This window comes from Ranitomeya imitator, chromosome 5 (genome assembly GCF_032444005.1).
Source record: "Ranitomeya imitator isolate aRanImi1 chromosome 5, aRanImi1.pri, whole genome shotgun sequence".
NCBI lineage: Eukaryota > Metazoa > Chordata > Amphibia > Anura > Dendrobatidae > Ranitomeya > Ranitomeya imitator.
This window is the reverse complement of record NC_091286.1, coordinates 101,583,921-101,710,420: the sequence shown is the minus strand read 5'-3', so window position 1 is coordinate 101,710,420 and position 126,500 is coordinate 101,583,921. Positions and strand designations below refer to the sequence as shown.

Sequence of the window (126,500 nt, the reverse complement as noted above, 5' to 3'; positions counted from 1 at the left end):
ATAAAGTGAGAGCCTGAACTCAGGTAACCTCTTCAGTGATGCACTCAGTTCATCACTGGGAGGCCCTATTGAGCAGTGACATCACCTGATGTCACTGTTCTATAGGGGAGATCGTCGTGGGGCACTCGTTATTAATTGGACGGCGTCGGACAGGGAGTATACGGTTGGTTTATTTTTTCTGTTTTGCAGGCGATCGAGGGCGTTGCAGGAATTAGGCGTGTTTGTAAGTATGGTGAAATTAAGAATATTAAAATACTTTATTCTGGAGGTGTATTTTTTTTAACTCTTTCACTACAATAAGATTAATAATGGATAGGTGTCTTATTGACGCCTCTCCATTATTAACTGGGCCTAATGTCACCTTACAATACAAAGGTGACATTATTCCCTTATTACCCCATATCTCACCACTATAGGGGAGTGGGAAGAGAGAGGCTAAGTGCCGGAATTGAGGCCATTTCTGGGGTGGCTGGGTGCTGGTATTTGTAGCCCTGGGGGGAGCAATATCCATGGCCCCTCTCTAGGCTATGAATATCAGCCCGCAGCTGTCTGCGTAGCCTTTTTGGCTATAAAATATAGGGGGACCCCACGTCATTTTTTTGGGGGGTCCCCCTATTTTAATAGCCAGTAAAGGCTACGCAGACAGCTGCGGGCTGATATTCTTAGCCTGGGAAGGGGCCATGGGTATTACCCCATTCCTAGGCTCCAAATATAATGCCCCCGGCTGTCGGCTTTCCCCCTCTGGCACAGAAAATTGTGTGGGAGCCCACGCCATTTTTTTTCAAAAATTAAACATTGTTCATTTATAAACATCGGCATTGCTATTATATATCTATGGATATATCTATAGCTCTATCTATCTATAGAAATGTTTATAGATAGATATATCTATAGATACTTAGATATATCTATCCATATATCTATCTAACTATCCATATATCTATCTACACCTATCCATAGATAGATCTATCCATAGGTAATCTATGGATAGATCTATCTATAGATACATAGATATATCTATTCATATATCTCTCGATAGAAGGAATGAGATAGATCTATACATAGATCGATAGATATTATCTATAGATCTGTGTGTAATGGAGTGTGGGTTGGACAAATGTAAAAGAGGAGGTTGGATAAGAAATGACATCACAAATCTTTTTATTTTTTTTGTTCAATAATAGATCTTTGTTAGGCTTTCAAAAACGCATACAAATCCGCATAAAAAAAGCATAAAAAACGCACCTGCGTTTTCTGCCAAGAGGTGCGGATTCAGTGCGGAAAAATCCACAGGCAAATCCGCAACTTGTGCACATAGCCTTATAGCGCACACAGTGACATTCGCAGCCTCCGGCTTCCAGGAAACATCGTCCTCACCTTCCTGCATGCCCTCGCTGCATCTCTTTGGCTCCGGCGCCAGCAGCATTTCTGACCGAGTGATCATGTGGCCCCGCTCATTAAGGTAATGAATATGAATATGCACATCTCTTCACTCCAAGAGGCATGGAGTGAATATTCATTACCTTAATGAGCAGAGCCACGTGATCGCTCAGCGAGGAAGAGGGTGAGCTGCTGGCGCCGGAAGAAGATGCATCAGGGCGCTCAGGAAGAGGAGTAGGATGGGGTTTTTTAGTAGGAAACATGCATACAAGGATAGGGGATAAGGAGCCATGCATTCAAGGACAGGGTTGGGGGAGCAATGCATACCAGGATAGGGATGAGGGGACAACGCATACCCGGCTTATACTAGAGTCAATAAGCTTACCCAGTTTTTCGTGGCAAAATTATGTGCCTCGGCTTATACTTGCGTATATACAGTATACATGTCTCTCAGAAAAAAAGTGTAAGAGTTTGCATCTCGGCTTTGGGAAAATGGCCGCCGCGATCTCTAATGCGCACGCGCGGCATCCCGCGGCCATTTTCCTGAAGCCCCGTGCAGCAGAGCACTCGATCTGCGCACGCGCGGCCCCAGGAAGATGGCCGCCCCCACCGACGAAAGGGATGACAGCGCAGATCGCGCGCTGCTTGTTCACCACTACGCCACCAACGTAAAGCTGAGGAAGAACCAGCGATGTCACCACGCCCTCCCGACCTGACCAGCCTGATTGACAGGCGAAAACGGCGACTTTGGTAAGTTATTTCTCAGCATAGGTGGGGAATCGGGGTACACTACATACACTATAGGAACACACAGCGCAGGCCCTATTTAACAGTATTTATAGCTCAATCTCAAAAAACGGGGTGACAGGTTCCCTTTAAGGCCGGGATCACACATGTGAGAAACACGTCAGTGTCGCGCATGTGAAATCCAAGCTCTGGCGCCGGCACTGTGGAGCGGAGTGTGCGGCCGCATAGCAACACATGGAGCCGCACGCTGCGCTCTGGAGTGTCGGCGCCAGAGCTTGGATTTCACATGCGAGACACGGACGTGTTTCTCGCATGTGTGATCCCGGCCTAAGGCCGGGATCACACATACACGAGATACGGCCGAGTCTCGCAGGTGAAAACCCTGCTCTGGCGCCGGTACTCCAGAGCGGAGCGTGTAGCTCCATGTATTGCTGTGCAGCTGCACGCTCCGCTCTGGAGTGCCGGCGCCAGAGCTGGGTTTTCACCTGCGAGACTCGGCCGTATCTCACGTATGTGTGATCCCGGCCTTATCCTCATAATAGCATTTATTTCCATACTCACAAAGGCACTGAGAGCATTACACATTTAATTCCATATGCGACAATGAAAAAAAGATCAATTTTTAACTCCTTCACAACCTTTGCTGTACCCATATGTCATGGTCAGATAGGGATTCCTGACCTTGTGATGTATGGGTACATTATGGCGATTGTGTGCAGCACAGGAGCTGATCGCCGCCGGGAGCTCAGCTTACGTGACAGCTAAGGCTAGGTTCACATTGCGTTAGTGCAGTCCATTTAGCACATACGCTAACGGACTGCGTTAACGCAATTGCTAAAAAGGATCGCGTTATGCGATCGCGCTAGCGCAGATGCTCTATCTGCGCTAGCGGGAACGGACCCAAAAACGCTGCAGACAGCGTTAGTGATATGCCGTTATTTTGTAACGGACCCTCAAACGCATGCCAATAATGGCATGCGTTAGCGATGCGCTACATAATTGCGGTCAATGGGTGCGCTAACGGATCCGTTACAAAGCGTTAGTGCCGCTATGTAACGGATTCCGTCAGCGGACACCCACTAACGCAATGTGAACCTAGCCTAAGACTCATTTGTCTCTGCCAAGAGTGGTGTCTGCACCACCACCAGCTGTTTAACCTCCTAAGTGCTGCAATAGATATCTATTGCAGCATTTGGGAGGCGGTTCCCTCCCACGCCCAGACTGCACCCCCGCATGTCACCACAAGGGCCAGATTGTTACCATGGCCGAGGTCTTTATGACGACCTTTAGGGCTGCCAGCTATGGCAAGCCTATTAAGCCTCTTAGACCATGCTCAGAGGATGGCCTATGTCAGTGCAATACTGACAGGTAAAATGCATTGCATTGCAGTGCACTTGCACTGTATTATACCAGTGAAGAGACTAATAAAACCTAAAGTCCCATAGAGGGACCAAGTAAAGTAAAAAAAAAAAAAAAAAGTACAAATATTTTTTAATCAAATCACTAAATAAATGAATATAATATACCAGTAAATACGTGTGTATATATGTAAAAGAAACAACAAAAAAATTACACGTTTGGTATCGCTGAGACTCTAAAAGCCTTTCATATAAAACTGTCACAGTAGTTAACCCCTTCAGTGAACACCGTAAAAAATGTGGTTAAAAACTATACTTTTTAATCATACTGCTAAACCAAAAGTGGAATAAAACAGTCAAAAAGTGTAATGGAAATACAAATGTTATATCTAAAAATGTCATCTTATCCTGCAAAAAACAAGCCACCATACAGCTCCATCAGTGGAGAAATTATTATTTATTTATATAGCACCATTAATTCCATGGTGCTGTACATGAGACTGGGTTACATCAAAATACAAATATCACTTACAGTAAATAAAACTAACAATGACAGACTGTTACAGAGGGGAGATGACCCTGCCCTTGCGTGCTTACATTCTACAGGATTGTAGGGAAGGAGACAACAGGTCGGGGGTTGCAGTAGCTCCAGTGGTGTTGAGGGCGTTATGTGGTCATTACAGGTTGTAAGCTTCTTTGAAGAGATGAATTTTCAGGTTCTGTTTGAAGGATGCAAATGTGGTGGATAACCGGACATTGTTGAAGCACAGAATTCCAGATGATGGGGGCTATTCGGGAGAAGTCTTGGAGGCGATTGGGTGAGGAGCGAATAAGCGTGGGGGAGAGAAGGAGGTCTTTGGAGGACCGGAGATTACATGAGGGAAGATATTGAGAGATTAGTTCGGAGATATACGGAGGAGAAAGGTTATGGATGGCTTTATAGGTCAGTGTTAGTAGTTTAAACTGGATAAGCTGAGAAATTGGGAGCCAGTGAAGGGATTTGCAAAGAGGGGAAGCAGGAGTGTAGCGAGGAGAGAGATTAATTAGTCGGGCAGCAGAGTTAAGGACGGACTGGAGAGGTGCAAGTGTTAGAAGGTAGGCCACAAAGGAGGATGTTGCAGTAGTCGAGGCGGGGGATGATCACGGCATGCACAAGCATTTTGGTAGAGTGAGGGTTAAGGAAAGGACAGATTCTGGAAATATTTTTGAGCTGGAGGCGACAGGAGGTGGCGAGAGCTTGAAAGTGCGGTTTAAAGGACAGGGCAGAGTCAAGGGTTACTCCGAGGCAGCGGATTACCGAGACAGGGGAAAGTGTGAATTAATTTATTGTGATAGATCAGGTAGGGAAGGTGTGTGAGATGGAGGAAAGATAATTAGTTCGGTTTTGAACTTTCATATGAATTTTATAAATGTTAAGGTACCGTCACACTTAGCGACGCTGCAGCGATACCGACAACGATCCGGATCGCTGCAGCGTCGCTGTTTGGTCGCTGGAGAGCTGTCACACAGACCGCTCTCCAGCGACCAACGATCCCGAGGTCCCCGGTAACCAGGGTAAACATCGGGTAACTAAGCGCAGGGCCGCGCTTAGTAACCCGATGTTTACCCTGGTTACCATCGTAAAAAAACAAACAGTACATACTTACATTCAGCTGTCTGTCCCTTGCCGTCTGTTTGCTGCACTGACTGCTGGCCGCAAAGTGAAAGCAGAGCACAGCCACAGCGGTGAGTCACCGCTGTGTGACTCACCGCTGTGCTTTCACTTTCACTTTGCGGCCAGCAGTCAGTGCAGCAAACAGACGGCAAGGGACAGACAGCTGAATGTAAGTATGTACTGTTTGTTTTTTTACGATGGTAACCAGGGTAAACATCGGGTTACTAAGCGCGGCCCTGCGCTTAGTTACCCGATGTTTACCCTGGTTACCAGTGAAGACATCGCTGAATCGGTGTCACACACACCAATTCAGCGATGTCTGCGGGGAGTCCAGCGACGAAATAAAGTTCTGGACTTTCTTCCCCGACCAGCGACAGCACAGCAGGGGCCTGATCGCTGCTGCCTGTCACACTGGACGATATCGCTAGCGAGGACGCTGCAACGTCACGGATCGCTAGCGATATCGTCTAGTGTGACGGTACCTTTACTCAAATATATGTTCTATCAAACTATGAACAACAGTGATAAGCAGTTCTGCTGGAGATAGAGACATTTCTTACTTCTTGTGTGTCATTATTCTCCACTGCCCTTATCTAATCTTATACTTGGTTAACCTCATGCTGCCCCAACCCCCCTACTTCCAATGTATGAAACTGAAAGTGAAAATGTGTTGCAAATTCTTAGTAGTAAAGCTCCTCCTATAGATGTTTGGTGTGTGTCTTCCAAGCATCTCATAGCTGCTACTCAGAAGAGGAAGACTGTAAGAAGTATTATCCTTTCAACAAACTTTGCATCAGTTAACTGTGAGTAACATAGTAACATAGTAACATAGTTAGTAAGGCCGAAAAAAGACATTTGTCCATCCAGTTCAGCCTATATTCCATCATAATAAATCCCCAGATCTACGTCCTTCTACAGAACCTAATTGTATGATACAATATTGTTCTGCTCCAGGAAGTACATGAGGAATAACAGTATTACTGACCACTATATCAGTTGTACGACCTGGCAATAATTTTGTACAATTGTTTTTAGGAAAAACAATTGTTATTTGGATTGTGAATGCAGAATTAAAAACCCGAGTGTCAAAGAAGCGTCACATTAAATCAGCTGTATTTGAACATTTCACCATCACTCAATATTCAATATTCAAAAAGGGCTCTAAAAGTGAACCTGGAAATTATAGGCCAGTAAGTCTAACCTCTATTGTTGGTAAAATATTTGAAGGGTTTCTGAGGGATGTTATTCTGGATTATCTCAATGAGAATAACTGTTTAACTCCATATCAGCATGGGTTTATGAGAAATCGCTCCTGTCAAACCAATCTAATCAGTTTTTATGAAGAGGTAAGCTATAGGCTGGACCACGGTGAGTCATTGGACGTGGTATATCTTAATTTTTCCAAAGCGTTTGATACCGTGCCGCACAAGAGGTTGGTATACAAAGTGAGAATGCTTGGTCTGGGGGAAAATGTGTGTAAATGGGTTAGTAACTGGCTTAGTGATAGAAAGCAGAGGGTGGTTATAAATGGTATAGTCTCTAACTGGGTCGCTGTGACCAGTGGGGTACCGCAGGGGTCAGTATTGGGACCTGTTCTCTTCAGCATATTCATTAATGATCTGGTAGAAGGTTTACACAGTAAAATATCGATATTTGCAGATGATACAAAACTATGTAAAGCAGTTAATACAAGAGAATATGATATTCTGCTACAGATGGATCTGGATAAGTTGGAAACTTGGGCTGAAAGGTGGCAGATGAGGTTTAACAATGATAAATGTAAGGTTATACACATGGGAAGAAGGAATCAATATCACCATTACACACTGAACGGGAAACCACTGGGTAAATCTGACAGGGAGAAGGACTTGGGGATCATAGTATCCTAGTTAATGATAAACTTATCTGGAGCAGCCAGTGCCAGGCAGCAGCTGCCAAGGCAAACAGGATCATGGGGTGCATTAAAAGAGGTCTGGATACACATGATGAGAGCATTATACTGCCTCTGTACAAATCCCTAGTTAGACCGCACATGGAGTACTGTGTCCAGTTTTGGGCACCGGTGCTCAGGAAGGATATAATGGAACTAGAGAGAGTACAAAGGAGGGCAACAAAATTAATAAAGGGGATGGGAGAACTACAATACCCAGATAGATTAGCGAAATTAGGATTATTTAGTCTAGAAAAAAAGACGACTGAGGGGCGATCTAATAACCATGTATAAGTATATAAGGGGACAATACAAATATCTCGCTGAGGATCTGTTTATACCAAGGAAGGTGATGGGCACAAGGGGGCATTCTTTGCGTCTGGAGGAGAGAAGGTTTTTCCACCAACATAGAAGAGGATTCTTTACTGTTAGGGCAGTGAGAATCTGGAATTGCTTGCCTGAGGAGGTGGTGATGGCGAACTCAGTCGAGGGGTTCAAGAGAGGCCTGGATGTCTTCCTGAAGCAGAACAATATTGTATCATACAATTATTAGGTTCTGTAGAAGGACGTAGATCTGGGGATTTATTATGATGGAATATAGGCTGAACTGGATGGACAAATGTCTTTTTTCGGCCTTACTATGTTACTTGACCCTGTTGGCAGAGATATAGAAAAATTATAGCTGGTATGCGATAAATGGTCTCAACTCAATAGTATAAGAAACCAACAAACCATTATGCTCGCACATCCATATTTTACAGTGTACTGTGGTTTGATTTCAGTGTTTATGGGTTGTTTCAAAAGTGGTCTGCAGCCTTTAGATCCAGTTAGAACAATCTTGCACTCATCTGGCCATATAATGTTGCGCCACTTTTTTTTTAGGCCAATCAATGTGTTCTTTGGCAAACTGTAACCTTCAACACATCTTTTTTCAGCAATGGTAGTTTACGAGGGTTTCTTGCAAATACCGTAATTTGGCTTCAGGTAGGCATCTTCTGATGGGTGTAGGACTCACAGGTAACTGAAGATCATCTTTGATCTCCCTATCACTGATTATTGGATGCTTCTTTGCCATTCTTGTGAATCTATGATCCATGCAGATAGTAGTATTTATTTTCCTTCCATGTGTTACGGGTTTTGTTTGCCATCTTAAGGCATTTGAAATCATTTTAACTGAGCAGCCAATTATCTTCAGCAAATGAACGTTTTGCTTGTGCATTAGGCGATTGACATCTTGATTGACAGGCTGATCATTGACCACAGTGTTGATGCATTTTAAAGAGTAACTAAACTGAGATTTTTTTCTTTTTGTAGGTTTTAGGCCCATTAATTCTGAGCAGATGGGCAAGGAACCAGATGCTGAGTAAGGTTGATTGAATAGCTTTGGATAAGTGCTTATCCAAATATATATAGCACTTACTGAATAGCTGCCTTCGTAACCTGGATGCCTGGAGATCTCCTGCATGTGTCGCGGCTGTAGTTAGATCATGCACTGCGCATGATGACCACAGCAACGATCGTGACCCCACAATGATGTCATGGGGTCTTCCAATTTAAGAGCAGAACAGCTGTCTTCCCTCTGCCTTCTCTCTAAATGCTGCAATCTCACCATTTAGGGGGTTAAAGTGCCGTGAGTGGTGCGGGCAGAATCAGCCAACACCCTGAGGTGATCACCATGACGTATGTATACTGCATTGGTCGGAAAGTCCATCCCAATCATGACGTATATGTACTGTAAATGTCGGGAAGGGGGTTAAACTGCATATTCAGGAGGCTGACCTGACATTGTAACTGATTGCTGTACTAAGCTTGGTACGCAAGTCATACATTAACAGTGGAGCTGGAGATGTGGTCATGTACTTACAGTAACTCTGGTGTAAACATGTACTGACTGTGGTTCTGGTGATGTGGTTGTGTACCAACAGTAGTTCTGGTGTAGTCATGTAATGACAATGGTCCTGGTAAAGTAGTTGTGCACATTATAGGGTCAGTGCTGGACTAAAAATACAGCTGTCTGAATAAGGCCATTTGTCAACTGAACACGTAAGTAACTCGAGTCCCCATGCACTGCAGACAGCTGTCCAATCATTTGGCTGCTATCTTGCCAGACTCTCCAACATACAGGAGTGCTCGCTCTGCTGTATTCTCTATGAGAGAACCCCTGCTAGAAATCTCTGGCAGCGGCTTATCTGTAAGGCTACTTTCACACTGGCGTTTTTTTTAATACGTCGCAATGCGTCGTTTAGGGGAAAAAACGCATCCTGCAAAGTTGTTTGCAGGATGCGTTTTTGCCCCAGAGTTACATTACCGACGCATTGCGACGTATTGACACACGTCGCAACCGTCGCAAGACGGTTGCGCCGTGTTGTGGCGGACCGCCGGGAGCAAAAAACGTTAAATATAACGTTTTTTGCAGCCGACGGACCGCTTTTTCCGACCGCGCATGCGCGGCCGGAACTCCTCCCCACCTCACAATGGGGCAGCGGATGCGATGAAAATCTGCATCCGCTGCACCCGTTGTGCGGCGCAAACAACGCTAGCGTCGGTAACCTCGGCCCGATGCACTGCGACGGGCCGAGCCCGACGCTAGTGTGAAAGTAGCCTTAGCAATCAAAAGGATCTACAGTCTGAAATTCAACATGTTGGATCTCTATCTCTCCCGAACAATCGTCCATCAGTGGCACACATACACAGACTGTTGACTGAATTTGTAGGTTCATCTAAGTTTTGGCTAAGATATATTGGTGTCTTAACGACTATCTAATGGGTTTCGGAACTTTAAGAGTATGTGCACACAATGTCCTAGACGTCTGTGAAACCTTCGAGTTATTCAAGTGAAAGACGCTATAGAATACACCGATGTCTTTTGTTCTGAAGAGACTTTTTATTTCAAATTTAAACTGTATGCAACAAATTGATGAATGAACCCGCCACTTTTTGCAACCGCTTGGCAATTTTGGAATCCTTGAAACATTGCAAAGAAGCTCAAGAGAATGAACATAAGAACACTTTGTTGATTTTACATTGCACTGTGTGTTCTCATTCTTTTTAGTATTTATTTAGCACTTTTTCAAGTGGAATACACAACAAAATTCACCCTAGTGAATTAATGTCCACCATCAAATATAGAACCAATATCAAAGTGAACATAAAGCGAAGATAACAAAATAAAAAAGTATAATTTTATTGAAAAAATAAATAAAAATAAAAAATACACAAAGGAAAACAACCTACAGTACTACACAAAATTATAAAGAATATATTGAATGAGGAGACCAGATCCATATAGTATAAGAGATACTAGAAAAATATATAACCCTCCAAAGTGCAAAAATAGATGGCACCAGATAGGCCATCTACCTCAATAAAGTGCATATGCATACATAGTAAGTGGTCTAACCTAGGCCAAACAAGTACATAAAGCTCTGGAAAAATACTAGTACCAGTGTAAAGATGATCTGTGACCCTCAAGGACTCCGACTCCAACGTACGTTTCGCCTAAGTGGCTTTTTCAAGGAGTCTTGAAAAAGCCACTTAGGCGAAACGTACGTTGGAGTCGGAGTCCTTGAGGGTCACAGATCATCTTTACACTGGTACTAGTATTTTTCCAGAGCTTTATGTACTTGTTTGGCCTAGGTTAGACCACTTACTATGTATGCATATGCACTTTATTGAGGTAGATGGCCTATCTGGTGCCATCTATTTTTGCACTTTGGAGGGTTATATATTTTTCTAGTATCTCTTATACTATATGGATCTGGTCTCCTCATTCAATATATTCTTTATAATTTTGTGTAGTACTGTAGGTTGTTTTCCTTTGTGTATTTTTTATTTTTATTTTTTTCAATAAAATTATACTTTTTTATTAATTTTGTTATCTTCGCTTTATGTTCACTTTGATATTGGTTCTATACTTTTTCAAGTGGATTACAGAGCAGAACCACCTGAAAAAGATGTGTGCACATACCCTTGTTCTGACTTACCAGTAGGGGGGCATGACCACTTAAAAGTGCCTAGGGCAGCATGAATGCCAAACAGAGTTCACAAAGAAACAAAACCAATAACACATTTTCAGACTGATTTTATGTCCCACTGAAACCCTAAAAAGAAACAAAAGTGAAACAACTCTTAAGATTAGAAAACTACATCTTTATTAAATAGAACATTTACATATCTACAAAATGTATGTTCATAATAGCAGATTAATAAGTTAAAACAGACTGTTACAATCTCCTTCATGAGTGTGCTGGAAAATATTGTACCAACAAAAGAGAAAAAAAAACAAACAACAAAACAGAACCAGTGCCTTAAAGTTGTCCAGGATAAACCTGTTTATGAGAAAGCAAATGTGTCAGCAATGAATCCAGAGATGCAGTAAATCCAGTCCGATGTCTGAGGTGCTCAGACACTGGGACCAATTAGCTTTAGTTAAAATGAGCCAATGCCAAAGTGGACAGGAACGGCTTGAATTAATGTGATAAACTACATTACTACTGCAACATTGTGTCATGTATTTGTACTACGACTGTGCATTTACACTGGCTGATAATCGAGGATGAGCATTCCCGATACACAAAACACTAATCTGTCAACTGAGTTGATTTGTAGTCTTGCTTAAAAAAATTATTAGTTCTCGGCAGCCCATTGTCCTGTGTAAACAAGATGTGCTGCCAAGAGCAGTGGTATTCCATTAAGGCCCCTTCACACTAAGCGACGCTGCAGCGATACCGACAACGATCCGAATCGCTGCAGCGTCGCTGTTTGGTCGCTGGAGAGCTGTCACACAGACCGCTCTCCAGTGACCAACGATGCCGGTAACCAGGGTAAACATCGGGTAACTAAGCGCAGGGCCGCGCTTAGTAACCCGATGTTTACCCTGGTTACCATGCTAAAAGTAAAAAAAACAAACAGTACATACTTACCTACAGCTGTCTGTCCTCCAGCGCTGCGCTCTGCTTCTCTGCTCTCCTCCTGTACTGTCTGTGAGCCGGAAAGCAGAGCGGTGACGTCACCGCTCTGCTTTCCGGCTCACAGCCAGTACAGGAGGAGTGCAGAGCACAGCGCTGGAGGACAGACAGCTGTAGGTAAGTATGTACTGTTTGTTTTTTTTTACTTTTAGCATGGTAACCAGGGTAAACATCGGGTTACTAAGCGCGGCCCTGCGCTTAGTTACCCGATGTTTACCCTGGTTACCAGTGAAGACATCGCTGGATCGGTGTCACACACGCCGATCCAGCGATGTCTCCAGGGAGTCCAGCGACGAAATAAAGTTCTGGACTTTATTCAGCGACCAACGATCTCCCAGCAGGGGCCTGATCGTTGGTCGCTGTCACACATAACGATTTCATTAACGATATCGTTGCTACGTCACAAATAGCAACGATATCGTTAACAATATCGTTATGTGTGAAGGTACCTTTAGCCCAGAACAATGGTACGAACAATCATCCTGTGTCCATGGAATGTGTTTGACCTGTCTACACAGGCTATTAAATGACCACTAATCACCTTGCACGTAGGTCATCGGTGGTCATTTAGGCTACGTTCACATTAGCGTTCCGCTAATGTGCGTCGCTGTTGCGTCGGCGACGCGCCCCTATGTTTAACATGGGGGACGCGTGCGTTTTTTTGGTTGCGTTTTCCGACACGTGCGTCGGACGCAAGAAAATGCAACAAGTTGCATTTTTCGTGCGTCCGATTTTCGTCAAACGACGCACGCGTCGCAAAACGCAGCGTTTTTGCGTGCGTTTGCGCGCGTTTTTTGGTGCGTCGTGCATTGCGTCGCCGACGCACCGGCGCGCAACGCTAATGTGAACGTAGCCTTACCGGCCACAGTTGGCCTGCGTTAATGCAGCTTGTGATGCCAACAAGACACTGTTACTTTCCACAGGGGAAGGGAGGAAGGGGATTTGTTTTTAGCTGCATGTAGTATCTACAGCCATGAACAGGGATCGTAAAATGACTTGCCTTGTTTTGGTGAAGGTAGACCATATTTTTTGGAAGCCTACGTGTTGGAGAACAAGGGAGCTGTGTTTTGTAGTTAATAAATAGAGCACCAAAGTTTTATCAAGTGGATGAGAAAATACAATAAATCATTTATGTTGCAACTTGAGGACATTAAAATTGTTTTTACAATCAAGGCAAGTTATCAACTATCCATAGGCTTTGTATTAAAAATTGCCAGTTGCTGGGGGTTCCCACTGACCCATGAGAGGGGGGCTCTGTACTGCCAGTTGATTGGATCAATGGTCCTGTATGTGCACCACCACTCCAATATCACCGACTACATTGATGGAGATGGCCAACTAACTTGTGGATAGCTGAGAACTTGCATTCATGGGTGGGGGTATGACGGATGTTATATTTCTATTTAAGCAGATTTCCGATAAACTGGCATTCAGGATGATCACACTGAAAATCATCTATAGTCTGTCCACGTTAAAAATTTCCTAAAAAGCTCCACAAAGCCTTTACATCTTTGGTGAAGTGATGTTTAACAACTAAAATACTTCATCCATAAGATTCTTTAGTATCTGCTGCGTTAATCCAAATGTAGACAAGTGCATAAAATGACTACTGCAAAAGATCCTGAGTGTTTGTGCTTCCAGGCTCCTAAGAAACCATCAACTCTATATCCATAACCTTGAACACTAGCTGGACATGGATTCTTAGATATTTTATCAGTTCTCGCTGTAGATCACATTGGTTTTATGAAAACAGGAACTGAAAAGTGAGGACGGGATCAGCCCTGTTCACACTATTGTCGTTAGTCTTATTGGAGCCTTTACCAGTGTGATAGATCCCAATAATTCTGACTTATCTGTTCGAGGTTAAAAGTTGGGTTCCAGTATTTAATGAAAAAAATAGACTACGATCAATATTTATCATAAATAATAATAATAATGAAAAAAAAAATCACAGGATCCCTAAGGGTATGTGCACATGGAGGTTTTTGTTTTCTGAATGATTTTTTTTTTAGCAGTTACTTTAAAAAAAAATTAAAAAAACGCCCTCGAAATGCTTGGTAGTCTTATCAATTTTAATAAATTTTGCTTATTCATATGTTTAATCTCAGCATTTCTTTGAGCTACGGGCTTTGAAAAAGGGCTGGTGGGAAAAATAAAACGTGGCACTTCTTTGTAAAGTCTCCTCGTGGAATCTGCTCCAGACTAGGCACTGACCAATCAAAAGGCTTAAAAAATAAAATAAAACACTTTAGGAAAAAAAAATAATTCCGAAATGCTGTAAAAACGATTCAGGAAATAAATAATGTCTAGTGATGAGCGAATTTACTCGTTACTCAAGTTTTCTCGAGCACGCTCGGGTGTCCTCTGTATTTTTTAGTGCTCGGAGATTTAGTTTTCTTCGCCGCAGCTGAATGATTTACAGCTATTAGCCAGCTTGATTACATGTGGGGATTCCCTAGCAACCAGGCAACCCCCACATGTACTTATGCTGGCTAACAGATGTAAATCATTCAGCTGCGGCGAAGAAAACCAAATCTCCGAGCACTAAAAAAATACTGGGAGGACCCCCGAGCGTGGTTGTGATATCTCGAGTAACGAGTATATTCGCTCATCACTAATAATGTCTCAAAAAATTTCACAAAGTAGGAGCATTTACGAAGTGTTTTTTATTTTGAACACCTCAAAAAAGAAAAAACCTGTGTGCAAATACCTTAAATGAACAGAAAAGACTTGTGTGAACAGAGCTTTACACTATTAGAGTAAAAATATTCACAGTTTTATGCAACCAAAAAAAAAAAAAAAGAAAGATTTGATCTCAATTTCATGACAGTGCAACCTGGTGAGTACAAGTAGAGGAGTAAATAAAAAAGAATTAAGTTAGAGCAGGACTTCCGACATTATGGAAATCTCAGTACAATCTAGAGGTCTTAAGGTTTCAATCAACATTTGTTAAAATAAAGTAAATCAACCCTGCTATTGGGTTTTATGGCACATATTATGGCAAGGTCTCTGAAAACTTCAGAAACTGTTCAAGTATTTTGCCCCTTCTCCTAGCCAGATGTAGCAAGCGCCACACGCAGGTTTAGGCTGCACACTACACTATTTGTGTAGCTTGGCCTGCACCACACAATTAATGGGCAGCCAAGCTACACAAGTCGCAGAGTGATCCGTTTGCTACATCTTTAGGTTACCATATTAATCAAGTTGTTCTACACACTGCTCTTCAACAAATCCATGTAATAAAACGTGGCACCGAGGGCCCAGCTGGTTTCTACATCGTTGATTTTCTTAACAAGCTGTGGAGACAAAACAATACAAAGAACAGAACTTCATGTAAAACTAGGTACATTTATTTCCTGCGCAATCATCACACAGATAAAAGGATGAGACAGACCTGGGAGAGGTGGGTAGGTTATTCTGATAAGCCAAGATCATATACATGAAAGGTAGAATTTCTGTATTACTGACTTGCATTTTTAGAGATCTCTGCTTGTCGTTTGCTCTTAGTAGAGCAGCCTGTTCGCTACACTCCACAATATAAAGGGAAAGACACAAAATAACGATGGCAAAATTGCCGGTGAGGCCGCTTCAGGAAATTGTCCGCTGGTGACATGTGCACATAGCCTAAGGCTAGCCAGAGACAAACCTAACGTCTGAGTGCTCATTTGGCCAGCAGCTCTCTCATTGACTCTCCCATAGAAAAGAAAGCCGTAGCCAAGCAGCTCTGACAAGGGCTTCTCTTCCGATTAATAAAAAAAATTGGTGTTAAAATTCAAGCTTCCCGGCCATCATCTGCCCAACATGTCGGGAGGGCCTCACACCTGTAGGACTGTCAAACAATCTCACAGGTATCAATGAGTTCGGTGGTCTTTAAGGTTCAGCATATTCAACCACAGCTTATTTGTCCACCTATGTGTCACACATTTTTTTTTGTAATTTTTAAGGCCCTTTAGGTAACACCATCCTTTAGCCACAATGTCAGTATCACTATGGATAAGCCTTTAGAAATTACGCTCACTAAAATAAAGTGTTATCTGAGCATGCTCGGGTGCTGAGTGACTTTGGCGAGCTGTTTGTTAGGCCTTCTTGCATGTGTTGCGGCTGTCGAACAGCCACAAGACATGTTGGCGCATGCCGAAGTCACTTGGCTAGCACCCGAGCATGCTCGGATAACACCTTAGCTGAGCACATTCACTCATCACTAGTTAATAAGGCATAAAGAGGTGTGTTTCAACCCCTTAACAACCAATGACGGACTTATCTGTCATTGGACACCTCCCCATTTGGAGGCTCCGGCAGTGAAGCCCGCACCTTTTCCGTGACATGTCAGCTGTTTTAAACAGCTGACATGTACCGCTAACAGCCACGGGAGGAATAGTGTTCCTGCGGCTGCTAACCCATCGAATGCCGCTGTCAAACGCTGACAGCAGCATTTAACATGCATTTCCGGTAATCGTGTCAGAAATCCGCCATTGGTGACCCTCGTCACCTGATTGCCGGTCACAGATGGGTTGGCATGACAACCAGATGTCTCCTGGACCTGGATTGCTATGAGAGCCGATTGGGTTATAGCAGCTTCTAGTCTCTGGAGACTATGGAAGCATGCCAAAAGTAAAAAAAAAAAAAAAAAAAAAAAAGTTTTTTTAAAAATATAAAACAAAATAAAAGTTCAAATCACCCCCTTTTCTCCCCATTCAAACTAAAAAAAAAATAAATTAAAATCAAAACATACAAATATTTGGTATCGCTGTGTTTAGAATCACCCGATCTATCAAGAATTAAAAAAAAAGGATTAATCGCTAAACGGCGTAGCGAGAAATTACGTGTTGTTCAAATGTACAACTTGTCCCGGAAAAAACAAGCCCTCAAATGGCCATATTGACAGAAGGAGAAAAAAAAAAAAGTTATGGCTCTGGGAAGAAGGGGAGCAAAAAATGAAAACGCAAAACCAAAAATGAAGAGGTTAATATAAAAAATAAAATAACTGCACAAACCAGTAACGTTACCTTTAAGCGTTTGTCTTTTGAAAACCCAAGATCCTGAAGAATGTGTGTGATATACGTGAGATCCATACACAGGTACAGACTGCTGCCTGCCGTCTGTTCTATACTCGTACACTCTAAGAGGGAAAAAAATAAGCACATTTATTCTACAGATGTTTCCACATAATTCAGAGACAATTATAGCTGAAGGCTCCTGTATACATATATACACAGCAGTCATAACTTGTAAGCCTTAGATTGTCTAGTCTTTATAATGGCCAGGTAAAGAAGCTACATTTCCAACATGGTTCCGCACTCATTGCTCCATTATCCCCCTTTTGCTAGAAATTTTTTTAAGACCCTACTCCATTAAATAAGTTTACCCATGGCATATGAAGGACGTTCGTTAGTGAAGGCAGACTACACCATCACTATGGGCATGCCCCATTTTCCATTTCTGAAGCAGTACTTATTCTCTTGCTGAAAGCGAAGGATTATGCAAATGTCAGTACATAGTCTTCCCCCATGACCAATATCTGCACAGGTATACTGCCTCCAGCTGGACATGTAGAATTACAACCTACAGCTACTGATTTTTTCCTAGTACTACTTGTGTCCTTATGATTTAGAAGAGCAAATAGAAATCAGAATGGGGTTCTCTCTCCATTACCGAAACTTAAAAAAAAAAAAAAAAATAAAAAAAATAATATATATATATATATATATATATATATATATATATACATCAGTAAAAATGCCCCATCTAGATAAATCTGCATGGATTGAAAATCAAAACACACCAACACAAAACAAAAAAAAACAGCAGAGCTATTGTTGAGAAATGCAACATGTGAACATACACAGGGACGGTTTTAGGCAAAGTGGGGCCCTAGGCAAAGTATAAAATGGGGCCCCATATGGATGCATTTCGGTTGTATTTACATCCGCTGATATCAGGCCGCTAAACGAGTGTGATCGACAATACTGAAGTCGTTGTTCGCTTGTTTCCCGGCCTCTTTCCACCATCTGAGAAAGAATGATGGGGACAGAACGATCACGAATAGACCACTAACAGATCACCATACAGTATCATGTTATCAGCAGCACATCTACAGTTTACACCGGTGACGTGCTGCTGAGAATGATTTTTATTCTGGCATAAACAATCCAATCACTCAATGAAGATGCAGCATTTTGCTTGTTTAGTATAATACACCCCATACTCCTCCATATATTATAATGTGCACCACAGTCATCCATATTGTAAAATGCACACCCCATAGTCCTCCATATAATATAATGTGCCCCATAGTCCTCCATATAGTATAATACACACCTCATAGTCCTCCATATAGTATTATACACTTCCCATAGTCCTCCATATAGTATAATACACTCCTCATAGTCCTCCATATATTAAAATATACGCCTCACTCCTCCATATACCATAATACACTCCTCACAGTGCTCCATATAGTATAATGCACCGCCATAGTCATCCATGTAGTACAATTAACTTCCCATAGTATAATGCATCCCATAGTTCTTCATATAGTACAATGTATTCCCCATAGTCCTCGATACAGTATAATTCAGTCCACATATAGTATAATGCAGCCACCACCCACAGAGTATAATGCAGCCACCCCAGAGTATAATGTAACCATAAATATAATGCAGCCCTCTATATAGTATAATGTAGCCCCCTCAGAGTATGATGCAATCACCCCTCATAGAATATAAATATAATACAGCTTTCCCATAGAATATAATGTAGCCCAGAACAGGATATAATACAGCCCACCTCCCCATAGAATATAATGTAGCCTAATCAAAGAGTATGATGCAATCATCCCTCATAAAATATAATAAAGCCCCCAACAGAATATAATGCAGCCCCCCATAGTATATAACACAGCCTCCTCCATAGAATATAATGTACCCCCCAAATATATAATACAGCCACATAGTATATAACACAGCCTCCCCCAGAGAATATAATATACCCCATAGTATATAGCACAGCCCAAATAGTAGTATATAGCACAGCCACGTAGTATATAGCACAGCCCACACAGTAGTATACAGAACTACCCACAGTAGTATACAGCACTGCCCACACAGTAGTATACAGCACAGCCCACATCCCCCCCCCTTCAGAGAATGGCCCCACAATCCAGTAAAAAAAACAAACAAAAAAAAACAAACAAAAAAAACCACAAGATCCTCACCTCTCCTCGTGCCAGCGCTGCCTGCTCCTGTGTCGGCGGCTGCCGCCGCACTGCTTGGCTCACAGTGAGTGTGCAATGATGCGCACCCGCAGTGTCAGAAGCAGAGCGGGGAATGATGGGAGAGGGAGCGTCAGGTGACGCTCTCTCCTCCATCATTGCTTTGAACTGTACCGGCAGACACGGGTATAGTTCAATGCGGTGGGGGAGTAGGCGCTGGAGGCAGGCAGCCCCCGTGCCTCACAGGGGGCCCATAGCGGCTGCGTGACTTGCCGCTAGCTGGGGCCCCCAGGGGGAGCGGGGGCCCCAGGCAGCTGCCTGGTCTGCCTGCCTCTAACGCCGACCCTGAACATACATTTAAAGTGACATTTTTTTAAGTGTATCATCAGAAATATACCACAATGGTAACCCATGTTATATTCTCCTTCATGCGGTCATGCCCTGATCCACCTGCTTCCATCCACAGGTACATTTGAACTGTCTCCTAACCAAAAATACCCAGTGCACCCCTGAATCCCATGCACTTCCCTCCCTCTGTTCTACCTGGTACGCTGCAACTTTTTCCCTGACTTTAATTCCATGTATCATACTGAAAATTTTCTGAATGCATATTGACATGTCTGTGCTCCTCACACCTAGCCCCATCTTTCGATCTTATCCTGCCTCTGTCTTCATCTTTGGTAGTCAAATGTTGTATTAACTGCAATCTGCTATATGTCCCCTGCTGTGAACGGTCCTCCACCTCCCTCTCTCACCTGGCTTCATTTCATGGACACTTGAATGGTATAAGTTGCATGGAGCTGGTCAGATCTGACTTTAGTCAGATGTGACATCGTTTAAAGTGACATCTTTTTAAGCGTATCATCAGAAATATACCAGAAATAGTCCAGACGGTAAGATTAATCCCTGTCTTCTAATTCTACTTGCCTCTCTTTTCTTCCCCTGCTCTTTAACCATGCTCACATTTGCCGTCACTGTTTTTGCTCCACTAATCCTCACTCTCCTTCTCTAGCCCCAGCCCCTGCACCCTCAAACCAAATAACTATCTCCCCCTCTCTCCCACCCCGCTTCATCCGCAGACCTGCTCTTTAACTTCAAGACCTCACCTACTAAAATATAATATAAGCCGATTGCTCTCCTTCACCCACCTGCTTTCCCTTTCTCTTCTCCTCCTCACTGCTGGCAACATATCCCCCAATCCTGCCCCTACATCCCACCACCCTGCTTCCTCTCTCTGGGGCACTTTGGAATGCCATCTTTGTCTGCAACAATCTCCACGTGATCCACGATCTCTTTACTTTCCGCAACCTTTCCTTCCTGGCCCTCACTAAGACCTGGCTGACGCACCCTGACACGGTGTCCCCTGCTGCACCGAGTTACGGTGGCCTTCGCTTTACCCACACTCGTCGTTCTGGCAACAGACATGGTGGAGGAGTGGGTTTCCTTCTTTCTAAAAACTGCTCCTTCAACCCTATCCAACTCCCACCCTCCCTTCTTTTGAGGTTCACTCTGTCTGTATCTACTCTCCCTCTAATCTCCAAATGGCTGTCATATACCGACCACCGGGCTTAGCCACTGCCTTCATTGACCAATTCTCCACCTGGCTTATTCACTTTCTCTCTGCTGACATCCCCACTGACTTTAATATCCCTACTGACACCCGCCAGCCAGCAGCCTCCAAGCTCCTGGTCCTTACTTCATCGTTTGGACTTACACAGTGGTCCTCAACAGCCACCCACGCTGAAGGACATACACTAGACCTCATCTTCACCCGCCTCTGTTCCTTATCTAATCTCACAACCACTCCTTTCCCCCTATCTGACCATCTACTCACCTTCTCATCCTTGTCCTCCTCACCTGCCCCCTATGTCCAGCCACTACCACATCCTCGCAGAAACCTTGCACACCTGGACATTCACAGACTCTCTTCTACCCCTGTCCTCCATATCTTCACTCCATGACATGGACAGCGCCACCGCTTTCTATAACTCCACCCTCACATCAGCCATAGACTCAGTCGCCCCTCTCATGCATGGCAAAGTGCGACAAATCAATAGGCAACCCTGGCATAACAACCTCACCAAAAAACTACGACAAGCATCCAGGGTCACGGAGCAGCGTTGGAAAAAAAAAAAAAAACACGCCTGCCAGGTGACTTCACTGCTTTCAAACAAGCTACACAAACCTTCAAACTAGCACTCACTTCTGCTAAACAGACCTATTTCACTAACCTTGTATCTTCATTATCATACAACCCAAAACAACTGTTCAGCACATTTAACTCTCTCCTCCGCCCACCACTGCCACCTCCAACTCCCCTCATCTCTTCTGAGTTTGCCACCTACTTCAAAAACAAGATCGATCAAACAAGGCAAACCTTTACTGTTCCACGACCCCAACCACTCCATATACCAGACCTCTGCCCTTCCCAAATAACTTCCCTCTCCAACATCACTGAAAGAGAACTTACTCACCTCCTTTCCAAATCACACCTCACCACCTGTGCACTTGACCCCATCCCTTCCCACCTGCTCCCCAACCTCACTAACATGCTCATTCCAGCCCTAACCCATCTTTTCAACCTATCGCTATCTTCTGGTACCTTCCCCTCTGCCTTCAAACATGCCACCATCACACCCATCCTCAAAAAAGCTAACCTTGACCCAACTGCTATCGCCCCATATCACTGCTCCCGTTTGCTTCCAAACTCCTTGAGCAGCATGCCCATGCTCAACTTTCCTCCCACCTCTCATCTAACTCTCTTCTTGACAACCTCCAATCTGGCTTCTGCCCCCACCACTCCACCAAAACTGCTCTGACCAAAATTACTAATGACTTACAGCCAAAGCTAACAGACAGTTCTCTATCCTCCTCCTTCTCGACCTATCCTCTGCTCTCGACACAGTCGTCCACTGCCTACTGCTACAGATTCTTTCTTCCCTTGGCATCAAAGGCCTTGCCCTGTCCAACTGCACATTTAGCGTTTCCCACTCCCACACTACCTTCTCATCCCGCCCTCTCTCTGTTGGAGTCCCTCAAGGCTCTGTCCTAGGGCCCCTACTTTTTTCCCCATCTATACCCTTGGCCTAGGACAACTCCTGAAGTCCCGTGGCTTCCAGTACCACCTGTATGCGGACGACACTCAGATCTACCTCTCTGGACCAGATGTCACCTCTCTGCTGTCCAGAATCACGGAGTGTCTATCAGCCATATCCTCCAACTCTCGCTTCCTAAAACTCAATGTAGACAAAACCGAACTCATCATCTTTCCCCCCATCTCGCGTATCCCCCCTACCTGATCTATCTATTACGGTTAACGGCATCACGCTCTCTCCTGCAACTGAAATCCGCTGCCTTGGGGTAACTCTAGACTCTGCCCTGTACTTCAAGCCGCACGTCCAAACTCTTGCCACCTCCTGTCAACTCCAACTCAAAAATATTGCCTGAATCCGTCCCTTCCTCAGCCCACAATCTACTAAAACTCTTGTGCATGCCCTCATCATCTCCCACCGCGATTACTGCAACACCCTCCTCTGTGGCCTCCCGCTAACTCTTGCACCCCTCCAGTCTGTCCTCAACTCTGCTGCCCGGTTAATCCACCTCTCTCCTCGCTACTCCCCTGCAAATCTCTCCACTGGCTCCCAATTCCCCAACGAATCCAGTTCAAACTACTAACACTGATCTACAAAGCCATCCACAACCTGTCCCCTCCCTATATCTCTGAACTAATCTCCCAATATCTACCCTCACGTAATCTTCGATCCTCCCAAGACCTCCTACTCTCCTTCACACTTATTCGTTCCTAACAAACAAACAAGAAAAACAGGATTTTTGGTTGCTTACCTTAAAATCTGTTTCTTGGAGCCTCCATTGGGGGACACAGGAACCATGGGTGTATGCTGCTGCCACTAGGAGGCTGACACTATGCAAATAAAAAAGTTAGCTCCTCCTCTGCAGTGTACACCCCACCGACTGGCATTATACTCTTCAGTTAGTGAGAAAGCAGTAGGAGATAAGTAACAAGGTTGAAAAACCATAACCACAAACTTGAGAACTGTAAACTTGAGAACAGTCATAGAACAGATAACAGAAAACATTGGGAGGGAGCTGTGTCCCCCAATGGAGGCTCCAAGAAACAGATTTTACGGTAAGCAACCAAAAATCCTGTTTTCTTTATCGCCTCTCATTGGGGGATACAGGAACCATGGGACGTCCCAAAGCAGTCCCACGGGCGGGAAAAACAGACTTCCATCAGGTCAGAGGACTCACCACTGCCGCCTGCAAGATCCTTCTGCCTAGGCTGGCGTCCGCCGAAGCGTAGGTATGGACCTTGTAAAATTTGGCGAACGTGTGGATGGAAGACCAAGTTGCCGCTTTGCAAAGCTGTAGGGCGGAAGCCCTGTGGTGCACCGCCCAGGAGGCGCCGACTGCCCGGGTAGAGTGAGCCTTAATCCCAGGAGGGGGCACTCTGTTCTTGACCCGGTAAGCCTCCAGAATTGCCATTCTGATCCATCGAGCAATAGTCGCTTTGGAAGCCGGCTGGCCTCTGCGCGTGCCATCAGTAATGACGAAAAAAGAATCCGTCTTCCGGAAAGAGGATGTTCTATCCAGATAGATCCTCACTGCCCTGACGAGGTCTAGCTTGTTCAACGATCGCTCCAGAGGATGAGTCGGAGCTGGACAAAAGGAAGGTAGAACAATGTCCTCGTTGAGGTGGAAGGTGGAAACCACCTTCGGAAGAAAGGAAGGTGGGGGCCGGAAGACCACCTTGTCCTGGTGAATGACCAAAAACGGAGGACGGCAAGACAGGGCCACCAACTCGGAAACGCGGCGAATAGACGTGATGGCCACAAGAAAGGTCACCTTCCAAGAAAGAACAGATAGAGGAATCTCCCTAAGAGGCTCAAAGGGAGAAACCCTCAGAACGTCCAGTACCAGGTTTAAGTCCCATGCGTCCACAGGGGCCCTGTACGGCGGGACAGCGTGGGCTACTCCTTGAAGGAAGGTCTTAACCTGTGGCCTAGAAGCTAAGGTCTTCTGAAAGAGGATGGAAAGCGCAGATACCTGGCCCTTCAGGGAGCTGAGAGCCAAGCCCGAATCCAGTCCTGCCTGCAGGAAGGCCAAGAGAGAAGGCAGAGAAAAAAAAGACATGGATGGAACGCGGTTGGACTCGCACCAACGGAAGTAAGCCTTCCAGGTACGATAGTAGATCCTGGAAGACGAAGGCTTCCGAGCCTGAATCATGGTGTGAATAACCCGGTCCGAAAAGCCACGCCGTTAAACTGAGCGACCGAGAATTCGGGTGGAAGATCGGACCCTGAGACAGCAGATCGGGCCTGTCTGGAAGGCGCCAGGGAGCGTCCGCGAGAAGGTTGACGAGCTCCGCGAACCAAGCTCTCCTGGGCTAATCCGGAGCGATCAAGATGACTGGCACCCCTTCCGCTTTGATCTTCTTCAACAGTTTGGGAAGTAAAGGAAGGGGAGGGAACAGGTGGGGCAGCCTGAACTGTGACCAAGGAATGGCCAGAGCGTCGACGCCAACTGCAAGAGGATCGCGAGACCTGGAGACGAACTGCGGAACCTTCCTGTTCATTCGGGACGCCGTGAGATCCACGTCCGGAGTCCCCCATCGAAGACAAATCTGATGGAAGACCTCCGGATGCAAGGACCATTCCCCTGCCGCGAGGCCTTCGCGGCTGAGGAAGTCGGCGGCCCAGTTGTCCACACCGGGGATATGCACCGCGGATATCACCGGAACCGTTGCCTCTGCCCAAAGGAGGATCTTGGATACCTCGGCAAGGGCCAAGGAGCTCCGGGTCCCCCCCGATGGTTGACATATGCCACAGCCGTGGCATTGTCCGTCTGGATCCGAACTGGCAGGCCCCTGAGAATCTTTTCCCAGTGGCGGAGGGACAGAAAGATGGCCCGAATTTCGAGGACATTGATTGGCAGAGTTGACTACTGCGACGACCAACGGCCCTGAACCGTCAGGTGACGGAAAACCGCACCCCAGTCGAGCAGGCTGGCGTCCGTTGTCACCACCTGCCAGTGAACTGGAAGGAAGGACCTGCCCTGGGAGATGAGAGGTGACGTCAGCCACCAGTTGAGAGACTGCTTGACCCGATAAGAGAGTCTGATCGGTCGATCCAGGGAGAAGACAGACCTGTCCCACTGAGACAGAATGGCTTGCTGAAGGGGTCGTGAATGGAATTGGGCGAAGTAAATCGCTTCCAAGGTAGCTACCATCCTCCCCAGAACCTTCATGGCCGATCGGAGGGAGGGAGGCCGAGGACCCTGGAGCAAGCGTATGTCCCGACAAAGAGAGGATCTCTTGTCCTTGGGAAGGAAGACTCTGGTCCGACGAGTGTCGAATAGCATGCCTAGAAAGATGATGCGCTGAGAAGGAATAAGGCAGGACTTCTTCCGGTTGACCAGCCACCCGAAAAGGGCTAAGGTGTCGAGAACAATGGACAGGCTTTCGTGAGCCTGAGAAAAGGACGGTGCCTTGATGAGGATGTCGTCGAGGTATGGAAATAGGACCAGGCCTCTGACTCTCAATATGGCCATCAGCGCTGCCATGATCTTCGTGAACACCCTTGGAGCGGTTGCGAGACCGAACGGCAGGGCGACGAATTGAAAGTGTTCCCGTTGCACTGCGAAGCGCAGGAAACGGTGATGTCCGGGAAATATCGGGACATGGAGGTAGGCGTCCTGGATATCTATTGAGCATAGAAATTCCTGGGCCTCCATGGAAGCAATTACTGAACGAAGGGATTCCATCCTGAAGTGTCTCAGGCGAACTCTCCTGTTCAGCAATTTGAGGTCCAGAATGGGGCGAACCTTGCCGTCTTTTTTCGGTACCACAAAAAGGTTCGAGTAGAAACCCGTGAACCGTTCTTTTTCTGGGACGGGAACGATTACCCCGGATCTGAGCAGAGAAGCAATGGCTGCGAAGAAGCCCGGAACTAGAGCGGGATCTCTTGGAGGACGGAATTGGAAGAAACGATCCCTGGGTTGGGAGGCGAACTCTATCTTGTATCCCGAGGATACAACTTCCCTGACCCATGCGTCCTCTACTGTGGAAATCCAGACGTACCTGAAAAGGAGAAGACGGCCGCCCAACCTGGGAGTTGGGCTGGAGTCTTGCCGAGAGTCATGCCGAGGTGGATCTTCCAGTCCTGGGCCTGGAGGATCTACCCTGGGAATAGCGAGGACGCCAGGACGGAGTGGGCCTAAAGGACACCGCCTTCTTCTCTTGACGTGCCTGTGGCCTCTGTTGCTGCTGGGAAAAGAGCGAAACTGCCGTCTAGGAGGAGGGCGACGAGGCTTAGCCTGGGGGAGAAGAGAACTTGTACCCCCGGTGGCGTCCTTAATAATTTGATCCAGCTGGGAACCAAAGAGGCGAGAGCCCTGGAAGGGCAGACTAGTGAGGGACTTTTTAGAAGATAAGTCCGCCTGCCAGGCCTTGAGCCAAACGGTGCGGCGGATGGCAACGGCATTGCTGGAAGCCTGAGCCACACAAGACGCGACATCCAGGGAGGCAGAGACCAGGTATTCACCGGCGTGGGAAATCTGGTTGGCAAGCTCCGCTAGTTGCATGGGGGGCGCCCCCCGTTCAGGATACCTCGACGGAGCTCTTTGGCCCATTTGGAGATGGATTTAGAAACCCAAGTGGAAGCAAAAGCTGGGCATATAGCCGCTGCAGCCGCTTCAAAAGCTGACTTCGCAAAGGATTCTATAGCCCTATCGTTAGAGTCCTTCAAAGATGCTCCGCTGGACAGAGGAAGCACCGTGTTGGTGGACAGCCTGGACATAGGTGGATCCACCGAGGGAGAGACCGTCCAATTGGCGGTAAGTTCTGGAGAAAAGGGATATAAACACACCCAGGCGTTTTCCCCTCTGAAAACGCCTAGTGGGGTTCTCTCTCTCTCTGGACATGATTTCCTCGAATTCAGGATGAGGAGCAAAAAAATTGGAAGGTGGTTTGGCCCGTCTAAACGAAACCATCTGATCTGCGGGTTCCGTAGAGGGATCTTTTATGCCTCAGGATTGGTTTACTGCCCCAATGAGATTCTGGACCATCTCCCTCATGGTGGCGATTTGGTTAGAATCCTCTGTATCAGTCCGTCATTGTTAGTTTGTTTACTGTATGTGATATTTGTAACTTGTATGTAACCCCTTCTCATGTACAGCACCATGGAATCAATGGTGCTATATAAATAAATAATAATAATAATAATCCAGCTCCGAAATATCCTCCGAGGGCGCATCAGAGAAGGCCTCGCCTGACTCAGGGGAGGAGGGTCGAGGGGACGCCGACCGCAGGGGAGGGCCGAGTGGCGAGATGGAGCGAGAAGAGGACTCAGACCACCGATTGTGACAGAGAGGCGGCCCAGCCTGGGATGGGGGGGGATCACTCTCGGGCGGAACAGCCGGGGGATCCTGGGCGGTGGGAACAATCGGGTTGCTGCAGGACTGACACAGCGGAGAGGACTGACCTGAGGGAAGTTTGCTGTTACAGGACGAACATGCAAAGTACGTGACTAAGGCGGAAGATGAAGAAGTAGGGGGACGAGAGCGGCCCCCTTTAGAGGTAGACATTTTGAGAGGTCCCTGAAGATGCCAGTGGGTTAGGGGACAGAGGGGCAGAGGGGGGTGTCAGTCTGCAGTGCAGCTACTCACGGACCCGGTCCTGGGAGATGTCCCACTTGTCGGTGGAGAACTCCTGCCCTGAAGTGCTGAAATCTGTGCAGAACGTGCTGTGTCCCCGGAAGATGCAGTGACAAAGGTGCGGGGCGCGCTGCGTGAGCTGCTGCTGCTGCGAAGGGTGTCAAATCAGATGAGTGTCCCAGGAGGAAGGGGGCGGAGCCAGACGCAGAGGCGCCGGTAGGCAGGGCACAGTAAGTCGGGCGGAAAAAAGCCCGCCCGCAGAACCGGAAGCGAGGGAGCCGAAAAACCGGAAGCAGGCCCCGGCCGAAGCCGGGGCCTAAATTAGGAGCCGGCGGCCGGGGAAAGAAACCGCGGCGCCGGAATAGAGCGCCCCAAGGGATAGCTGGCGGCGCGGCCGCCTACAGGCTGCGCCGCTGAAGAGCGCCGCAGAGATTGAGAACGACCTCCCGCGGCGCCAGAGCAGAGCGACGCAGGGAGAAGCGGCGCGACAGCCTGCAGGGCTGCCGCGCTGTGGATGGTGCCCAGAAAGAGCCGCAGCGCCGAGTAGTGCGCCGCAGAGGAGAAGAGCACGGCAGCCATAAGTGGACATATAGGAGCGCGGCGCGGCAGCCTGTAAGGGCCCCGCGCCGGAAAGAAAACAGAGAGCCGCCGTATGCTGAATGGGGGGAGAATGCCGAATGGGGGAGAAGAAAAGCGTGATACAAAAAACCCCGGCCGCGCCACTGCAAGGATGCAGGCGATGACCAGGTATGAGAGGGTCGTCTGGGAGCCCCTAACAAAACCCCCCCCCTATAAAAGATCTGGGATGGGATGGGGAAATACTCACCTAAAACATCCCACGCCGATACTAACCTGAAGGAAGGGTATGAGACGTCCAGGGAACTGATGGACGTCCTCGTCTCCACAACCGACAGGCTCTGGTGGGCGAGTGGGTAGGGGACGGAGTCAGGACCGGACTTCTGAGCACGCTTGTGTGCTAGGATCTTGGCCCTGCTGTGGGATCTATGAGGATACGGGGTGGCAGTACACGCCGTACTCATAGTCCGTATTGTGGGAGTACAGGTGTGACTGTTCACCCTGTATCCCTCCAGAAAACCTGAAAAGGAACGATGCACATTGAGGTAGATAAGGGTCTAATGAAAGACCCGTGTCCACCTCCTACTGACACTAAGCTAAACTGAAGAGTATAATGCCAGTCGGTGGGGTGTACACTGCAGAGGAGGAGCTGGCTTTTTTGTTTGCATGGTGTCAGCCTCCTAGTGGCGGCAGCGTGCACCCATGGTTCCTGTGTCCCCCAATGAGAGGCGATAAAGAAAGGTAATATTTTGCTAGTATTGCTTACATAAGATAATGGCTTCCTAGGAGAGGTGAACTCATCCTTGACTTGGAGTGTGTCACACACTGCCTGGATAAAGTTCTGGGTCTGAGTAGTTGAGGAAAGCTTAGTATCTTACTTGAGCTCAGATTTTGAGTCAGAGGTGCTTCAGTCTGGGCATGGAGACAAGGTATCTTAACTGCTGTTGCATTATCCCAGGAGTGTTCCAGAGAAGACAAACTTTAGGAATAGTTCCTAGGTCTCTTGTGAGAGTTCCGTGCAGAGGGGAGGTAGATTCCTCAATCTCATCCTCAGAAACAGCTAAGGAAACTGATCAGGCAAGGGAACTGGACTAAAAAGCACTTTAAGGAATTGACTATAAATTGGGTTTTCTGGTTTCTTGCAGCCAGAGTCAAAGACCTGACCTGCTCGGCAGGACTCAGTCCCTTAGAGGTCTTGAAAGGGAGGGAAGTTAAGGCACTAAGCAAATAGGGAGCCTGGCTGACCACATGGAAAACATTTGCCACAGCACAAGAAAATAAGATAGTTGGCCAGCGTGATGGGGGGCTGCCTTGGCAAGTCATGCCAAGAAGAGGACATGGAGCCTAAAAAACAAAACAAAAAACCACCACTAATAGGCCTACTAGTACTCAGGAGAGGCTCAGGAGCCGTAAAAGTATGGAACTGTGACGCTAAATGATACTGGTGGTAGAAAGGCGGCAGGAGCTACAGACAGGTTTCTGAGGTGCAGGGGATCCAGGAGGATGAAATGCACAAAGAGCAGACCTCAGGGCAGTAAGCCAGGAAAACCCAGGTAAAAAGGAATCCTCCCACAATAAACGATGGAAGTTACACCCACTCTTCCAACACTCCTGTGTTGACCTGTAACGACCATGGTTCACCTGCACTCTTCTGCGGCAACAGCCTTAGAAAATGGATGATCGATGGAGATGTGGCGACCGCAAGGTTATTAAGAAATTAGCACATTATGCTTGATTCTGCTGCTTTTTTTTTTACTCTCTTTCTTTCTTTAGAGGTCTTTTAAAAAAGCAAATTAACTCAGCCTTAATATCAAAAGGGACTGACCTTTAATGGCTGCGGTCTCAAAATCTCTCACTTTTACATAACCACCAACACTCGGATCTTTCAAAGAAAACAACAAAACAAGAAAATATGGTTACAAGAAAAGATTTAAAGATTTCTTTCAATTCTAATATCTATAAAAACATTGATAAATGTGTATACATTTAAAAAATAAAGTCTGCCCGGTTCCGTACCTATTAATTGCGTGTCCTCAGCGCGATCAAAATAATAAGAAAAAGCATAAACGAATAGAGAAGCCACTTCATCGGCGCGGTTCACTTTGCCAGTCAGCATCTTCGCCACACTTTTAGAACATGATTCATATAAAGATTTTACTGTGCAAAAAAAAAAAAAGAGGAAAAAACCTCAGTTAAGTGAAGGCATCGTTTAATATCAAGAACAGAAAGGTAAAATAAAGATACAAGAAACTGCACGAAAACGTACACATTGCGTCAAAGGAAGTAATTCATTAGACATTACAGGATATCAGTCTTTATTAACAACTTAAAAGTGTTAATAAAGACTTAATAAAAGTTATTAACCGTTTAATTTTAGCTGGTTTTATTTTATGAAACATACCAGGTGCAATTATGTTAATGACTATGCAGCTTTGCAGAAAAACTTTTAACAAAATTGTATGGCCAAAAAAACAAAGGTTTTTTTTTTTTGTTTTTTTTTTTAAATCACCAACTTTCGAACCCTTATTCTTTTGACATTTCTTTGGTTAATTACCATACATTGCAGCTGCGATAAAGTATATATACCATGCTGTTTTGGCTATACAAAGAAAGGAAATACGTGTGCAATTCGGGGTTTCCCCCCCCCATTATTAACCCCTTCATGACACTGTACAGAAGAGTACATTTTATGTTGGGTGTCGGCATACAGAGCACTTCATGTTATATCACGGATACCCACTGTCATATTCAGTGGCATTTCAGGTGCACCGTCTCGTTGGGCAACTCAATTAATATGGGTTACTATGATAGTCAGGGGACTTCCGTATCCCTGCAATATAGTCATCAAATGATCACATCTTCAAGTTCTCTTAAAGGGAACCTGTCACCCCGAAATTCGCGGGTGAGGCAAGCCCACCGGCATCAGGGGCTTATCTACAGCATTCTGTAATGCTGTAGATAAGCCCCCGATGTTACCTGAAAGAGGAGAAAAAGACGTTATATTATACTCACCCAGGGGCGGTCCCGCTGCTGGTCAGGTCAAACGGGCGTCTCCGGTCCGCTGCAGCGCCTCCCATCTTCATTACAAGACGTCCTCTTCTGATCTTCAGCCACGGCTCCGGCGCAGGCGTACTTTGCTCTGCCCTGTTGAGGGCAGACAAAGTACTGCAGTGCGCAGGCGCCGGGCCTCTGACCTTTCCGGCGCCTGCGCACTGCAGTACTATCCTCTGCCCTCAACAGGGCAGAGCAAAGTACGCCTGCGTCGGAGCCGTGGCTGAAGATCAGAAGAGGACGTCTTGTAATGAAGATGGGAGGCGCCGCAGCGGACCAGAGATGCCCATCCGACCTGACCAGCAGTGGGACCGCCCCTGGGTGAGTATAATATAACGTCTTTTTCTCCTCTTTCAGGTAACATCGGGGGCTTATCTACAGCATTACAGAATGCTGTAGATAAGCCCCTGATGCCGGTGGGCTTACCTCACCCGCGATTTTCGGGGTGACAGGTTCCCTTTAAGGAAATAAGGGAGCAAATTAAAAAAAAAAAAAAAAATTATATATATATATATATATATATATATATATATATATATATATATATATATATATATATATATATATATATATATATATATATATATATATATATATAAAAACTTGAAACAATTCCCTTTGATCATTTAAAAATAATAAGCGGCATATTTGATATTGCTGTGTCTGTAAAAGCTAACTCTACCAAAATATAAAAACGAACAGTAAATGCCATAAAGCCCAAAATGGCATCACAAACAATAGCTTTCCATACAAAAAAAAAAAAAAAATCTCATATAGCTCCAATAATAGAAAGAAAAAAATTACAAAGTCTTAAAAAAAAAAAAAAAAAAAAAAAAAAAAAAAGAAGAGGTGACTTTCTTTTTTAATCTCTCAACCATAAAAAACCTTATATATTTGGTATTGCTTATAATTATACTGACCCGGAGAATCACACTGCCAGGTCAAAGGTATAAATTAATAAAAATAATTATTCATAATTTTAACAAATTCCATAACAATCTCTTTTCCAGGCTTGCATTAAATAAATAAAGCACATAATCCTGAAACACGTTGGGTATCACAGAAGAACCATGTAGAATATCTATCACATTGCTAAAATGAAGGCGTATTCTTACCGTCATTCTGTCCCTTCACTTTATATGTTATTCCTGCGTGGTTAAACTCCGTGACGAAGCCGGGTGTTATACAAGAAGTTACTAACTCTCCACCTGGCTGCACTGGAAACAAGAATAAAACAATAGATTGGTATTCTCCAACTGAAATCTACAGTTACTATACACGTTCTCGGTGCTCTTCCCGGGTAATGTCTGTCCACTTCTGCTTCCAGGAGAGATAGGCAACAATCTGCAGTTAGGGAGCATTTACACGGCTCATGATGAGCTGCCAACGTTCCCAGGAACTTCCCAATTATCAGCCTTCATAAACAGGCGGCCAATCACCTGGTGATGGAGCGAAATGCTGGTGTGAACAGGACATGTCACTGAAACAATGATATTCTATATTCTGCGCACATGGACCTATTGTCGGCATATCAAACGGCATGCCAAGATAAAGAGGCTTATTCCCTGTGCAATGCTCCTCTGGGACATTTAATATGCAAATTGCCTTCAAAGAGGATCAGAACCCTATATACAGTGGGGCAAAAAAGTATTTAGTCAGTCAGCAATAGTGCAAGTTCCACCACTTAAAAAGATGAGAGGCGTCTGTAATTTACATCATAGATAGACCTCAACTATGGGAGACAAACTGAGAAAAAAAAAAATCCAGAAAATCACATTGTCTGTTTTTTTAACATTTTATTTGCATATTATGGTGGAAAATAAGTATTTGGTCAGAAACAAACAATCAAGATTTCTGGCTCTCACAGACCTGTAACTTCTTCTTTTAGAGTCTCCTCTTTCCTCCACTCATTACCTGTAGTAATGGCACCTGTTTAAACTTGTTATCAGTATAAAAAGACACCTGTGCACACCCTCAAACAGTCTGACTCCAAACTCCACTATGGTGAAGACCAAAGAGCTGTCAAAGGACACCAGAAACAAAATTGTAGCCCTGCACCAGGCTGGGAAGACTGAATCTGCAATAGCCAACCAGCTTGGAGTGAAGAAATCAACAGTGGGAGCAATAATTAGAAAATGGAAGACATACAAGACCACTGATAATCTCCCTCGATCTGGGGCTCCACGCAAAATCCCACCCCGTGGGGTCAGAATGATCACAAGAACGGTGAGCAAAAATCCCAGAACCACGCGGGGGGACCTAGTGAATAAACTGCAGAGAGCTGGGACCAATGTAACAAGGCCTACCATAAGTAACACACTACGCCACCATGGACTCAGATCCTGCAGTGCCAGACGTGTCCGACTGCTTAAGCCAGTACATGTCCGGGCCCGTCTGAAGTTTGCTAGAGAGCATTTGGATGATCCAGAGGAGTTTTGGGAGAATGTCCTATGGTCTGATGAAACCAAACTGGAACTGTTTGGTAGAAACACAACTTGTCGTGTTTGGAGGAAAAAGAATACTGAGTTGCATCCATCAAACACCATACCTACTGTAAAGCATGGTGGTGGAAACATCATGCTTTGGGGCTGTTTCTCTGCAAAGGGGCCAGGACGACTGATCCGGGTACATGAAAGAATGAATGGGGCCATGTATCGTGAGATTTTGAGTGCAAACCTCCTTCCATCAGCAAGGGAATTGAAGATGAAACATGGCTGGGTCTTTCAACATGACAATGATCCAAAGCACACCGCCAGGGCAACGAAGGAGTGGCTTCGTAAGAAGCATTTCAAGGTCCTGGAGTGGCCTAGCCAGTCTTCAGATCTCAACCCGATAGAAAACCTTTGGAGGGAGTTGAAAGTCCGTGTTACCAAGCGAAAAGCCAAAAACATCACTGCTCTAGAGGAGATCTGCATGGAGGAATGGGCCAACATACCAACAACAGTGTGTGGCAACCTTGTGAAGACTTAGGCTACGTTCACATTAGCGTTGCGCGCCGGTGACGCAACGGCGACGCAACGCGCGACGCACCAAAAACGCGCGCAAAAACGCTGCGTTTTGCGACGCGTGCGTCGTTTTTTGACGAAAATCGGACGCACGAAAAATGCAACTTGTTGCATTTTCTTGCGTCCGACGCTAGCGTCGAAAACGACGCACATGTCGGAAAACGCTACCAAAAAAACGCACGCGTCCCCCATGTTAAACATAGGGGCGCGTCGCCGCTGCGTCGCCGACGCAACAGCGACGCACATTAGCGAAACGCTAATGTGAACGTAGCCTTACAGAAAACGTTTGACCTCTGTCATTGCCAACAAAGGATAGATTACAAAGTATTGAGATGAAATTTTGTTTCTGACCAAATACTTATTTTCCACCATAATATGCAAATAAAATGTTAAAAAAACAGACAATGTGATTTTCTGGATTTTTTTTCTCAGTTTGTCTCCCATAGTTGAGGTCTACCTATGATGTAAATTACAGACGCCTCTCATCTTTTTAAGTAGTGGAACTTGCACTATTGCTGACTGACTAAATACTTTTTTGCCCCACTGTATAAGGCAAATCAGAAACTCAATTCGCAGACACTGTTTTGGGGTATTGCCCCTCGTCAGTGTAAAGTATGAAAAGTGATTTGGCTAGGTGAGAGGCTCTGGACTGGGGTCTAAGAGCTAAGGTTTCTCCTTGTGGAGAGTGACATACCGGCTCTGCAAATTGAGATTCTAATTTGGCTTTTGTCCTTAATGATATTTCAAGGCTTGTTACAGGGTCAATAGCAACTTGCAGGATTGCCGCTTCCTACAGGTGGCGCTATAGAGTTCACTTTTTCATATCAAATCTGAACCAAAAACCATCAGATAAATGGTGAAAACTCATGGAAAAAGTGCAACAAAAAGCAATAGTCAGATGTTGTTAATGTAATTTTTTGTATAGACACCTGCAGATAAAAAAAAAAACAAACAAAAAAAAAAACAGCTGAACAATCCCACAGTATTTACACTACGTGTAGATGCAGCCTTAGGCTACTTTCACACTAGCGTCGGTACGGGGCCGTCGCGCTGTGTCGGCCCGACGTACCGATGCATACTGTGCAAGCGCCGCACAACGGAGGCAGCGGATGCATTTTTCCAGCGCATCCGCAGCCCCATTGTGAGTTGCGGGGAGGTGGGGGCGGAGTTCCGGCCGCGCATGCGCGGTCGGAAATGGCGGACACAACGGAGCAAAAAACATTACATGTGACTTTTTTGCTGCCAACGGTCCGCCACAACACGACGCAACCGTCGCACGATGGTTGCAACGTGTGTCAATGCGTCGCTAATGTTAGTCAATGGAGGAAAAACGCATCCTGTAAGCAATTTTGCAGGATGCATTTTTTCTCCAAAACGACGCATTGCGACGTGAAGTGCACAACGCGTGTGAAAGTAGCCTTAAAAAGGCAAGCAAAAAAACCCCCACTTACATGGCTTTCCTTCAGTGCCTCCCATGATTTGCAGTCTTGCTGACATTAGTCCAAGTCCAAGGTAACTACAGACAACAACGTGACAACAGACAATAAATAAGACTTAGTCCTGTGAATGTCCACAACATAACAGGTCATGTACAGACAATTTATATCTATCTATATACATTATGTAGATTATTAGAAAATAAACCTTATTTAGGCAGGTCACCTGTGTAACCGATATATTCTACTGCACTACAGCTTTACACATCAACTATATTACAAGATCAATGGGTTGTGCACGTTTGAGACCATTATATGTATTTTTTATTTATTTTTACTTGAATGCATGTATATGGAACTAAATATTTTTGCAGTTGTGCTTCATTAAACTTGGATTTTACAGGCCGTTTCCACACACACTGAACTGTGATGTGGTCAATCAGCTAAGGGGCTCAGAGAAAGACAGATAAGAGAGTTACAAATTCAGCCGGCAAGATGAGCGCAGACTGATTCTCACCTAATTCATGCTGCAGCCAAGACAGTGCGACAAAGGCTAGGATGGAAACTGTGCAACAGTTTAATGAAACTCCATAGCAAAAATTAATTTTAGCCCCAAATAAATATATATCCAGCTAAGAAACAAAGTTGTTTCCAAAAGCGGACAACCACTTTATTGGTGAAAATAAAGCATAATAAGAGTAACATCACACACATCCATGTTGTATCCGCCCAGTGCTATTACATGCCGCCACTGTCTGTTATCAGAGGAGCAATGCTCTGGGAATGGCAGAAACAATATCATCCTCAAGATGGTCACGTTTTCTGTGTCTGACACCCATCTTCCCAGCCCCAGCCTTTGGCATGATAAGGACAGAAAAAGTTGAGTTAAAGAGGTTTTCCACCACTTTATCTTTGCTGAATTATCCTGAAGATAGGTCATCAATGTCCGATTGACAGGGATGCCAGGTGTCAGACCCCGACCAGTCAGCTGTTCTCCGACGGTGGCCGCAGCCGTGTATTGCACATCCACCTCCTATTCAAATCAGACCACCACTACCAGAAGACGGACAGCTCGGCAGCTGAGAATTTCCAGCCGGAGGCCGCTGACCCCGATAACAGCTGATTAACGGGGTGACGGGTGTCAGACCTTAACCGATCAGACATTGATCACCTATCCAGAGGATAGGTGATCAATGATAAAGTAATGGACAACGTCTTTAAGGTCAGTTTACATAAGCCAACCGGTGGCACATGCTCACTGGTTCAGTGTGCACAGGCTGCCCATAGTTCTCGGCAGCACACCTACAACGTGCTACTGAGAACGATAATCTTTTCTGCTCAACAAAAAATCATTTCACCTGACGTCCGCAAGTTTTGATTGTCCATCAGGTAAATCATCAACCTGTCTACACTGCAAGATAATCGGAAATGAGCATTCTTAAGAACGCTTGTTCACGATACCTCTCAGTGTAAATGAGGCGTTAGGCGCTATTCACACATCAGTATTTGGAAGTCAAGGTCAGGAGTGGCTCCTATGAGAAGACACGTGAATCTTCCAGCTGCAGAGTTTTACAGGATCCACTCCCGATTTTCACTTACAAATACCGACGCAAAATATTGTCATGTGAATGAGGTCTTAAGCTGCAGGCAGTTGTCCTTTATTTCATGGAAATATCACCTTGCCTAATCCTTTTTGCTTTGCTGGGAGACAGGTATCACCCGGATTTCCTGGTGACAGCATTAGGCTGCTGTCAAAAGCTCATCCAGGAGCCACATAGACAAAAATCAGGTCATGTCCGGGAGAAGGGTGTCCCCTGCCTAAGGTGGCGACACACTATGGAGAAGAGTGGTCTCCCTCATATGGACCAGCATGCATCTTCCATGAGGAGAGAGGAGTAATGGTCCTTTTATAGGAAATGATTGTCTGCAGGCACAAAGATGCTGGAACTCGCCCAAATAACAAGCAAAATGCTCAGTGAATGGACTTTTATGCCGGCAGAAAAATAAACATTTTTGGTACTCACAATAAAATGTCTCTTTCTTGTAGCCTTCACTGGGGGGTGCAGGAAACATGGGCTATATGCTGCCACCTGGAAGATGCCACTAAGAATGCAGCTTAGAAAATACGCCTCCCCAACATGCTACATTATTCAATTCACGCAGAAGCAGTAGGAGGCGCAAAACCAAGACACCCCACCCAAAAAACAACAAAAAACTACATGAGAGGATGCTGTGTCCCCCAATGAAGTCTAAGACAAAAAATTTACAATGAGTACCAAAAATCTTTATTTCAAGGGGAGGAGCTACCTTTCTTTGTAATACTTAGTGTCAGCCACCAGGTGGCAGCAACATATACCCATGGTCTGTGTCCCCCAATAAGGCGAAGGAGAAATCTTTATTTCTTGGTGGCATCATTGGGAGACTCAAAAAAACAGAACCATGGGATGTCCTAAAGCAGTCCCTAGGGTGTGAGAGCCAATACCAGTGCTGCAGAAGGAAGAACAGCAATCCCTCAGGTTCCCACCCACACTGCGCTGCTTGTAGCACCCATCTGCTAAGACCTGAATCCCTACATGCAAAAGTAAGGCTACGTTCACATTTGCGTTCTGCCGGGCTGCGTCGGGCGCAGCCGCGGCGACGCATGCGCCCCTATATTTAACATGGGGGCGCATGGACATGCATTTGCATGCGTTTTGCGATGCATGCGTCTTTTTTGCCGCAAGCGTTAGGGCGCAGAGGACGCAGCAAGATGCATTTTTTTTGCATCTAAAATCCAGCAAAAAAAGGACGCATGCGTCGCAAAACTATGCATTTTGCATGCGTTCTTGTTTGCGTTGTGTGTTGCGTCGCCGACGTGAACGTAGCCTAAAGGCTTCACAAAGATGTGGACAGAAGACTAAGCAGAGGTCATATGGAATAGAAGAACAGGAGGCTTCTACCCTATGGAGGGAGAGAACTGTGCAATCTTAGATTGATATTACACTTTGCCAGATGGAAACCAGAAAACAATGGTAGCCCAAGAGGCCTAGACCTCCAAGTGACACTAAGATAAACGGAATAGCCGAGTGTCGTCTGGCCGGGTGTAGACTTCTGAGGAAGAGTCTGCTTTTGTTCTAAGATGTATTCTTTGTGTCAGCCTCCAGGTGGCAGCACGTGTCTCCTAATGAAGTGGCTGAGAAACCATTGTAATAGGCGGCACATCGCCCCGAATAAACAGGCTGACAACATGATGCTCTATGGCAGGAGTGGGGAAACTCAGGCCTGCGGCTTCAATGACATTTTATTTGGGCCCTGGGCAAATACCCAGGGAGCGCAGTTCTCCACACAAATTAGACGGTTAACCAGTTCAGCCAAATCGGCGAATTTGGCCGGCATTATCGAATATGTATGGGAAGGATCAGATTTTGCTCTTGCTACTGAACAATAAGTCCCATATGGAGCCATATTTCTGCTGCCTGAATGCATTTTTACCTTTGGTGCTTTATACATAGAATTTTCCAGATAAAACAAATTGTTAATACCTATTGCCTTTTCTAATTGTGATCGCTAATTCTATTTCCATTCATTGTTGCGATGTTTATGTCCTCAGTAATGCCAGAAGAGAAGCCAATAGCTGGCGCACAATGACACGCTCCACCTATGGGAAGAGGCGCGTGACCCTGGCTGCACTGCACAAAATATTAACACCTTAAGTCTCATTTAAATGAGAAGTCGGCATGTGATTGCATGAAAATCACTTACGGGGACCATGTCTGCACGGAAAGGCACGCAGAGACAATCACAAGACCCCCGAAGCCTACGATAAGCCCCAAAATAACTCACCTATGTGAATAGAGGTGGAACGTGCGGTTGAACAGTACAAAGTTGGTGATATATCCAGCTGGTGCACCAGTAAATGTCGCCTGCAAAAAAAAAAGAACACAGTACTGCAGGAAATGCCTTATTATATAGACCAACCCGAAATAACAAGAACTAGATTCTGAACGTACAAGGCAAACCTCAAGACATAAGCACATTTTAAAGGGGTTTTTACCCCTCAGAAAATCATCGACCATGGAATGTGCCTTACTCTCACACACAGGTCTGGGGGTGGAATCACTGCTGCTGCCCCAAATATCTGGCCGCAGTTCAGACGTCACATTGACGGCCAATTAGCGACTTTGCCCATAAAGACGGGAACTCCCTGCTCAGAGCCGCCTTTTGAACTGTTCAGTGGGTAACAGAAGCTTGTACTTTTTTTTTGACGATTATTAAAATGGATACCATACTGAGGGCGGATATGGAAACTGACCAAAAATCGATAGAAATCTCTCTTTGATTACACCCCCCCCCCTTCCCAAAAGAAAAACCCTGGATATCTGAATGAGGCCTTAAAGGGAACCTGTCACCCCGTTTTTTCAGATTGAGCTATAAATACTGTTAAATAGGGCCTGCGCTGTGTGTTACTATAGTGTATGTAGTGTACCCTGATTCCCCATGTATGCTGAGAAATACATTACCAAAGTCGCCGTTTTCGCCTGTCAATCAGGCTGGTCTGGTCAGGTGGGCGTGTTCACAGCGCTCTTTTCTTCCCCAGCTTTCCGTTGGTGGCGTAGTGGTGTGTGCATGTCCAAGGTCCGAATTCCCTGCGCCCACGTGAAGACACAGCGCGCGATCTGCGCTGTCATCCCTTTCATCGGTGGGGGCGGCCATCTTCCTGGGGCCGCGCGTGCGCAGATGAAGTGCTCTGCTGCACGGGGCTTCAGGAAAATGGCCGCGGGATGCCGCGCGTGCGCACAAGAGATCGCGGCGGCCATTTTCCCAAAGCCGAGTTTGCATGTCGCTGGTATCCAGGGTAAACATCTGGTTACTAAGCGCGGCCCTGCGCTTAGTAACCCGATGTTTACCCTGGTTACCAGGGAAGACATCGCTGAATCGGTGTCACACACGCCGATTCAGCGATGTCAGCGGGAGAGCCAGCGACGAAATAAAGTTCTGGCCCTCTAGCCCCGACCAACGACATCACAGCAGAATTCTGATCGCTGCTGCGTGTCAAACTGAACGATATCGCTAGCGAGGATGCTGCAACGTCACGGATCGCTAGCGATATCGTTTAGTGTGAAGGTACCTTTAGTGTAAAGTAGTTATTATGATTAGTATGTTTCTCCCGCTATTGAAGATGAACACTGATGAGGTCCACAAGAAGCAGCTGCTTCATACAATTGCATTAAGATGTCATCGTGGCCAACTCTACCTTTTCATATGGATAGAAGGTGATTTGCGTTGATCCACCACCGAGATCCAGCATTCCAGCCAACTTTGCTGAAGGATTTGTTAAACTTCCTATTTAGAGAAGACACAAGTGGAAGATAAGACAAGAAACTACGCTGTGTGCTCAACATCTCACAAGTACTGCCAGATACTCATGTATGATGGCTTCAGAAACATAACGGTAATGCTCCGTTCTATAGAAAACTCAATGGAGGACTACAAATGACTGTAAAATATATATATATATATATATATATACGGTATATAATCCAGGATCCAGTAAGCGGTTAGCAAAAAAGAAAAGCGGACTTCTGCATGAGGCCTTGCATAGGGAGCTCATTCGATTACATGGACAATGCTTACATTCTTCTACGCGGCACAGCATGGGAGTTGAACAGTTAATGCCTTGTTTCCCCACAGAGTGCAGCTGATCACTGGAGGTTTCAGCAAGGGGGCACTTTGAATAATTAAGACAGATATTGTACTCACTAGAGTGGGCTGCATGGAATTCATTAATAAGTACATGCCATTTAATGAATGCAGCACATCCTATCAGTGCCGTGTGTCTAACCAGAAATGCTACTCCTGTCAGGGACTGGAGTAACATTTCTGGCTTAAGTAATGCTGTAACTTTTGATTGATTAGATGGCCCTGGAGCTGCCACTCTCTTTATATGCTTTGCCTTTTTGGTGGAGCTGGCCAGGACTAGCTTGACAACGGCAAGCTTGCCAAGTTTTTCCGCATCTTCACATTAAAAAGTAGAACAAATTTGCGCTAAGTGTTTTACAGCAGAAATCTGTCCCTTTGTGATGAACCCATTTTTAAAAGGATATATATATATATATATATATATATAGATAGATAGATAGATAGATAGATAGATAGATGTTCCACAGCAGAGTACCTCGCCCATTAGAACAGGTAGCCATTCAGACAGGAAAAGACAAGATCGGGACGTATTTTGGCAACATATTTATGTCGGACATGATGTATATTAGGAAGTATCTATTTAAAGGGAACCTGTCACCCCAAAAATCGTATATGAGCTAAGGCCACCGGCATCAGGGGGTTATCTACAGCATTCTGTAATGCGGTTGATAAGCCCCCAATGTATCCTGAAGGGTAAGAAAAACAGGTTATATTATACTCACCCAGGGGTAGTCCCGCTGCAGTCCGGGTCCGATGGGCGTCGCGGTCCGGATCCAGCGCCTCCTATCTTCATACGATAATGTCCTCTTCTTGTCTTCCTGCGGAGGCTCCGGCGCAGGTGTACTTTATCTGCCCTGTTGAGGGCAGAGCAAAGTACTGCAGTGCGCAGGCGCCGGGAAAGGTCAGAGGCCCAGAGTCTGCGCACTGCAGTACTTTGCTCTGCCCTCAACAGGGCAGATAAAGTGCGCCTGCGCCGGAGCCTCGGCAGGAAGACAAGAAGAGGACATTATCGTATGAAGATAGGAGGCGCTGGATCTGGACCTCGACGCCCATCGGACCCGGACTGCAGCGGGACGACCCCTGGGTGAGTAGAATCTAACCTGTTATTCTTACCTTTCAGGTTACATCGGGGGCTTATCTACAGCATAACACAATGCTGTAGATAAGCCCCTGATGCCAGTGGCCTTAGCTCATATACGATTTTTGGGGTGACAGATTCCCTTTAACCCCTTCACGACATGCGCCTTACTAGTACGGCGCATGTCGTGTCTCCCCCTTTGATGTGTTCTCCGGCGGTGAGCCCACATCAAAGTCGCGACATGTCAGCTGTTTTGCACAGCTGACATGTGCGTGCAATAGCGGCGGGTGAAATCGCGATTCACCCGCTGCTATTAACATGATAAATGCCGCTGTCAAACGCTGACAGCGGCATTTAACTACCGCTTCCGGCCGCGTGGCCGGAAATGAGCGCATCACCGACCTCCGTCACATGATCGGGGGTCGGCGATGCGTCAGAATGGTAACCAGAGAGGTCCTTGAGACCTCTATGGTTACTGATGCAGGCCTGCTGTGAGCGCCCCCCTGTGGTCGGCGCTCATAGCAAGCCTGCATTTCAGCTACATAGCAGCGATCTGATGAGCCGATCGAGTGGAGCCAGCCTCTAGCCTCCCATGGAGGCTATTGAAGCATGGCAAAAGTAAAAAAAAAAAATGTTTTTAAAAATATGAAAAAAATAAAATAAATAAATAAAAGTTTAAATCACCCCCCATCCAAAATAAAATAAAGAAAACAAAACCTACACATTTGGTATCGCCGCATTCAGAATTACCCGATCTATCAATAAAAAAAAGCATTAACCTGATCGCTAAACAGCGTAGCGAGAAAAAATTCGAAACGCCAGAAATACGTTTTTTTGGTCGCCACGACATTGCACTGAAATGCAATAACGGGCAATCAAAAGAACGTATCTGCACAAAAGTGGTATCATTAAAAACGTCAGCATGGCACGCAAAAAATAAGCCCTCACCCGACTCCACGGAAAATGGAGACGCTATGGGTATCGGAAAATGGCGCTTTTTTTTTTTTTAGCAAAGTTTTGAATTTTTTTTCACCACTTATATAAAAAATAACCTAGACATGGTTGGTGTCTATAAACTCGTAATGACCTGGAGAATCATAATGACAGGTCAGTTTTAGCATTCAGTGAACCTAGCAAAAAAGCCAAAACAAAAGACAAGTGTGGGATTGCACTTTTTTTTTGCAATTTCACCACACTTGGAATTTGTTTCCCGTTTTCTAGTACAAGACATGATAAAACCAATGATGTCGTTCAAAAGTACACCTCGTCCCGCAAAAAATAAGCCCTCACATGGCCATATTGACGGAAAAATAAAAAAGTTATGGCTCTGGGAAGGAGGGGAGTGAAAAACGAAAAAGGGCCGCGGCGTGAAGGGGTTAAGGTGATTCCCGCCTTTAAGGCACCTTCCTCAGAGTAAAGATTACTTACCTGTTAGAAAATTAACAGTGATCCAAGCAAAAATTCCTGGAAAAGAAAAATAACAGGATATTGTAGAAGTTTAGGACAAATATTTCACAATTTTTAAATGCCTGCATTCATAAAGTGCCGGTACCCCAAATACAGGACCCTACTCGCCTTCATCTGTGCCATCCATAATAGAGACACTTTCCTTTCCAACAAGGAACGGAGATGACTGAAAAATGTTCTTCACCTAAAATACCACGAAAGAAGTCAAGATTTTATTCTCCTATTTATAAGACATCTCTGTGCAATCAAGTTGGCTACCGGTTCAATGTGATCGTTGCCAGACATGGCAGATCAGACATACACTGTACGGCCAATAATACGTGGACACCAGACTGATAAGTTCTTGGGCTCCGTTCTGTATGTAAGCCTACTTTGTTCTGGGAAGTTAAAGTGTAAGATTTTTCAGTGCTTCTGTGGGCAAATCTGTCCATCTAGCCAAAATGGCATTTGTGAACACAAGTTCCTGTGCGTCACACTGGACAGACTAGGTCTTAGGGATCCTTGCTTTGTGCACTGGGGCAGTTTCATGCTGAAACAGGAAAGGATCTTCCCCTCAAAACTGAAGCAGACAATTATGTGCAACTGTGTAATGTGACTGTATACTCTACCAGTAACAATATCCAATAACTTTAGAAATAAAGTACAACCCCTGGCAAAAATTATGGAATCACGAGCCTTGGAGGATGTTAATTCGTCGTTTAATTTTGTAGAAAAAAAGCAGATCAGACATGGCATAAAACTAAAGTAATTTCAAATGGCAACTTTCTGGCTTTGAGAAACACTAAAAGAAATCAAGAACAAAAAATGTGGTAGTCAGTAATGGTTACTTTTTTAACCAAGCATAGGGGAAAAATTATCACTCAATTGTGAGGAAAAAATTATGGAATCACCCTGTAAATTTTCATGCCCAAAAATAACACCTGCATCAAATTAGATCTGCTCATTAGTCTGCATGTAAAAAGGAGTGATCACACCTTGGAGAGCTGCTGCACCAAGTGGACTGACACGAATCATGGCTCCAACAGGAGAGATGTCAAATGAAACAAAGGAGAGGATTATCAAACTCTTAAAAGAGGGTAAATCATCATGCAATGTTGCAAAAGATGTTGGTTGTTCACAGTTAGCTGTGTCTAAAATCTGGACCAAATACAAACAACATGGGAAGGTTGTTAAAGGCAAATATACTGGTAGACCAAGGAAGACATCAAAGCGTCAAGACCGGAAACTTAAAGCAATATGTCTCTAAAACAGGAAATGCACAACAAAACAAACGAGGAACGAATGGGTGGAAACTGGAGTCAACGTCTGAGACCGAACTGTAAGAAACCGCCTAAAGGAAATGGGATTTACATACAGAAAAGCTAAAGGAAAGCCATCATTAACACCTAACCAGAAAAAAAAAAAAGCAAGGCTACAATGGGCTAAGGAAAAGCAATCGTGGACTGTGCATGAGTGGATAGTCAAATTCAGTGATGAATTGCGAATCTGCATTGGGCAAGGTGATGATGCTGGAACTTTTGTTTGGTGCCGTTCCAATGAGATTTATAAAGATGACTGCCTGAAGAGAACATGCAAATTTCCACAGTCATTGATGATATGGGGCTGCATGTCAGGTAAAGGCACTGGGGAGATGGCTGTCATTACATCTTCAATAAATGCACAAGTTTATGTTGATATTTTGGACACTTTTCTTATCCCATCAAGTGAAAGGATGTTTGGGGATAATGAAATCATTTTTCAAGATGATAATGTATCCTGCCATAGACCAAAAACTGTGAAAACATTCCTTGAAAAAAAAAAAGACACATAAGGTCAATGTCATGGCCTGCAAATAGTCTGGATCTCAATCCAATTGAAAATCTTTGGTGGAAGTTGAAGAAAATGGTCCATGACAAGTCTCCAACCTGCAAAGCTGATCTGGCAACAGCAATCAGAGAAAGTTGGAGCCAGATTGATGAAGAGTACTGTTGGACACTCATTAAGTCCATGTCTCAGAGACCACAAGCTATTATAAAAGCCAGAGGTGGTACAACAAAATACTAGTGATGTTTTGGAGTGCTTTTTTGTTCGTTTGTTTTTCATGATTCCATAATTTTTCCCCTATGCTTGGTTAAAAAAGTAACCATTACTGACTACCACATTTTTTGTTCTTGATTTCTTTTAGTGTTTCTTAAAGCCGGAAGGTTGCAATTTGAAATAGGGATTTTTGTGTAATCACCGTAAAATCTTTTCCTCCGAGCCAATCATTGGGGGACCGTGGGTGTATGCTGATGCCACTAGGAGGCTGACACTAAGTGATACAAAGAAAGTTAGCTCCTCCTCTGCAGTATACACCTTCCTGCAGTATACACCTTCCTGCTGGCTCTCAGCTAACCAGTTCGGTGCAAAAGCAGGAGATCAATAACAACATATGAGCGCATAGCATGTCATATTATATATGAGAGTATAGCATGTCAGAATCTAAAAACGAGCATAAGCTAGTAACAGGGTGGGAGCTGTGTCCCCCCAATGATTGGCTCGGAGAAAAGGATTTTACAGCGAGTGCACAAAAATCCCTATTTCTCCTTCGCCTCATTGGGGGACACAGACCGTGGGACGTCTCAAAGCAGTCCCTGGGTGGGGACATCAGATTGGGCCCTGTGTAACCGCTACTTACAAGTGCGCCACCGCTGCCTGCAGAGTCCGCCTGCCCAGACTCACATCTGTGGAAGTGTGGGAATTATAGTGCTTCAAGAATGCATGCGGACTGGACGAATCCGCAAACTTGCAGGCGTGCCTTGCCGATGCCTGGTGCCTAGAACCCTCGATAGATAGGGAGATAGGCTGACATCTAGTACGGAAGGACTCCTGGATGGTGAAATGAATCCACCAGGCTATCCTGGCCGATGAAACGCCTAAACCCTTCCTGAAAACGTCAGGAAGCCTTCCTCTTACCGTCAGGAAGCCCAAATAAAGCGTCCAACCTTCGGAAGGACGCCGTCCTCGAGACGTACCTACTCAGAGCACTCACTTCGTCCAGAATATGGGGAATTCATTCCATTTTGTGGACTGGTGCCGAAAGAGATGAGGAAAGAACCAAGTCCTCATAACAGTGGTAATACAATACCACCTTGGTAACAAGGGATGGGGATGGCCTGAGGACAACCTTGCCTTGAAGGTAATAAGGGAAAAAAAGGTCTCAAAGAGCAGAGCAGCTAGCTCCGAAACCTCGTCAGAGTGAGGATATCGCAGAGAAAAAAGGGGCGACCTTCCCTGATAGTAAAGTCTAACCAGATGATTCTACTGTAACACTCCTAGGACCATTAAGGTCCCAATGATCTAACGGTATGCGATAAAGAACTACGTGTGAAAAACTCCCTGTGAGAAAGTCCCTACTTGCAGTTTTGCTGCAATAAGGCGGGAAGATACTAGCTCTGCAAACAAAAACTGACGTGGTCAGTGCAGATCTCGGAGGATCACTGGGGCCCTTTCTGCTTCTGAAAGGCTTTCGGAAGTAGTAGAAGGGGAGTTATGGAAACTGGTACCACGGCAGAACCAGAGCGTGCAGAGCGATGGCTCTTGGATCTCGAGGCCGAACCACGAACTCGATTACATTGGCATTCATTCTGGACGCCATCCAATCTGCAACTGGAGAGCTCCAGTGAAGACAGATCTGATGGAAGACTTTGGGGTGAAGTTCCCACTGACTTGAGGCGGAACCCTGACGGCTGAATTTGATTGCCGTCCAGAGTTCTACTCCTGGGATATATACTGCTGAGATCACCGAATGATAGATCTCGGCCCATCAGAGAATGTGATGTATCTCGGTCATGGCGCCTGACCGTGGGTACCTGCTAGATGATTGACGTATGGCACCGCCGTGGCATTATCCAATTGAATTCGGATGGGGTGACCCGCCAGAAGGCAGTGGACCTGCTGTAGGACTACCGTTCGGATCTCCAGAGCAATGATAGGGAGAAGAAGACGGCATTGGTAGTTACTAATAACCATTGAACCGGGAGAAAGGCCCTGGATGAAGAAGGAGCTCAGAGACTATCGTCTGTTTGACTTGCTGAAAACAAGCAGAGCGAAGGAAACCGCTCCATTGTCGGCCCATTTTTCCTCAGAACCCTCCTAGCAAATCGAATGAAATGAGGGGATGAGTAATCAAGTGCGAAAGCTACCTGTTGAAGGGCCATGACCTTGTCTCGAGGGAGAATTACCATCCTTCTGGAAGAGTGCAGAATCATCCTCAAAAGAAATATCTGCTGGGCTGGAAATGAGGAGAACTTGTCTAAGTTTAGCTGCCAGCCCAGGTGATAGGGTATCGCAAGTGATACAGACGACTCAGTAGTCCTGGAAGGGCGGCTAGACAGTCAACCAAACAGGGCAGGACGAGCAAGCCTCTAGGGTGCAAGAGAAACATGACATCCGCCATGACCCTTGCGAACACTCTGGGTGCGATAGGACAAGGACAAGGTCGTGACTTGAAAATGCTGTTCGCGAATGGAAAAGTGAAGGAATTTTTGAAAAGGGTAAGATGCCAGAAACTGCACCTTTTTCTGTTGAAGTAATGGCTGAGCGGAGGAACTCCATCTGAAGAAGGAGGACCTTGTCAAAGGTTGTTAGAAGTTTGAGGTCCAGGATCAGTCTTACTTTTCGTTCCCCTTTTTTGGAACCAAGATCCCTTAGATCTAGACTGTCCTGGACAACCCTTATACAATCCTTTGTCAGTCTCCCGCTCAAAAGATTTGATTGGCCAGTTGTACTGTCTTCGGGAAAAGTGTGAACCAAGGTAGTTAAGGTCTCCAGCCAGGAGACCATTGCTCTAGCAATCCATGCGGTGGCTAGGGAGGACAGAGTGCTGAACCCAAAGCCGCAAGGAACCAGATTTGTTATCTGACAGTCCGTGGTATTTTTAACTGAAGATACATCGGGCAGGGATACTGGTAGGTATACCACAGGATATTCTACCCGGTTAATCTGCCAAGTGGAAGAATGCGCGGCTGCATCCAGCAGGTCATAGTCTCTTGCCATCGCTGCTCTTGACGGTGCAGAGATAAAAATTAGGACCCCGACTGGGGTCGGCCGTGGAGGGCTCCTCTGATTGATCATGCGCCTTTAAGACCAGGGAATACTGGTCATGCGCCTTTAAGACCAGGGATTACTGGTCGTGTGCTTTTAAGACCAGAGAATACTGGCCGTGTGCATTTAAGACCAGAGAATACTGGTCATGTGCCTTTAAGACCAGGGAATACTGGTCATGCGCCTTTAAGACCAGTGTGGCTTTAGGTCTGGTACTTTGTTACACGGGTACTGATGTAGTGCCAGGCGAGAAGCGCCAGAAAAGTGGCTCCCGGGATGCAGCCTACACATCGGCCGAAGCCGGGGGGTACATTTTTGCAGACGGCCGGAGCGTTACTTCAGGGATGTGGGCCACAGGGAAGTGGCTGAGGCTGCCTGTCAGCATGTGGATATCCCTCTACAGATGGATCCACTCACCATCGGTGCGCGTCCCAGCATGGAGCCGCCGCGGATGTGGGTTTCAGCGCTGTTCTGTGCAGTGTGGACGGTGCAGGGATAAACCGCAATCCATCATCCCTTTGTTAGGGAGGTGGAGAGGAACCGTCTGCCTCCTTGTGCCATCCGCTTTCACAGTGGTTGGACAGTGGTGGCTGCTCAGCTGCCATAGAGAGGGGCCTTTGTACATCCATGGAATTCAGTCCGGGTGGACAGGGCCAGTTGTCTGGCAATAGGCCTGGCTCCAGGAGAGGATACATGGAGGCGACACTCCATGTGGTCGCCTGTTGCTGGTGTGGGGAGATCGGCACCTGAAGGAACCGTCGCCCCAGAAGTGAGCTCAGGCATGGCTTCCCAAGTCACAGGAGAGGGTACGGGGAGGTATACTTGCCGTGCTCGCCTGTTGATGATTCGGGGGAGATCGGAGCCTTGGAAGGATCCGTCACCCCCTCCCCGCAGAAGTGGAGTCCCAAGATGGCGCCCGAGAAGTGCAGGGCTCTTCTCGTTCAAAGCGAGAAGCGCCTTAGTAGTGGGCAGGGCTCCGGCGATGGGCGGGGATTTTAACTGCGGCCTAGTCCGGCTGAAAAAGCCGGGGACTAAATTTATGGAGCCTGCCGGCGGAGCGCACCGGCAGCCGCGACGTAGCGCCGAGTGATCGCCGCTGGCGTCCAGTCAGCGGTGCCTCTCCCCAGGGACCCGGACCGCACCTTCCCACGCAGGCAGCGTGAGGAAGGAAACTACTCACCGCCACCGAGCAGAGATGCAGCCTCCATTGCGAGAGAATAAGCTCAATCGATCCTCCCTTAGCCGGGGGATGGAGAGCGTCTGTGCATCTTCATATGTGTCTGCCGCAGGGGACTTACGGCTGTGCCTGCCACAGGGGACTTAAGGCTACTGTGGGGACTACATGACCCCAACAGGTGAGGGCTTGAGTGCGGTGGAGCCCGGGAGATGCACATAAGAGATATACTCTATGTGCTCGCCATCTTACAGGGGGGAAATTGGGACCGTATAGGAACCGTCACCCTAGCGTAGATTAGGCGTGCCCCAGTCGTCGCAGGAGAGGTACGGGGAGGTATACTCGCCGTGCTCGCCTGTTGATGGTTCGGGGGGAGAGCGGACCCTAGAAAGGAATCCGTCGCCCCCTTCACGACCCAAGTGCCTCCTACTGAGGCTGAGAGCCAGCAGGAGGGTGTATACTGCAGGGGAGGAGAGAACTTTCTTTGTATCAGTTAGTGTCAGCCTCCTAGTGGCAGCAGCATACACCCCACTGTCTGTGTCCCCCAATGAGGCAAAGGAGAAATAACTTTAGTTTTGTGCCATGTCTGTGATCTGCTTTTCATCTAGAAAATTAAACGACTGAATGAACATCCTCCAAGGCCGGTGATTCCATAATTTTTGCCAGGGGTTGTAGTTGTCCAGGTTCGGCACAAATGGTGACTGCAGACTTGTTAAGCCTCGAAGTGCATGCCATCAGGATTCTCTGTTGCTAGGAGCATGCAGTCATATGACGGCGAATAAGTGATATGCATACTTCCCGTCACATTCAGACTAGACGTGCACAGCCTCACTCAATACATGTAAATTGAGCAATGCTGCACACGTCTAGTTGGAATGTGGCGGGAGTATGCATATCATATAATTGCAATCACACAACCGCTCAGTCTGGCTGCCGGCATCTGAGAATCTGAACAACGCACACTGCGAGGGCTCACAAGTCTACAGTCACATAGGGTGAATGAAGACGCTCATGCCAAACATGGACAACCTTTTTTTAAATCAATCTTTTGGAATTGTACAGTTATGATTTTTTGTAATATCCTTCATTCCTTACTTTGCTTCCTCAGCTTCCAAAGTATGTGCTGCAGAACTGGAGATTACTTTTTTCCCCATGAGCAGCCACTAAACATTGAACAGCGCTGTACTGCTAAGCTTCAATGCTTACATCCGGCTGATCAGTGAGGGTACCGGATTCCACCAATCTGATATGGATACTGGTAGGTCATTGATATCTTATGCTTGGACAATGCTTTCCACCAATAGTGTAAATGTCAGGCACAGCGCAGGAAGGGGTTAAAGGCGCTGCACTCTTAAATATGACCCAATGTTTGTTAATAGAGATTAGAAAACTATGCTCCATTTTATTCAATAATTTGTGAACGGGGGATGGGGAGGGATGGAAATGCCTAAATGCAATACTGTGGTAGAGGGTCCACATACTTTTAACCATGTAGTGTGAGGATCTACAGATATTTAAGACAGGTATAGAAATAGATTCCAAATGAAATTAACAGAGGTGGCACTCACCGGAATAAAGTCCAAACTTTATTGGTAAAAAAAAAAACGTTTAAAACATCTCAGGCAGGTGGGGGGCTAGAGAGTGCAAAGACGATGGCCGTTTCGTGCTGTGTTGCACTTCTATGGGTCTCGAAAAACGGCCGTCGTCTTTGCACTCTCTAGCCCCCGCCTGCCTGAGAGGTTTTTTGGACCAATAAAGTTTGGACTTTATTCCGGTGAGTGCCACCTCTTAATTTCATTTGGATTATGCACTTTGCTCTGGTGTGCACCTGAAGGAAAAAAGGTTTTATGCCAGCGCCATTTTTGATCAGCTGATGGTATTGGCTCTATGAATTACCAGTGGTGCTCGGCTTTCTCCATTTCTGTGATAGAAATAGATTCCCCTACCATTATTGGAGCCCATCGTCTTAGTCACTGACTATAATAACGGCATTCACCCACATGTCATTGTTAATTCTTCAGAAGATACAAACCGGATCTGTTCTAGAACAATTCATTCTACAGAGGACGAGGCACAAAGACATTGTTGTAGTGCCCTCTGCCCCAGCTACACACAAGAGGGGGGCTGAATAAGAGGGTCTCCTCCCATCACATAAGGCCTTACTTAAAAATGGGTTCTTTAATAAAAGCAGACAACGTCCGTTAATGATTCTTTATAGGAAAGCCCCCAGGTTACCGTGTCCAGCAGTTTCAGGGCTTTCTCTTCTGGTAACAGACGTAATCCAGCTGTGGCTTTCAGCACGAGTGGGGTAGACCTCCTGAGATGTTCGGGGATTTCTTCAATAGCAATATCTAACAGCTCTTTTATTCCGGCAGCACACTGAGAACACAAGAGAAAAAGGTCATGGTTCTACGTTCTTCGTCTAATGTAAAGGTAATGCGGGGACTTCGTTATGTTCCTCTGCCCGTTCTACTATAGGTCTGCCTTGCTTTTTTGTAAAACATGACATTGGCATTTGTCATATTTGAACACAAATATTCTGGAGTAGCCTCCACAGACCCTACGTACCATGTTCAAACTTTCAGGTCCTCACCCTTAAGGCTACGTTCCCACTATGTGCATTTGGCGAGTGTTTGATGATGCAGATTTTCTGCACCTATTAGATCACTTGTGTGAGTGCATTTTTTAAATATTTTTTTTTAATTACTTTTTTGACACTGCAGCATGGTATCTCATGTTTTAAATAAAGCTGCTTTGTTTTTTAATACTTCTTGGTATTTGGCTTTGACAGCATTTTATTGATAATCATGCGCGGATTACATGCGTTTTTAGTGCATTTGCTCAGCAGAATTTTTCATTATTTTTTTTTTTTTACAGGTTGATTTTCTGCATCTAATGTAATTCTAATGGGGAAAATCTGAACATAAAACTCAGCGCGTGTGCCCGCAAAGACGGACATATCCAGGATTACAGACACGCACCACCGGTCACATTACGCTGAGGGAAAGAAAGCACAGTGGTAGGAGACATCTATAAATCTCAACCACTTTCCTGGAACTGTAACAAGCTACATTTTTTTTTTTTTGCACAACAAAAATATCCAGTGTCAAACACTCATCATGGAAACTTAAAGGGGTTTTCCCATCAACAAAGTTCACTTTAATCAACACATCTTGGAATAATTATAATTTCCACAACTGGATGTGTTAAATAAAATGTTCCTGTGCTGAGATAATCTTATAAATGTGTCCCTGCTGTGTAATGACTGTCTGACCATGCAGGAACATGATCTGATCACACCACAGCTCCTGGGCAGGGGAGGAAGCAAAAGAGAGGATACAGACAGGACAGCAAAAAAAGTATAGACAGAGCACAAGATCACAAATAATTCATTCTTTGAAGTAAAACATTTTCTAAAAACATAAAGGAAAGGTCTCACAAAAAGAATCAGCTGTGATCCCCGGCTGTAATGTCTGTATATTCTGTCCTCCCCTGTCCAGGACCTGTGGTATGATCAGACCATGTCGCTGCACGGTCAGACACGGCCATTACACAGTACACAGCAGGACACATGTATAAAGATAATCTCAGCACAGGAACATTTTTTTTTTTAAACACATCCAATTGTGGAACTTATAATTCGGAGTTGCATTGATTAAAATCAGCTTTAAAATTAACTAGGTTAGCGCCTTTTTAATTTTCTGTCCTGCTGCGTTCATATTTTTTTGTGCCTTTTATACTATTGGATTAACCCCTTCATGACCCAGCCTATTTTGACCTTAAAGACCTTGCCGTTTTTTGCAATTCTGACCAGTGTCCCTTTATGAGGTAATAACTCAGGAACGCTTCAATGGATCTTGAAAATTTCGCAATTTTCACATTTTGAATTTTTATTCTGTTAAACCAGAGAGTTATGTGACACAAAATAGTTAATAAATTACATTTCCCACACGTCTACTTTACATCAGCACAATTTTGGAAACAAAATTTTTTTTTGCTAGGAAGTTATAAGGGTTAAAATTTGACCAGCGATTTCTCATTTTTACAACGAAATTTACAAAACCATTTTTTTTAGGGGCCACCTCACATTTGAAGTCAGTTTGAGGGGTCTATATGGCTGAAAATACCCAAAAGTGACACCATTCTAAAAACTGCACCCCTCAAGGTGCACAAGACCACATTCAAGAAGTTTATTAACCCTTCAGGTGCTTCACAGCAGCAGAAGCAACATGGAAGGAAAAAATGAACATTTAACTTTTTAGTCACAAAAATGATTTTTCAGCAACAATTTTTTTATTTTCCCAATGGTAAAAGGAGAAACTGAACAACGAAAGTTGTTGTCCAATTTGTCCTGAGTACGCTGATACCTCATATGTGGGGGGGAACCACTGTTTGGGCGCACAGCAGGGCTTGGAAGGGAAGGAGCGCCATTTGACTTTTTGAATGAAAAATTGGCTGCACTCTTTAGCGGACACCATGTCACGTTTGGAGAGCCCCCGTGTACCTAAAAATTGGAGCTCCCCCACAAGTGACCCCATTTTGGAAACTAGACGCCCCAAGGAACTTATCTAGATGCATAGTGAGCCCTTTAAACCCCCAGGAGCTTCACAAATTGATCCGTAAAAATGAAAAAGTACTTTTTTTTCACAAAAAAATTCTTTTAGCCTCAATTTTTTCATTTTCACATGGACAACAGGATAAAATGGATCCTAAAATTTGTTCGGCAATTTCTCCTGAGTACACCGATACCTCACATGTCGGGGTAAACCACTGTTTGGGCACATGGTAAGGCTCGGAAGGGAAGGCGCGCCTTTTGACTTTTTGAATGGAAAATTAGCTCCAATTGTTAGCAGACACCATGTCGCGTTTGGAGAGCCCCTGTGTGCCTATGCATTGGAGCTCCCCCACAAGTGACCCCATTTTGGAAACTAGACCCCCCAAGGAACTTATCTAGATGCATACTGAGCACTTTAAACCCCCAGGTGCTTCACAGAAGTTTATAATGCAGAGCCATGAAAATAAAAAATATTTTTTCTTTTCTCAAAAATGATTTTTTAGCCTGGAATTTCCTATTTTGCCAATGGTAATAGGAGAAATTGGACCACAAATGTTGTTGTCCAGTTTGTCCTGAGTACGCAGATACCCCATATGTGGGGGTAAACCACTGTTTGGGCACACGTCGGGGCTCGGAAGTGAGGGAGCACCATTTGACTTTTTGAATACAAGATTGGCTGGACAATTGGCTGGAATCAATGGTGGCGCCATGTTGCGTTTGGAGACCCCCTGATGTGCCTAAACAGTGGAAACCGCTCAATTCTGACGCCAACACACCCCTAACCCTTGTCCCAACTGTAGCCGTAACCCTAATCACAACCCTAACCCCAACACACCCCTAACCCTAACCACAACCCTAATTCCAACCCAACCCTAAGGCTATGTGCCAACGTTGCGGATTCGTGTGAGACATTTCCGCACCATTTTTGAAAAATCCGCGGGTAAAAGGCACTGCGTTTTACCTGCGGATTTACCGCGGATTGCCAGTGTTTTTTGTGCGGATTTCACCTGCGGATTCCTATTGAGGAACAGGTGTAAAACGCTGCTGAATCCGCACAAAGAATTGACATGCTGCGGAAAATACAACGCAGCGTTTCCGCGTGGTATTTTCCGCACCATGGGCACAGCGGATTTGGTTTTCCATATGTTTACATGGTACTGTAAACGTGATGGAACACTGCTGCGGATCCGCAGCCAAATCCGCACCGTGTGCACATAGCCTAATTCTAAAGGTATGTGCACACGCTGCGGAGAACGCTGCGGATCCGCAGCAGTTTCCCATGAGTTTATAGTTCAATGTAAACCTATGGGAAACAAAAATCGCTGTACACATGCTGCAGAAAAACTGCATGGAAACGCAGCGGTTTACATTCCGCAGCATGTCACTTCTTTCTGCGGATTCCGCAGCGGTTTTACAACTGCTCCAATAGAAAATCGCAGTTGTAAAACCGCAGTGAAATGCGCAGAAAAACCGCGGTAAATCCACAGCGGTTTAGCACTGCGGATTTATCAAATCCCCTGCGCAAAAATCCGCAGAGGACCAGAATACGTGTGCACATCCCGAACCCTAACCCTAGCCCTAACCCTAACCCTAGTTCTTACCCCAACCTTAGTGGTAAAAAAAAATTCTTTATTTTTTTTTTTTTATTGTCCCTACCTATGGGGGTGACAAAGGGGGGGGGGGGGGGATCATTTACTATTTTTTTTATTTTGATCACTGAGATATAACCTATCTCAGTGATCAAAATTCACTCTGGAACGAATCTGCCGGCCGGCAGATTCGGCGGGCGCACTGCACATGCGCCCGCCATTTTGGAAGATGGCGGCACCCAGGAAAGAAGACGGACGGACCCCGGGAGGCTAGGTAAGTATAGGGGGGGGGGGGGGTTGGGATAAGGGCACGGGGGGCGTCGGAGCACGGGGGGGTGGATCGGAGCATGGGGGGGTGGATCGAAACACGGGGGTGTGGATTGGAGCACGGTGTGGGGGATCGCTGTGCGGGGGGGGGGGGGTGGATCGGAGCACGGGGGGGGGGATCGGAGCACGGGGGAAACGGACAGGAGGACGGGGGAGCGGAGCACAGATCGGAGGGCTGGGGGTGCGATCGGTGGGGTGGGGGCACATAAGTGTTTCCAGCCATGGCCGTTGATATTGCAGCATCGGCCATGGCTGGATTGTAATATTTCACCAGCTTTTTAGGTGAAATATTACAAATCGCTCTGATTGGCAGTTTCACTTTCAACAGCCAATCAGATCGATCGTAGCCACGGGGGGGTGAAGCCACCCCCCCTGGGCTAAACTACCACTCCCCCTGTCCCTGCAGATCGGGTGAAATGGGAGTTAACCCTTTCACCCGATCTGCAGGGACGCGATCATTCTGTGACACAGCATATGCCTCACAGGTCGGATTGGCACCGACTTTCATGACGCATACGCTGTGTCACAGGTCGGGAAGGGGTTAATAAAGCAATTCTTTTAAAGATGCGAGTGCTGGCTATTGCTTGGACTGCTATCCCACAGGTTAGATACCCATCAGAGTGGCATATAGTCTAGCAATATATCATCAGAAGATTGAGAACATCAGAGACAGTTTTAGTGGACAATCCCCAGAGCCCCTTCTCCTAACTGCTCTTATCTCCTCCTCCAAAACCAACTTATCCACCATTACAGAAGCTCAACTCTCCACTCTACTCTCAAAATCGCATCTCACCACCTGTGCACTTGACCCGCTCCCATCCCACTTCATTCCAAACCTCGCCACAGTCTTCATCCCAACCCTAACCCATCTCTTCAACTTATCACTAACAACTGGTGTTTTCCCCTGAAGCTTTAAATATGCCTCAATCACACCTATCCTCAAAAAGCCCTCTCTTGACCCATCCTCTGTATCTAGCTATCTCTCTATATCACTTCCCCCCTATGCCTCAAAACTACTGGAACAACATGTACATTTCGAGCTGTCCTCCCATCTCTCTTCTTGCTCCCTCTTTGACCGCTTACAATCTGGCTTCTGGCCGTATCACTCCACTGAAACTGCCCTAACAAAAGTCACCAATGACCTATTAACTGCCAAGAGCAAGCGACATTACTCTGTCCTCCTCCTCCTGGACCTGTCCTCTGCCTCTGACACAGTGGACCATTCCCTATTACTACAGACCCTTTCATCTCTTGGCATCACAGACTTGGCCCTATCCTGGATCTCGTCATACCTAACAGACCGGAAATTCAGCGTCTCCCACTCACACACCACCTCCTCACATCGCCCCCTATCTGTCGGAGTCCCACAAGGTTCAGTTCTAGGGCCCCTGCTCTTCTCCATTTACACCTTCGCCCTCGGACATCTCATAGAATCTCACGGTTTTCAGAATCCTCTCTATGCCGACGACACACAGATTTACATCTCTGGACCAGATATCACCACCCTACTAATCAGAATCCCTCAATGTCTATCCGCTATTTCATCCTTCTTCTCCGCTAGATTTCTAAAACTTAATATGGACAAAACAGAATTCATCATCTTTCCCCCACCTCACTCGACTTCCCCAACAGACCTATCCATTAAAGTAAATGGCTGCTCACTCTCCCCAGTCCCACAAGCTCGCTGCCTCAGGGTAATCCTTGACACTGATCTCTCCTTCAAATCACATATCCAAGCCCTTTCCGCTTCCTGCCGACTTCAACATAAAAATATTTCCCGGACCCGTACATTCCTCAACCTAGAATCTGCAAAAACCCTAGTCCATGCCCTCATCATTTCTCGCCTTGACTACTGTAACCTCCTGCTCTGTGGCCTCCCCTCTAACACTCTCGCACCCCTCCAATCTATTCTAAACTCTGCTGCCCAACTAATCCACCTGTCCCCCCACTATTCCCCACCCTCTCTCCTCTGTCAATCCCTGCACTGGATCCCCATTACCCAGAGACTCCAGTTCAAACTCTAACAATGACATACAAAGCCATCCACAACCTGTCTCCTCCATACATCTGTGACCTCGTCTCCCGGTACTTTCCTGCACGCAAGCTCCGATCCTCACAAGATCTTCTATATTCCCCTCTTATCTCCTCTTCCCACAATCGCATACAAGATTTCTCTCGCGCATCACCCCTACTCTGGAACTTTCTACCACAACACATCAGACTCTCCCCTACCATCGAAACCTTCAAAAGAACCTGAAGACCTACCTCTTCCGGCAAGCGTGCAACCGGCAGTAACCACCGATCGACCAAACCGCTGCACGACCAGCTCTACCCTCACCTACTGTATTCTCACCCATCCCTTGTAGATTGTGAGCCCTCGCGGGCAGGGTCCTCACTCCTCCTGTACCAGTTGTGACTTGTATTGTTTAAGATTATTGTACCTGTTTTTATTATGTATACCCCTCCTCACATGTAAAGCACCATGGAATAAATGGAGCTATAATAATAAATAATAATCACCTTATGAGTTGGAAATACCTTCTTAAAACCTTCACTATTATAATACTCCCACACAATAGCTTTCGAGAAACCGTCACAGGTCTGTAATTCAGCCTCCATTCATCTAATACATCTGCAAACAAGTTATGTTCCAGGACATGGATAGAAAGTAATGCTTCGGCACCAAATGAAGACCGTTAACAAACAAGCGCAGCCATTACTAGGACAATGAGTCGCCTAATATTTGTTTTGGCTGCTACCAGTCATCAGGCAGGGTCACATCCACTTCTCAACAGCAGAAACATATCCCAGCAAATCCTCACACCATCTCATATATTGAAGTGGTTGTCAAGTTTAGCTGGGAATGAATTACCATAACCTCAAATTAAAAATATCACAGAAAATATCACAGCATCGATTCCTGGGGAGTCTAGAAAATTTCAATAAAAGCGCGGACGTCATTCTCATTAAGTGCTAATTATGAAGCCATCAAACCAGAAATTAATTGGTTAGTTACACCGACGAGTCCGAAAAAAATGGTGTACCCAATGTCCTGCTCTTTTGGTCCAAGATAAATCACACGCTAAAAATAAAATTAAAAGAAGGCTCCCAGATATCATTAAAGCCACGGCTTTAATGATATGTCCTAGGACTTGTATCCTCCAATAAACCATCCCCATATTTCCTTAGGTTCCAAATGTCAGACCAAAAGACTGATATTTTCCATTGTTTATGGGAGTGCTCTCATATCCAAGAGTTATGGAAAACGTTCCCAGTTTTTGATTTAGGCTTTTATCCTAAGTCATGTGACAAGGATAGCTGGAGTCGATATTGACTGTTAGGATCGCTACTTCCTATAGATGGCGCTAGAGTTCTAATACTCTTCCTTTCTGAAGATACAATTTGCATATTTCCCGGAGGAGAATTGTGGCTTAAAAGTCTCCTCACCTTGGCATGTCAGACTTTGCATGTCACACTCCGCAAAAAGAAACATTACCCTTTGGATCCCAGTTGCTGACAGATATTTTAACCACCGCCCCCCCCCCCAAAAAAAAAAAAAAAGCAAACAAAAAAAAAAACCCAAAGCTTTTATGTTATAGTGTATGGGGAAAAATAATAATCTACCATTAAGACAAGCTTTAAATTCTTGTTTTCAGTTTACTAATTTGTACATGTAGAGAGAACCATTGGTCGGGCGCACTCCTATTTCACTGACCTAAAATATTAGCTCACATTGCCTGACTTATCTCCTAAAATAATGATATATTTGAGGTAGAACCATCTGTACCTCAAGCTTTAATATGCTGGAGACAAGTGGAAGGGGAGAAGGAAGTTTATGGGGAAGAGGGGGATTCTTGAGTTATAGAATCTGAAAAAATCATCATCATTGTAGTATCTGCTTTGCACCCTAACTAGCTCATGATTTATCTGTATTCATATGTTCATATTTCTTATGGTAATAAACAAAAAACATACCCCCAAAAGGTGGAAGGAAGACTGTCTGCCTACAGGGGATATGTCAGCAGATTTTTGCTATATAATATGAAAGCAGCATGATACAGGGACAGAGATCCTGATTTCAGCGATGTGACACCTACTAGGCTGTTGAGTGCAGATTCACTAAAATCAGTGTTTTATCAGCAGAAGATTATCACTCCAGGACTAGTTGTCTGGTGCCATATAGTCCTCCTGCTCTGTATAACCCCCACTACTGGTTGTACACTGCATTGACAGAAAGTTTCCAGTGATGTTGGCGGGGTTATACAGGGCTCCGCATCCTGGGCACTGCTAGATCTGAACAGAGAAAACAGTGATTCTATCAAAATGACAGCATGCCGACCAGTGACACGTTGCGGGAATCAGGGTCTCTGCACCTACATCATGCTGCTATCAGATAAGGTGGCAAAAATCTGGTGATAGATTCCCTTTCAAAGGCTTCAAGACAGGTGGCCACATAATCATTTCATTGTACTTAAATGACGCTTTTACGTTCCATTTTAGGAACCAAACCGTGAACACCACTGAGCAGCGTCCTCACCTTTTCTGGCTCATCAGCATATTCAGACAGGCCCGGCTTTATAGCCTTAAAGAGTTCATGTTCTAGATGAGGCGCTCCTGTACAAGACACAAAGTCATCAGATGGAATGAATGCATGTGCTGGAGCAGCGGAGCTAGGGACAAGTCACCATCATACATGGTCGCCATTACAGCAGCTACTGGGCGTGTAACAGATCAGGGACGCAGCATCGATAACAGGATTTGGGATAATTATTCATTTTATGGCACAACATGAAAATTAATACTTCTCCGGAAGGCATTAAACAAGACAGAGTAGCTACTTATAGATGGCAAAAGAGAGAACTGGTTGTTTCCCACAGAGGAGAGCGACTACTTTTCCCCAAAAGGAGCAATACCAGTATGGAGCACGTCTGCTAATTATTACAACCTTGATCACCTCTCGATACAGAGCATTACTATGGCTTTTACGCCAATTTGATTCCTGGAGAAAAAAAATGGTTTTAAAATAATAATTTTATAATTTGCACCACTTTAAAGTGAACCAGTCATGTCAAAAATGCCATTAACCTACAGATAGGCAGGATAATAGCGGCTAATGCCGGGCTGCCAGGAGGAAATGAACTGTATTCCTCCCGGCAGCCTCAGGCTTTCAGCCGTAAAGGACATAGTGAGCGGGGTGGCCATAACGGACGTACTGCTGAGCCGGCTGTCAGTCAGTGCCAGGATGTGGCTACAGCTGTCGCTCACTCATTCTGAGCTGAGAAAGTCCCACTGCTTGGCGCATCATGGTGGGATCAATCATTTATTTAAACCTTCCCACCTGCGTAGTTGCCCCCCCATCTCCGCCCTTCTCTGCTCTTTCAAGTCAGATCTGTCAATAAAATAAGATGGATGGCGGAGATAGAGGGACAACAAGGAGGTGTACATAAATCATTGACCCGGCCATGATTCACTGAGCCGCGGTACTTTGTTTGAACAGTCATTCTGAGCTGACAAAGTCCCACTGCTCGGTGCACCATGGCGGGATCAATCATTTATTTACACCTCCCCACCTGCGTAGTTGCCCCCCAATCTCCGCCCTTCTCTGCTCTTTCAAGTGGGATCTGTCAATAAAATAAGATGGATGGCGGAGATAGAAGGACAACAAGGAGGTGGGGAGGTGTACATAAATCATTGACCCGGCCATGATTCACCGAGCCGCGGGACTTCGTTTGAACAGTCATTATGGGCTGACAGTCCCTTTAAGGGCTTCAGCATAAAGATATGTTCCTTTGTAAAGACCATAAAACGGAAGCAGTGGGACAGTATAGAAAAAAAAAAAACAACCTGGCCACTTTTGATCTGATGAGAGGTCCTCTTTAAAGGGAATCTGTCAACTGGTTTTAGCTACCCCATCTGAGAACAGCATGTCGTCAGGGCAGAGACCTTGATTCCAGTGATGTGTCACTTACGGAGCTGATTGCTGTAGTTTTGATAAATTCCCTGTTTTATCTGCTGTAACACCGCTTACACCACTGATTAGCAGCTTTTGGTGTACACCGTGCATAGACAGAAAGCTGACAAACAATGGCTGTGGCGGGGTTATACAGAGCACTTGAATGTGGAGGACTGCATGGTAGCAGCCTCTCCTGATAATCTCCTGATGATAAAACACTGCCCCTACATCATGCTGCTCTCAGATTAGGTGGCAAAAGTCTGAAGACTGATTCATTTTAACAATTGAATAAAATCCAAGTATAAAATGGAAACCTGATTTACACGTACTATAGGAAATATCCCGATCTGTCAGCACAATAAATGTCTTCTACGTGTGCTGGTAAGCTTGTCCTATGATCAGGTGTCTGTTTTTCTGAATTTTTAGAGCCTTTAGTCATATGTGAATAATGAATGAAGATGTTGTAGCACTAGAAGATCTGGCGTATCTACATATCATTAGTGTTTTACTGCCATGCATCATCACACAATGGATGTCACTAACACTATTAATCTGACAGTCTGGTTGCTAGGAATACACTGCGCCACAAAACCACATTTTCTAGGGGGCTTGTCAGACAGCACATCCCACCCTCCTGTCTCTCGGGTGGTCCTAGCTCTGCCGTACACCGGATCCCTTACCGGAGGATGTTTGGCTGAACTTGTAGACGTGGACTCGCGTGCCCGTGCTCCCAGCGTCAAACATTAGCCCATAGAATATCTCGTTTGCAGCACTTTCCCTGCCGCTCCCATAGGCACTCTTCAGGTTAGGCAGAGATCTCTCGGTTTGCGTATTTGGAGTCCATCGGAGGTAGCTGACGTACAGAGTGATGCACAAAGCAACAAACAGGAGGAATGGGAGCTTTGGGATTTTCATGGTTGTCGTTTCAGAACTGCAAAACAGAACATTGTGCCTTTAAGAACTTCAGAGTCATTAACAATAATGGTGAGACATAGAGAACCGGACAATAACGCACGGCCAAAGAATAAAGGCCATAAATGACATGCAAAGAGGGAAGACTGAGAACGGAGCTGGTGCGAGTCCCATTCCACTGGCCATGACAGCGGCCCGTGAGAGGGAGAGCCACCTTTTACCTGATGGCATCGGCGGCTCTGCTTTTGGTATCTGGCCTGGGGTGACATCGTTGCGGTTAGACACCCACGTCATCGTGCCAGGCCAACATATCAAAAGCAGAGCCACGGACGCCGGCAGGTAAGAGACGCTTCTCCCGCTTGTGGGCAGAAGGAGACGTCTACAAATCCCATCCACTCTGCTGGAACTGCGAGACGCTGCGTTTTATGACACAGCGAAAATATTCAGCGTGAAAACCTCATGGTGCGCACACAGCCTAAGTGAACACCACTTCTTTCCTTCTGTTAACCCTGTACTTGCTGCACAGATATTCAATAGGACATTCTCTAGTTACAAGCAAACAGCAGTAAATATCGGTCTTGGGGAGATAGGGAACAGGGGACCAAGTCTCCAGAGACGCACGTCTCTCGCTCAGCATACAGTCTCAATAGGGAGAGGGGAGTAAGCTGCCGCCAGATTCCTTTGGCGGTGACCTATAGCCATTGAAAGAAAAAGAGAGACCGGCCATGTGGAAATCCAACATGCAGGGTGACAAGTATATGGCCCAACAGCAACGTGAATCCACAAGACTGGGGGGCAAAGTCGTCAGGTTTGGGTCAACTATCCCCGATGGCAAATATTAGGGGGAGGAAGGCTGGAACATGCTGGATTTCCACACATGTATTCCTATGATCTTGGGGGGGGGGGGATGTCGGCCAGGCCAGGGTGTGGGGGGGTCACATCACTTCATTATTACCCAGCTGTGCCGTTTAGGGGGTCTGGGTGCTATAATGGTGGCCGTACTGGTTGGTGCCTTCCTTTTTCAGTTCTAGCAATATTGATGAGGAGGTCTTACAGCAGCGGGGGGCCGGACACTGTGATCCCCCCTAATACGTGTCACCCATGACAATTCGTTTTATCATAGAAATGGCTGTAGGACAGAGCAGCAGATTAATGACATCAGCGCCCACTTCTGTAGTAAAGTCCTGCCCTGTGCCAGCTGATCAGGAGATCCTATGTGATCAATCAATTTCTAGTCTCTGGAATCAAAGATCTTAACAAACAAAAAAAAACACTAAGAAGCTAATTAATAAGAAACATATACAGATTAAGATGGAAACAAATCTGGAACCGAATTACCATAAAAATGGCACAAAAGAGGTCTGATTATATATAGGGTGGCAATCCCAGGTACAACCAGTGGCGGCAGTGTGGAGCAGCATTGGTAATAATGACCTCTGACGGATACAAGGAGCTCTGTCTGCTGAGGGATCCCGGGCCTCCCTGCGGCTCCCACCGGTTACTCCCCGGCTCCACTCACCTGCACATAGTCAGAAGCCATAGGACTGCACGGTGCCGGCAGAGCTGCTGTCACTGGCGAATAGCTCCACATCACTGCCCCGCTCTCACCTACGTCATTGCGAGGCGTCTGCACTGCACGAGGTAACGTGATCAAAGCGTCCGCGCTGATAGGCTGGAGGGGAGAACGGCATGCTAGGAAGGTGGTCACGAGAGCAGATAACAAGTGGGCGTGGCTTGTCGTCAGCGCTGGATTGTAGCGTCGTGTGCTGCACATTCCCCGGATGTGAGTCGCCGAGGACGGTCACAGGGGAGGAATGTCTCCGTAGGACCCCGCACCCACTGATGATCGCACGTTACACGTGGCAGCTCAGAGCGGGCTCAGATTATTAGCAATTGTCAAACTTTGAGTATTTATGGGACAAACTAAAAAGAATGGAGGAAAGGAATAACTAAAAAGACTGAACATACTAAGTTATAGGTCCAAAAATATAGAGAGGTAACTTAGGCTACGTTCACACTAGCGTTGTGCGCCGCTGCGTCGGCGACGCACAACGCACCGAAAAACGCGTGCAAACGCACGCAAAAACGCTGCGTTTTTCGACGAAAATCGGACGCAAGAAAAATGCAACTTGTTGCGTTTTCTTGGTCCGACGCTAGCGTCAAAAAAGACGCACGTGTCGGATAACGCAACAAGCAAAAACGCATGCGTCCCCCATGTTAAACATAGGGGCGCATGACGCGTGCGTCGCCGCTGCGTCTCCCGACACTAGCGCGACGCACACTAGCCGAACGCTAGTGTGAACGTAGCCTTAGATTTCTTATGCTTTTTGGCAGTGGAATGAACATGGCCTATATGTAGATAATAGAGGAATTATCACATGTCCCATATAAACAGGTGTATATTATATTCCCTGAGCTTCAAGGGTGGAGACTGAACGTGAAATATATGTGGATAATAGGAGAATGAACACATAGACTTAAACAACTAATATTTGATTACCAGAGGGATAAATCATAAATGTCTCACAGGTATCCACTCTATTTATTTAAAATTTAACCTTTATTAGACCTTAATAAATATACTAATAATAAACAACATACCAAACACCACGAGAAAGAAAACAACCAGGGGCGTGCCTACCCCTACACTGGCCTAACTGACCTTACCTATTTGCGGAGGTTGACACCCTAAAAACCTGCGCAGTGGCGCCCCCGCTCCTCGACGGCTCTCCCTGCTCACCCTATAGGGCCCTATAGTGGCAGGAGGTGAAGAAGATGGTGAATAGGTAGGTGAGAAAGAGAAGAGGTATGTATCTGATCAATAGGTGTATAGACTGATTATACTATATGCAATCGTTCACTTAGTCCTCTAGTGGAGATATCCGATCCTGTTTGCAATTATCCTCAATATATATAGTCAGAATAACTAGTTGTAATAGATAACTCAATCTTCCAGTGAATACACTAGATGGCAATTTGCAGTAGACCTAGTGGACTTCACTAATGTAGTTATAGTGGCTAAACTAATATTTCTGATGACACCCATATACTACACTTATAGCCATTCATAGCTATATACCATCCATATTTCCCCACATAGGGATGTATTTAATAAAGTGATGCTTCTATAGATCTTAATATATCTACAATATGCAAACTAATATAGAGGACATGCAGACTGATAGTCTAAATATACCTAACTCCAAGTGGTATTAATATATATGCATAGGCCAGGAAGATAAACTTATATATATAATAAATAACGAAAAAAAGGAACAAAAACACACACACCAACCACCCTTAAAACAGTATTAAACAATCTTAGTCAAATGGCAACTTAGGACAACCATTACATCCTTTGTCCAATATTAAAGTCCACTATCGACTTCCAGGGCATATTGCCCATATACATTCTGTATCAATTTTAAGTAGATAAACTGTACCAAGTTGAATTTAGTTACTCGACGCGTTTCCCCCCTTAACCGAGGTTCATCAGGAGGAGGATATACACAAGGTACTTATCTGCAGATACTGGTATACGGTGCGTGAATCCAGTAGCGTGGTCGGGACAATCCCCTGCCTCGGTATGATTCCCCGGATGTGAGTCGCCGAGGACGGTCACAGGGGAGGAATGTCTCCGTAGGACCCCGCACCCACTGATGATCGCACGTTACACGTGGCAGCTCAGAGCGGGCTCAGATTATTAGCAATTGTCAAACTTTGAGTATTTATGGGACAAACTAAAAAGAATGAAGGAAAGGAATAACTAAAAAGACTGAACATACTAAGTTATAGGTCCAAAAATATAGAGCGGTAACTTAGGCTACGTTCACACTAGCGTTGTGCGCCACTGCGTCGGCGACGCACAACGCACCGAAAAACGCGTGCAAACGCACGCAAAAACGCTGCGTTTTTCGACGCGTGCGTCGTTTTTTGACGAAAATCGGACGCAAGAAAAATGCAACTTGTTGCGTTTTCTTGGTCCGACGCTAGCGTCAAAAAAGACGCACGTGTCGGATAACGCAACAAGCAAAAACGCATGCGTCCCCCATGTTAAACATAGGGGCGCATGACGCGTGCGTCGCCGCTGCGTCTCCCGACACTAGCGCGACGCACACTAGCCGAACGCTAGTGTGAACGTAGCCTTAGATTTCTTATGCTTTTTGGCAGTGGAATGAACATGGCCTATATGTAGATAATAGAGGAATTATCACATGTCCCATATAAACAGGTGTATATTATATTCCCTGAGCTTCATGGGTGGAGACTGAACGTGAAATATATGTGGATAATAGGAGAATGAACACATATAAACAGGAAATATAATATGGGCTATGTCATAATTCCTCTATTATCTGCAGTTGTGCTCAAAAGTTTTCATACCCCGGCAGAATTTTTGCTTTCTTGGCCTTTTTTCCAGAGAATATGAATGATAACATCAAAACTTTCTCTCCACTCACGGTTAGTGGTTGGGTGAAGCCATTTATTGTCGAACTACTGTGTTTTTTTAAATCATACTGACAACCCAAAACAAATGTAACGTTTATGGTTGTGGCCAAAAAGTTCAATTTCGGTCTCATCGCTCCAAATTACCTTGTTCCAGAAGTTTTGAGCCTTGTCTCTGTGCTGTTTTGTATTCACATTGAAATGCCCAAAGTAATTAACCCATCACCTTGCGGGCAAAATACTCCTAAACAATGACTTTTCACTTTATGGTGACCAAACAACAATGAGAACTGATCCCCAAAAATAGTACTTTTTGAATAAAATATCGTTTTTATTAATGAATATCAAGAACAGAAAATTTACATAAAAGGAAGGGTGCTCAATCCTATGATGAGGGACTATATGGCCATTGAGTATTTCCAAAAGCATTGGCTATTGACACAGTGAGAGGCAGATCATTCTTACTTGAGCTGGATATCCATTAGTCATATTATGGTAAGCATGACAGCAAGACATTGGCTAACTGGACACTCCCATGTAGCTGGGGGCTTCTATATTTGACCCCCTATGCCAACATGTATATGGTGCTGTAGTGATGCAGCGCTAAGTATGTGTAAAGCAATTCTGTTACCTGATGTGTAGCCACGTGGAATCCTCTCAGCGTCCCTCTGGCCATCAGACTGAAAATTTTGCAGTGGTCTCTTAATTTTTGCCAGAGCTGTATTTCATGTTCATTCCCCATCTATAAAGCTCAGGGAATATAATATACACCTGTTATATGTAGGATATGTCTTCATTCCCCTATTATCTACATATATTTTATGCTCATTCCATATCCAAGATGCAGAAGAAATCCATAATACCTCCATATTTCTGGACTGATAAGTTAGGTTCAGTCTGTTTATTTTTTCCTTTTATTCATTCTGTTTAGTTTGTCCCAATAGTTATGTCTTTAAATCACAGAGTTATATCACACAGTTAAAGGGAACCTGTCCCCCCCCCCCCCAGGCATTTGTAATTAAAAGAGCCATCTTGTGCAGCACTAATGCTGCATTTGGACAAGGTGGCTCTTTTAGTTATGCTCCTTGCACACGCTGAAATAAATACTTATAAAATGTGCCCCCTCATACCGTGAAATCGCCAGGGAGGCGGGACTTTCCTTCCTAATCAGACGCAGCACAGCCAGCATTCATTCCCCCTTAGCGCCGGGTGCCGCCTCCTCAGGGTTGTTTGAATCTGTCCCGGAGCCTGCGCTGTTATGTTATCCCTTGGGCGTGCGCAGTTAGCGCTGCCCGTCTTCTGACATCATTTGATGTCAGGATGACTGCGCCTGTGCGGCCGCCCTGCCCGAGACCCCGCCCCGCAGTGTCTTCTGATTTATTCATACTGCGGGGCTGGGATTCATGGAAATGCGCAGTGCATATCTTCGCCTCTCACTCATCTCCTTCCGCCTTCTTCAGACTGTGCGGCGTCACGCCTTTGGCATGCGCTTAGGGATCAGCTGACGCCGCACAGTCTGAAGAAGGCGGAAGGAGATGAGTGAGAGGCGAAGATATGCACTGTGCATGCCCATGAATCCCGGCCCTGCAGTGAGAATAAATCAGAAGACACTGCGGGGCGGGATCTCAGGCAGCGCGGCCGCACAGGTGCAGTCAGCCTGACATCAAATGATGTCAGAAGACGGGCAGAGCTAACTGTGCATGCCCAAGGGATAACATAACAGCGCAGGCTCCGGGACAGATTCAAACAACGCTGAGGAGGCGCCAAGCTGGTATGAATGCTGGCTGTGCTGCGTCTGATTAGGGGGGAAAGACCCGCCTCCCTGGTGATTTCACGGTATGAGGGGGCACATTTTATAAGAGTTTATTTCAGCGTGTGCAAGGAACATAACTAAAAGAGCCACCTTGTCCAAATGCAGCATTAGTGCTGCACAAGTTGGCTCTTTTAGTTACAAACGCCTGGGGGGGGGGGGGATGACAGGTTCCCTTTAAAAAATAACATTTCCCACATGTCTACTTTACATCAGCACAATTTTGAAACATCATTTTCTTTGTCAGGAAGTTAGAAGGGAGAAAAGTTGACCAGCGATTTCTCATAAAATTTACAAAACTATTTTTTTTAGGGACCTCCTCACATTTGAAAGACTTTGAGGGGTTTATATGACAGAAAATACCCAAAAGTGACATTCTAAAAACTGCACCCCTCAAGGTACTCAAAACACATTGAAGAAGTTTACTAACCCTTCAGGTGCTTCACAGGAATTAACGGAACGTGGAAGGAAAAAATAAACATTTATCTTTTTTATACAAAATTTATACTTAGATCCAATTTTTTTTAATCTTCACCGGGATAATAAGAGAAATTTGTTGTAAAATCTCTCCTGAGCATGGCGGTACCCCATATGTGCAGGAGATGTTTCCATTTTTATAGGAAAAGAAAAAAAAAATAGCCATTTAAAAATTTTCACTATCATTTAGAGGTTGTCAACCAATAATGTTCTATAATAATACTTTAACTTTGAGTTAAACATTTTCTAGTATATAGGGTAAAAGGTCACGACTCCTACAAAAGGAGAATGAGGGATATGATATAGAATATTGTGACCTATTAGTACCCAGCTCCTAGACGTCATATATTAAATATGGCCCAAAAAAAATCCCAAGGAAACCAGACAAGGTTAATTCTCTCTACAGTATTATTATTTGCTGCCGGTTCTCAAAATTCCTTATATCGATGCGAGAATATGGATCTAGTTGGGAAGGTGGAGAGATTTGCTTCCAGTGGTAGGCAATCAAACAGCGTGCTGCTGTCCGCATATGTAAGAGTAGTCTAATGGATCTCCTGGATATGGATTCAGGAATAAATATTTAACAGAACTGAGAGCTGAGGATCTAGAGGGGCATCTGTTTCGAAAACTTGCTTATTGAAGAGTTAGGCTTTCACCCAAAATAGTTTAATCAAAGGGCAGTCACAAAAAATATGAAAAATAGAACCTCTAGATAGGGCGCACCACCCGCAAAGGGGAGTAATAGATGGGTCCATGTTATGTAAAAATTCAGGCTTGTGGTACCAAAGATGAAGAATTTTGTACTGATTTTCTTTATATGAATTACAAGATGTAGTTTTAGCTGCTCTGGTCCAAACATTTCTCGACTCTACCATGGTCAGTGTTTTACCCAGATATTCTTCTAATTTGAGCATATAAGAGTGTCTAGTTAAAGGGAACCTGTCAGCAGGATTGTGCTGAGTAACCTGCAGACAGTGTCAGGTCGGCGACGTTATACTGATTAAAATGATACCTTGGTTGATGAAATCCGTCTTGTGGTTGTTGTTTAATCTTTATTTGTATCTTTCAGTTAATGATATGCTTGTGCTCCGGGGCGGGTCTGTGGGGGTCTTCATGTGGTGCTGTTATTAGCTATTCATCAGTATGGCTTCTGACAGGTCACTGATCGCTTAGTTTATATATATATATATATATATATATATATATAATAAAACCTGGCACTCAACTTATATTTTGGAAGCAAATTTATTTGTCAGCAACAAATCGTTTCGGTCACCAATTTGACCTTCATCAGTTACTGTAAGTACAAATAAAGAACAAAATACACAAAGGAAAAAAACAAAATAAAGTATATACAGGACTGGACTACCAGTATAGAGATGGCATGACAATATGTTAGAATTAGTACACAATTAGTACAAAAATAGTACAAAAACCGTATAGAAACAACCAATCTTGGCACAATATAGAATGGAGATGAGAAGTGAGTGGCTAGATAGCAGAGGATAGATTACATACTGTATAGTAAATGGTGTTTGTGATAGAAGCATGCCTATGTAGGCAAAAGGTAATAAGCTTCTGTAATGAGAGGGTTAACCAAAATGAGTGAGGGGTCAAACGGTAGATTGTGATCTCAATGAGATCAAAAACGTACCCCTGGTCTATATGGAGGATAAGTATGCATTAGGCAGCCTAGGGTATGAATAAGCGCAAAAATGATTAAGTATCAAAATACGGCCTGTGAGGGAAATCAGGAAGTGAAGGCGTGTACTACGGAGGACAGAGAATGAACTTCAATCCAATATTAGCCACAAAAACCTCTCTGACATATTCCAGTCAGCAGGAAGGACCAAAATTAGCCCAAAGAGCGCATAAAAAATAGTATACCCACTCAAAATAACATGCTTAAAAGGAGAAAAATAAGAGTTGTACTAGGTATATAAAAAGTATATCAAAGTTTATTAAAGATTCAGATAATATAATACACATATATATTGAAGACAAAAGTAAAGTGATACGTGTGCAATGACAACACACCAGGGTAACCAGGACCCGACACAAACCCTTGTCTGTTAGTGCCTTGTTATGAACTGGTGGTTCAGAAACACAATGGACCTGGTGGTTAAGAGCACACAAAGTGACCTGATAGTTACTAATAACATAGGACGAGCTCTGAGACGTGGGAACTCTGCTGACTGCAATCCCTAATCCTATCACACCACACTAGAGGTAGCCGTGGAGCGCTCCTGACCAGACCTAGGCGCCTCGGGCACAGCCTGAGAAACTAGCTAGCCCTGAAGATAGAAAAATAAGCCTACCTTGCCTCAGAGAAATTCCCCAAAGGAAAAGGCAGTCCCCCACATATAATGACTGTGAGTAAAGATGAAAATACAAACACAGAGATGAAATAGATTTTAGCAAAGTGAGGCCCGACTTACTGAATAGACCGAGGATAGGAAAGATAGCTTTGCGGTCAGCACAAAAACCTACAAACAACCACGCAGAGGACGCAAAAAGACCCTCCGCACCGACTAACGGTACGGAGGTGCTTCCTCTGCGTCCCAGAGCTTCCAGCAAGCAAGAAAAACCAAAATAGCAAGCTGGACAGAAAAAATAGCAAACCAAGAAACACAAACAGAACTTAGCTTATGCAGTGAAGACAGGCCACAAGGACGATCCAGGAGAGAGCAAGACCAATACTGGAACATTGACTGGAGGCCAGGAACAAAGAACTAGGTGGAGTTAAATAGAGCAGCACCTAACGACTTAACCTCGTCACCTGAGGAAGGAAACTCAGAAGCCGCAGCCCCACTCACATCCACCAGAGGAAGCTCATAGACAGAACCAGCCGCAGTACCACTCATGACCACAGGAGGGAGCTTGACCACAGAATTCACAACAGTGCCTATCAATAGATTTCTTTATAAGGTGCATGTGCAAGAAAATGCTATGGCATTGGAAAGTATGCCTGCCAATTCGAATAGAAACCCCCAGTATGTATATCCCCACAGCAGGGCAACCGTAATTACAAGGAGGATCGGCAGGCACTTACCGCAGACAGGGGTAGGAGGGTCCTGGGCTGGGTGTATAGCAAAAGCCCCCTGACGCGCGTTTCGCGTCCCTAATCGACCGCTTTCTCAAGGGAAGTGCTTAAACGCTGATTAGTAGGGCCTTTTAAGGTCAAGACGTGTGTCACATGTTAAACATGGGCCAATCCAAGTGGCTGAAAAGCGGCGCATGCGCATCGCGTGCCGCAGGTCCTAGAAGTGCACAGGAGCGTCGCGCATTACTGCGCACGCGCGGGGAGTATATAATATATATAACTCTATACTTTTTACGCCACTGATATTATCATCGTGGAGGATGTGACAGAGGACTCTTTATCTGAACTGGCGGAGAGCGAATCGTTTGAAATATGTAAAATTTTGTAATAAGTGATCGCTACCTTTGCATGTGTATTGCTGTATATGTTCTCCATACCACCATGTAGATTGATGTTGTTATGTTCACTATCTGTATGCTCTATTTGCGGCTGTGGTATACTAGGTTCTAGTCAATACATTGGTGATGCAGTGGTTGTGCGCATGCGCGCCGCGGCCCGGGACCCCTGGTTTGCGGCGGCGCGTCTCCTTGCCTTGCTCGCACGCCTGGGGACTCTGTATACTCCCCGCGCGTGCGCAGTAATGCGCAATGCTCCTGTGCACTTCCAGGACCTGCGGCACGCGATGCGCATGCGCCGCTTTTCAGCCACTTGGATTGGCCCATGTTTAACATGTGACACACGTCTTGACCTTAAAAGGTCCTACTGATCAGCGTTTAAGCACTTCCCTTGCGAAAGCGGTCGATTAGGGATGCGAAACGCGCGTCGGGGGGCTTTTGCTATACACCCAGCCCAGGACCCTCCTACCCCTGTCTGCGGTAAGTGCCTGCCGATCCTCCTTGTAATTACGGTTGCCCTGCTGTGGGGATATACATACTGGGGGTTTCTATTCGAATTGGTAGGCATACTTTCCAATGCCATAGCATTTTCTTGCACATGCACCTTATAAAGAAATCTATTGAAGAAATCTATTGATAGGCACTAACAGACGAGGGGTTGTGTCAGGTCCTGGTTACCCTGGTGTGTTGTCATTGCACACGTATCACTTTACTTTTGTCTTCAATATATATGTGTATTATATTATCTGAATCTTTAATAAACTTTGGTATGCTTTTTATATACCTAGTACAACTCTTATTTTTCTCCTTTTAAGCATGTTATTTTGAGTGGGTATACTCTTTTTTGTGCGCTCTTTGGGCTAATTTTGGTCCTTCCTGCTGACTGGAATATGTCAGAGAGGTTTTTGTGGCTATTAATTATCTCTGTGTCTTTCACAGCTGACCTCTGTCAATATGGACTTCCGTGCTCGCGATCAGACATGGCGGGCACTGATTAATGATACGGTACAGGATGACACTGAAGGGTGTTCTGTGGGACCTGATAGGAATATACAAGATCTTGTCAATAAATTTAAGGATCTTTTAAGAAAACGGACACGCATTTGGTGGAACCATGCGTTCCTGGAGAAATACTTACTTGTACGATGGACTCCTCGCCAGAGACGGACTACACCTCAACAAACCTGGGAAACATACATTCGCCAGAAGACTCGCTACACTCATCAGGAGGGCGTTAAACTAGAAGAAGAGGGGACGGGAAGAAAAACATTAGACTTGAACAAAGAAGACCCAGGAAAACATACTCAGAAGGGAGGTAAGAACATTTCTAAAACAATCCACAGCGAGGAGATTGGAACAAAACAAAATCCTCTAAACTGCATGCTCGCAAACGCCAGAAGCCTGACAAACAAGATGGAAGAATTAGAAGCAGAAATATCTACAGGTAACTTTGACATAGTGGGAATAACCGAGACATGGTTAGATGAAAGCTATGACTGGGCAGTTAACTTACAGGGTTAGGCTAGGGTCACATTGCGTTAGTGCAATCCGTTTAGCGCTAGCGCTAGCGGATTGCGCTAACGCAATGTTTTTTATGGGGCTGCGGTCGGGGTCGCGGTAACGTCCCCGCTCTCGCAGATCCCCGATCTGCGAGAGCGGGGAACGGACCGCGGGCGCGCCTCGGACGCTGCAAGCAGCGTCCGCGGCGCGCCAGGAATCACCGGCGCGTCGCTAGCGCGTGCCGAACATGGCACGCGCTAGTGAAGCGCGTTCCCATTGCCTTCAATGGGCGCGTTAACGGACGTGTTGCACGGCGTTAATTTCGCCGTGCAACGCTGTCCGTTAAACGCGGTCCCATAACGCAATGGGAACCCAGCCTTACAGTCTGTTTAGAAAGGATCGTAAAAATCGGAGAGGAGGAGGGGTTTGTCTCTATGTAAAGTCTTGTCTAAAGTCCACTTTAAGGGAGGATATTAGCGAAGGAAATGAGGATGTCGAGTCCATATGGGTCGAAATTCATGGAGGGAAAAATGGTAACAAAATTCTCATTGGGGTCTGTTACAAACCCCCAAATATAACAGAAACCATGGAAAGTCTACTTCTAAAGCAGATAGATGAAGCTGCAACCCATAATGAGGTCCTGGTTATGGGGGACTTTAACTACCCGGATATTAACTGGGAAACAGAAACCTGTGAAACCCATAAAGGCAACAGGTTTCTGCTAATAACCAAGAAAAATTATCTTTCACAATTGGTGCAGAATCCAACCAGAGGAGCAGCACTTTTAGACCTAATACTATCTAATAGACCTGACAGAATAACAAATCTGCAGGTGGTCGGGCATCTAGGAAATAGCGACCACAATATTGTACAGTTTCACCTGTCTTTCACTAGGGGGACTTGTCAGGGAGTCACAAAAACACTGAACTTTAGGAAGGCAAAGTTTGACCAGCTTAGAGATGCCCTTAATCTGGTAGACTGGGACAATATCCTCAGAAATAAGAATACAGATAATAAATGGGAAATGTTTAAGAACATCCTAAATAGGCAGTGTAAGCGGTTTATACCTTGTGGGAATAAAAGGACTAGAAATAGGAAAAACCCAATGTGGCTAAACAAAGAAGTAAGACAGGCAATTAACAGTAAAAAGAAAGCATTTGCACTACTAAAGCAGGATGGCACCATTGAAGCTCTAAAAAACTATAGGGAGAAAAATACTTTATCTAAAAAACTAATTAAAGCTGCCAAAAAGGAAACAGAGAAGCACATTGCTAAGGAGAGTAAAACTAATCCCAAACTGTTCTTCAACTATATCAATAGTAAAAGAATAAAAACTGAAAATGTAGGCCCCTTAAAAAATAGTGAGGAAAGAATGGTTGTAGATGACGAGGAAAAAGCTAACTTATTAAACACCTTCTTCTCCACGGTATTCACGGTGGAAAATGAAATGCTAGGTGAAATCCCAAGAAACAATGAAAACCCTATATTAAGGGTCACCAATCTAACCCAAGAAGAGGTGCGAAACCGGCTAAATAAGATTAAAATAGATAAATCTCCGGGTCCGGATGGCATACACCCACGAGTACTAAGAGAACTAAGTAATGTAATAGATAAACCATTATTTCTTATTTCTAGAGACTCTATAGCGACAGGGTCTGTTCCGCAGGACTGGCGCATAGCAAATGTGGTGCCAATATTCAAAAAGGGCTCTAAAAGTGAACCTGGAAATTATAGGCCAGTAAGTCTAACCTCTATTGTTGGTAAAATATTTGAAGGGTTTCTGAGGGATGTTATTCTGGATTATCTCAATGAGAATAACTGTTTAACTCCATATCAGCATGGGTTTATGAGAAATCGCTCCTGTCAAACCAATCTAATCAGTTTTTATGAAGAGGTAAGCTATAGGCTGGACCACGGTGAGTCATTGGACGTGGTATATCTCGATTATTCCAAAGCGTTTGATACCGTGCCGCACAAGAGGTTGGTACACAAAATGAGAATGCTTGGTCTGGGGGAAAATGTGTGTAAATGGGTTAGTAACTGGCTTAGTGATAGAAAGCAGAGGGTGGTTATAAATGGTATAGTCTCTAACTGGGTCGCTGTGACCAGTGGGGTACCACAGGGGTCAGTATTGGGACCTGTTCTCTTCAACATATTCATTAATGATCTGGTAGAAGGTTTACACAGTAAAATATCGATATTTGCAGATGATACAAAACTATGTAAAGCAGTTAATACAAGAGAAGATAGTATTCTGCTACAGATGGATCTGGATAAGTTGGAAACTTGGGCTGAAAGGTGGCAGATGAGGTTTAACAATGATAAATGTAAGGTTATACACATGGGAAGAAGGAATCAATATCACCATTACACACTGAATGGGAAACCACTGGGTAAATCTGACAGGGAGAAGGACTTGGGGATCCTAGTTAATGATAAACTTACCTGGAGTAGTGGCCTGAACGTCCATGTGAGCGGACGTGTGGCAGAGCGCTCCCGCTACTAACGCTGAAATTATCCTTATAAGCCGCAGCTGAGAGGCGATTCAAGGCGCTTACCGGCTGCAGGAGAGTCCCGGGAGTGCGGCGGTGAACAGCGGCGGCCCCGAGGTCAGCAAATATGACCAGGAGGAGGCAAAGAGACGCAGGAGCCGGAGAGGCTGGGACCGGCCAAGATGGCGCCGACGCCAGGGAGAAGGCGGAGAAAGACAACGCGGCATGCCAGAAGAGAATGGCGGCGGCGGCAAAGCTCCAGCAGTTTGCTAGAGTGGAGGCCGCAGGGAGCGCAGGAAAAGCAGAGGAGGACGCCGGAGCAGACACAGACACAGAAGGAGAGGAGGAAAGCCCAGCAGAGGAGCAGGAGGTACAACAGGGGAGCAGGGATGGTGACATGGCGGTGGTAGTAGGGGGATCTGAAGATAAGGAGCCAGGAGCAGAGCCCACCCTTAGAGACGTTTTTGCACTGGTGTCAACATGCAAACAATCCCTGACCCAGCAGCTACAGGAGGTCAAGGGGGATACAGCCCAGATAAATGCAGCCCTGCAAAAGATTGACAAACGTGTGGGGGCTGTGGAGGAAAGGGTGAGCACGGCAGAAGATCATATAGTGCAGCTGCAGAAAGCGGAGAGGAAGTTTACTCAAGCAATATCGGAGTTAGCTGCAAAAAATGAGGATCTGGAAAATAGGTCCACAAGAAATAACATTCGTATAGTGGGTATCCCTGAAAAAACTGAGGGGAGGAATCCCACGGAGTATATTGAAAGCTGGCTCCTTGAGACTTTTGGTGATGCAGCACTGAAAAAAGTATTTGCGGTAGAAAGAGCCCACAGGGTCCCACCGAAACCACCTGTCCCTGGAGCAAGTCCCCGTACCATGCTTGCCAAAATCCTAAACTACAGAGACAGAGACATTATCCTGAGGAAGGCTAGAGACATGACGGATCTGACAATTGGAGGTCAAAGAATCGCTATCTACCCCGACTATTCCGCCCTGGTACAGAAACAACGGATGATGTTCACGGGTATCAAGAGACGGCTGAGGGAACTGGGAGTGCAATACTCCATGATGTTTCCGGCACGACTGAGAGTGGTAGCGTTGGATAAGACTCATTTTTTCCAGACGCTGGAGGACGCTACCCAGTGGATAGATCTTAACGCTAAAAGGCTTAAAGGGAAAGGAGATTGAAAATGCGGGGTGGGTTGGTCGGGAGGTATTTTACTTTCTTTAAAAAGGGGAAAAAAAGATGGACTGACAGTACATTGGTAATTGAAATGTGAAGGTTTGAGGGTGGAGCTGGGCATTACCCAGGGAACGCAATGGGAGTGCTGATGCGGCGGAGAAGTACGAGGGAGGAAGGGTGTGCAGCATACTAAATAGTTTATTTAGGTTCTTGCAGTTGTAAGTTAATACATGTTGAAATATTTTTTTCTTTTAAGAACTGCGCCGAATTCTATTATAAACGGTAGCGGGAGGCGGAAGGAGAAGGTTACGTTAACAAGAGTGTTCGCAATGGGTGATGGTGCCCCACTCTTGATAAGAGGCAGAATGTATAGTATTGGGGGGGGGGGAGGAGGGAGGGGGGTAGGGGTAAGGGATGGGAGGGAAGTTAGACAGCTCAGAACCGGGAATAACGACATAACTAAAGATGATGAGTCACATAATAGGGGACCGCTTTAAGATATTGAGTTGGAATGTGAGAGGTCTGGCGGATAAGTCTAGGAGAGCTGCGAGCTTGCAGTATGCGAAGGATCAACGGGCCTCTATGATATGTTTGCTAGAGACGCACTTGATACGGGAGAAAGTGGACGTACTGAATAGACGTTGGATTCAGAAAGGGTATCATTCTACCTTTTCGACGTACTCAAGGGGTGTGTCAGTGTTGGTGCCGGTGGGAGTGCAGTGTGAAGAGGTGAAGGTATGCGTGGATGCTGAGGGTCAGTATGTGGTGATACAATGTATATTGTATGGAGTGAGAGTCTGTGTCGTGGCAATGTATATTCCACCTCCATATTCAAGTAAGAAGATCAGGGAGGTGTTGGAGAAGGTGGAACGATGGGGACCACTACCACTCTTAATTATTGGGGATTTGAACAATATTTGTGATGACTTTTGGGATAAAAATAAGAACACCCAGAACAGGTCGGAGGGGCACACTACAACATTTGGTACCTATGTGCGTGAAATAGGCATGATTGATCTATGGAGAGTTAGACATGTTGGGGAGAGAGGGTACTCGTGCTACTCGCCGGCTCATGCTACGTTATCCAGAATTGATATGGCGCTGGGTAACCGCCTGTTAGACACAATGGTGGGGGAGGTGCGTTATCTGCCGAGGGCCCTTTCGGATCACAGTCCAATTGAGGTGGAGGTCAGGTTGTTGGGGACACGGACCGCAAGCGGGAGAGAATGGAAGATCCATCCTAACTGGTTACAGAGCATTGACTTGGAGGGTATAGGGAAGGAGGTGACGGAATTCTTTGCTTTAAATGATGGGAGTACAGATGCCCTAACTGTTTGGGATGCAATGAAAGCGTACCTGAGAGGGCTGCTATTTAGAGACATTAGTAGGTGTAAGCGGAAGACAAGGGAGGCAGAGAGAGTGGCGTTGGAGGAGCTGAAGGCTGCAGAGGACGAGATGGTAGTGTTGGGGACCTCCGAGGCAGAGAAAAGGTTGAGAACAGCGCAAAATCATATGGAAAAGATTCTGCTGGGAAAAGCTGAAAGGAAGCGGGAGTTTCAGAGGGTGACTTATTTTCAGGAGGGAGAAACAGTGGGACACATGCTATCGGTGGTAGCTTCTGCTCAGCGTAGTACCTCGTATGTACATTCGTTGGTTTCAGATGGGGGGGATGTTGTGAATTCTGTGGCAGAGCTCCCTCCTGTGGTCACAAGTGGTACTTCGGCTGATTCTCTCTGTGAGCTTCCGTTGGTGGAGGAAAGTGGTACTGCGGCTTCTGAGTTTCCTTCCTCAGGTGATGTGGTGAAGTCGTTAGGTGCTGCTCTATTTAACTCCACCTGGTGCTTTGATCCTGGCCTCCAGTCAATGTTCTAGTATTGGACCTGTTTCCTCCTGGATCGTTCCTGTGGCCTGCTGCTCTGCATAGCTAAGTTCTGCTTTGCTATTTTGTTTGCTGTTTTTTTCTGTCCAGCTTGTCTATTTGTTTTTTCCTGCTTGCTGGAAGCTCTGGGACGCAGAGGGTGTACCTCCGTGCCGTTAGTTCGGTACGGAGGGTCTTTTTGCCCCCTTTGCATGGTTTTTGTAGGGTTTTGTGTTGACCGCAAAGTTACCTTTCCTATCCTCGCTCTGTTCAGAAAGTCGGGCCTCACTTTGCTAAATCTATTTCATCTCTACGTTTGTCTTTTCATCTTAACTCACAGTCATTATATGTGGGGGCTGCCGTTTCCTTTGGGGTATTTCTCTGAGGCAAGGTAGGCTTATTTTCTATCTTCAGGCTAGCTAGTTTCTCAGGCTGTGCCGAGTTGCATAGGAAGCGTTAGGCGCAATCCACGGCTGCCTCTAGTGTGGTTGGAGAGGATTAGGGATTGCGGTCAGCAGAGTTCCCACGTCTCAGAGCTTGTTCTATGTTTTTGGGTTATTGTCAGGTCACTGTATGTGCTCTGACCTCTATGTCCATTGTGGTACTGAATTACCTTATTATAACCGTACTGGAGGCCCAAAGTACTAATGATTCTCAATAGAGGGAAAAAAGAAGTTCTGAGACCATTTTTTTTTTCTCTGCACTGTGTTTTGCCTTTTTTTTCCCCTAGACATTTGGGTGGTTCAGGACACAGGTGTAGCGATGGACATTAAAGGTCTGTCTTCATGTGTGGATCAGCTCACGGCAAGAGTACAAAATATTCAAGACTTTGTGGTTCAGAATTCTATGTTAGAACCGAGAATTCCTATTCCTGATTTGTTTTTTGGAGAAAGAACTAAGTTTCTGAGTTTCAAAAATAACTGTAAACTATTTCTGGCTTTGAAACCTCGCTCCTCTGGCGACCCAGTTCAACAAGTTAGGATCATTATTTCTTTTTTACGTGGCGACCCTCAGGACTGGGCATTTTCTCTTGCGTCAGGAGATCCTGCATTAAGTAATATCGATGCGTTTTTCCTGGCGCTCGGATTGCTGTACGATGAACCTAATTCAGTGGATCAGGCAGAGAAAAATTTGCTGGCTCTGTGTCAGGGTCAGGATGAGATAGAGGTATATTGTCAGAAATTTAGAAAGTGGTCCGTACTCACTCAATGGAATGAAGGTGCGCTCGCAGCTATTTTCAGAAAAGGTCTCTCTGAAGCCCTTAAGGATGTCTTGGTGGGATTTCCTATGCCTGCTGGTCTGAATGAGTCTATGTCTTTGGCCATTCAGATCGGTCGACGCTTGCGTGAGCGTAAATCTGTGCACCATTTGGCGGTATTACCTGAGCTTAAACCTGAGCCTATGCAGTGCGATAGGACTTTGACCAGAGTTGAACGGCAAGAACACAGACGTCTGAATGGGCTGTGTTTCTACTGTGGTGATTCCACTCATGCTATCTCTGATTGTCCTAAGCGCACTAAGCGGTTCGCTCGGTCTGCCACCATTGGTACGGTACAGTCAAAATTTCTTCTGTCCGTTACTTTGATCTGCTCTTGTCATCGTATTTTGTCATGGCATTTGCCCTTGCAGTGTCCTATTCCATTGAGAGGAATTGATGCTACGCCTTTGGCCAAGAGTAAGCCTCAGTACTGGACCCAGCTGACCATGTGCATGGCTCCTGCACATCAGGAGGTTATTCGCTTTCTGGTGTTGCATAATCTGCATGATGTGGTCGTGTTGGGGTTGCCATGGCTACAAGTCCATAATCCAGTATTAGATTGGAAATCCATGTCTGTGTCCAGCTGGGGTTGTCAGGGGGTACATGGTGATGTCCCATTTCTGACTATTTCGTCATCCACCCCTTCTGAGGTTCCAGAGTTCTTGTCTGATTACCAGGATGTATTTGATGAGCCCAAGTCCGATACCCTACCTCCGCATAGGGATTGTGATTGTGCTATCGATTTGATTCCTGGTAGTAAATTCCCAAAAGGTCGACTGTTTAATTTATCTGTACCTGAGCACGCCGCTATGCGGAGTTATGTGAAGGAGTCCTTGGAGAAGGGGCATATTCGCCCGTCATCGTCGCCATTAGGAGCAGGGTTCTTTTTTGTAGCCAAGAAGGATGGTTCACTGAGACCTTGTATAGATTACCGCCTTCTAAATAAGATCACGGTTAAATTTCAGTACCCCTTGCCGTTGTTATCTGATTTGTTTGCTCGGATTAAGGGGGCTAGTTGGTTCACCAAGATAGATCTTCGTGGTGCGTATAATCTTGTGCGTATTAAGCGAGGCGATGAATGGAAAACTGCATTTAATACGCCCGAGGGCCATTTTGAGTATCTAGTAATGCCATTCGGACTTGCCAATGCTCCATCAGTGTTTCAGTCCTTTATGCATGACATCTTCCGAGAGTACCTGGATAAATTCCTGATTGTGTACTTGGATGACATTTTGATCTTCTCGGATGATTGGGAGTCTCATGTGAAGCAGGTCAGAATGGTGTTTCAGGTCCTGCGTGCTAATTCTTTGTTTGTGAAGGGATCAAAGTGTCTCTTTGGTGTCCAGAAGGTTTCATTTTTGGGGTTCATCTTTTCTCCTTCTACTATCGAGATGGACCCTGTTAAGGTCCAAGCCATCCATGATTGGACTCAGCCGACATCTCTGAAAAGTCTGCAAAAGTTCCTGGGCTTTGCTAATTTTTATCGTCGCTTCATCTGCAATTTTTCTAGTATTGCTAAACCATTGACCGATTTGACCAAGAAGGGTGCTGATGTGGTCAATTGGTCTTCTGCTGCTCTGGATGCTTTTCAATATTTGAAGCATCGTTTTTCTTCTGCCCCTGTGTTGTGTCAACCAGATGTTTCGCTTCCGTTCCAGGTCGAGGTTGATGCTTCTGAGATTGGAGCAGGGGCTGTTTTGTCGCAGAGAAGTTCTGATTGCTCGGTGATGAAACCATGCGCCTTCTTTTCCAGGACGTTTTCGCCTGCTGAGCGAAATTATGATGTGGGCAATCGAGAGTTGCTGGCCATGAAGTGGGCATTCGAGGAGTGGCGTCATTGGCTTGAAGGAGCTAAGCATCGCGTGGTGGTCTTGACTGATCATAAGAACTTGACTTATCTCGAGTCTGCCAAGCGGTTGAATCCTAGACAGGCTCGTTGGTCGCTGTTTTTTGCCCGTTTTGACTTTGTGATTTCGTACCTTCCGGGCTCTAAAAATGTGAAGGCGGATGCTCTGTCTAGGAGTTTTGTGCCCGACTCTCCGGGTTTATCTGAGCCGGTGGGTATCCTCAAAGAGGGAGTAATTGTGTCTGCCATCTCCCCTGATTTGCGGCGGGTGCTGCAAAAATTTCAGGCTAATAAACCTGATCGTTGCCCAGCGGAGAGACTGTTTGTCCCTGATAGGTGGACGAATAAAGTTATCTCTGAGGTTCATTGTTCGGTGTTGGCTGGTCATCCTGGAATCTTTGGTACCAGAGAGTTAGTGGCTAGATCCTTTTGGTGGCCATCTCTGTCGCAGGATGTGCGTACTTTTGTGCAGTCCTGTGGGATTTGTGCTCGGGCTAAGCCCTGCTGTTCTCGTGCCAGTGGGTTGCTTTTGCCCTTGCCGGTCCCGAAGAGGCCTTGGACACATATCTCTATGGATTTTATTTCAGATCTTCCCGTCTCTCAAAAGATGTCAGTCATTTGGGTGGTCTGTGATCGCTTCCTAAGATGGTCCATTTGGTACCCTTGTCTAAATTACCTTCCTCCTCTGATTTGGTGCCATTGTTCTTCCAGCATGTGGTTCGTTTACATGGCATTCCAGAGAATATCGTTTCTGACAGAGGTTCCCAGTTTGTTTCGAGGTTTTGGCGAGCCTTTTGTGGTAGGATGGGCATTGACTTGTCTTTTTCCTCGGCTTTCCATCCTCAGACTAATGGCCAGACTGAACGAACCAATCAGACCTTGGAAACATATCTGAGATGCTTTGTTTCTGCTGATCAGGATGACTGGGTGTCCTTTTTGCCTTTGGCTGAGTTCGCCCTTAATAATCGGGCCAGCTCGGCTACCTTGGTTTCGCCGTTTTTCTGCAACTCTGGGTTCCATCCTCGTTTCTCTTCAGGGCAGGTTGAGTCTTCGGACTGTCCTGGTGTGGATACTGTGGTGGACAGGTTGCAGCAGATTTGGACTCATGTAGTGGACAATTTGACCTTGTCCCAGGAGAAGGCTCAACGTTTCGCTAATCGCAGACGCTGTGTGGGTCCCCGACTTCGTGTTGGGGATTTGGTTTGGTTATCTTCTCGTCATATTCCTATGAAGGTTTCCTCTCCTAAATTTAAACCTCGTTTCATTGGTCCGTATAGGATTTCTGAGGTTCTTAATCCTGTGTCTTTTCGTCTGACCCTTCCAGATTCTTTTTCCATACATAACGTATTCCATAGGTCATTGTTGCAGAGATACGTGGCACCTATGGTTCCATCTGTTGATCCTCCTGCCCCGGTTTTGGTGGAGGGGGAGTTGGAGTATATTGTGGAGAAGATTTTGGATTCTCGTGTTTCAAGACGGAAACTCCAGTATCTGGTTAAGTGGAAGGGTTATGCTCAGGAAGATAATTCCTGGGTCTTTGCCTCTGATGTCCATGCTCCCGATCTTGTTCGTGCCTTTCATATGGTTCATCCTGGTCGTCCTGGGGGCTCTGGTGAGGGTTCGGTGACCCCTCCTCAAGGGGGCGGTACTGTTGTGAATTCTGTGGCAGAGCTCCCTCCTGTGGTCACAAGTGGTACTTCGGCTGATTCTCTCTGTGAGCTTCCGTTGGTGGAGGAAAGTGGTACTGCGGCTTCTGAGTTTCCTTCCTCAGGTGATGTGGTGAAGTCGTTAGATGCTGCTCTATTTAACTCCACCTGGTGCTTTGATCCTGGCCTCCAGTCAATGTTCTAGTATTGGACCTGTTTCCTCCTGGATCGTTCCTGTGGCCTGCTGCTCTGCATAGCTAAGTTCTGCTTTGCTATTTTGTTTGCTGTTTTTTTCTGTCCAGCTTGTCTATTTGTTTTTTCCTGCTTGCTGGAAGCTCTGGGACGCAGAGGGTGTACCTCCGTGCCGTTAGTTCGGTACGGAGGGTCTTTTTGCCCCCTTTGCGTGGTTTTTGTAGGGTTTTGTGTTGACCGCAAAGTTACCTTTCCTATCCTCGCTCTGTTCAGAAAGTCGGGCCTCACTTTGCTAAATCTATTTAATCTCTACGTTTGTCTTTTCATCTTAACTCACAGTCATTATATGTGGGGGCTGCCGTTTCCTTTGGGGTATTTCTCTGAGGCAAGGTAGGCTTATTTTCTATCTTCAGGCTAGCTAGTTTCTCAGGCTGTGCCGAGTTGCATAGGAAGCGTTAGGCGCAATCCACAGCTGCCTCTAGTGTGGTTGGAGAGGATTAGGGATTGCGGTCAGCAGAGTTCCCACGTCTCAGAGCTCGTTCTATGTTTTTGGGTTATTGTCAGATCACTGTATGTGCTCTGACCTCTATGTCCATTGTGGTACTGAATTACCTTATTATAACAGGGGGAGCAGGATATCTGAAACACCTGAAATTATAAAGGTCTTTGCGGACTTTTACGCGGACTTATATTCCTCCAGGGTCAATGAGTCAGTCGGAGATACGGAGACTTTCTTGGAGAGTCTGGGTCTCCCTAAATTGAGTGAGGAGGATAGGGTGTGCCTCGATGCCCCTATCACCGAGGAGGAACTGAGTCGGGCGCTGAAGTCTATGGCCAATGGGAAGGCACCTGGAGTGGATGGGTTACCAGCCGAAATCTATAAAAGCTTGGGGGAAGTGTTGATTCCCAGATTAAAGTTAGTACTGGAGGAGGCTGGATGCCAAGGGTATCTCCCAGCATCTATGAGGGAGGCTATTATAGTGGTTATTCCGAAGGAGGACAAGGATCTGGGGAAACCTGAGTCATATCGCCCAATCTCTCTGTTAACCATCGATGTCAAACTCTTGGCCAGGGTGTTAGCTTCCAGTCTGTCCAGTGTCATTACTAACCTTGTACATCCGGATCAGTCCGGCTTTATGCCTGACAGGTCTACAGCGGTTAATCTGCGGAGGCTGTATATGAACCTGCAGCTGAGGTCTGACAACTGTGGCCGAAGGGTCATTGCATCCTTGGATGCCCATAAGGCGTTTGACAGTGTGGAGTGGGGATATCTCTGGCGGGTGTTGAAGTGTATGGGTATTGGACCGCAATTTGTGTCGTGGATTCAACTGCTATATTCATTACCAACAGCTAGAATCAGAGTGAATGGGGAACTTTCTCAGCCTATAAAGTTGGCCAGAGGTACGAGGCAGGGATGCCCACTGTCGCCCCTTCTGTTTGCCCTAGCTGTGGAGCCACTGGCCGCTAAGATCCGACAGTCGGATGAGGTCCCTGGGTTCAGATATGGGAGTGTTGAGGAGAAGATTGCGTTATATGCAGACGACATCTTACTGTTCCTGGCGGACCCGGACGACGCCTTGAAAAGGGCCATCGAGATCATTGAAAAATTTGGAGCCTTGTCGGGACTGAGGATAAATTGGGATAAATCGGTCCTCTTTGAGGTGGATGGGGTGGAGGAGAGTGGAAGTGAGCCATTGGGAGAGGGGCGGCTTAAGGTGGCATCCTTTTTCAAATACCTGGGAATATGGATCTCGATGCCAGTTACAGAGTTTTTGTATAGGAATTTGACTCCTCTCATGGGCGTCCTTAAGGCAAAAGTAGATGCGTGGAATAAATTACACCTATCGGTGGTGGGTAGGGTTAATCTTATTAAAATGGTTCTGATGCCCAAAATACTCTACGTCCTACATAACGCACCAGTTTGGATTCCACGTGGGAAGTTCCGGCAGATTAATGCTCTTTTTAGAAGCCTGATATGGGGGAGGCAGTACCCACGTATTGGCCTGGAGACGCTTCAGCGACCCAAGGAAGATGGAGGATTGGCTTTGCCCAATCCTGAGTTATATTTTCTTGCAGCCCAGAGCCAGCATTTGAAGGGCTGGGCGCGGGAGGCGTCCTCCGGTGCGGTACAACACTTGATGGAGGGGGTGACAAACCGACGACCGGTGGTGCAGTGTCTGGAGGATGGCTCCTTGGGCGTATTGGGGAAATTGTATCCAACTATGTTTTTGATACATAAATTATGGACCAGACTGCGACAGATTTGGGGGGTTACGGGACTGACTAAATTTACACCGATATGGCTTAATAATAATTTGGTTGAGTTTGCGGCTCTTGGAGTGCTGACAGAGTGGCAGGCCAAAGGAATCCATTTGGTTGCTCAGATAATTCAACAACGAGTGTTAAAGTCCTTTTCGCAGCTGCAGGGGGAGTTTGGATTGAGACCGACTGGGGAGTATCAATATGCCCAGATGAAACACGCTTTTAAAGCTCAAAACAAGGGCAATGGTATTGAGATCCAGGAGGACATAGTTCTGGAATACGTGTGTGGGGAAGGGTCCACAAGGGGAGTCATTTCCACCCTTTATAAGGACCTACTGCATGCATATTTGCTGGATTTCCCTCTAAAAGCGAGAGCTAAGTGGGAAAGAGATTTAGGCCCAATGGAGGATGAAACCTGGGAGTCAGTGTTGGAGTGGGTTCCACGAGTGTCACTAAGTGAGCCGTATAGACTATCGCAGCTATACATCTTGCACAGAGTCTATAAATCACCGGAAGTGTTACACAGAGCGGGGTTGCGTGCTGACTCTGAATGCCCGAGATGTAGGACTGAGAATGCAGGAATATACCACATGATGTGGACATGTCCAAGACTGGTTGCCTTTTGGCTGGTGGTACTGAGCCGTGTGGAAGGGGCGTATAAATGCAGAGTGCCGAGAGATCCGATGGTGTGCCTACTGGGATATGTGGAGGAAATTAGAGTGGATAACACCTGGAAGATAGCAATAGCTAGGCTATTATATATGGCTAGGAAGGTGATAGCAAAGAACTGGATCAAGGAGGAGCCGCCTACAAGGGGTGAATTCCTGAAATATGTTAAACATGGTCTCAATCTGGAAAAGGGGGTCTACAAAAGACGTGGGAAAACAGAAATGTTTGACAAAATGTGGTCTCCGTGGCTCGAGCTGGGATGAGTAGATATGGGAAATGGGAGGATGAGGGCCTTTGAAGGGAGGAGATTGCTAGAGGAACAAGCGGTCATAAGTGAGTCAAGCGGCTCAAAGAGCCATCAATACTGGAAACAAAAGTATAATTGGGAAGGAGCTGTCAGGGGAGGGGGAAGTTTGGGGTTTGTTGGGATTGTTGGGGGTTTGGAAAATGAAGAAACTTTGTAATATACTGGAAAATGCATAAAATGTCATGTTCATGTTTACTTTCAATTAAAATCTATTTAAATAAAAAAAAAAACTTACCTGGAGCAGCCAGTGCCAGGTAGCAGCTGCCAAGGCAAACAGGATCATGGGGTGCATTGAAAGAGGTCTGGATACACATGATGAGAGCATTATACTGCCTCTGTACAAATCCCTAGTTAGACCGCACATGGAGTACTGTGTCCAGTTTTGGGCACCGGTGCTCATGAAGGATATAATGGAACTAGAGAGAGTACAAAGGAGGGCAACAAAATTAATAAAGGGGATGGGAGAACTACAATACCCAGATAGATTAGCGAAATTAGGATTATTTAGTCTAGAAAAAAGACGACTGAGGGGCGATCTAATAACCATGTATAAGTATATAAGGGGACAATACAACTATCTCGCTGAGGATCTGTTTATACCAAGGAAGGTGACGGGCACAAGGGGGCATTCTTTGCGTCTGGAGGAGAGAAGGTTTTTCCACCAACATAGAAGAGGATTCTTTACTGTTAGGGCAGTGAGAATCTGGAATTGCTTGCCCGAGGAGGTGGTGATGGCGAACTCAGTCGAGGGGTTCAAGAGAGGCCTGGATGTCTTCCTGGAGCAGAACAATATTGTATCATACAATTAGGTTCTGTAGAAGGACGTAGATCTGGGGATTTATTATGATGGAATATAGGCTGAACTGGATGGACAAATGTCTTTTTTCGGCCTTACTAACTATGTTACTATGTTACTATGTAAAAGGACCTGATACCCCGAGGTCTACGAGTGCAGGTCTTTCCGTCCTTCCCCATTGACGATGAGATCTTTAAAAATAAGTGGGAGACCCTCACTAACACATGCTCAAGGGGCTTCCTAGAACTCCTGAAAAATATGAACCAGGACTCCCTGACCTCTCTCGAGGGTGAGAGAGGAGCTACAGGTGATTTTACGGAGGGACATGACTAATGATGCCCTCAAAAAGCCCAATGAGGAAATGGACTCCCTCTCTCAAAAGTGGGCTAGTGAAATCCAGACCACTAAAAGCAAAAAATTTCAGAGAGATGTGGAAGATAAAAGACTGTCACGGGTCTACAAATGGCGGAATAGTAATGACCGATCAAGGCCTCTATATAGAAATTCATCGTACTCTAGGTCACATTCGACATCCATTAGATCTAATCTCTCGGGGGAAGAGGAAGTGATCCCTAAAAATACGAAACAGAATGGTGCTTCGGGAGGTACATCCTATGCCAAACGGACTACGAGGCAGACTACTAAATCTAAAAATAATAGTGGGGTGTCATCCGACTCCCAGGGAGGGCTGCAGGTAGTTAATTTATCTTCTTACCAACTTACAGACGTTCAGTTAAAACTTTTATCTAAGGGTCTTTCGTTTTCTCCCACTAATGCATTTCATTTGTTTACAGCTGTAAAGGATCTGCACCTGTTCTCCTGTAAATTATTGCTGAAGAAATTACACCAAAAAATGAATTTATGTGAACCCATGAGTGAGACCGAGAGGGAAACTCTCCAGAATTTGGAGGATCTTTTGGACGACCAGGTTGGTCCACACATTGATAGATTTCCTCCCTCATCTTTGCCCAGATCTACAAGGTTCCCCCCTTATCTCTGAGCCCAGCTATTGAGGTCTTCATTAGGTGTGTTAGTGAGGACTTCAAAAAACTCTCAACAAGGAGACGCTATGACAACTTGACGCACAAGGAACGTTTGGCTTTATCTGAATTACAATCTTTGCCTGACGTTATCTTTAAGCCAGCAGACAAGGGGGGGAATATTGTGAACTGGCCTCAGGATAAATATGAGCGTGAGGCCCTCAGACAACTGAGGGACCCTAACACCTATTCCAGATTATCTTATAATCCTCTGGTTTCTTTCTCTCTCGGTCGCCAGGGTATTCTAGTTCGAGCTCTGGACAATAATGTTATTACCAAACAGGTATTGGAGGGTCTGACTGTTAAATACCCCAAAGTCGCGACCTTCTACCTTCTCCCCAAAATCCACAAAAATGCCCTCGACCCTCCGGGGCGTCCCATTGTGTCGGGGATTGGGGGTCTGTGTAACCCCATATGTCAATTTATTGACTTTTACCTTAAACCCCTTGTGGAATCATTACCATCCTATGTAGAGACACAACGGACGCCCTGACTAGGGTCGACGGCATTTTTGTGGATCATGATACCCTGATGGTGACCGCCGACGTGGAGAGCCTGTACACCTGCATTGACCACCAACATGGCATCGACGCGGTCTGCCTCTTCCTGGGGGCCTCCGACCGTGACGGCCCTTTATGTGACTTTATCCTCGAGCTGCTGCACTATGTCCTTACCCACAATTTTTTCGTCTATAAAGATCAGTTTTATCTACAGAGGCGTGGCACAGCCATGGGCGCGGCCTGTGCGCCCTCGTACGCCAATCTCTTCCTGGGGGCCTGGGAGAGATCCATCTTTGGCGACGAGGGCCCACGGGCCGCCTCCCATGTGCTGTGCTGGCACAGATACATAGACGACATTTTCTTTTTGTGGGACGGGACGGTGCAGCAGCTCGGGGAATTTATGGAGACGCTGAATCAGAATTCTCTGAACATTTTTTTGACCTACACTCATGACATCAAGAGAGTCAATTTCTTAGATGTCAGTTTTGAGGTGGATGTAAAATAGATCCATCCAAACAGATGTATACCGTAAGCCTACATCTGTGAACTCCTTGATTCATGCGTCTTCAGCTCACATTTCCTCTACTATTAGGGCCGTCCCAGTCGGACAGCTCCTTAGGATGAGGCGGATCTCTTCGTCGGATGCGAAATTTGAGGCACAGGCCTCTGACGTCAAATCTAGATTTACTGCACGGGGTTATTCCAATTGGTGCATTAAACAGGGATATCACAGAGCATGGGCTACTCCATGCGGTGATCTCCTTAAGGGCACCAGAGCTCGAACATGTTCCACCAGCAATGGACCAATTCGGTTCATATCAACATTCAATCATGAATGGGAGGACATGCGGGAGATCCTTTCTAAACATTGGTCAATTTTGAGCACGGAGCCCTCCCTGGGGGCATCTTTGGGTGATTACCCCCTTATGACTGCAAGAAGGTCCAAAAATTTGAAGGACCTCTTAGCAGTCATTATGTACCTACCCCGAAACATCCATTCGGCTCTAAAGGTCCAACTCCAGGATTTATACCATGTGGTCGCTGTCTTGCCTGCGCAAATGTCCTGCGCTGCTCCACCTTCTGTAGCTCCGACAGTAAAAAAACTTTTGAAATTAGACACAGGATTTCTTGTAGCAGTAGAAATGTGATATATTACGCTACCTGTGGATGCTCTAAAATCTATGTAGAATTAACGTCAAGGGAGCTCAGAGTCAGGGTTCGTGAGCACGTGCGGGACATTTGCGCGGCCAAGACAGTGACTGATGTTACCCTCCTCAAAACTGTCCCCCGTCACTTCAGACAATATCATAACTGTGATCCATCATCTTTCAAAGTGAGGGGGATAGATGTAATCCATCTGGGTATAAGAGGAGGAGATGATAAGAAAATACTGGCGCAGGTTGAAGCTAAATGGATTACCATACTGGACACTCTGACCCCTAGTGGTCTGAATGAATCCTTGTCCTTTTCCTCATTTTTGGGACCTTGACGGCCATATATGTCTGTACATCTTGTTATTTATCCCTATTAGCCGCCCATGGACATTTGCATAGGGTGCGTTTTTTTATTTCCTTGTTTTTAACTGTTTTTGTTTACTAATTACCATACTTACATTTCGCAGTGGGATCTTGACTATATGGGCCTATCCTAAGTTGGATTCGGGATATAACTCCATACTTTTTACGCCACTGATATTATCATCGTGGAGGATGTGACAGAGGACTCTTTATCTGAACTGGCGGAGAGCGAATCGTTTGAAATATGTAAAATTTTGTAATAAGTGATCGCTACCTTTGCATGTGTATTGCTTGTGCCTCTGTATATGTTCTCCATACCACCATGTAGATTGATGTTGTTATGTTCACTATCTGTATGCTCTATTTGCGGCTGTGGTATACTAGGTTCTAGTCAATACATTGGTGATGCAGTGGTTGTGCGCATGCGCGCCGCGGCCCGGGACCCCTGGTTTGCGGCGGCGCGTCTCCTTGCCTTGCTCGCATGCCTGGGGACTCTGTATACTCCCCGCACGTGCGCAGTAATGCGCGACGCTCCTGTGCACTTCCAGGACCTGCGGCACGCGATGCGCATGCGCCGCTTTTCAGCCACTTGTATTGGCCCATGTTTAACATGTGACACACGTCTTGACCTTAAAAGGTCCTACTGATCAGCGTTTAAGCACTTCCCTTGAGAAAGCGGTCGATTAGGGATGCGAAACGCGCGTCGGGGGGCTTTTGCTATACACCCAGCCCAGGACCCTCCTACTCCTGTCTGCGGTAAGTGCCTGCCGATCCTCCTTGTAATTACGGTTGCCCTGCTGTGGGGATATACATACTGGGGGTTTCTATTCGAATTGGTAGGCATACTTTCCAATGCCATAGCATTTTCTTGCACATGCACCTTATAAAGAAATCTATTGAAGAAATCTATTGATAGGCACTAACAGACGAGGGGTTGTGTCAGGTCCTGGTTACCCTGGTGTGTTGTCATTGCATACGTATCACTTTACTTTTGTCTTCAATATATATGTGTATTATATTATCTGAATCTTTAATAAACTTTGGTATACTTTTTATATACCTAGTACAACTCTTATTTTTCTCCTTTTAAGCATGTTATTTTGAGTGGGTATACTCTTTTTTGTGCGCTCTTTGGGCTAATTTTGGTCCTTCCTGCTGACTGGAATATGTCAGAGAGGTTTTTGTGGCTATTAATTATCTCTTTGTCTTTCACAGCTGACCTCTATGTCAATATGGACTTCCGTGCTCGCGATCAGACATGGCGGGCACTGATTAATGATACGGTACAGGATGACACTGAAGGGTGTTCTGTGGGACCTGATAGGAATATACAAGATCTTGTCAATAAATTTAAGGATCTTTTAAGAAAACGGACACGCATTTGGTGGAACCATGCGTTCCTGGAGAAATACTTACTTGTACGATGGACTCCTCGCCAGAGACGGACTACACCTCAACAAACCTGGGAAACACACATTCGCCAGAAGACTCGCTACACTCATCAGGAGGGCGTTAAACTAGAAGAAGAGGGGACGGGAAGAAAAACATTAGACTTGAACAAAGAAGACCCAGGAAAACATACTCAGAAGGGAGGTAAGAACATTTCTAAAACAATCCACAGCGAGGAGATTGGAACAAAACAAAATCCTCTAAACTGCATGCTCGCAAACGCCAGAAGCCTGACAAACAAGATGGAAGAATTAGAAGCAGAAATATCTACAGGTAACTTTGACATAGTGGGAATAACCGAGACATGGTTAGATGAAAGCTATGACTGGGCAGTTAACTTACAGGGTTAGGCTAGGGTCACATTGCGTTAGTGCAATCCGTTTAGCGCTAGCGCTAGCGGATTGCGCTAACGCAATGTTTTTTATGGGGCTGCGGTCGGGGTCGCGGTAACGTCCCCGCTCTCGCAGATCCCCGATCTGCGAGAGCGGGGAACGGACCGCGGGCGCGCCTCGGACGCTGCAAGCAGCGTCCGCGGCGCGCCAGGAATCACCGGCGCGTCGCTAGCGCGTGCCGAACATGGCACACGCTAGTGAAGCGCGTTCCCATTGCCTTCAATGGGCGCGTTAACGGACGCGTTGCACGGCGTTAATTTCGCCGTGCAACGCTGTCCGTTAAACGCGGTCCCATAACGCAATGGGAACCCAGCCTTACAGTCTGTTTAGAAAGGATCGTAAAAATCGGAGAGGAGGAGGGGTTTGTCTCTATGTAAAGTCTTGTCTAAAGTCCACTTTAAGGGAGGATATTAGCGAAGGAAATGAGGATGTCGAGTCCATATGGGTCGAAATTCATGGAGGGAAAAATGGTAAAAAAATTCTCATTGGGGTCTGTTACAAACCCCCAAATATAACAGAAACCATGGAAAGTCTACTTCTAAAGCAGATAGATGAAGCTGCAACCCATAATGAGGTCCTGGTTATGGGGGACTTTAACTACCCGGATATTAACTGGGAAACAGAAACCTGTGAAACCCATAAAGGCAACAGGTTTCTGCTAATAACCAAGAAAAATTATCTTTCACAATTGGTGCAGAATCCAACCAGAGGAGCAGCACTTTTAGACCTAATACTATCTAATAGACCTGACAGAATAACAAATCTGCAGGTGGTCGGGCATCTAGGAAATAACGACCACAATATTGTACAGTTTCACCTGTCTTTCACTAGGGGGACTTGTCAGGGAGTCACAAAAACACTGAACTTTAGGAAGGCAAAGTTTGACCAGCTTAGAGATGCCCTTAATCTGGTAGACTGGGACAATATCCTCAGAAATAAGAATACAGATAATAAATGGGAAATGTTTAAGAACATCCTAAATAGGCAGTGTAAGCGGTTTATACCTTGTGGGAATAAAAGGACTAGAAATAGGAAAAACCCAATGTGGCTAAACAAAGAAGTAAGACAGGCAATTAACAGTAAAAAGAAAGCATTTGCACTACTAAAGCAGGATGGCACCATTGAAGCTCTAAAAAACTATAGGGAGAAAAATACTTTATCTAAAAAACTAATTAAAGCTGCCAAAAAGGAAACAGAGAAGCACATTGCTAAGGAGAGTAAAACTAATCCCAAACTGTTCTTCAACTATATCAATAGTAAAAGAATAAAAACTGAAAATGTAGGCCCCTTAAAAAATAGTGAGGAAAGAATGGTTGTAGATGACGAGGAAAAAGCTAACTTATTAAACACCTTCTTCTCCACGGTATTCACGGTGGAAAATGAAATGCTAGGTGAAATCCCAAGAAACAATGAAAACTCTATTGCGACAGGGTCTGTTCCGCAGGACTGGCGCATAGCAAATGTGGTGCCAATATTCAAAAAGGGCTCTAAAAGTGAACCTGGAAATTATAGGCCACTAAGTCTAACCTCTATTGTTGGTAAAATATTTGAAGGGTTTCTGAGGGATGTTATTCTGGATTATCTCAATGAGAATAACTGTTTAACTCCGTATCAGCATGGGTTTATGAGAAATCGCTCCTGTCAAACCAATCTAATCAGTTTTTATGAAGAGGTAAGCTATAGGCTGGACCACGGTGAGTCATTGGACGTGGTATATCTCGATTATTCCAAAGCGTTTGATACCGTGCCGCACAAGAGGTTGGTACACAAAATGAGAATGCTTGGTCTGGGGGAAAATGTGTGTAAATGGGTTAGTAACTGGCTTAGTGATAGAAAGCAGAGGGTGGTTATAAATGGTATAGTCTCTAACTGGGTCGCTGTGACCAGTGGGGTACCACAGGGGTCGGTATTGGGACCTGTTCTCTTCAACATATTCATTAATGATCTGGTAGAAGGTTTACACAGTAAAATATCGATATTTGCAGATGATACAAAACTATGTAAAGCAGTTAATACAAGAGAAGATAGTATTCTGCTACAGATGGATCTGGATAAGTTGGAAACTTGGGCTGAAAGGTGGCAGATGAGGTTTAACAATGATAAATGTAAGGTTATACACATGGGAAGAAGGAATCAATATCACCATTACACACTGAATGGGAAACCACTGGGTAAATCTGACAGGGAGAAGGACTTGGGGATCCTAGTTAATGATAAACTTACCTGGAGTAGTGGCCTGAACGTCCATGTGAGCGGACGTGTGGCAGAGCGCTCCCGCTACTAACGCTGAAATTATCCTTATAAGCCGCAGCTGAGAGGCGATTCAAGGCGCTTACCGGCTGCAGGAGAGTCCCGGGAGTGCGGCGGTGAACAGCGGCGGCCCCGAGGTCAGCAAATATGACCAGGAGGAGGCAAAGAGATGCAGGAGCCGGAGAGGCTGGGACCGGCCAAGATGGCGCCGACGCCAGGGAGAAGGCGGAGAAAGACAACGCGGCATGCCAGAAGAGAATGGCGGCGGCGGCAAAGCTCCAGCAGTTTGCTAGAGTGGAGGCCGCAGGGAGCGCAGGAAAAGCAGAGGAGGACGCCGGAGCAGACACAGACACAGAAGGAGAGGAGGAAAGCCCAGCAGAGGAGCAGGAGGTACAACAGGGGAGCAGGGATGGTGACATGGCGGTGGTAGTAGGGGGATCTGAAGATAAGGAGCCAGGAGCAGAGCCCACCCTTAGAGACGTTTTTGCACTGGTGTCAACATGCAAACAATCCCTGACCCAGCAGCTACAGGAGGTCAAGGGGGATACAGCCCAGATAAATGCAGCCCTGCAAAAGATTGACAAACGTGTGGGGGCTGTGGAGGAAAGGGTGAGCACGGCAGAAGATCATATAGTGCAGCTGCAGAAAGCGGAGAGGAAGTTTACTCAAGCAATATCGGAGTTAGCTGCAAAAAATGAGGATCTGGAAAATAGGTCCACAAGAAATAACATTCGTATAGTGGGTATCCCTGAAAAAACTGAGGGGAGGAATCCCACGGAGTATATTGAAAGCTGGCTCCTTGAGACTTTTGGTGATGCAGCACTGAAAAAAGTATTTGCGGTAGAAAGAGCCCACAGGGTCCCACCGAAACCACCTGTCCCTGGAGCAAGTCCCCGTACCATGCTTGCCAAAATCCTAAACTACAGAGACAGAGACATTATCCTGAGGAAGGCTAGAGACATGACGGATCTGACAATTGGAGGTCAAAGAATCGCTATCTACCCCGACTATTCCGCCCTGGTACAGAAACAACGGATGATGTTCACGGGTATCAAGAGACGGCTGAGGGAACTGGGAGTGCAATACTCCATGATGTTTCCGGCACGACTGAGAGTGGTAGCGTTGGATAAGACTCATTTTTTCCAGACGCCGGAGGACGCTACCCAGTGGATAGATCTTAACGCTAAAAGGCTTAAAGGGAAAGGAGATTGAAAATGCGGGGTGGGTTGGTCGGGAGGTATTTTACTTTCTTTAAAAAGGGGAAAAAGAGATGGACTGACAGTACATTGGTAATTGAAATGTGAAGGTTTGAGGGTGGAGCTGGGCATTACCCAGGGAACGCAATGGGAGTGCTGATGCGGCGGAGAAGTACGAGGGAGGAAGGGTGTGCAGCATACTAAATAGTTTATTTAGGTTCTTGCAGTTGTAAGTTAATACATGTTGAAATATTTTTTTCTTTTAAGAACTGCGCCGAATTCTATTATAAACGGTAGCGGGAGGCGGAAGGAGAAGGTTACGTTAACAAGAGTGTTCGCAATTGGTGATGGTGCCCCACTCTTGATAAGAGGCAGAATGTATAGTATTGGGGGGGGGGGAGGAGGGAGGGAGGTAGGGGTAAGGGATGGGAGGGAAGTTAGACAGCTCAGAACCGGGAATAACGACATAACTAAAGATGATGAGTCACATAATAGGGGACCGCTTTAAGATATTGAGTTGGAATGTGAGAGGTCTGGCGGATAAGTCTAGGAGAGCTGCGAGCTTGCAGTATGCGAAGGATCAACGGGCCTCTATGATATGTTTGCTAGAGACGCACTTGATACGGGAGAAAGTGGACGTACTGAATAGACGTTGGATTCAGAAAGGGTATCATTCTACCTTTTCGACGTACTCAAGGGGTGTGTCAGTGTTGGTGCCGGTGGGAGTGCAGTGTGAAGAGGTGAAGGTATGCGTGGATGCTGAGGGTCAGTATGTGGTGATACAATGTATATTGTATGGAGTGAGAGTCTGTGTTGCGGCAATGTATATTCCACCTCCATATTCAAGTAAGAAGATCAGGGAGGTGTTGGAGAAGGTGGAACGATGGTGACCACTACCACTCTTAATTATTGGGGATTTGAACAATATTTGTGATGACTTTTGGGATAAAAATAAGAACACCCAGAACAGGTCGGAGGGGCACACTACAACATTTGGTACCTATGTGCGTGAAATAGGCATGATTGATCTATGGAGAGTTAGACATGTTGGGGAGAGAGGGTACTCGTGCTACTCGCCGGCTCATGCTACGTTATCCAGAATTGATATGGCGCTGGGTAACCGCCTGTTAGACACAATGGTGGGGGAGGTGCGTTATCTGCCGAGGGCCCTTTCGGATCACAGTCCAATTGAGGTGGAGGTCAGGTTGTTGGGGACACGGACCGCAAGCGGGAGAGAATGGAAGATCCATCCTAACTGGTTACAGAGCATTGACTTGGAGGGTATAGGGAAGGAGGTGACGGAATTCTTTGCTTTAAATGATGGGAGTACAGATGCCCTAACTGTTTGGGATGCAATGAAAGCGTACCTGAGAGGGCTGCTATTTAGAGACATTAGTAGGTGTAAGCGGAAGACAAGGGAGGCAGAGAGAGTGGCGTTGGAGGAGCTGAAGGCTGCAGAGGACGAGATGGTAGTGTTGGGGACCTCCGAGGCAGAGAAAAGGTTGAGAACAGCGCAAAATCATATGGAAAAGATTCTGCTGGGAAAAGCTGAAAGGAAGCGGGAGTTTCAGAGGGTGACTTATTTTCAGGAGGGAGAAACAGTGGGACACATGCTATCGGTGGTAGCTTCTGCTCAGCGTAGTACCTCGTATGTACATTCGTTGGTTTCAGATGGGGGGATGTTGTGAATTCTGTGGCAGAGCTCCCTCCTGTGGTCACAAGTGGTACTTCGGCTGATTCTCTCTGTGAGCTTCCGTTGGTGGAGGAAAGTGGTACTGCGGCTTCTGAGTTTCCTTCCTCAGGTGATGTGGTGAAGTCGTTAGGTGCTGCTCTATTTAACTCCACCTGGTGCTTTGATCCTGGCCTCCAGTCAATGTTCTAGTATTGGACCTGTTTCCTCCTGGATCGTTCCTGTGGCCTGCTGCTCTGCATAGATAAGTTCTGCTTTGCTATTTTGTTTGCTGTTTTTTTCTGTCCAGCTTGTCTATTTGTTTTTTCCTGCTTGCTGGAAGCTCTGGGACGCAGAGGGTGTACCTCCGGGGTCTTTTTGCCCCCTTTGCGTGGTTTTTGTAGGGTTTTGTGTTGACCGCAAAGTTACCTTTCCTATCCTCGCTCTGTTCAGAAAGTCGGGCCTCACTTTGCTAAATCTATTTCATCTCTACGTTTGTCTTTTCATCTTAACTCACAGTCATTATATGTGGGGGCTGCCGTTTCCTTTGGGGTATTTCTCTGAGGCAAGGTAGGCTTATTTTCTATCTTCAGGCTAGCTAGTTTCTCAGGCTGTGCCGAGTTGCATAGGAAGCGTTAGGCGCAATCCACGGCTGCCTCTAGTGTGGTTGGAGAGGATTAGGGATTGCGGTCAGCAGAGTTCCCACGTCTCAGAGCTTGTTCTATGTTTTTGGGTTATTGTCAGGTCACTGTATGTGCTCTGACCTCTATGTCCATTGTGGTACTGAATTACCTTATTATAACCGTACTGGAGGCCCAAAGTACTAATGATTCTCAATAGAGGGAAAAAAGAAGTTCTGAGACCATTTTTTTTTTCTCTGCACTGTGTTTTGCCTTTTTTTTCCCCTAGACATTTGGGTGGTTCAGGACACAGGTGTAGCGATGGACATTAAAGGTCTGTCTTCATGTGTGGATCAGCTCACGGCAAGAGTACAAAATATTCAAGACTTTGTGGTTCAGAATTCTATGTTAGAACCGAGAATTCCTATTCCTGATTTGTTTTTTGGAGAAAGAACTAAGTTTCTGAGTTTCAAAAATAACTGTAAACTATTTCTGGCTTTGAAACCTCGCTCCTCTGGCGACCCAGTTCAACAAGTTAGGATCATTATTTCTTTTTTACGTGGCGACCCTCAGGACTGGGCATTTTCTCTTGCGTCAGGAGATCCTGCATTAAGTAATATCGATGCGTTTTTCCTGGCGCTCGGATTGCTGTACGATGAACCTAATTCAGTGGATCAGGCAGAGAAAAATTTGCTGGCTCTGTGTCAGTGTCAGGATGAGATAGAGGTATATTGTCAGAAATTTAGAAAGTGGTCCGTACTCACTCAATGGAATGAAGGTGCGCTCGCAGCTATTTTCAGAAAAGGTCTCTCTGAAGCCCTTAAGGATGTCTTGGTGGGATTTCCTATGCCTGCTGGTCTGAATGAGTCTATGTCTTTGGCCATTCAGATCGGTCGACGCTTGCGTGAGCGTAAATCTGTGCACCATTTGGCGGTATTACCTGAGCTTAAACCTGAGCCTATGCAGTGCGATAGGACTTTGACCAGAGTTGAACGGCAAGAACACAGACGTCTGAATGGGCTGTGTTTCTACTGTGGTGATTCCACTCATGCTATCTCTGATTGTCCTAAGCGCACTAAGCGGTTCGCTCGGTCTGCCACCATTGGTACGGTACAGTCAAAATTTCTTCTGTCCGTTACTTTGATCTGCTCTTGTCATCGTATTCTGTCATGGCATTTGTGGATTCAGGCGCTGCCCTGAATTTGATGGACTTGGAGTATGCTAGGCGTTGTGGGTTTTTCTTGGAGCCCTTGCAGTGTCCTATTCCATTGAGAGGAATTGATGCTACGCCTTTGGCCAAGAGTAAGCCTCAGTACTGGACCCAGCTGACCATGTGCATGGCTCCTGCACATCAGGAGGTTATTCGCTTTCTGGTGTTGCATAATCTGCATGATGTGGTCGTGTTGGGGTTGCCATGGCTACAAGTCCATAATCCAGTATTAGATTGGAAATCCATGTCTGTGTCCAGCTGGGGTTGTCAGGGGGTACATGGTGATGTCCCATTTCTGACTATTTCGTCATCCACCCCTTCTGAGGTTCCAGAGTTCTTGTCTGATTACCAGGATGTATTTGATGAGCCCAAGTCCGATACCCTACCTCCGCATAGGGATTGTGATTGTGCTATCGATTTGATTCCTGGTAGTAAATTCCCAAAAGGTCGACTGTTTAATTTATCTGTACCTGAGCACGCCGCTATGCGGAGTTATGTGAAGGAGTCCTTGGAGAAGGGGCATATTCGCCCGTCATCGTCGCCATTAGGAGCAGGGTTCTTTTTTGTAGCCAAGAAGGATGGTTCACTGAGACCTTGTATAGATTACCGCCTTCTAAATAAGATCACGGTTAAATTTCAGTACCCCTTGCCGTTGTTATCTGATTTGTTTGCTCGGATTAAGGGGGCTAGTTGGTTCACCAAGATAGATCTTCGTGGTGCGTATAATCTTGTGCGTATTAAGCGAGGCGATGAATGGAAAACTGCATTTAATACGCCCGAGGGCCATTTTGAGTATCTAGTAATGCCATTCGGACTTGCCAATGCTCCATCAGTGTTTCAGTCCTTTATGCATGACATCTTCCGAGAGTACCTGGATAAATTCCTGATTGTGTACTTGGATGACATTTTGATCTTCTCAGATGATTGGGAGTCTCATGTGAAGCAGGTCAGAATGGTGTTTCAGGTCCTGCGTGCTAATTCTTTCTTTGTGAAGGGATCAAAGTGTCTCTTTGGTGTTCAGAAGGTTTCATTTTTGGGGTTCATCTTTTCTCCTTCTACTATCGAGATGGACCCTGTTAAGGTCCAAGCCATCCATGATTGGACTCAGCCGACATCTCTGAAAAGTCTGCAAAAGTTCCTGGGCTTTGCTAATTTTTATCGTCGCTTCATCTGCAATTTTTCTAGTATTGCTAAACCATTGACCGATTTGACCAAGAAGGGTGCTGATGTGGTCAATTGGTCTTCTGCTGCTGTGGAAGCTTTTCAATATTTGAAGCATCGTTTTTCTTCTGCCCCTGTGTTGTGTCAACCAGATGTTTCGCTTCCGTTCCAGGTCGAGGTTGATGCTTCTGAGATTGGAGCAGGGGCTGTTTTGTCGCAGAGAAGTTCTGATTGCTCGGTGATGAAACCATGCGCCTTCTTTTCCAGGAAGTTTTCGCCTGCTGAGCGAAATTATGATGTGGGCAATCGAGAGTTGCTGGCCATGAAGTGGGCATTCGAGGAGTGGCGTCATTGGCTTGAAGGAGCTAAGCATCGCGTGGTGGTCTTGACTGATCATAAGAACTTGACTTATCTCGAGTCTGCCAAGCGGTTGAATCCTAGACAGGCTCGTTGGTCGCTGTTTTTTGCCCGTTTTGACTTTGTGATTTCGTACCTTCCGGGCTCTAAAAATGTGAAGGCGGATGCTCTGTCTAGGAGTTTTGTGCCCGACTCTCCGGGTTTATCTGAGCCGGCGGGTATCCTCAAAGAGGGAGTAATTGTGTCTGCCATCTCCCCTGATTTGCGGCGGGTGCTGCAAAAATTTCAGGCTAATAAACCTGATCGTTGCCCAGCGGAGAGACTGTTTGTCCCTGATAGGTGGACGAATAAAGTTATCTCTGAGGTTCATTGTTCGGTGTTGGCTGGTCATCCTGGAATCTTTGGTACCAGAGAGTTAGTGGCTAGATCCTTTTGGTGGCCATCTCTGTCGCGGGATGTGCGTACTTTTGTGCAGTCCTGTGGGATTTGTGCTCGGGCTAAGCCCTGCTGTTCTCGTGCCAGTGGGTTGCTTTTGCCCTTGCCGGTCCCGAAGAGGCCTTGGACACATATCTCTATGGATTTTATTTCAGATCTTCCCGTCTCTCAAAAGATGTCAGTCATTTGGGTGGTCTGTGATCGCTTCCTAAGATGGTCCATTTGGTACCCTTGTCTAAATTACCTTCCTCCTCTGATTTGGTGCCATTGTTCTTCCAGCATGTGGTTCGTTTACATGGCATTCCAGAGAATATAGTTTCTGACAGAGGTTCCCAGTTTGTTTCGAGGTTTTGGCGAGCCTTTTGTGGTAGGATGGGCATTGACTTGTCTTTTTCCTCGGCTTTCCATCCTCAGACTAATGGCCAGACTGAACGAACCAATCAGACCTTGGAAACATATCTGAGATGCTTTGTTTCTGCTGATCAGGATGACTGGGTGTCCTTTTTGCCTTTGGCTGAGTTCGCCCTTAATAATCGGGCCAGCTCGGCTACCTTGGTTTCGCCGTTTTTCTGCAACTCTGGGTTCCATCCTCGTTTCTCTTCAGGGCAGGTTGAGTCTTCGGACTGTCCTGGTGTGGATACTGTGGTGGACAGGTTGCAGCAGATTTGGACTCATGTAGTGGACAATTTGACCTTGTCCCAGGAGAAGGCTCAACGTTTCGCTAATCGCAGACGCTGTGTGGGTCCCCGACTTCGTGTTGGGGATTTGGTTTGGTTATCTTCTCGTCATATTCCTATGAAGGTTTCCTCTCCTAAATTTAAACCTCGTTTCATTGGTCCGTATAGGATTTCTGAGGTTCTTAATCCTGTGTCTTTTCGTCTGACCCTTCCAGATTCTTTTTCCATACATAACGTATTCCATAGGTCATTGTTGCGGAGATACGTGGCACCTATGGTTCCATCTGTTGATCCTCCTGCCCCGGTTTTGGTGGAGGGGGAGTTGGAGTATATTGTGGAGAAGATTTTGGATTCTCGTGTTTCAAGACGGAAACTCCAGTATCTGGTTAAGTGGAAGGGTTATGCTCAGGAAGATAATTCCTGGGTCTTTGCCTCTGATGTCCATGCTCCCGATCTTGTTCGTGCCTTTCATATGGTTCATCCTGGTCGTCCTGGGGGCTCTGGTGAGGGTTCGGTGACCCCTCCTCAAGGGGGCGGTACTGTTGTGAATTCTGTGGCAGAGCTCCCTCCTGTGGTCACAAGTGGTACTTCGGCTGATTCTCTCTGTGAGCTTCCGTTGGTGGAGGAAAGTGGTACTGCGGCTTCTGAGTTTCCTTCCTCAGGTGATGTGGTGAAGTCGTTAGGTGCTGCTCTATTTAACTCCACCTGGTGCTTTGATCCTGGCCTCCAGTCAATGTTCTAGTATTGGACCTGTTTCCTCCTGGATCGTTCCTGTGGCCTGCTGCTCTGCATAGCTAAGTTCTGCTTTGCTATTTTGTTTGCTGTTTTTTTCTGTCCAGCTTGTCTATTTGTTTTTTTCCTGCTTGCTGGAAGCTCTGGGACTCAGAGGGTGTACCTCCGTGCCGTTAGTTCGGTACGGAGGGTCTTTTTGCCCCCTTTGCGTGGTTTTTGTAGGGTTTTGTGTTGACCGCAAAGTTACCTTTCCTATCCTCGCTCTGTTCAGAAAGTCGGGCCTCACTTTGCTAAATCTATTTAATCTCTACGTTTGTCTTTTCATCTTAACTCACAGTCATTATATGTGGGGGCTGCCGTTTCCTTTGGGGTATTTCTCTGAGGCAAGGTAGGCTTATTTTCTATCTTCAGGCTAGCTAGTTTCTCAGGCTGTGCCGAGTTGCATAGGAAGCGTTAGGCGCAATCCACGGCTGCCTCTAGTGTGGTTGGAGAGGATTAGGGATTGCGGTCAGCAGAGTTCCCACGTCTCAGAGCTCGTTCTATGTTTTTGGGTTATTGTCAGGTCACTGTATGTGCTCTGACCTCTATGTCCATTGTGGTACTGAATTACCTTATTATAACAGGGGGAGCAGGATATCTGAAACACCTGAAATTATAAAGGTCTTTGCGGACTTTTACGCGGACTTATATTCCTCCAGGGTCAATGAGTCAGTCGGAGATACGGAGACTTTCTTGGAGAGTCTGGGTCTCCCTAAATTGAGTGAGGAGGATAGGGTGTGCCTCGATGCCCCTATCACCGAGGAGGAACTGAGTCGGGCGCTGAAGTCTATGGCCAATGGGAAGGCACCTGGAGTGGATGGGTTACCAGACGAAATCTATAAAAGCTTGGGGGAAGTGTTGATTCCCAGATTAAAGTTAGTACTGGAGGAGGCTGGATGCCAAGGGTATCTCCCAGCATCTATGAGGGAGGCTATTATAGTGGTTATTCCGAAGGAGGACAAGGATCTGGGGAAACCTGAGTCATATCGCCCAATCTCTGTTAACCATCGATGTCAAACTCTTGGCCAGGGTGTTAGCTTCCAGTCTGTTCAGTGTCATTACTAACCTTGTACATCCGGATCAGTCCGGCTTTATGCCTGACAGGTCTACAGCGGTTAATCTGCGGAGGCTGTATATGAACCTGCAGCTGAGGTCTGACAACTGTGGCCGAAGGGTCATTGCATCCTTGGATGCCCATAAGGCGTTTGACAGTGTGGAGTGGGGATATCTCTGGCGGGTGTTGAAGTGTATGGGTATTGGACCGCAATTTGTGTCGTGGATTCAACTGCTATATTCATTACCAACAGCTAGAATCAGAGTGAATGGGGAACTTTCTCAGCCTATAAAGTTGGCCAGAGGTACGAGGCAGGGATGCCCACTGTCGCCCCTTCTGTTTGCCCTAGCTGTGGAGCCACTGGCCGCTAAGATCCGACAGTCGGATGAGGTCCCTGGGTTCAGATATGGGAGTGTTGAGGAGAAGATTGCGTTATATGCAGACGACATCTTACTGTTCCTGGCGGACCCGGACGACGCCTTGAAAGGGGCCATCGAGATCATTGAAAAATTTGGAGCCTTGTCGGGACTGAGGATAAATTGGGATAAATCGGTCCTCTTTGAGGTGGATGGGGTGGAGGAGAGTGGAAGTGAGCCATTGGGAGAGGGGCGGCTTAAGGTGGCATCCTTTTTCAAATACCTGGGAATATGGATCTCGATGCCAGTTACAGAGTTTTTGTATAGGAATTTGACTCCTCTCATGGGCGTCCTTAAGGCAAAAGTAGATGCGTGGAATAAATTACACCTATCGGTGGTGGGTAGGGTTAATCTTATTAAAATGGTTCTGATGCCCAAAATACTCTACGTCCTACATAACGCACCAGTTTGGATTCCACGTGGGAAGTTCCGGCAGATTAATGCTCTTTTTAGAAGCCTGATATGGGGGAGGCAGTACCCACGTATTGGCCTGCAGACGCTTCAGCGACCCAAGGAAGATGGAGGATTGGCTTTGCCCAATCCTGAGTTATATTTTCTTGCAGCCCAGAGCCAGCATTTGAAGGGCTGGGCGCGGGAGGCGTCCTCCGGTGCGGTACAACACTTGATGGAGGGGGTGACAAACCGACGACCGGTGGTGCAGTGTCTGGAGGATGGCTCCTTGGGCGTATTGGGGAAATTGTATCCAACTATGTTTTTGATACATAAATTATGGACCAGACTGCGACAGATTCGGGGGGTTACGGGACTGACTAAATTTACACCGATATGGCTTAATAATAATTTGGTTGAGTTTGCGGCTCTTGGAGTGCTGACAGAGTGGCAGGCCAAAGGAATCCATTTGGTTGCTCAGATAATTCAACAACGAGTGTTAAAGTCCTTTTCGCAGCTGCAGGGGGAGTTTGGATTGAGACCGACTGGGGAGTATCAATATGCCCAGATGAAACACGCGTTTAAAGCTCAAAACAAGGGCAATGGTATTGAGATCCAGGAGGACATAGTTCTGGAATACGTGTGTGGGGAAGGGTCCACAAGGGGAGTCATTTCCACCCTTTATAAGGACCTACTGCATGCATATTTGCTGGATTTCCCTCTAAAAGCGAGAGCTAAGTGGGAAAGAGATTTAGGCCCAATGGAGGATGAAACCTGGGAGTCGGTGTTGGAGTGGGTTCCACGAGTGTCACTAAGTGAGCCGTATAGACTATCGCAGCTATACATCTTGCACAGAGTCTATAAATCACCGGAAGTGTTACACAGAGCGGGGTTGCGTGCTGACTCTGAATGCCCGAGATGTAGGACTGGGAATGCAGGAATATACCACATGATGTGGACATGTCCAAGACTGGTTGCCTTTTGGCTGGTGGTACTGAGCCGTGTGGAAGGGGCGTATAAATGCAGAGTGCCGAGAGATCCGATGGTGTGCTGTTGTGAATTCTGTGGCTGAATTCACTCCTGTGGTCACAAGTGGTACTGCAGCTTCTGAGCTTCCTTCCTCAGGTGTTCTGGTGAGCTCATTAGCTGCTTCGTTACTTAACTCCACCTGATGCTGCTATCCTTGCTCCTAGTCAATGTTCCAGTGTTGGATCTGAGCTTCTCCTGATTGTTCCTGTGACCTGCTGCTCTGTATAGCTAAGTGCTTTTTTGCTATTTTGTTTCCTTTTTTCTGTCCAGCTAGTCTTTTGTTTTGCTGGAAGCTCTGAGACGCAAAGGGTGTACCGCTGTGCCGTTAGTCCGGCACGGTGGGTCTTTTTTGCCCCCTTTGCGTGGGTTTTGCTTTAGGGTTTTTTGTAGACTGCAAAGTTCGCTTTACTGTCCTCGCTCTGTCTAAGAATATCGGGCCCCACTTTGCTGAATCTATTTCATCCCTACGTTTTGTCTTTTCATCTTACTCACAGTCATTATATGTGGGGGGCTGCCTTTTCCTTTGGGGTATTTCTCTGGGGGCAAGTCAGGCCTATTTTTCTATCTTCAGGCTAGCTAGTTTCTTAGGCTGTGCCGAGTTGCATAGTTAGTGGTTAGGCGCAATCCACAGCCACTTTTAGTTGTGTTTAGGATAGGATCAGGTGTGCAGTCTACAGAGTTTCCACGTCTCAGAGCTCGTTCTTTTGTTTTTGGGTATTTGTCAGATCACTGTGTGCGCTCTGATCGCTAGGCACACTGTGTCTCTGGATTGCCTTCATTACACCTTTCATTAGCAGACATAACAGTACTAGGAGCCAACTAATGATTCTCAATAGAGGGAAAGAAAAAGTTCTGACATCATTTTTTTTTTTTTTCTCTGCTCTGTGTTCACTTTTTTTTTTTTTTCCCCTAGACATTTGGGTGTTTCTGGACACAGGTGTGGACATGGATTTTCAGGGTCTGTGCTCTTCAATGGATAATCTCGTTATAAATGTACAAAAGATTCAAGATACTATTGATCAGAAATCTATGTTAGAACCAAGAATTCCTATTCCTGATTTGTTTTTTGGAGATAGAACTAAGTTTCCAAGTTTCAAAAATAATTGTAAGCTATTTCTGGCCTTGAAACCTCATTCTTCTGGTAATCCTATTCAACAGGTTTTGATTATTATTTCTTTTTTGCGCGGCGACCCTCAAGACTGGGCATTTTCTCTTGCGCCAGGAGACCCTGCATTGAGTAGTGTCGATGCGTTTTTCCTGGCACTCGGATTACTGTACGATGAGCCTAATTCAGTGGATCAGGCTGAGAAAAATTTGCTGGCTTTGTGCCAGGGTCAGGATGATATAGAAGTATATTGTCAGAAATTTAGGAAATGGTCAGTACTCACTCAGTGGAATGAATCTGCGCTGGCAGCTTTGTTCAGAAAGGGTCTCTCTGAGGCTCTTAAGGATGTCATGGTGGGATTTCCTATGCCTGCTGGTTTGAATGAGTCTTTGTCTTTAGCCATTCAGATCGGTAGACGCTTGCGCGAGCGTAAATCTGTGCACCATTTGGCGGTATTGCCTGAGGTTAAACCTGAGCCTATGCAGTGCGATAGGACTATGACCAGAGTGGAACGGCAGGAATACAGACGTCTGAATGGGCTATGTTTCTACTGTGGTGATTCCACTCATGCTATTTCTGATTGTCCTAAGCGCACTAAGCGGTCCGCTAGGTCTGCCGTCATTGGTACTGTACAGTCCAAATTCCTTCTGTCCATTACCTTGATATGCTCTTTGTCGTCGTTTTCTGTCATGGCGTTTGTGGATTCAGGCGCTGCCCTAAATCTGATGGATTTGGATTATGCTAAACGTTGTGGGTTTTTCTTGGAGCCTTTGCGGTGTCCTATTCCATTGAGAGGAATTGATGCTACACCTTTGGCCAAGAATAAACCTCAGTACTGGGCCCAGCTGACCATGTGCATGGCTCCTGCACATCAGGAAGTTATTCGCTTTCTGGTGTTGCATAATCTGCATGATGTGGTCGTGTTGGGGTTGCCATGGCTACAAACCCATAATCCAGTATTGGATTGGAATTCCATGTCGGTATCCAGCTGGGGTTGTCAGGGGGTACATGGTGATGTTCCATTTTTGTCGATTTCGTCATCCACCCCTTCTGAGGTCCCAGAGTTCTTGTCTGATTATCAGGATGTATTTGAAGAGCCCAAGTCCGATGCCCTACCTCCGCATAGGGATTGTGATTGTGCTATCAATTTGATTCCTGGTAGTAAATTCCCTAAAGGTCGATTATTTAATTTATCCGTGCCCGAACACGCCGCTATGCGCAGTTATGTGAAGGAATCCCTAGAGAAGGGACATATTCGCCCATCGTCATCACCACTGGGAGCAGGGTTCTTCTTTGTAGCTAAGAAGGATGGTTCGCTGAGACCGTGTATTGATTACCGCCTTCTTAATAAGATCACTGTTAAATTTCAGTATCCCTTGCCATTGTTATCTGACTTGTTTGCTCGGATTAAGGGGGCTAGTTGGTTCACTAAGATAGATCTTCGTGGTGCGTATAATCTGGTGAGAATCAGGCAAGGAGATGAATGGAAAACTGCATTCAATACGCCCGAGGGTCATTTTGAGTATCTAGTGATGCCGTTCGGACTTGCCAATGCTCCATCAGTGTTTCAATCCTTTATGCATGACATCTTCCGTGAGTACCTGGATAAATTCCTGATTGTTTACTTGGATGACATTTTGATCTTCTCAGATGATTGGGAGTCTCATGTGAAGCAGGTCAGAATGGTTTTTCAGGTCCTGCGTGCTAACTCTTTGTTTGTGAAGGGATCAAAGTGTCTCTTCGGTGTGCAGAAAGTTTCATTTTTGGGATTCATCTTTTCCCCTTCTACTATCGAGATGGATCCAGTTAAGGTCCAAGCCATCCAGGATTGGATTCAGCCGACATCTCTGAAAAGTCTGCAAAAGTTCCTGGGCTTTGCTAATTTTTATCGTCGCTTCATCTGTAATTTTTCTAGCATTGCCAAACCATTGACCGATTTGACCAAGAAGGGTGCTGATTTGGTCAATTGGTCTTCTGCTGCTGTGGAAGCTTTTCAGGAGTTGAAGCGTCGTTTTTGTTCTGCCCCTGTGTTGTGTCAGCCAGATGTTTCTCTTCCGTTCCAGGTCGAGGTTGATGCTTCTGAGATTGGAGCAGGGGCGGTTTTGTCACAGAGAGGTTCTGATTGCTCAGTGATGAAACCATGTGCTTTCTTTTCCAGGAAGTTTTCGCCCGCTGAGCGTAATTATGATGTGGGCAACCGAGAGTTGCTGGCCATGAAGTGGGCATTCGAGGAGTGGCGTCATTGGCTTGAAGGAGCTAAGCATCGCGTGGTGGTATTGACTGATCATAAGTACTTGACTTATCTCGAGTCTGCCAAGCGCTTGAATCCTAGACAGGCCCGTTGGTCGTTATTTTTTGCCCGCTTCGACTTTGTGATTTCGTACCTTCCGGGCTCTAAAAATGTGAAGGCGGATGCTCTGTCTAGGAGTTTTGTGCCCGACTCTCCGGGTTTATCTGAGCCAGCGGGTATCCTCAAGGAAGGAGTCATTGTGTCTGCCATCTCCCCTGATTTGCGGCGGGTGCTGCAAAAATTTCAGGCGAATAAACCTGATCGTTGTCCAGCGGAGAAACTGTTCGTCCCTGATAGGTGGACTAATAAACTTATCTCTGAACTTCATTGTTCGGTGTTGGCTGGTCATCCTGGAATCTTTGGTACCAGAGAGTTAGTGGCTAGATCCTTCTGGTGGCCATCTCTGTCACGGGATGTACGTACTTTTGTGCAGTCCTGTGGGATTTGTGCTAGGGCTAAGCCCTCCTGTTCTCGTGCCAGTGGGTTGCTTTTGCCCTTGCCGGTCCCAAAGAGGCCTTGGACACATATTTCGATGGATTTCATTTCTGACCTTCCCGTTTCTCAAAAGATGTCAGTCATTTGGGTGGTCTGTGATCGCTTTTCTAAAATGGTCCATCTGGTGCCCTTGGCTAAATTGCCTTCCTCCTCTGATTTGGTACCTTTGTTCTTTCAGCATGTGGTTCGGTTGCATGGCATTCCTGAGAATATTGTTTCTGACAGAGGTTCCCAGTTTGTTTCAAGGTTCTGGCGAGCCTTTTGTGGTAGGATGGGCATTGACCTATCCTTTTCCTCGGCTTTCCATCCTCAGACTAATGGCCAGACCGAACGAACCAATCAGACCTTGGAAACATATCTGAGATGTTTTGTTTCTGCAGACCAGGATGATTGGGTGTCCTTTTTGCCGTTGGCTGAGTTCGCCCTTAATAATCGGGCCAGCTCGGCTACCTTGGTTTCTCCATTTTTCTGCAATTCTGGGTTCCATCCTCGTTTCTCTTCAGGACAGGTTGAGTCTTCGGACTGTCCTGGTGTGGATTCTGTGGTGGACAGGTTGCAGCAGATCTGGACTCAGGTAGTGGACAATTTGACCTTGTCCCAGGAGAAGGCTCAACTTTTCGCTAATCGCAGACGCCGTGTGGGTCCCCGACTTCGTGTTGGGGATCTGGTTTGGTTATCTTCTCGTCATATTCCTATGAAGGTTTCCTCTCCTAAATTTAAACCTCGTTTTATTGGTCCGTATAGGATTTCTGAGGTTCTCAATCCTGTGTCTTTTCGTCTGACCCTCCCAGACTCCTTTTCCATACATAATGTATTCCATAGGTCATTGTTGCGGAGATACGTGGCACCTATGGTTCCATCTGTTGAGCCTCCTGCCCCGGTTTTGGTGGAGGGGGAATTGGAGTATATTGTGGAGAAGATTTTGGATTCTCGTGTTTCTAGACGGAAACTCCAGTATCTGGTTAAATGGAAGGGTTATGCTCAGGAAGATAATTCCTGGGTTTTTGCCTCTGATGTTCATGCTCCCGATCTTGTTCGTGCCTTTCATGCGGCTCATCCTGGTAGGCCTGGGGGCTCTGGTGAGGGTTCGGTGACCCCTCCTCAAGGGGGGGGGTACTGTTGTGAATTCTGTGGCTGAATTCACTCCTGTGGTCACAAGTGGTACTGCAGCTTCTGAGCTTCCTTCCTCAGGTGTTCTGGTGAGCTCATTAGCTGCTTCGTTACTTAACTCCACCTGATGCTGCTATCCTTGCTCCTAGTCAATGTTCCAGTGTTGGATCTGAGCTTCTCCTGATTGTTCCTGTGACCTGCTGCTCTGTATAGCTAAGTGCTTTTTTGCTATTTTGTTTCCTTTTTTCTGTCCAGCTTGTCTTTTGTTTTGCTGGAAGCTCTGAGACGCAAAGGGTGTACCGCCGTGCCGTTAGTCCGGCACGGTGGGTCTTTTTTGCCCCCTTTGCGTGGGTTTTGCTTTAGGGTTTTTTGTAGACTGCAAAGTTCGCTTTACTGTCCTCGCTCTGTCTAAGAATATCGGGCCCCACTTTGCTGAATCTATTTCATCCCTACGTTTTGTCTTTTCATCTTACTCACAGTCATTATATGTGGGGGGCTGCCTTTTCCTTTGGGGTATTTCTCTGGGGGCAAGTCAGGCCTATTTTTCTATCTTCAGGCTAGCTAGTTTCTTAGGCTGTGCCGAGTTGCATAGGTAGTGGTTAGGCGCAATCCACAGCCACTTTTAGTTGTGTTTAGGATAGGATCAGGTGTGCAGTCTACAGAGTTTCCACGTCTCAGAGCTCGTTCTTTTGTTTTTGGGTATTTGTCAGATCACTGTGTGCGCTCTGATCGCTAGGCACACTGTGTCTCTGGATTGCCTTCATTACACCTTTCATTAGCAGACATAACAGTGTGCCTACTGGGATATGTGGAGGAAATTAGAGTGGATAACACCTGGAAGATAGCAATAGCTAGGCTATTATATATGGCTAGGAAGGTGATAGCAAGGAACTGCATCAAGGAGGAGCCGCCTACAAGGGGTGAATTCCTGAAATATGTTAAACATGGTCTCAATCTGCAAAAAAGGGGGTCTACAAAAGACGTGGGAAAACAGAAATGTTTGACAAAATGTGGTCTCCGTGTCTCGAGCTGGGATGAGTAGATATGGGAAATGGGAGGATGAGGGCCTTTGAAGGGAGGAGATTGCTAGAGGAACAAGCGGTCATAAGTGAGTCAAGCGGCTCAAAGAGCCATCAATACTGGATACAAAAGTATAATTGGGAAGGAGCTGTCAGGGGAGGGGGAAGTTTGGGGTTTGTTGGGATTGTTGGGGGTTTGGAAAATGAAGAAACTTTGTAATATACTGGAAAATGCATAAAATGTCATGTTCATGTTTACTTTCAATTAAAATCTATTTAAATAAAAAAAAAAACTTACCTGGAGCAGCCAGTGCCAGGCAGCAGCTGCCAAGGCAAACAGGATCATGGGGTGCATTAAAAGAGGTCTGGATACACATGATGAGAGCATTATACTGCCTCTGTACAAATCCCTAGTTAGACCGCACATGGAGTACTGTGTCCAGTTTTGGGCACCGGTGCTCAGGAAGGATATAATGGAACTAGAGAGAGTACAAAGGAGGGCAACAAAATTAATAAAGGGGATGGGAGAACTACAATACCCAGATAGATTAGCGAAATTAGGATTATTTAGTCTAGAAAAAAGACGACTGAGGGGCGATCTAATAACCATGTATAAGTATATAAGGGGACAATACAACTATCTCGCTGAGGATCTGTTTATACCAAGGAAGGTGACGGGCACAAGGGGGCATTCTTTGCGTCTGGAGGAGAGAAGGTTTTTCCACCAACATAGAAGAGGATTCTTTACTGTTAGGGCAGTGAGAATCTGGAATTGCTTGCCCGAGGAGGTGGTGATGGCGAACTCAGTCGAGGGGTTCAAGAGAGGCCTGGATGTCTTCCTGGAGCAGAACAATATTGTATCATACAATTAGGTTCTGTAGAAGGACGTAGATCTGGGGATTTATTATGATGGAATATAGGCTGAACTGGATGGACAAATGTCTTTTTTCGGCCTTACTAACTATGTTACTATGTTACTATGTAAAAGGACCTGATACCCCGAGGTCTACGAGTGCAGGTCTTTCCGTCCTTCCCCATTGACGATGAGATCTTTAAAAATAAGTGGGAGACGCTCACTAACACATGCTCAAGGGGCTTCCTAGAACTCCTGAAAAATATGAACCAGGACTCCCTGACCTCTCTCGAGGGTGAGAGAGGAGCTACAGGTGATTTTACGGAGGGACATGACTAATGATGCCCTCAAAAAGCCCAATGAGGAAATGGACTCCCTCTCTCAAAAGTGGGCTAGTGAAATCCAGACCACTAAAAGCAAAAAATTTCAGAGAGATATGGAAGATAAAAGACTGTCACGGGTCTACAAATGGCGGAATAGTAATGACCGATCAAGGCCTCTATATAGAAATTCATCGTACTCTAGGTCACATTCGACATCCATTAGATCTAATCTCTCGGGGGAAGAGGAAGTGATCCCTAAAAATACGAAACAGAATGGTGCTTCGGGAGGTACATCCTATGCCAAACGGACTACGAGGCAGACTACTAAATCTTAAAATAATAGTGGGGTGTCATCCGACTCCCAGGGAGGGCTGCAGGTAGTTAATTTATCTTCTTACCAACTTACAGACGTTCAGTTAAAACTTTTATCTAAGGGTCTTTCGTTTTCTCCCACTAATGCATTTCATTTGTTTACAGCTGTAAAGGATCTGCACCTGTTCTCCTGTAAATTATTGCTGAAGAAATTACACCAAAAAATGAATTTATGTGAACCCATGAGTGAGACCGAGAGGGAAACTCTCCAGAATTTGGAGGATCTTTTGGACGACCAGGTTGGTCCACACATTGATAGATTTCCTCCCTCATCTTTGCCCAGATCTACAAGGTTCCCCCCTTGTCTCTGAGCCCAGCTATTGAGGTCTTCATTAGGTGTGTTAGTGAGGACTTCAAAAAACTCTCAACAAGGAGACGCTATGACAACTTGACGCACAAGGAACATTTGGCTTTATCTGAATTACAATCTTTGCCTGACGTTATCTTTAAGCCAGCAGACAAGGGGGGGAATATTGTGAACTGGCCTCAGGATAAATATGAGCGTGAGGCCCTCAGACAACTGAGGGACCCTAACACCTATTCCAGATTATCTTATAATCCCCTGGTTTCTTTCTCTCTCTCGGTCTCCAGGGTATTCTAGTTCGAGCTCTGGACAATAATGTTATTACCAAACAGGTATTGGAGGGTCTGACTGTTAAATACCCCAAAGTCGCGACCTTCTACCTTCTCCCCAAAATCCACAAAAATGCCCTCGACCCTCCGGGGCGTCCCATTGTGTCGGGGATTGGGGGTCTGTGTAACCCCATATGTCAATTTATTGACTTTTACCTTAAACCCCTTGTAGAATCATTACCATCTTATGTAGAGACACAACGGACGCTCTGACTAGGGTCGACGGCATTTTTGTGGATCATGATACCCTGATGGTGACCGCCGACGTGGAGAGCCTGTACACCTGCATTGACCACTAACATGGCATCGACGCGGTCTGCCTCTTCCTGGGGGCCTCCGACCGTGACGGCCCTTTATGTGACTTTATCCTCGAGCTGCTGCACTATGTCCTTACCCACAATTTTTTCGTCTATAAAGATCAGTTTTATCTACAGAGGCGTGGCACAGCCATGGGCGCAGCCTGTGCGCCCTCGTACGCCAATCTCTTCCTGGGGGCCTGGGAGAGATCCATCTTTGGCGACGAGGGCCCACAGGCCGCCTCCCATGTGCTGTGCTGGCACAGATACATAGACGACATTTTCTTTTTGTGGGACGGTGCAGCAGCTCGGGGAATTTATGGAGACGCTGAATCAGAATTCTCTGAACATTTTTTTGACCTACACTCATGACATCAAGAGAGTCAATTTCTTAGATGTCAGTTTTGAGGTGGATGTAAATAGATCCATCCAAACAGATGTATACCGTAAGCCTACATCTGTGAACTCCTTGATTCATGCGTCTTCAGCTCACATTTCCTCTACTATTAGGGCCGTCCCGGTCGGACAGTTCCTTAGGATGAGGCGGATCTGTTCGTCGGATGCGAAATTTGAGGCACAGGCCTCTGACCTCAAATCTAGATTTACTGCACGGGGTTATTCCAATCGGTGCATTAAACAGGGATATCGGAGAGCACGGGCTACTCCACGTGGTGGTCTCCTTAAGGGCACCAGAGCTCGAACATGTTCCACCAGCAATGGACCAATTCGGTTCATATCAACATTCAATCATGAATGGGAGGACATGCGGCAGATCCTTTCTAAACATTGGTCAATTTTGAGCACGGAGCCCTCCCTAGGGGCATCTTTGGGTGATTACCCCCTTATGACTGCAAGAAGGTCCAAAAATTTGAAGGACCTCTTAGTCAGCAGTCATTATGTACCTACCCCGAAACATCCATTCGGCTCTAAAGGTCCAACTCCAGGATTTATACCATGCGGTCGCTGTCTTGCCTGCGCAAATGTCCTGCGCTGCTCCACCTTCTGTAGCTCCGACGGTAAAAAAAACTTTTGAAATTAGACACAGGATTTCTTGTAGCAGTACAAATGTGATATATTACACTACCTGTGCATGCTCCAAAATCTATGTAGGATTAACGTCAAGGGAGCTCAGAGTCAGGGTTCGTGAGCACGTGCGGGACATTTGCGCGGCCAAGACAGCGACTGATGTTACCCTCCTCAAAACTGTCCCCCGTCACTTCAGACAATATCATAACAGTGATCCATCATCATTCAAAGTGAGGGGGATAGATTTAATCCATCTGGGTATAAGAGGAGGAGATTATAAGAAAATACTGGCGCAGGTTGAAGCTAAATGGATTACCATACTGGACACTCTGACCCCTAGTGGTCTGAATGAATCCTTGTCATTTTCCTCATTTTTGGGACCTTGACGGCCATATATGTCTGTACATCTTGTTATTTATCCCTATTAGCTGCCCATGGACATTTGCATAGGGTGCGTTTTTTTATTTCCTTGTTTATAACTGTTTTTGTTTACTAATTACCATACTTACATTTCGCAGTGGGATCTTGACTATATGGGCCTATCCTAAGTTGGATTCGGGATATAACTCTATACTTTTTACGCCACTGATATTATCATCGTGGAGGATGTGACAGAGGACTCTTTATCTGAACTGGCGGAGAGCGAATCGTTTGAAATATGTAAAATTTTGTAATAAGTGATATGTTCTCCATACCACCATGTAGATTGATGTTGTTATGTTCACTGTTATGACCTGGTGGTTAGGAGCACCCGGAATGACCTGATAGTTAAACCTCATACAACACGAGCTCTGGGATGTGGGAGCTCTGCTGACTGCAAGCCCTAATCCTATACACACACACTAGAAATAGCCGTGGAGCGCTCCTGACCAGACCTAGGCGCCTTGTCACAGCCTAAGAACTATCTAGCCCTAGAGATAGAAAATAAAGCCTACCTTGCCTCAGAGAAATTCCCCAAAGGTAAAGGAAGCCCCCACATATATTGACTGTGAGTAAAGATGAAAGTCACAAACGCAGAAATGAAACAGGTTTCAGCAAAGGGAGGCCAGACTTACTAAATAGGCAGAGGATAGGAAAGGTAACTTTGCGATCAGCACAAAAACCTGCAAAAGACCACGCAGAGTGTGCAAAAAGGACCTCCGCACCAACTCACGGTGCGGAGGGGCCACTCTGCATCCCAGAGCTTCCAGCTAGCAAGACAAAATCATGATAACCAGCTGGACAAGAAAACAGTGAACAAATAATGACTATCAGGAACTTAGCTTCTGCAGGAGAAGGCAGGTCACCAGAGAGATCCAGGAGCGAACTGAACCAATGCAAAAACATTGACAGCTGGCATGGAGTAATGATCTGAGAGGAGTTAAATAGAGCAGCCAACCAAAGGATAAGCCACGTCACCTGTGTAAGGAACCTCAGAAGCAGCAGCTTCACTCATAGCCACCAGAGGGAGCCCATAGACAGAACTCGCCGAAGTACCATTCACGACCACAGGAGGGAGTTCGACAACAGAATTCACAACAGTTCACTATCTGTATGCTCTATTCGCGGCTGTGGTATACTAGGTTCTAGTCAATACATTGGTGATGCAGTGGTTGTGCGCATGCGCGCCGCGGCCCGGACCCCTGGTTTGCGGCGGCGCGTCTCCTTGCCTTGCTCGCACACCTGGGGACTCTGTATACTCCCACGCGATGCGCATGCGCCACTTTTCAGCAACTTGGATTGGCCCATGTTTAACATGTGACACACGTCTTGACCTTAAAAGGTCCTACTGATCAGCGTTTAAGCACTTCCCTTGAGAAAGCGGTCGATTAGGGACGCGAAACGCGCGTCGGAGGGTTTTTGCTATACACCCAACCCAGGACCCTCCTACCCCTGTCTGCGGTAAGTGCCTGCCGATCCTCCTTGTAATTACGGTTGCCCTGCTGTGGGGATATACATACTTGGGGTTTCTATTCAAATTGGCAGGCATACTCTCCAATGCCATAGCATTTTCTTGCACATGCACCTTATAAAGAAATCTATTGATAGGCACTAACAGACGAGGGTTTGTGTCGGGTCCTGGTTATCCTGGTGTGTTGTCATTGCACACGTATCACTTTACTTTTGTCTTCAATATATATGTGTATTATATTATCTGAATCTTTAATAAACTTTGATATACTTTTTATATACCTAGTACAACTCTTATTTTTCTCCTTTTAAGCATTCAATCCAATATTGCAGCCAGCATGCAGCCAGCGGGTAAGGAAAGGGTGAATCAAACACCCGAAAACCCCGCCCCTATGGCTGAAAATTGTTCCCTCCAAATTCAGGTGACAGAGTCCCTTTAACCAGATCCGCTTTTCAAATGACTTTTAATATTTGAAATGTAATAAATACTGGACTTTTAATTACTCACTTATGAACATGTTGGATTTTTTTTCCTTTGTTCTTCCTCTATCCTGGTATGCATGGCCTTCTCATCCCCATCCTGGTTTGCATGGCTCCTCATCCCTATCCTGGTATGCATGGCTCCTCATCCCTATCCTGGTATGCATGGCTCCTCATCCCTATCCTGGTATGCATGGCTCCTCATCCCTATCCTGGTATGCATGGCTCCTCATCCATATCCTGGTATGCCTGGCCTTATCCCTATCCTGGTATGCATGGCTTTTCATCCCTATCCTGGTATGCATGGCTCCTCATCCATATCCTGGTATGCATGGCCTTATCCCTATCCTGGTATGCATGGCTTCTCATACCTATCCTGGTATGCATGGCTCCTCATCCATATCCTGGTATGCATGGCCTTATCCCTATCCTGGTATGCATGGCTTCTCATCCCTATCCTGGTATGCATGGCTTCTCATCCCTATCCTGGTATGCATGGCCTTATCCCTATCCTAGTATGCATGGCTCCTCATCCATATCCTGGTATGCATGGCTCCTCATCCCTATCCTGGTATGCATGGCTCCTCATCCCTATCCTAGTATGCATGGCTCCTCATCCCTCTCCTGGTATGCATGGCTCCTCATCCCTATCCTAGTATGCATGGCTCCTCATCCATATCCTGGTATGCATGGCCTTATCCCTATCCTGGTATGCATGGCTTCTCATCCCTATCCTGGTATGCATGGCTTCTCATCCCTATCCTGGTATGCATGGCCTTATCCCTATCCTGGTATGCAATGTCCTCCTCATCCCTATCCTGTATGCATGGCTCCTCATCCATATCCTGGTATTCATGGCCTTATCCCTATCCTGGTATGCATGGCTTTTCATCCCTATCCTGGTATGCATGGCTCCTCATCCCTATCCTAGTATGCATGGCTCCTCATCCATATCCTGGTATGCATGGCCTTATCCCTATCCTGGTATGCATGGCTTCTCATACCTATCCTGGTATGCATGGCTCCTCATCCATATCCTGGTATGCATGGCCTTATCCCTATCCTGGTATGCATGGCTTCTCATCCCTATCCTGGTATGCATGGCTTCTCATCCCTATCCTGGTATGCAATGTCCTCCTCATCCCTATCCTGTATGCATGGCTCCTCATCCATATCCTGGTATTCATGGCCTTATCCCTATCCTGGTATGCATGGCTTTTCATCCCTATCCTGGTATGCATGGCTCCTCATCCCTATCCTAGTATGCATGGCTCCTCATCCATATCCTGGTATGCATGGCCTTATCCCTATCCTGGTATGCATGGCTTCTCATACCTATCCTGGTATGCATGGCTCCTCATCCATATCCTGGTATGCATGGCCTTATCCCTATCCTGGTATGCATGGCTTCTCATCCCTATCCTGGTATGCATGGCTTCTCATCCCTATCCTGGTATGCATGGCCTTATCCCTATCCTGGTATGCAATGTCCTCCTCATCCCTATTCTAGTATGCATGGCTCCTCATCCATATCCTGGTATGCATGGCTCCTCATCCCTATCCTGGTATGCATGGCTCCTCATCCCTATACTAGTATGCATGGCTCCTCATCGCTCTCCTGGTATGCATGGCTCCTCATCCCTATCCTAGTATGCATGGCTCCTCATCCATATCCTGGTATGCATGGCCTTATCCCTATCCTGGTATGCATGGCTCCTCATCCATATCCTGGTATGCATGGTTCCCGTCAGAAAAACATTACAAATACTAAGTTGAGGGTGCCAACATTTTTTTGTGTTGTTCCAATACACACAAGGGGAAATAAATGTGTGTACAGTACAGACCAAAAGTTTGGACACACCTCATTTAAACATTTTTCTGTATTTTCATGACTATGAAAATTGTACATTCACACTGAAGGCATCAAAACTATGAATTAACACGTGGAATTATATACTTAACAAAAAAGTGTGAAACAACTGAAAATATCTATATACAGTATATAATTGCGTAAGGGTTTTTCCGTCTGTCTGTCTGTCTTTCTGTCTGTCCTGGAAATCCCGCGTCTCTGATTGGCCGAGGCCGCCAGGCCTCGACCAATCAGCGACGGGCACAGTATCGACATAGAAATCCCGTGTCTCTGATTGGTCGAGGCTGCCAGGCCTCGACCAATCAGCAACGGGCACAGCGACGATGATGTCATAATGGTTGCCATGGCGACGATGATGTCATAAAGGTTGCCTCGACCAATCAGCAACGGGCACAGTATCAATGTAGATGTCATAATGGTTGCCATGGCGACGATGATGTCATAAAGGTTGCCTCGACCAATCAGCGACGGGCACAGTCTGCCGCGAATTCTGGAATCATCATTGTCCATATACTACGGGGACATGCATATTCTAGAATACCCGATGCGTTAGAATCGGGCCACAATCTAGTGTCTTATATTCTAGGTTCTTCAAAGTAGCCACCTTTTGCACACTATTGGCATTCTCTTGATGAGCTTCAAGAGGTAGTCACTGGGAATGGTTTTCACTTCAGAGGTGTGCCCTGTCAGGTTTAATAAGTGGGACTAGCACAGAGTGGGAGGGCTAAAGTGAAGGGACAGAGAGAGTTTCCTGTCTGGAGGGCAGATAGTTACTGGCCTGCAAAGGAAGCAGAGCTATGATCTGACTAGTCAGCAGAGCCACATGAAGTGGGTGTTTCTGAAGTGAGAGGAGACCGAGGCAGCAGATACCATGATCCAAAATAGAGATCAGAAAAAGTGATAAAAGGAGTGAGGGACTCTCCAGAGATGGAATCTGGGGCAGGGAGCCTAGCGGGATTGTTCAGAGTTTGAAGGTCAAAGAGGTAACGGAACAGATCGGAACGGAATGTGAGATGCCCCATGTGGTCGGTCCGAGGCGTCGGCAAGCATAGAAGCTAAGTGACGGCCTTAGTGGCATACGAAGCTCCCCAAAGGGGAAAGGCCCACAGAACTGCAAGTTGAAGTGCAGGACTCTCACTTACTGGACTGTAGTACCATTTTTGGAGACAAGGGAAGCTCCTGAAGTACTGTGCTGGGTTGTGATGAAGGCAGAGTAAATAACTTAGGCAGAATCTAGTAAGTCTAGGAAGGAAAGAGAGAATGTGTATGAAAATGTTCTATGTTTTAGGAGAAACTTCCCGCTAGTCACTTTATTGTTCAGTAAAATACAGTTTATTTTTGAGTGGTGGTCTCCCACATCGAGCTGTACAATATCTGGTCCTGGCCTGCCGAAGTCAACACCTTGCAGTCTTCATGGGTGTATCGCTAAAGTCCACATACCCAGCCAGGAACCCCACTTTCATGTAGCGTGCCAGGTAGTGTTGAGCATTCCGATACCGCAAGTATCGGGTATCGGCCGATATTTGCGGTATCGGAATTCCGATACCGAATTCCGATACTTCCCGCGTATCGGATACCGGAATCGGACGTTCCCAGAATTCAAATTGAACGCAGCAGCCAATGAGGAATGAATGAAAGTGTGGGCACATCCTGTTTAGCATGGTGGGCATGTAAGTACTGGCAAGGCTGGGATTGGCTGCTGAAATGATGTCACTCTGCACTATAAAAAAGCGCTGCCGCCATTTTGCGCTCACTCTGCTGTGATTTCAGTTAGGGACAGGACGCTGTGTTCTAACTGAGGGCCAGTTGAGCTTGCTAATTGCTTTATTTTCCTTTCCAAAGGCTAATTTAGCAAAACGCTGTGTGTTCTTCACTGTTCACCTTGCTCTTGCCTTGCAGCGCTGTTTTAACAGCGTTCTGCAAGGTCTCTGTGTGTGTGTGCAGCTCACTCTGTAGTCTGTGTGCAGCCATATACCCGGTTGTATTCAGCTCAGGGGGGGTTCACACTGCCTCACACAGTTGTTCTTTTTTGCTCTTAGTGCAGCCTGCTGCACATTTTTTCTCAAATTTCCTATTAGTGTTTTTCCACCAGTCTCCAGCTCTATTGTGGAAAAACACTACATAGGATAACCTAGAGGGGGGTTTTAGGGCCTTGCAGCGCCGTTTACGGCTGTCTGCACGGTCTCCGTGTGAGCCCAGCTCGCCCTGCAGTCTGTGTGCAGCCATAGCCGGTTGGATTCAGCTCAGGGTTCGTTACTGGCTCATACCTTGAGAAAAATTTTCCTTTTTTTCTAATAGTGCAGCCTGTTTAAAATTTGAAAAAAAAAAATTCCTATTAGTGTCTTTCCACTCGTATCCAGCTAAATAGTGGAAAAACACTATATAGGATAACCTAGAGGAGGGTTTTTTGGCCTTGCAGCGCCGTTTACGGCTGTCTGCACGGTCTCCGTGTGAGCCCAGCTCGCCCTGTAGTCTGTGTGCAGCCATAGCCGGTTGGATTCAGCTCAGGGTTCGTTAGTGGCTCATACCTTGAGAAAAATTTTCCTTTTTTTTCAAATAGTGCAGCCTGTTTAAAATTTGAAAAAAAAAAAATCCTATTAGTGTCTTTCCACTCGTATCCAGCTAAATAGTGGAAAAACACTATATAGGATAACCTAGAGGAGGGTTTTTTGGCCTTGCAGCGCCGTTTACGGCTGTCTGCACGGTCTCCGTGTGAGCCCAGCTCGCCCTGTAGTCTGTGTGCAGCCATAGCCGGTTGGATTCAGCTCAGGGTTCGTTACTGGCTCATACCTTGAGAAAAATTTTCCTTTTTTTGAAATAGTGCAGCCTGTTTAAAATTTGAAAAAAAAAAAATTCCTATTAGTGTCTTTCCACCAGTCTCCAGCTCAATTGTGGAAAAACACTACATAGGATAACCTAGAGGGGTTTTTTTGGGCCTTGCAGCGCCGTTTACGGCTGTCTGCACGGTCTCTGTGTGAGCGCAGCTCGCCCTGTAGTCTGTGTGCAGCCATAGCCGGTTGGATTCAGCTCAGGGTGCGTTACTGCCTCATACCTTGAAAAACAATTTCCTTTTTTTCAAATAGTGCAGCCAGTTTAAAATTTGAAAAAAAAAATTCCTATTAGTGTCTTTCCACTTGTATCCAGCTAAATAGTGGAAAAACACTATATAGGATAACCTAGAGGAGGGTTTTTTGGCCTTGCAGCGCCGTTTACGGCTGTCTGCACGGTCTCCGTGTGATTTAAACTAGCTCTGTAGCCCGATCTGCACCAAAAAAAAAGTTAAGTTCACCAAACACAACTTAACACTTGTGTAGGCCACATTTGAAAAATAATAAAGTTTAGTCCACAATTTACAACATTAGTGTTTCTTACACCTGTTAGGAGGAGCATTACAGGAATAAGCACACTAAGGCCTTAGTACTTTTCTGCTTATCTTTATCTGTCAACCAAGATGAAGAGGGCAGGGAGTAAGGCACGTGGGCGTGGGCGCGGAGCAGGGAGAGGACGTGGTGATTCTGTGCCTGCTGCGGGCGCCGGTGACTCGTCGTCACTCAGTTTCAGCAGGGAACAGTCCTTCATGCGCAGCTTTGTCGGAGAGCGCCGTGCACCGCTGCTGCGTGAAGACCAAATTGAAGCCGTTGTCGGGTGGATGGCAGCTAACGCCTCGGCATCGACTTCAGTTAGTGCCACATCCTCTCAGGCACAGAGCACTGGAGAGCAGCCATCTGTCTCTTCACCACCTGCCAAATTGGCCAGGCAGTCAGAGAGCCCAGGACAGGAGCCGTCTCTACTTCTGTTCTCTGAATCTCTTGGCTTGGAAACAGGGGGCCAGCCAAGCAGCATTGGAGAAATGGAAGAAGAGGCAGTGTGCAGTGATGCCCAACACCTTTTTCTCTCTGACTCTGAAGAGGCAGGTGGGCCAGTGCCTCCGGTGACCACAGCGCAGTACGCATCTGATGATGAAACTCAGGTGCCGCTTTCTCGTGCGTACTGTGCTGCTGAGACTACCCAGGAGGAGCAGTTGGTGGCAGAGGGTAGTGGAGATGATGAGGTCCTTGACCCATCGTGGCGTGAGGAACAGGAAGGTGGTGGGAGCAGCTCAGAGGAAGAGCTTCCTCTTACGGGCCAAAGAGGGAGAGGGAGGGGGAAGACTGCGGAGCCTGTAGCCTCCACTTTGGCACCCGTTAGGAGCCTGTCTCTTTCCAAAGCCAAAAAGGGCGCTCCCAAGACTTGCAGTGCCTGGTCCTTTTTTGACACAGTTGCAGATGACATTTGTTTTGTCAAATGCAAGCTGTGTCATCAGAAAGTAAAAAGAGGAAAAAATGTCAGCAACCTCAATACCACAAATATGTGGAAACATGTGCGGACCAGGCACGCGGTGGAGTTACAGAAACACACTGAAGATGTAGGCCAACCAACAGCGGCAGCTACCACCTCTTCAGCTCGTGTTGCCTCTTCCTCCAGCTCACGCACAGCTGGTTTGGCTTCCTCCCAGAGACCTTGTGTAATTCCACCCACAGCACCACCTTCCCAGTCATCCTCACACTCCCAGTCTACTCTACAGCCATCGGTAGTACAGGCATGGGAGAAAAGGCGGGCATTCTCGGCCAACCACCCCCGAGCACAGGCTCTGAATGCA

At 46.0% G+C, this 126,500-nt stretch overlaps 1 protein-coding gene across 1 annotated transcript; it reads right to left on the bottom strand.

Moving 5' to 3' along the window:
• Window positions 1–11,197: 11,197 nt before the first annotated feature.
• On the bottom strand, window positions 11,198–65,416 carry ENTPD6 (ectonucleoside triphosphate diphosphohydrolase 6). The gene is made up of 14 exons (XM_069768977.1): window positions 65,302–65,416; window positions 63,551–63,801; window positions 61,455–61,531; window positions 52,682–52,825; window positions 44,317–44,392; window positions 44,170–44,205; window positions 41,218–41,306; window positions 39,807–39,886; window positions 36,000–36,064; window positions 32,659–32,760; window positions 30,509–30,649; window positions 30,318–30,374; window positions 17,043–17,155; window positions 11,198–15,332 (listed from the first exon to the last, which is right to left on the bottom strand). Exons 1-14 carry the CDS (start codon window positions 65,307–65,309, stop codon window positions 15,246–15,248), a joined length of 1,326 nt encoding a protein of 441 aa, XP_069625078.1. The 5' UTR covers window positions 65,310–65,416; the 3' UTR covers window positions 11,198–15,245.
• Window positions 65,417–126,500: the final 61,084 nt, after the last annotated feature.

Coding starts and splice junctions, on each gene's coding strand:
- ENTPD6 (XM_069768977.1), bottom strand. Junction 44,393..52,681: donor CCCTGAAACTGCTGGACACG/GTAACCTGGGGG, acceptor GTGGTATTTTAG/GTGAAGAACATTTTTCAGTC. Junction 30,650..32,658: donor AGTGAAGGGACAGAATGACG/GTAAGAATACGC, acceptor TTTTTTGCACAG/TAAAATCTTTATATGAATCA.